The sequence below is a fragment of the Coptis chinensis genome, chromosome 3, assembly GCF_015680905.1.
Source record: "Coptis chinensis isolate HL-2020 chromosome 3, ASM1568090v1, whole genome shotgun sequence".
NCBI classification, from domain to species: Eukaryota; Viridiplantae; Streptophyta; class Magnoliopsida; order Ranunculales; family Ranunculaceae; genus Coptis; species Coptis chinensis.
The window spans coordinates 89,886,415-90,030,593 of record NC_141458.1 but is presented as its reverse complement, the minus strand read 5'-3'; the positions used below and the strand labels follow the sequence as shown (position 1 = coordinate 90,030,593).

The window sequence follows — 144,179 nt, the reverse complement described above, 5'->3', positions numbered from 1 at the left end:
TTTGTCACAGTACTGTTGCGCCGATTATGATGCAATGAAGGGCATAGTCTTGGGAACGAAGAAAACGTGAAATGCCATTTACTTTGTCGACTTCACCGTGTTTTGTAAGATGGGTACTAACTACTAAGTCCTAACCACCTGTACGATATATTGAATCGAGCCTGTATCAGTTAATAGTAATCATAGATAAGGTTGTCACCCCAACAACGCGCATATATAGATACACCACAGTTCACTTCTTACTGGTTCAATATGCACTTCTCGATCATGTTGCTCACATATCGCTCCGTAGTCCGTACTAATATTTCACATGCTTCATGAATCATGAGTGGATGTTGACTACTTAACAGCCTACTTGTTTAGATTATTGCAAATCTTGTACTATTGTTACGTTTCTCATTCACAAGAATAAAATTGCGTTCGGAACCACACACTAGTTCCAAAGGATGGCCTACAGTAGCTGCATTTTTCTTAGTTATAAGGCGAACGGTGTCTAATTATGAGATTAGTCCAACTATAATAGACTATAAAATGAGTAATAATTTAGATTTGATAATATTTGGAATCAATCTAATTTTCTTTTTGAACTCTTGCAGATTCAAGATCACGATGTCTAAAATCGCATTCAGCCCATCATGAGTGTTCAAATCAAATTAAAGCCTAGTTATTAGCATTTTACGTAGAGCATCTCCGACCCGCTGGGTGTAGAAAAAGAAAATAAAGCAAAGTCAGTTCATTGGAAAACACGGCAATGAAAATCCATCATTAGTCCACAATACATTGGTAAGTTGGCTAATTCTTACTTGTAGTGAAGTGAACGGAGAACCTGCATGCTACTATGAAAGATAATACAAATCGCGATCAGGAAAATAATACCACTTAATTGCATAACTAAATCGCAAGATAATGTGGTACCTCTTGTACGTCTCAAAATTATATGCTTGAAAAGACGACCATTTTCATCTAGTGGAAGAATAAGGTGTACGAAAATTAAGTAGATATTTGCGCACATTTATGTCTGCTTGGATGGTTGCTCTTGTCATCTTGGCACAGAACTTCATAACCTCGATCATGGTGTTACGAGTCAAACAAATGGTTCCTCTGAAAATCAATGTTCATTTGACCGATTTGAGAGGTTAGAATTTAGTATTCTCTCTAGGACTTTTATTTATTAAACCATGTAGATCTCCTAAATCCATACAACTCAATCAATTTTGTGAAAATCTCAAAATGGAGTAAACAAAGTCAACCCCTATCGGATGATCAGAACCATTTTATTACATGATCTAAAATGTGAGACCAAAGTTCTCTTTAATTTCTAGCCTGGTGAACTTCCATACCATTTAAGGTTTGTCATTCACGTGCTATTCATGTGAGGTTACATAGGGCCGATGCAACATTCAGGAAATCACGTTTACCACAAAGTGCTACATACATATCATCATGGTATAGAAATGAATTTCCCAGGTTCAATTTACTTCGTTATATTTAGTGCATCTTCAATTTATCTACACACTTTCAAGTAGTATAGAGAATTAATGACAGTAATGACCGCACGATTGCCGCAGGTATGAACATGCAGGTGGCGGGTTCCACTCTACATTGCTCAACAGTGAATTTCTAAATGAATGATCACAAGTTCACAACAATCAAGGACTGGGTTTTCTATTGCATCGACCATCAGATTTGCCGTTTGTGCATTGCACGCAATACTTTGGTGCTTATGCTAAATTGTTGTGTGGAATTAACTGCTCATATTAAAAGTTTAAAACACGTTTAAAAAGATATGAATGTTTTTTTTTCTATAAGGGAATTGTAAAGGGTAATCATTTTCTAAAAAACGGAAAATTAAAGGGTGATTTTGGACACACCCATAAAAACACTGTCATACTCCAATTAGAGCTGGCAATGGGTTGGATCGGTCCGGATATAGGCAAATCCAAAACCGATCCGCTTTTCAACAATACAGACCCAAAACTGGACCCGACCCGAACGGATATTTGAGTTAGAGAACCAGAACCGAGCCGAAAACTTTTTTTTGATTCCGGATCCGATCCGTTCCGAACCAATAAGCTCAATTTCAACCCGGTGAACCGAGTTTTTAATAATTTGATCCTAATTTTCGTTATATAAATATTAAATAATTTTTTTTTGCTAAACACAAAAACAAGATATACAAATAAAAAAGGCATAATGAATGATTTGAAATCCAAATTTGTAATAGAAACCATTTTTTTATTATGTAAAAAAATATCATAATATTACATATGTATTTTGTATATCTTATTTTGGAATTTTAAATATTGTAATGTTGTATAAGGTAATAGAAATATATGGTGGAGGAAAATTAGAAAGAATAAGACTAAAAATTTTAATTGGATTAGGCCCATAACGGTTCGGTACATACTTAATCCAGAACCAATCCAATAAGAGTCCGGTTCTGATTTTCAAGACCCAGAACCGGTCCAATATGCTAATTACCTGTCCCAGACCCGCTTTTATTGGTTCGGACCGGATCGGGTATCGGTTCTTACCCGACTCATTGCCAGCCCTAACTCCAACTTTAAAATAAATAAATAAAATGATTTTAAACATATTTAGCTTCCTAAATTACCATTCTTTTTATTAAACGTACCCAAAATAATACGTTGGGTTTTCACTGGGCTGACACCTATGAGTAAACCCCCACACCAATTGGGTTTAGTTCGCTTAGAACTACACAAATGCCAACCTCAAAATATGACTATATGAGATACACCGGTGTACCTCTTCTCCCTCTCAAAACTCAGCTTCCTAAGATACAATCAGAATATTGGGTTTCATGCATGATCATCAGATATCAGTTCATCACATTATAGCATTACTATGACAAACAATCAATATTTCGTAGCCAAACTCATTAAAGCAACTTTTTGTTCTTGAGGTTCTACTTAGTATTACATTTAGACTGTTGACTGATGGTTCTTATGAAGACATTGCTGTGTCAGCTAGATATCAACACAATAGCTCAGAAAATCAGAACAGCAACTTCCTCAACATTTGGTAAAGGTGAAGTAACTGGGCTACTAGACTGCTTATCCCTGTAAAAAGCAAATTGAAGTTTTTATGAGAGAAAACCACAGAAAGTAGCGCCAAACACTGTAGGATTAGATAAAGCAAATTGCATAAGAAGTGGTAATACTTTCCTTCTAAGGGATAGAACGAACCTTGCTTTCAGAGTATAGAACAGAGGCAGAATAGTAACACAACTGATCAGGCTAGTGAGTGAAGACATGCCTTCTGCAAATACAAAGTCGAAGTAAACCTGCAAAATACTCCTCTATAAGAATAGTTATCACTATACTACAAAGATGCAGCAAGTGAATAATACTACTAGACACTGATACTAAAAATAGTTAGTATCCATTGACATTTCATTGGGAAATATTGAGTAATTATGCAATTTCCTAAAGTTTAACTTTTCTAGTTGATTGTAAGGTAGTAATATTCACATCCAATAAATATCACACACATGTCCAACATACACAGAACTACCAACCAACCTAACATCCTCGTCCTCAGAGCTCGGTTCATAGTGACTCCACTCAGGCAAGCGACTTATTCAACTCGCACCTAGAGTAATATCACCATCAACCGATCTCACGTATTCGACCTGTGAGATTGCTCCAAAGGGGCTTGAGGCAAGTAGACGATCTCACCCTGAAGCGACCTCCATAGCACTCACTTCTCTCGCTCCACAATGGCTGGTAATATAAGTCTTTACTACAACCATTAAGACCATAGCTTCAGGTATGCAGCTCATTGATTCTTTATAATTCACCTTCATGGCTCATAAGTGACTTGAAGATCTGGATCTAACCTGAAGCAAGAGAGCAAAAGGTGCAGGCATCTTGCCTATATAAAGAGGATGAGGAACTACGTCTGACCTGATTCAAGTCCTCCCCTGAGAGAGAACTTGATACGTAGGTAGTTCGTCCACATGAACTCGGTCAATACCATATTTATACATCATTTTCCTCATTTTCTTGAATCTATAAGGTAAAACCAAATATAACCTTTACATTGATGGGATCAAAGTGTAAGAAAACATATTTGTTTAAGTTTCTCTTCACATAAATATCGTTCCCTAACTCATCCAAATGTAGGCCATGAACTCAAGTTAATAAACTCAGAACTTACAAATTAATAAACTCAAGTTCAGACATGGTGCTACACATAATCTAGTATAGAGCTACTCTTTATATTAAATCCAGAGATACTCTTGATTCGGTTAATTCAGGCAACCAAGACATTAAAAGGACATATAGAACACCAGTCATAAGTAAAATTAGAAATAAAAAGAAAAAAAAAAAACTTTAAGGGAATGCAAGTTAATCTGTGAGGGCATGGCATTATGGACATTGAAAGAGTTTCAAACTTCTATTGAGGCTTCCCCAAATATACACTGTGGTTTCATTGCATCCTTCCCATGTATTTTCTACCTATAAAGGTAAAGATAATAAAACCCTATCTAATAACTAATTAGAAATGGCAATAAAGCACAAAATAGAGCAAAGATTACCCCAATGTGACGTCAAGGGTGAGATTCTTTTCTAGTCCCAACTTTATATGTTTAAGAGTATTTTAAAACAGCAAAACCCAAATAAAAATTAATTTCCACTTGTTTAATTTACAACGGGGAAATCTTTTAATTATTAGGTGAATTAAAATGAAACATGAAAGGCGATAAAACCTAACATACCTGTGACGATGGCATACAAAGGACAAAACTGGGAAATCGGAAAACAGGTCCCGTAAATAAAGAAAAATGAGCCACTAAAACAATTTTAAGTCAATTAATGCAAACCTAAGCCTATGAAAATTCAAATCCTATTGTGTCTACCCCTCCTACTCTGTCCCAAAATGACATATTGGGAAAAATTGGAAAGATGTTTACATAGCAATTAGAAAGAAATATTGTATATGACTTGAAACAACAAATGTATTTCTTCTACAAGATCATCCACGAGTTCTTTTATAGGCTAGCTTTAGAAGAACTCTGGGTTTATGAAGAAGAAGAGTGCGAAAATAAACTTTCACTCAAAACAGGCGGGTATCAAAAAGAGGTGGTCGCTATATTTTATTATTTTATTATTTTATTTTTTGCCCCTATTAGAAATATCTGAAATTAATTTGGGAGATATTATTAGATTTAGGCAGTTATTGAAGTATGACAAATACTTATGATAGTTATAGTATACGGAAGTGTTTTTATGGGTGTGTCCAAGATCACCCAAATTAAAAAGAGCACTTATACTCACACTTCCTTTATAATTTCTTTGGGACTCTATTTCCTACGTGGAATTCAATTCCCACTTTCTCTTTCCAAAAAAAAAAAAAAAAAAAACGTAGAAACAAAATAATAACAAATAACTTATCTAATTAAATAACTAAACTTATAAATAGTAACAAATAAATGAACAAACTTACCAATATTTCTATCGACAAAAAAAAAAAAAAATCAAATCAAATCATAATGTCTAAAAAAAAAATTGAATCAGGTTTCATTAATTTTTTTTTTCTACTGCCGTCTTCATCTTCCGTCACACCATTTTTAAACCATTCATCTTCCATATCTAGTTCATTTTTCTCCAAACATTTGTTCAAATCAATAGATAGAGAACATACAATTTTATTTTTATTTTTTATTTTTTGTAATTAAAAGTGATAAAAAAAACTTTTTTTTCTCTATTCAAAATTAATAGAGAGAGAGAGAGAGAGAGAGAGAGAGAGAGATTTTTTAGATTTGGTTTTTTCTTTCTTTTTTTGTATAGGTAAGTTTTTTGTTATTTATTTGTTACTATATTGGGTTTTAGCTATTTAATTGGATAAGTTATTAGTTATTTATTTGTTTCTATTTTTTTTTTTAAATTTTTGAAAGATAAATATAATTTGGATGTCACCTAAGATATGGAATCCCTAGGAAATTAAGGGAGTCTAAATAGATTTTTTGAATTAAAAATCGCCTAAACACTTCTACCAAATAATTACAAGACACTAAATTAACGAAGAAAATAAGAAAAACAAAGCAAGTAAATACAAATACAAATTCAAACGAAATAATACTTGGAGGGCCTCACTTCCCTTTTTAATACTGAGACCCAAAATCATATTGTCATTTTATATGTACATTTTTATTTATATTTTTTGATGCGGCACACATAAAGAATCAATCGTCATGGTTTGACTACTATTAAAAATTAAAGAGGGAGCAGATCATGCTTATGTTTAACTATAAAATGTAAAGAGAGATACGTGTTTCTAGCATAACCAGACGTAAAGGCTTGTTTGTTTTTTTTATTACGTATAAGTGCTTGCTACTTAATTATAAATTGCACTTACATATTTCTGTAAGTCAAGTTTCCCTACTTACACTTTTAACATTTATAGAGTTATAGGTAGCAAAACATACCAAAATATAAGAGTCTATTATTTATTTACAAGAAGCTGAAAAATAAACACCCAAGAAAAAAAAAAATCCACCATTTATAAAATAGAATAAGTAGCGAACTACTTTATAAGTACTAAAAACACAAACACCTCCTTAGTTTGTAGTTTAAGAACTCGTGGCACACTTATGAAGTTGCGAGTAAATGGATTAAATTGATTAATTAGAATTTAGAAGATGTATAAATAAATAGATATATTGGATTTTGGTCATTGACCAATGACCATATTCAGCAAATTAATTTTTTCAGTTGGAAAATTTGAGAAACTTGTGTTCTCAAACAGTTTCATTGTATATCTACGACAGAGCATAAATGTTTTTTGAGGAATATTTCTACATTCTTTTCGAGTTTTAGATTATATACAATCACAATTAGACTAATTCTGAAGTGAGGCAGCTCTGACAAACTTCATAGCACTAGTTCCACAGAGTTATAAAGTTCAAACAAAGTAATAAAGAAGTTTGCACAATCTGTATGCCTTAAATTACCCGAAGTGATAGTTATGCACAAATAGCCGAAATTCGCTGTGCTCCGTGGAGAATACCATGTGAGAGAATAATATCCACATACAGAAGTAATAACCGATCTCGTATCCTCGTCCTCAGAGCTTGCTTCATAGTGATTCAAATCAGGCAAGCAACATATTCAACTCACGTCCAGAGCGACCTCACCACCAATTGATCTCACACTTTCGTCCTGCGAGCTCGCTTCAAAGTGACTCGAGACGAATGGACGATCTCATCCAGAAGCGACCTACATAGCGCTCACTTCTCTCGTTCCACAACGGCTCGTAACGTATGTCTTTATTACAGCCATCAAGGCCGGAGCTTCAAGCATGCTTCATGATAAATTTTCATAACTTGCAATCAAGGCTGGGGAGTGACCTGAAGACCTGGATCTGACCTGACGCGGGAACGCGAGAGGCGTGGACACCTTGCCTATATAAAGAGGATGAGGAACTACGTCTGACCTGATTCAAGTCTCCCCCAGCAGAGAGAACTTGATACGTAGGCAATTCGTCCAAACAAACTCGGTTAAATCCAACTCCAAACACCATCTCCCTCATAAACTGCCCACATTTGTAAGGTTAACCAAACATAACATTTACATTGGCGCCGTTTGTGGCTCGATTTCTTGAGTTCACAACCATTCAACCATAAAAACCTTCAAACAAATCTCAAGCCCACGAAGCATGGACAACCTACAAGACCAAATGAAGAACATGGCCGCCCATATAGGAACCATGAACGATAGCATCACCTTCTTACGACAGGAAAACGCCGCACTCACAAGTCAAGTGGCAGCCCAGAACCCCAATGGAGTCACCGCTAAGGACAATATTAACAAAGTAAACTAGCAAATCAACGAGTTGTCCCAGTGAATTGACTAGAGTACTGTGAAGAAGGACGCCACTCAGATCGTCCAAAAGATGCTGAAAACTTATCGAGCATCCCCATTCACACCGAAGGTAATCAGTAAACCCTCTCCGCACGATTTCCTTTAGCCACGCTTTGCGATGTATGATGGCAGTACATGTCCCGGTCAACACGTAGCTCGCTACATCCAGAGCCTCGCATTCTACAATGCGCAAGAGTTTGACTACTTGTAATGCCGCTTGTTTCCTGCAAATTTGAAAGGAGCCCTCGACTGGTTCTACTCACTAGAGCCAAACTCCATCGATAGCTTCGAGAAGCTAACCGACCAGTTCGCTAATCATTACGTCCACAACAGACGTAAGAAAATCGGCGTCGACTCATTCTTCATGTTGTCTCAGAAGAAAGACGAGTTAATCCGCTCCTTCTTAGGGCGATTCAAGACAGACTTGTTGTATATAGAAAACGACCTCCAAGAGTCCTTTGCAACCTTGGCATTCACCAAGGCAATCCGGAAAAACACCTAGCTATATAGGTTGCTCATGAAGGAGCGTCCTGAAAAACTGGAAGACTTGTACACTCGCATGTACAAATATATAAAGCAACATGAAGCTTTAGATCATGACAGTGAACAGGAGGAAGTTGCAGCAATCTTAGACGTTGCCCTGTCCTCAAACAAGCAACCCATTCCACAAGGACAAAAGTCGGGTACCAGGACGCACACGAAGCGTGAGTTCGCTGTGCTGACAAGATCTCCAAGCTACATACTGGAGAAAATAAAAATAGCGGCTTATTACCGAACTGAGGTAAAACAGCCAAGAGACACACCAGGAAAATCGTAATGCACTTTCCATAAAGCAAAGTGTCATGAGACCAACGAGTGTCGGGGGCTCAAGCACTACCTACAAGACCTCGTCGAAGCAGGGCATATCAAACATTACACTGATATCGCCGATGACGACCTGTGCCACAAACTCATGGCTCGTAGAGAATGAAGCTGAACTCCACCCCGCAACAACAGAGCTTGCTCTCATGCGAGAGGAAGCTCCAGTGAGCGATCTCGTCATGAGTGTCGCTAGCACTCCTCTGACAGAGATAACAACAGAACCATCAACATGACTCTGTCACGTCCTCCAAGGAGAAAAGGAGACGGGTAGGCGCCCTCTAAGAAGTCTACCAATTCTCCTCACAAGCGGCGCCTGCCCCACACGCAACTCCCCGCAACTCTGGAGACATCACTTTCACTGAAGCCTACCTCAGCAAGGTGTGTCTCCCACACAATGATACCTTGGTGGTCCACGTCAAAATCGGGACTGGACTGTAAAGCGTGTCCTAATCGACCCAGGCAGTTCGTGCGACATCCTATTCTACCGCACCTTTAAGGAGATGAACATGCCCAGGTCAGTCATGATCGATCCAATAACCCCCCTCTATGGCTTCATAGGATCACGAGCCGACCTAATAGGAGACATCATTCTACCTGTCTTAGTTAGGTCCACAAGATGCAAGCAATTCTATCAATACTCCATCAGGTTTTACGCTTCTCTGGCCCTAGAGGCATGATGGAGCTCAGAAGCAACCAGCTCGATGCCCACAATTGCAACTAGATCCTCTCAGTCAACAAGCCTGCTGGGGATTCACTCAAAAACAAGGGAGAGATCGCCAAAACCAAGCTCGCAGAAGACTTTATCTCTGAGGTCAAAACCCTGGCTAAGACCCCTCGAAACGATCTGCCAAAGGAGAACACTGGGGGCTCGGTCAAGGAAGATGCTTCAAAAGCTATAACCCCAGAGGCCGCCCCACCGCTTCAAGTCAAGGAGACACCGCAAGAAACCAAGACCCCAGAGGTCACTCAATCCACTGAAGCAGCTGCTCAAACCGAGCTGAAGGAAAATGTCAACCTAAGAACTGAAGAGGACCTTAAGTTCATGTATGTAGGACCTAACCTTGATCCTACAATTAAGGCACAATTTGTAAGCTTTTTATCATTAAATATAGATATTTTTTATTTGGCCGTACATCGATGTGCCTGGAATTGATTCTAATGTTGCATGCCATAAGTTAAACGTTAACCCAAACGCTAAACCAGTTCGCCAACGACCTCGAAAGTTATCCTTAGATTCCAAAAAGTAATCAATGAAAAATTCAAAAATCTCAAAAAAATTGGCTTCATTAGGAAGGTCGATTACCCTAAATGGGTCACTAACATAGTTGTAGTCCCAAAAAAGAATGGCATAGTTCGCCTTTGCGTGGACTTTACTAAACTAAATCTAGAAACTCCTAAGGATAGCTTTCCCTTACCAAGAATCGATCGACTTGTGGACCAGACCTGTGGCCACGAGCTCTTGTCATTCATGGATGCCTACAGCGGCCACAACCAAATCCCACTAGCAGAAGAAAACCAAGAGAAAACCTCATTCGTGATAGAGCAAGGAATTTACTGTTACAACGTCCTCCGGTTCAGCCTCAAGAAAGCCGGAGCGACCTACCAGCGACTCATCACCGATATGTTCCAAGACATGTTAGGTGAAACCATGGAAGTCTACATAGATGGCATGGTCGTCCAAAGTAAGAAAGTTGGAGACCACTTAGATCATCTCACACAAGCGTTCTCCAGACTTCGGCAAACTCAGATGAAATTTAACCCTGAGAAATGCCTCTTTGGAGTGTTGATAAGTGCTCAAAAAGTGTAATTTAACCCTCGATTATGCCTCTTGTTTAGCCATCTTAGTGGACTAATAGTGTTTGTAAGTTATGTTTTATGATTCTACAGGTGAAAGAGAGAGTTTTGTGGAATATTAGAGAAAAAGGGATAAAACGGAGCAATTCAGAGCAATAAAGATCACATGGGAAGTCTGTGGACAATCATGGAGAAGGCCAAGGAATTGAAGCTATTAAATATTCGACTTGGACATATTTTAAAGCTTATTTGGAAGCCCAAGGCCAAAAGATTCATTGCTTGGACCAAAGCCCGCAAAAGAGGATAGAAGGATAGAGCAAAAAAGGGAAAATAGACTTCCACATCTGGGACGCATGGATCGTGAGTCCAAACGCATTGCTCGCGTCTGAGATGCATAGATCGTGCGTCCAGACGCATGAAACGACACTGTAGCCACTTTCTTCTCAGTTTTGGAGACGAAGTTGGACTCTGAAAGAAGTTAATTTGTATTAGAAAATAAATGGCGGTTTAGAATGATTTTAGAACTCATTGTAACCCCTATAAATAGAGGACCTAAGTGCCTCATGTAATTGGCCAATTCACTTATACTCTTGTCTCAAGAATTTGAGGCAGAGAGAGATTAATAATAAAAGATTCGGTTTTAACTAGTCGAGTCTTAATAAATTAATCTTTCTAGTCTTATGTTCTTCGACTCTTCTTCTTCTCGTTCTTCGTGTTCTTCCTTCTTTATGGAAGGCTAATCTTCTCTTTCAAGGGAGGAGACGAAGCCGGTGCTTAGGGTTTGATGATTTTTATGGTTCATGATATTCTTCAATCAGGTTAGTTCTTTATATTTTTAGTTATTAGTTTCATTCCCCAGACCAGGAGATGGAAGTATAGATTAAGGTTTTTATTTATTGCAATCGAATATCATGCTAGTTTAGGGTTTTATTTATTGTAATTGAATATTTGGTAGTGACATGCTTTTATTTATTGCAATTGAATATAATGCTAGAATAGGGTTTTATTTATTGTAATTGAATATTGTACTATTATTCTCTACTTTTTTTCTAGTTGTGTAGTGTTTTAGAATAAGGGAAGTATTCCTTGTGTTTGCCTTAGATGGTGATTCATTGAATAGCTGCCCAAGCTCACATAAAAGGAAAGAAGATACTAGTAACATAAACTTAAGAATAACCTTGAGTAGAGTTAATTCATTAATGATGTTTTGTCCAAGAGGGCATCGACACTCACTCGATTGCCTAATTGTAGTCTACTTATGAGAACAACCATGAAGTAGAAGGTCACAGATCAAAGGTATTGGTGGATTCTAATCTCTTGAATTCCCTCTTTTATAAATTCTCAATAGTTTATTTAGTTTAGTTTAGTTTAGTTTAAGCATTAGAATCTACAATATCTATAATAATAGTTTTTAATCCCTCAAACCCCCTTTCTAGTCATGTCCTTCACATAACATACACTTAAAAGTAGAACGATACCCTACTTATCATTTACATATTGAGGGATAATTAGGTTTTGATACGCTTCTATTTTGTTCAACGACTATCATCTATCTACATCATCCACATACCATCCAATAAACACAAAAATGAGTGAAGGTCAAATGGCGCCGCTGCTGTTCTAAGTTGTTTATATTTAACGTTTTCTTTCAAGATTATAACTTTAGATCTTGATGTAATTTTAGCCGCATCATCCATCCTTTTAAGAAAGAAAGAAACTTGAAGGACATCTCAAAGACAAGATCTACCATCCATGTTAGTCGAATCTTCATTCTTTTTATTTCATTCTTAGTATAATTGCATCATAGTTTAGTATTATTGCTTTCTAGTATAATTGCATTTATCACATTTTCAACAATTGAAGTTCCAACATAGTGAAATATCAAACTCTATTGTTTCTTGTCTGAATCTTGACAAACGGACTATCGTCTGTGGGCCGTGGTACTTAAGCAATCCAAGTGATTCACCATAACCCTAGAAGAGACAGCTTTAGACAACGGGCGAGATACTAGCTGCAAAGCCCAACCCAGTTGAAGGAAAGTAGTTTTGCATATTAGTATAATTTAGAATAGTTGCATATTAGTTTAATTGCAATCAAGCATAGTAGAATAGTGTTCGTCATTTTTCGTATAACATTTTCTAGTGTATTCCCCGTCGTCCAGTAAGAACACAACAGTGGACAAGGTTCAACAACCAACTCACAGGAATACTAGACGAGATTGATATAATGGCTGCACGCAATGATGGAGTTGTTATGGACACCAATAATCCTGAAGCTATCCCACCCATGCAAACACAACAGAGGAAGAAGTTGAGCGATTTCTATTCACCAATCATTGGAGACCCACCTAGCAGTATTGTTTTTCTAGAGACAGAATCTAACCAGTTTGAACTTAGAGCATCAGTAATCTCTATGCTTCCAAAGTTCAATGGTTAAGACAATGTTCAGCCATATGTTCACATGAACAAATTTCTATTAGTCCTTAGAACTTTCAAAAACCAGAATATCAAAGATGAGAGTATCAAGTTGATTCTTTTTTCACTCTCACTCAAAGGTAAAGCCTCCAAATGGTTAAGTGCATAGCCGATCAATTCAATAGACAAATGGGAGAATTTGAGAACGAAGTTTATAAACAAGTTTTACCCACCCCAGAAGACTGATGCCATGCAGCAAGCTATCATCAATTTTAAAGGAAAAGCGGCTGAAGAATATCATTATAGTTGGGAGCGATTCAACAATCTGCTAGTCTCGTGTCCACATCATGGATATGACAAGAGCACACTGACTCATTTTTTCTATCGAGGACTCTAGATGATGAACAAGCAGATGATACAGTCAATGCACAAAGGCAAGTTCACATCAATGGATGGAGAGGAAGCTTACAACTTTCTCGAGAATTTAGCTAAAGAAAAACAATAATGGACTACTAGCAATAAGGATGTCGCTAGCATGGAGGGGGAGCCAAAGCAATTTGGTTACCAAGCACATGAACAATAAGATCAAGAACTGAAGTCTACATTGGTCAGCCTGGCCACCAGCATTGAAACTCTGAGTAAGAAATTCAACCAGTTCTCTATGAATCCCTCCAAGGTCAACAAGTTTCAAGCTAAATCTTTCCCAGTCATGCAAGCTAGCCGATACTGTGAAGTTTGTTCGGATACTTCTCATGCAACTCTAGAATGTCCTGGTTACTATCAACATGCATAAGTTGGAGAGTACAATATAAACTCATTTTAGAGGCCCAACAAAGGTGGTAATAACTTTCAAGGCAATTATTGGAGATAGAATGCTGGACTCCCAAGTTCTCAAGATCAAAGTTATATTCCACAGACAAGTTAAGCTTCGCAGTTGGTTCCTCAACAACAATTATACTCTCAGCAGAATTCCAATACAAGTGGAGAGTTAGTGTCTGATCCTAGGAGAAATTATGCCACACCTGCCAACCTGGAGAATGCAATTACTTTGCTATCACAGAAAAATCAGAAGTTTGAAAGTGTTCTAGAGCTTCTTGCACAATCTCAGCTCAATCTCCAGCAATCTCAGGCAAGTCAATGTTCTAGAATGGAGTCTCCAGAGGCTAAGGTCGACCAACTCACTACTGCTTTGTCTACAAAGACACAAGCAACTCAACCTAGCTTATTAGAACCAATATTGAGGAGTGAAGATATATGCTACATTGGGACAACTTCTAGTACTGATCACCTCCATGATCATGTCAGCTCAGTTACTACTCTCAGATCAGGATTGAAGATAGACAACAAGGTTGACTTACCTTCTCATGATGACATTGCTACAGAGCAATCGGTCAAGATTTCAAATGAAGTTCGAAAGGAAGTCGGAGAAATCCTTTCAACTCCCATTTGTCAAGATGAACAAGACAAGGTATGCAAGAATACCAAAGAGAAAGAAGAGTAGACACATGCTGATGTGTTTGTACCAAAGGCACCTTTTCCTATGTTCCAAATTCTTGAAGGATGCATGCAACATAAAGAGAAATACTCATGTTCCAAAGCAAACATTTCTAGCTGGACAAACAACATCTATTATCCATTAGCAAGCTCCAGTCAAGCTTAAAGACCCAGGAAGTCCTACAATAGCATGCAAGATAGGAGAAAAATTCACAAGTAATGCTCTTTTAGACCTTGGTGCTAGTGTTAATATCTTGTCATATCATGTGTACCAAGCGTTGAGCCTGGAGAACCTAAAGCCTACAGAAGTCAAGTTGAAGTTGGCTGACTGTTCTACCAAGATTCCCAGAGGCATAGTTGAGGATGTTCTTGTTCAAGTAGCCGATTTCTACTATCCAGTGAATTTCATTGTGATAGACACCAAGAAGGCCTTTGATAAAATTCCAATTATTCTAGGCTGACCTTTCCTCGCTATCGCAAAAGCTTTGATAAATTGTTACAACGGTGAAATGAAAATCAACTTTGGTAAGATGTCCATGGACATAAATATCTTTCACCTGTTATATAAGGATTGTGATGACGCCGAAGGTGAAGAGGTGTACTTCCTTGATAGTATGATACAAGAATTCGTCCCATTCGAAGATACAATTGAAAGTGCTCAATCTGCGGATGAACCTGATGAACCTAAGAACCCATACCAGGCGCTAGCCATGTTCTTGGAATCTCTGCAGAAAATTCAGGATTTAAGTGAGTAGAATGGAAAATTGACAGAGAGAGTATCATATCTTGAGAAGATGAACTCTACATTTCAAGATGAACAACAGACTTCTACCTAGAAAAATTAGTTGCTAGAGAATCAGCTTAAAGAAGTTTTGGAAAAACAACAGAATCTAGAAACTGAAATGAGTCTTCTGAAGAAGAAAATGGACCATATTGATAAGAAGCATTGCACTATTGAAGCTTCTTTTACATCATCATTGTCTGAACGAGATAAGTATGTCAACCAGTCTACCACCCACCTTGAGCGCAATCAGCCAAACATCCATTATCATTACTGTGGTGGTAAATAGCACATCAGATACTATTGTCCTATTAGAAAGAAAGATTTTCGTCAATCTTCTACACAGAGGAACCACAAGGTCTATAACACAATCATCAGACCTGAAATAGTTCAAGGTAGAGAAGCAATTTCACAAGCAATCTTTCCAGTATATCTAAGAGTATTTTTGACGACCCACAAGATGAGACCTCCTCGTCTTCCAAACATTCGTCAGATTTGGATAAGAAAATCTGATCTCCTTACTCCAAATTGATAATGCATGATGTAATATATAGTCTTGGGGATCTGACTATAAAGGATTCAAAAGTCTTGAGAATCTGACTTTAAAAGACTCACATTATGTCTTGGGGATCTGAAGTAAAAAGACTTAAATTGATTTGAACTAATTATACTGATATTCAGTATCAATGGTAATATCCTACCTTTTTCTCATCCATTTCATTTACTTCTTTATACGTAGAGGTCAATGCATGCATAAGTAGGGGGGAGGGTGTACTTGAGAAATGAATTTAAAAAATTAGTTTTCAAAAAAACAAAAATATTTTTATTTCTATATCAGTAGCATGAGAGAAATGAATTGTAATGATGAGTCTGGGATATAGATTCTATACTGCTTAGTATTACGATTGATAGATAGTTGATATTATTGATTTTATTACCGCTTAGACTATTTATTATGCTCGGACATAGTTCTCGTTGATAGAATTCTTTATCAAGGCACTGCCATAGTACTTGGTCAGTTTTGTGTACTTTTGCTAGAAGAGAGATTTAAACCCTAGTAAACTGGAAGTAGAATTTTTTAGACTTAGCCTGTGAGACTTTAGCTTTTTACCCATTCTTTGGAGAGTTCTTACGAAAAATCCGAGTCTTAGTGACTCAACATCTTTCAGTTATTTATGTCATTGTAATATAGTCTCATTATTTGTTGATTTGGTTAATCGCAAACTGACATCAACTGGGGAGATAGCCATTAGGTCTTGTAGTCTATTAGAAACAGAGTATCATACTAATAAGTCAAGTAGTAAACCCATTCAGCCTTTATCCTACCTAGTAGGATCATCATGTTAAACCCTTTTGAGCCTTACAATAAACCATTTTCTTTCATAAAACTCTTTACCCTTTACCCAACTCCAGACAAGGAGTATAGCCAAAAATCTTTATCAGCCATACCCATATGTTTCTGAGTATACGAGGGGCGCAAGGAGGAAGAAAGAGCACAAAAGAAAGATTACAAGAAAATATCAGAGAGATGCAATGAAAACCACATTCTGTTATGTGAAAGAAGCTAGTGGAAAATAAGCATATCCAGTACTAATCAAGGATATACCACTGAGTTATAAAAAAAAAAAAAAAAAAAAAAAAAAAAAAAAATGGATGGAAAAGCTAAGACAAAGGAAGAATTTTCTCTGTAATACAGAATTTGAAGAAATATTCCAAAGAATGAAGCAAAACCTTTAGTGTTTCAGAAACAACCTTTAAATCCTTTTTACCTTTCCTTCATAAACCATTACCCAAGCCAAGTTACAACCCATGACTTATCACTACAGTATGGTACGAAGTCTAAAATAGGTGAGAGGATGCTAAAGTGAAGGACCCGACACTTCATATGTGATTGACATTCTTTCCATGAGATTACTGTCATCTAGAAGTCTGTTTTTCAAGGTAGTATATAGGATGTTCGTATTAATTATTCTTTTCCCCACATACATGAGGTAAAATAGTAGACCATCTTCTGAGAGATTCTTTTCTGAGAGTATGACCGGTGAGGATTGAAAGTTGATATTATTTGCCTATGGTAAACTAGTGATTCCGTTTCTTGGATAGGAGAGTATAGGAGATTGACTAAGTACACACATAAGCCTTGATTGAGAATTTTGTCAATTTTTACTATCTCCCATCATAATCTATGAGTCTTTGCAGTAATGTAGTTTACAATGGAGACCGTCTGTTGGAGTAAGCACTAAGTGGGTAAGGAATTTCTCTCTCTGAAAAATACTATCATTCTTAAACATGCTATTGATTGATTTTGTGGGTATATCACCTGAAAACCCTCATGAGACTATAACTCGTCCTTTTTAGGGAATTTAAAGGTTTAAAGTCTTGTTGCATATGGTAAATGCAATCGCGATGCCTGCGAAAGTGAGTTAGAATTTTATTTTTGTTATTAGGATGTGATTTTGATCACTTATCTAATTTTTTTTTTCTTATTTGCTAAGAGACTAACAAAACGCTAGTTGGGAGTTGTGGTAAGTGCTCAAAAAGTGCAATTTAACTCTCAATTATGTCTCTTGTTTAGCCATATTAGTAGACTAATAGTATTTGTAAGTTATGTTTTATGATTCTACAAGTGAAAGAGAGAGTTTTGTGGAATATTAGAGAAAAAGGGGTAAAACGGAACAATTCAGAGCAATAAGGAGCACATGGGAAGTTTATGGACAATCATGGAGAAGGCCAAGGAATTAAAGCTATTAAATATGTGACTTAGAGCTATTTTAAAGCCTATTTGGAAGCCCAAGGCCAAAGAATTCGTTGCTTTGACCAAAGCCTGCAAAAGATGATAGAAGGATAGAGCAAAAAAGGAAAAATAGACTTCCGCGTCTGGGACGCATGGATTGTGAGTCCAAACATATTGCTCGCGTCTGAGATGCATAGATTGTGCGTCCAGACGCATGAAACGACACTGTAGCCACTTCCTTCTCAGTTTTGGAGACGAAGTTGGACTCTGAAAGAAGTTGATTTGTATTAGGAAACAAATGGCGGTTGGGAATGCTTTTAGAACTCTTTGTAACCCTATAAATAGAGGACTTAAGTGCTTCATGTAATTGGCCAATTCACTTATACTCTTGTCTCCAGAACTTGAGGCAAAGAGAGATTAATAATAAAAGTTTCGGTTTTAACTAGTCGAGTCTTAATAAATTAGTCTTTCTAGTCTTATGTTCTTCGACTCTTCTTTTTCTCGTTCTTCGTGCTCGTTCTTCTTTATGGAAGGCTAATCTTCTCTTTCAAGGGAGGAGATAAAGCCGGTGCTTAGGGTTTGATGATTTTTATGGTTCATGATATTTTCCAATCAAGTTAGTTCTTTATGTTTTTAGTTATTAGTTCTATTGCCCAGACAAGGGGATGAAAGTATAGATTAAGGTTTTTATTTATTACAATCGAATATCATGCTAGTTTAGGGTTTTATTTATTGTAATTGAATATTTGGTAGTGACATGATTTTATTTATTGCAATTGAATATAATACTAGAATAGGGTTTTATTTATTGTAATTGAATATTATACTATTATTCTCTACTTTTCTTCTAGTTGTGTAGTGTTTTAGAGTAAGAGAAGTATTCCTTGTGTTTGCCTTAGATGGTGATTCATTGAATAGCTGCCCAAGCTCACATAAAAGGAAAGAAGATATTAGTAACATAAACTTAGGAACAACCTTGAGTAGAGTTAATTCGTTAACGATGTTTTGTCCAAGAGGGCATCGGCACTTGCTCGATTGCCTAATTGTGTCTACTTGTGATAACAATCATGAAGCAGAAGGTCATAGATCAAAGGTATTAGTAGATTCTAATATCTTGAATTCCCTTTCTTATAAATTCTCAATAGTTTATTTATTTTAGTTTAGTTTAAGCATTAAAATCTACAATATCTATAATAATAGTTTTTAATCCCTCAAACCCCCTTTCCAGTCATGTCCTTCACATAACATACACTTAAAAGTGGAACGATATCCTACTCATCTTGTACTTATTGAGGGATAATTAGGTTTTGATACGCTTCTATTTTGTTCAACGACCATCATCTATCTACATCATCCACATACCATCCAATAAACACAAAAAGGAGCGAAGGTCAAGCGTCTTTCGGGAAATTTCTGGGGTATCAGGTCTCACAACGTGGGATAGAAGTAAACCCTGATCAGATTTGAGCATTCTTGGATATGCCCGACCCAAAAACAAAGAAGCAGATACATAAACTCTCAGGAATGGTGGCAACTCTAAACCGATTCATATCGAGAGCATTAAACAAATGCCGACCTTTCCTACAAATTCTCAAGAAGGGTGAATAGTTCTCATGGAATGAGCAATACCACCAAGCGTTCTCTACTCTCAAGGGCTATTTGACAACACCACCCATGTTGGCAAAACCGATTGATAGTGAAATGTTGGGGCTATACTTAGCTATGTCTGACTTCGCTAACAACTCAGTTCTCTTCAAAGAGGAACAGAACGCAGAGAAACCGATCTACTTCACAAGCAAGATATTATTGCCAGCTGAGAAGAACTGCTCCCACATAAAAAAGGCAGTACTAGCACTACTTTATTCAGTAAGAAAGTTCAGGCCCTACTTCCAAGCACATCTAATCAAAGTGCTCACCGACCTTCCACTTAAGAAGATCATTCTTAAAGCTAACAAGACAACTCACATGGCAGTATGGACAGAAGAACTCAGTGAACACCACATTGAGTTCACCCCAAGAACCTCTCAGAAGGGTCAAGTCGTTGCTGATTTCTTAGCAGATTTCCCAGTGAACGACCTAAATTGGGAACCAAAGGACAACACCCCGACCTCTAAACAACACGACCCGTCGGAATGGTCACTCTTCGTGGATGGAGCTAGCAATCCAGGGGGCAGTGGAGTCGGAGTAGTCCTAGTGTCACCAGATGGTTCTATAGTCGAAAAGTCAGTTCGCATCGATTTTGCGACCTCCAACAATGAAGCAGAGTACGAAGCCCTGATCATGGGACCCCATATGGCGTTAGAGCTCGAAGCTCAGGAGCTCAAGGTCTTTAGCGATTCACAACCGGTCGTTCGCCAGGTCTCCCATGAGTACGCCACCAATGAAGGTAACCTTTCTAAATATTGTAATGACCCGGAATTTTACCTAAGGACAATCTGGTCATTTCACGTGTTAGTTCAGTGCTACTATAGAATAATTGGTGTAGACTGATATGGGTGACGAATGTTGGTATCTGTTTTATTTAAGTATTCTAGTAATTACAATTTTTGGTATGGGTGTTTGACGCGGTAAATTTCAAAGTTAATGCAAATTTATTGGTTGTTACCGTTAAATGGAACCGGTTAATTACTAGGTCATTGGCGGGGTTAAGTTTATCATTGGTGAGGTAGTAACGTATATTATTCGCGGACTTGGATGATTATGGACTTTTCATTGATGGTTATTTTTTTTTATATTGGCTTTTTCTATTATATTGGGCTTGTTGCACCTTTTATTTATTGGGCCACTTCTTAAATGTTGTTATATATCGGGCCTGTTATATTATTTGGGCTTGTTCTATTAAACCAAGTTTGAGTTGCTTTATATATATATATATTTTTGGGCCTCTTTTTATAATTGTGAGGGGAGGGGTCTGTTTGATAAGGAAGCCACGTATGGCTTCTAGAAAAGGGGAAGGATGAGGACTAAACAAAAAAAAAAAACTCTCAGTGGTTTTCATTTTTTCTCACTCTCCCATTCGCTCTCTCTCCCAAATATGGAAAAGAAAAAGAAGATCTAAACTAAACCAACCATGGGCGGCTAAACTAAATCCCCATTTAATTTTCTCCATTTGAAAACCCATCGGAAAACCCAAGTGAACTACAAAACCAGTCAGTGGAGAGTGGAGTGCTTTCCAGTCGAAATTTCTGCTACGCTATCGGTTCGGGTTGACAGGATCTCAAGGGAGCAGCAAGGTGGAGATGGAATATGCTTAAGGGGGCTTTTCTACACTTTAGCTGGAGCAGAAAAAGAAAATGAAGTTTTATGCAGGCGTACAGAGGAGGTGTCTCGGGGATGTTCGATTTTTTTGAATTTCAAGCTTAAAGGTAAACTTGACACCAATTTTGAGTTTAATAGAGATTTGATATGCTGATAGGCATTAATGTGAGGAGTAAGGTTTTAGCTAGCTTCTGGTGAGTGCAAGCACTCAAATTTGAATATTCCATTTGATTTGATGATTAGAAAGTGATTAATAATTAAGACGGACTGCTTGTATTCAAGGAAGGGAGTTAGTTTCTTTGCTCAGGAAGGATAGCTTTAGATGCTATATATATATATATATATACAATTGCTTTCTCATGAATATATATACGAGGAGTTACATGTGGTGGTCTGCGGCTATAGGGTTTACACCTCTAGTTTTCAATTCCTTGTATCTTGAATTAATAATTGGATAGCTAGACCACCTGCTGGAACCAAGCAAGAACTGTTTTTGATATCTGAATTGAGATTTGTGCTCAGAAAGGCCGCAATAGGCCATTTTCAGGCCACAAGGAGTCTATCACCAAGCCATTTGTCGGGCCGCTACATGCCATGTTAGGTCACTGCAGGCCTTCATCGGGCTACCACAAGCCGCAATGAGCTTTAATATATCCGTGCCTATTTTATTAACTTATTGTTTTATTTCCCGCATAATTAATTGGTTGTTAGAATAGTAGTGAGATAAGTATATTAATGACATGCCATTATCATAGGTTCTCTTGCGCTAAATACTTCTTTTGCCTACTTCTTTTGTCTAGGTTGAATAATAATATATATATGGTGCGTTTACTCAATAATTCGGGAAAAATCTCGAATAAGTAGAAGTGAAGTGACATACTAGGTAGAATACCGATTCAAGATTGAGAATCGGTGAGGGGACGTTACATGGTTAGAACGAGAGTGAGGAACCTATACTGCCTTCCTCATTGGAAACAACTTAATCCATCCCCATAGATCCTTACCCAAATAGGGGAACTACGATTGGCTTGATCCCTAAATGGGTACATAGGCAGCCACCGGCTCAGCCGCTTCCATAGGAAAACCCCCACCCCTTGTAGTAAGAAAATCGGTTGTTCAAGTTATTTTATTTCTAGTTAATTCTAGTACAATTCATTTGCCTACGTGTTAAGCATGATAGAAATCTTGTGAGTATGAATTATATTGAATGCTAATGTTTTTCTTGAGAGTATGTTAATCAAGGCACTTACGAGGATTTAATAAGGAAACGGTAAGTGGTATTAAGCAGCTAAAGGTATGTGTTAACCTCGTTTTTTATTTCAATTTCATTTCAAGTGGATTATTATATATTGACTACGTATCCAACGCTGAGCGTTGGAGTATCTTCACAGGTGCTCCCATAAGACAAGAAAAGGTGTACGGGTAAATTAAGAACAATTTAACGTGAAGCGCACTCGGATTGGCTAAGGCGGTTCTTTTAGCTCTTTCTTGTTTATAAATTTATTCATTTAAGTTGTTTTGTAATAATTTAGTATTTCTTTATTGTCTTTAATAATGAATCCATATTAGGATGCATCCATTAGTTAGAAACTATGACATGGATTAGCGTCAATTGGGAAAGACCGATCTGGGGTATGAGATTTGTTTCGGGGCGCTGCAGCTACTTGATTTAATTGGCATTTGTCGAGATGGTTAAGTAGCTGGTGCCACGAATCAATATCTTTAGTAGTTGGGTTTATGGTTGAGGTTTTAATATAATAAATGGAAGTGTATTATTTGATTTTCAGGTTAGGACAGGTTGTAGATTTATGAAAGGTTAGAAATACAGAGGAGACTCTGCCGAATTTTTATTTATTTATTTTTTTTAGAACATGATGTTCAGAGGGGGTTTTATATTTTAGTTATAGTTTGAACTCGTGTGAGTCAAACCCGCTCACGTCTTGGTTTATTAGATTGTTGAATATTCATATTGAGCTCTTTTACCTGAATATTCAATTGTCTGAAAAACCGGGCACTACAAATACCTTCAAGTTGCAAATCAATTACTACCTTCTTTCAAGAAAGTTACTATACACCATTTCCTACGGGAAGAGAATCGCCACGCTGACAGCTTGGCGTACCTCACGACCTAAACACTGAACTATGACCCTAGAAAACTAATCACCAAAGTAGTTGATCGACCTGTTTACCAAAATGAGCGCGTCTTAGAAGTTACCGACCTATGCCCACTCTCTAACACTCAGATGAGTCAAATATGGATGCAACCTATCATAGATTATATCCAGCTCGGCAAATTACCAGTAGATTCCACCAAGGCTAGACAGGTTCAATATCAGTCAAGTCGCTACTGCATAGTAAACGACAAACTTTTCAGAAAATCCACCGGAGGACCCTATCTGAGGTGCATAAGCTCAGAATAGGGTCAGATGATTTTCGCAGAAATCCACGAGGGAGAATGTGGAAACCACGCAAGAGGTCGCTCTCTGGCTCACAAAACGATCTCATAAGGATACTTCTGGCCAAGAATGTAAATCGATGCCAAGAAGTATGTACTCAAATGCATTAAGTGCCAAACATTTGGCCACAACATCATCCAGCCAGCTCGCGAACTGATCAACATTGCTAGCCCTTGGCCATTTCACATGTGGGGCTTGGACATCAATGGTCCATTCATTCCACAGAAAAGTACAGGCTTTCGGTTCATCCTAGCTGCAGCAGACTACTTCACCAAATGGGTGGAAGCGATTCCTTTGGCTCATGTCAAAGAATCTAATGTCAGAAGCTTCATTTGGACCAACATCATTACCAGATTTGGCCTCCCCCACACATTGGTGATGGATAATGGCTCTCAATTCAAGAGAAAAATAATCAAAGAATTCTTGGCCAAGTGGAAAATTGTTCACGTATTCTCCACTCCCTGTACGCTCAGAGCAATGGTCAAGCAGAAGCTAGTAACAAAGCAATTCTAGAGAACTTGAAAAAGAAGATTGAAAAGAACAAAAGCCAGTGTCTAATGCAGCTAGAAAACATCTTATGGGCTCATAGAATGACAGATCGTTCTGGTACAGGCAAGTCACCATTCTCACTATGCTACAGTACTGAGATCGTCATCCCTACTGAGCTGACAATTACAACGACTCGATCTGAGATCGTCGAATCTAGTCAGAACGATTCCATTCTTGCTCGTGAGGCCGACTTACTCGAAGAATGACGCGACCTAGCAGCCATTCGAATGACATCCTACCATCAAACTCTGAGTAAAACATATAACAAGCAAGTTAACCCTCGAAGTTTTCAACCTGGCAATCTAGTCTTGAAAAATACTAAAGATGACTCGAAACTAGCACCAACATAGGAATGCCCTTACATAGTGGAACAAGTCGTTGGCAATGGAACATATTGGATCAAAACCCAAGATAGACAGGCACTTCCACGTCCTTAGAATACTTTCTTGTTAAAGAAATTTTATCAATAAAAAATTCCATTTCCATGAGTCTTACTTTTAGCATTTATACAAATAGTTTTTATTTTGCATCAATGCACTGCAATCTCTCAATGTTGTCAAGTCTATGCACAGCTCGCTCTCTAAGAGCAGAATGCTCACTCGAACTAAAACGTTCTACAGGGCTTAAACGTTCTCCACATTAAAACACTCACTTGAGCTCAAGGCTACATAGCTCACAGGCTACTTAGCCTCAACACTTCTCGCTAGTTGGAGACCTATACTTCTAGGGTCAACTAAGTGCAGAATGCTCTCTAAGAGCAAAACATTCAAATGAACTTAACCGCTCTCCAGAGCCCAAACGTTCTTTACGATCAAACGTTCACTCGAGCTCAGGGCTACATAGTTCACACACCTCTCACTAGTTCAATATATACACTTCTAGGGTTAACTTAGTGTAGAACGCTCTCTAAGAGCAACACACTTACTTAAGCTAAAACGCTCAATCGAGCTCAAAGGCTACTAAGCTACAACATTTTTCACTCGTTGAAGACCTATAATTCTAGGATCAACGTACTGTAGAGCGTTTTCTATAACAGTCAAAACGCTCTCCTAAGCAATATGCTCAGTCGAATTCAAATGCTTCATGGCATCCTAAGTCTTCTTAAACAACGGGACTTATATCTCTAGGTCAAATTCCTACTAAGATGTTAAAGCAACATGCAACAAACATTCAGACAAAAGTAAGCTAATACTTTAAAGCAAACATACATTTCATAAGTGCAAAATACGAACTGCCTGAACATACTTAGGAAACCAATTCTTTAAAACTATCGGACTGCCACTTATGTGGAAGCCAGCTCGTCCAAATACCAAAATTAAAGAAAATACTAAAGGCGAACTGCCTAGGTCGCCCCAGGTTATCAACTCTTAATGTATCTGGCCCATGCCACAACAAATATAAAAAGTGAACTGTCCAGGCAAGCCCAGGAGACCAGCTCTATTGTATCAATACCACTTACATCAGGAAACATAAGGAACAGAGAGAAACAATCATGCAAGGCTTACAAGACTAAGACACATTTTCCAAATTTTCAACGGCCAAGGGATCAAGTACACTTTCTATAATGGCCCCAGCAGCAGGTTCAGAAGAAGTACCAACAACGGTTCGATCAAGCGGGCTCTCCACGATCACTAAAGAAGAAGGGCCCAAAGGAGGAACATCACATGCATCTCCAGGTACGTCTAGCACTGGTGTCCCTGGAGCCCCGCGTTCATGTTCCTCCTTCAAAGCTGAATATGCTTTCTCTAGCTCCACAAAGTCAAAATCCAGAGAGTTGTAAGCATCATTCGCTTCTTGGGTGACCTCCTTACAGCGTTTTGCATAGTTCGTGACTATCACGAGCTCTGCTTTCACTTGAGCAAGTTCATTACCCACCCTAACCTTATCCAACCAAGCATCCTAGTACTTCGCCTTCAGTGCATCATACTTTTTCTTCTCAGGTGCCTGAACAAGTTGGACGTTTTTCAGCTCCTCCCTAAGCCCCTCAATTACAACATTATCTGATTCAGTGATCTGAGCAATCTCATTAAGCTTACTGATAAGATCCCAAAAATGTAGTTTTAACCCCTTTAACAATATTGCTTTAGACCAATTATGTGATTGATAAGTAAGAGTTAGTACTGTTATCGTGCTTTTGTGTATTTCAGGCATTGGAGTCGAATATGTGCAGAAATGCGTCCCTTTTGCGAGATAAAGGAGGAAGGGTTGGTTGCTAAGAAGTTCTATGATAAAAGGCCAAGATTCAAGGAGAAAAAGCCTTTTTAAAGCCCGGTCAAAGCTGAAAAGTCAAAGTCAACGCGAGCAAAAACAGTGCATAAAAGTCAGCAGAACTTCTGAAGGTCGTATCTTTGGACTTAGACCTCGGAATTGGGCCTACCTTATGTCAAAACAACCGGCTCGGAAAGAGCTTTCCAATGGTCAAGGCTTGACCCAATTAAAGGAGCAAAAGTAGGCGAAAAGTCTGTGAAAGTCAAATCCAACTGAAAAGGCCTCTGTGGACTGAAGAAATGGGGTTTTGGGCTCGATTTTCCGGCCCAAAACATGGCTCCTCATCCCATGCATGAAAAAGTGGATCTGGTCTCCTCCATTTGTATGGAGAAGACTTAAATCTTAAGATTACCTAGATCTAGATTAGAAAATTAGGTTAGACTCCATTAATTAGTTCAAATAACATGTTTTAGATCTAGTTTTTTACATTCAATTAATTAGTTTGTTTTAATTTGATAAGTAGTTATTCATAATATTAGTTCTAAATTAGTTTTAATTTTAGTTTTAATTCATTTTGAATGATTATTGTTATTGTTCAAATAGATTAATAAAGTTTAATACTTATTGAATAATGACTTGTTCTATTTGTTTAATCAAGTTTAGTTTAATTTACATTATGTTTTTCTTTCATTATTTTAGTTTAATTAATCCAATGATATTAGGCTAATCCCCCCATTAGAGGGAGTGATTATGAAACCTAATGAGGAATATATTGCTTAGTAGAATTATTTAATTGTGTATGTATTTCAACGAGTTTAGTTTATTGTATGACTTCCAAAATAAGCATATGATAAATTAAACTAGGGATTGTTGTAATTAAGTCGAGAGACTTGGTTGCAATAATCCTACATGCTAGTAATAATGACTATAGAGATGTAGGTTGTTGCTAGGGATGATAAAGGTTGAGGCTTTAGGTTGAATCGTTGCGTGAAAACCTAAATACGATATCTTTTCAATGAATAATTCGATTATTGCATGAAACTAGTTATTAGGTGGATTGATTACTCTTCTCTATACTTTCTCTGTTATCAAAAACCCTATTTCTATTAGTTTAGTTAATTTAAATTTATTTGAATCTATAGTATAATCGTAGAATAGAAATTTCACATCACACATTACTCTCACCATTGTTCCTTGTGTTTGATTAATTGAATTCACTTATGTCTTGCTAGTTTAAGAGTGGAACGATTCCGTACTCTATATATATTGCATGAATATATATATATGTGAGAGTAGGAAATAAAAATAATTGATACCGTAAGAATAAAGTTAGAGTAATCTAGTTTAGTTTTTACGGGTTATCACTTACGATACCCACTGATCATCTATATAAAGTGAGAGAGTGATCACCACCACAATTCAAACGATTCAATAACACAAAATAAGAAAAACAAATCCCTACAACACTTACCAAGCATTGGGACAGATCCATTAACCTCAGATTTTCTTTCAAACTCTTGCTATCGAGGTCACTCTGATCACCATCCAGAGCGATACTCTCAAGCAGACAACCCGCTACAGGAGCTGACTTATAACTATAGTCAAAACGCTGTACAGTCCGCTTCTCACCATGGTCGTCAACATACACAAAGTTGCGATCAAGATCGTCGTGCCCCATTACTGCCTTTCCATTTATCTTACTTGGTACCTTCACCTTCACAGCAGAACTACGTCCCCCAGAAGCACCAACTTGATTCTGACTGGCCTTAAAAGCTTCTAGGTCCAGGCCACTCACATCAGGCGTAGCCCTTGACCTATGAGAAGACCTAGGACACCCCCTATTCGCTCGACTCGCTGAACAAGTCAGACAACCTCAGTTCGAGCATGTTTCCCAGGCCTAACCTCAGAAGGGCAAGCCTTCCTCTTCAGCTGGGACTCACGAACCGCGACAACCATGTCATCCATCACCAGCGGGGAGCTTGCCTTCTACTGCCTCCTAGGCTCCCTAGCAGTGACCTCTGAGCCCCCCACAGTGCGTGGTCTAGTTCGCCTGCTCACACCAGCTCTGCCACCAGAACTAACATTGTTACCTCCCACCTTCACTGGCCCATTTTAACTTCTGCGGTGATCTTCCCAAGTCACCAAATCACTCATCTCTCTCTCCATCCCAGAATCAACCTCTGAACTTACCACAACAGCAGCTCTTGCTCTTTTTTTGTTGCAGTCTCCTCGACCTGACACCTTCACCCCCACGCTCAGTGAAATAGTCCGAGACAACTGCAAGAAAATCTCTCTTCTTAGATCGCTGAAGTCTGGCAAACCTCTCGATCTCCCCATGAAACCCCTAATTCAAAATAACAATGTCTGCAGACACAAACAACAACCAAAGTCAGTATTACCAAAAGAAAAGAAACAAGAAAACATTACAAAAGCAAACAACAGTACAAACGTACCATCAAAGTTACAACTCCTACACCTCAATCTACTTCCAGCGAGACAGTAGTCACCCCTTAACAACAACGGTCTTTGCTCCCAAGACTCGTTGCTTACCCCATCCAGGACAGAAGACTTACCAGTTATAGTCTGAAAACTAAAATTGTTTGACTTAGATCGCTTCACAGCGAAGTTCTCTAACACATTATCAAGTATTATATCGTACTCACCTGACTCGTTCAATAGGTCAAATACCCTTAACAGCCTCCAACTGTTCCCAATGAACTGGCATGGAGCCTTCTCACAGAAGTTCAGAATATCACAAGTCAATTTTGAGAATGGCAAATGCAGCCCCACTCTCAATTGCCCTCTACACACAACAACCCCTCGATTTATCAGTACAAAACTACTACTAAACACGTTATCTACATTACTCAGGTCGTGAATCTCTAGGTCGGGGATGTTAATGTCGAATCTTGACCTAATATTTGCAAAATTCATTATGGCACTCCTATTTACAACACTGGCTGGTAAACTACTAGAAGAAGAACCATCCTCCACAAGGTCACCACTCGAAATGGCAACGATAGATCTAGAAACCTCTTCCTCTACCACATCCTCGGATCCTAGCAATCTCTCTATCAACTCGTCGGATCGAGTATCGTCAGAAACAGACATTTTTAAAACCTTTTTACTCTACGGAACTCTGATATAAACCTACTGAAAGAATAAAAGTGAAAACATAAATGCAAGAAAGACTAACCTGAGCAGTCTACGTTCTCCCAAAGTTGGAGAAAATGGATAAAAAACTACCCCTTCAGTTCCCAAAAAACGTCTTATACAAGCTGCCCATTCAGTGCCCAACGCTAATCATCATTACACCTAAACCTAGATTGACACGTTTTCTTATGCATGGTCTTTTCAAGTACGTGATAATTTCACCACCTGAAGATGAAGCAGTTTAGATCCAGTTTCAAAAATGCCCACACCCTCGCATATACCATACACGTGCCATCGTTCTCTCTCTGCAGATCGCTATTTTAGCTATAGCGACCTACTGAGATGGGGCTATGTGAGGGAACAATATCCATAACCAATGGATACTAGACACGTGTCCAACACATACAGAACTACCAACCGACCTCGTATCCTCGTTCTTAGGGCTTGCCTCATAGTGACTCAAATCAGGCAAGCAACATATTCAACTCACGTCTAGAGCGACCTTACCACCAATCGATCTCACACATTCGTCCTGTGAGCTTGCTTCAAACTGAGTCGAGACGAATGGACGATCTCATCCAGAAGCGACCTACATAGTGCTCACTTCTCTCGTTCCGCAATGGCTCATAACGTATGTCTTTATTACAGCCATCAAGGCTGGAGCTTCAGGCACGCTTCTTGATAAATGTCCATAATTCGCAATCAAGGCTAGGGAGTGACCTGAAGACCTGGATCTGACCTGATGCGGGAATGCGAGAGCCACGAACACCTTGCCTATATAAAGAGGATGAGAAACTACATCTGACCTGATTCAAGTCTCCCCCAACAAAGAGAACTTGATACGTAGGTAGTTCGTCCAAACGAACTCAGTCAAATCCAACTCCAAACACCATCTCCCCCATAAACTACCTACATTTGTAAGGTTAACCAAACATAACATTTACATAGCACTTGAGCATATAAGCAACCTATAATCTTAAATCATCTCAATAGTACTCTTACAGTAAAAAATGGACTGAGCTTGTAAGTTTAAGTACTTTGAAGCAAGCGACCCACCACAACGCTTTCAAAGGCATTTTGAAAAGGCGTAGTATGGAGAAGAATGGGGAACACGGTTGCATTTGTCACTTGAAGTGTGTGGCTGCCATCAAATTACTAGTGTAGATTCTCTCTGGTAAGTACTTAGTGTCGGGGCAAAAACTAAAGCAAAACAGATCTACCCAGACACTCTTAAAAATCTATCTTCTGAATATCACAACTCATAGAATGACACACACAATTGAATGATATTGATAGTAATGGGATGGTTTGTTTGGATGTTTAAGACTGAACCACTTTTTAGTTCGGTGGTTGCCTACATACCCCAGAGGGATCAAGTCTCTGAAAGTCTACAGAGTATAGAGCTTTCAATGTAGTTCTGTTGCTGAAAAACTTTTCAATATGTAACCACCCGAAAACCTAGAGAATCTCTGAATCTGGATCCTTATCCCTAGTTTTTAGGTACATTGAATAGAGTCAAAGCCTCTGGATTCTGTGGGATCCGGCTGGGCCTTGTTTTCAGCTGATTATGGGCTTACAGTGAGGTTTAGCCCACATGTCATACTATGCCCTGGCTATGAACTCGAGCTAAGCCTGCAAATATGAAGGATCCAGTTTGGGTGCCATGTCCAGAGAACATGCCTAGCTGGTCTATAGAGACATTGTGTTGCTAAGCATTCTATGCCCTGGCTATGAACCTGGGCTAAAGCCTGCAGATATGAAGGGTCCAGTCTGGGTGTCATGTCCAGAGTACATGCCCAATTGGTCTATAAAAATGATGTGCTGCTGAGCATGCCATCGAGTTGGAAGTTTCACTGCCCACAATTGGTCCAACGAAGCCCCAGAATAGGAGGATCAGATAATTCCATGCAGACCATTTATGAGGGTCCACACATCGCCCCCTCTCTGTCACGCAGAGCAGCCTCGTGGCAGAGAAGAGAAAGAGAATGTTCTTAATATTTGTATTTGAATTATGTAGACATAAGATGTCATGGTGTCTCTTCAGCATCATTCGTCATTGATGCCTCAGAGCGCTGAATGCATAGAAACTGAGTCTGATGCTTAAGAACATAAGTGAGTCGTATTGCAAAATCTCATGTGTGTCCGCACAAGTGTCTCTGGTTAGTCCCCAGTGTTTTGGCAACATATGTGAGTCTTGCAAAAAGACGTTCGTAAGCTTATGCCACATAAATGTTCTCTTATTCTCTGTTTTGAGGGCATGGAGCACATATAGTCTAGCTTGAGGATGTATGATCTTGAGCTTATCAACGTAGAGAGAAAATATTTTCATTCAGTCTATAGAGTTTTGGACCTGGAGAAGTCTTGGAGATGCTTAAAAATTGAGATCCGCCTAGTGACGCTAAGGTCAGTCCCAGTTAAATGTTCAGCGTGCATTGTTGTGTTCCACTCCGTCTTTTGTACCACCTGATGTTGTGGGAGTTGAGGGTTGATGCCCCCTTGCTTTGACTTTGTACCATCTTCTCTGATGATTCATATATTATGTTCTTTTATTGTACATTATTCTGCTTGCTTGTAGAGTTAGTCATGTTGTGGCTGATATCCCCAACATGAAAAATGCATATCTACTAAACGTTTTGGAGTTAGTAGATTGTTGTCCATGTGAAGTATTTGCAATAGAGGCTTGAGCATGTGCTGGGAATGATGCTTAGAATTATATCCCTAGAAGCCGAGCATGCGGAAGTCCATATTATTCGACATTGGAATTTAAGAGTAATCCAACGCCATGCTACGACTGGGCCAAGCATGCTCTGGGGCCAATGCTTGGATTTAAATATATAGTAATTGAGCATGCTAAGGCTGAATGTTCGGATGAGTTATCGGACTTGTTGGTCATCCAAGTTGTCTCCATTGCTGTGCTCAGTGATTTCGTTTGATCATACTCTGTGGATTTAGTATATTTCTAGAGGCTATGGTTTTTCACTACCCATGATTCAATAATAAATAGCCAACCATCACTGATGTGATTTGTACTGAGCTAGAGGATTCTGAGGCTGCTACTTATAAGCCTAGGCATGCTACAGTTGTTGTTGAGTAGAGTTTACCGTGAAAGAGCTGAGACTCTTAAAGTAGTTCATGTTGTGTGAAAGAGAATCAGAAGATACTATATGAAAATGTGAGACAACTCATTCTCTTGAATATTCTGCTGCTGGATTAGTGAGCATGAGAGGTGTTGAATACTGAAGAGTCTAACAAGTAAGCTTTTGGGAGTCTCTCGATGTAGTGTGGCCCAAATAATGAGACCATGCTCATACCAATGTGGAAGGAGAAGGTACTTCTAAACCAATTCCTGATGCTGTAGATATGATGTATAGTCTGCTAGCTCTAACCATGTCTTTGGTTGCTCAGGGAGCCACAAAATGAGAGACAATTCTGGAGATAACCACCCTGATAAGAGAGTTAGGAGGGACCTTTGTTCTAGTTAAATATCATTTTCATTGTTATTTCAGTATGCTAAGGAGGTCTTGGCTAAGTATTCCAGTCTTTTTCGTGAAGCTTGCGTTGAAGCAGAGTTAGAGCTTCAGTGCTTACGGGACAAAGTTGCCACTTTGTTGGAGGGAGCCCATCAACTTAGAGAGATTAGCCACCCATGATGAGATGAGTGTCTAAAAATTTAGAGATGACTACTTTAACTAATAGGCTCAGTGAGTCCCAAAATATTGTAGAAATTGTGGAGTGTGACCGTCGTCTAAGTAAGGAGCATACAGGTCGTGTTGTGCAGGAGTATTGGCATGTATATTAGTAAAGTAATATATAAAATGCATGACATGAATATTAGCAAAGTAATATATTACCGGCCCCCCCTAATACTACACATAGATATCATTCGCATGTAGTGTTGAATAAGAATCGACAATAAATCGAGGTTCGGCAAGTTCTGTTCGCAGAATAACTCGGTTGAATGATGCAACCGGGCTTAGCATGTTGTCATACTCAGATTATATATATTGTATGACAGTATGAACGGTAGCTAAAGAATAACCCGATTGAAGCGTAATCGAACTGAGCAGTTTTGTAAGAATGCTCAGATAAAATAGGTCTATATAGTTGAACCCTTTAAAGTGTTATCATAGACATTTTTGGAAAAGATTATCCCAGTTAGCGTGAATCGTAGCTGGGATGAGCTTTTTTGTTGTGAAGCTCAGATATGACATTAATGTATAGAGTCTGATTCTATACATATTGTTTTTGGTTTAGAGGGTCAATGCCATACAACCGTACCAAGTGATGTTCTCTATCCAAACTTGGTGGCACCTCCAAGGGATAGATTGCATCAAGCACTTGGGTTTTTAAAGTCCTAAAAGTTTGGAGTTACCCAGTTCACAAATAGGACCGAGCCATAGGGTCAACGCCATTTACTCGGACCAAGGTACATTGCTCTTATGTACTTTGGCTTTTTGAACTTCGGGGATTTGTGTTTCACGCTTAAGCCAGGCAAGAGGGTCAAAGCCATATACCTGGACCCGATACTTTAGTCGTACGGGACATTTTTCAAGCCTGACGCACTCGCAGCACTTGCCTTATCACCGTCCCCAATCGATGTAGAGGGTTTTCACAAACAGGAGGATCAAGTCTCTGAGGGTCCACACACTTAGATGCCAGCGCGTTGAGATGAAGCAAAAGCTCTAAAGAGTAAACTCATGAGTCATGATGATTAGCATTGTTAGTAAGCCCACACCAAGCGCTCTAGCCTCTAGGTGACGTACATAAATGAGCAAGTCAAGATTCATCAAAAAGTTCTAACCATAGCGACCAGAACATGAAATGGGAGTTAATGAAACCGACCAAGGAGCTTTAGAGTCTAGAGTACCTAACTTGACAAGCTCCGAAGTACGAAGTACGAAGTATAGCGATACAAACAAAGCTGAGTTACACCTTACGAGTCGATTAGTAAGATGTGCATATGGTACATAGAGAAAAAAAATTGTCTCACCTTGAGTGATGATTGATCAAATCATATCAATCATTTCCAAAATTCAAGAATTCATGGTTTTCTGCTAGGCTATTTTCACAAGCCACATTGCCCACAATATTATTTGTTTTCAAAAAATGGGCCCATAGGACAAAATTGCGTTTTAATTTCGCTTCTAGTTTGGTTCCACAAATAATTAAGGCTCCAAGACAAACCGGTTGCAAAGACGGTATTACCCTTTATTGCTTTTGAACCCAACTCTTTTGAACGGTATTGTCTTTCTCTTTTGAACCCCTTCTGTTTTAAACCTAACTCTTTTGAACCAGTTGCAAATTCTTTTGTTTCTTCTTCAACGAATGAAAGCTCAAAAGCCACAATTGTTAGTTTTGTAGATTCTTATTACAATCTTATCTCAACATCCACCTTTGTTAATTTAAGAAATTTGAAAGCCCTAATTTCTAACAATTTGAAAATGAGAAGTTCAGATTAACATAATGATGGAGATTTGGGAAGAAATGAAAATGCATACAATGAAAAAGATTAGTTACCATTAAAGGTAAAACCCTAGCTTTTGTGATTTATCTTATTTATATTTTTATTGTATGTAAATATGTATGTAATTGGCATGTTGTTATTCAATTTTTACTTTTATTTACAACTAATTTGAGCAATGAATTTACATGTATAAAGTTGTTTGCATGTTCTAACACACATGTATAAATTTATTTGCATGTGTGTTGTATTTGCGTGAAATTAGCGAATGAAGTATCATGAATTTTTCGAGAAGTTTTCAATAATTTGTATTGTATTATTGTTTGTTAGTGTAGACGTATCGTCGGAGGAAGTTGAAACCCAAAGTTTCTAAAGAACAAAATGAAGAAGAAATAGATCCGAGCCTACGATGTTGCTATAATAGTAGAGAAACAACTCACTATACAAAGTTGAAGTGTGCTCCGAATGATGATTATTGTCATGCACATAGTGTTTTCAATAATGATGACACGTCAAGAGAAGTTATGAATTATGAAACTAATAATTAGCATAAAGAATAAGACGATGATGGTGAAGAAAGTGATGACAATCAACAACAAAATGACGGCTATAATGCTTGAGCACCATAACTAATATGTTTGTTGGACACATGCAGTGCATATTATACATGTATAGTGGTGTTTGCATGTTTGTTGGACACATGCATAACGATGTGTGCATGTATGGTAGTAGTGTTTGCATATTTGTTACACACATGCATAATAGTGTGTGCATGTGTGGTATACACATACATAGTAGTGTTTGCATGTGTGTTATGCACTTATATACACATGCATAATAATATTTGCATGTTTATTATACACATGCATAATGGTGTGTGCATGTTGATATTCACATGTAGTGCATATTATACATGTATAGTGGTGTTTACATGTATATCAGAGAAGGTCATAATTGATATTAATAAAAAATAACTTGCTGACGTCAGCCTGGAAATGTCCTTATTAATGATAGATACTGATGTCACCCGTTTTTTTTCCTAAAACCATAATTATTGGTCAATCCTGCTTAAAACCGAAATTATTGGTCAATTTATGTGTTTGTGCCCTAAATCTTTGTTTTTTTTTCGCTAATGTACATTGCCCACAATCAGAATCACTCGTGTGGGCTATTAATGGTATTCATTTATGCCATGTTTATGGGCTGAAATATATTTGAAGCTACTGCGGGGTCCAAATATGACGTCCAAAATCACATGTGAAAGGTATTTTTGTCCAAAAACAGGTAGCAATGATAAATGTTTCCATTGAAGTAATGGACAACCAGCAAGTTAAAGCATGGGCTCACTAGAAGAACATTTGAGGGAACACGTCTCGTGGTGAACACTAAAGACTAACATGTTTCGACCCTAAAGTCCTAAATGACTACCGATATTGGTAAAGGAATATTATAGTGTCGTTTAACTTCGTTGGATACAAAAGATTGAAAAGAGTCCAACAATGATGTGCAAACTGGTCAAAAGCCAAAGCAAACTGGTTTTCGCATTAGAAATACATGTTCGTGGTATAGTCATAGTTCGGGATTTCGGAATTCTCGAATTCCGATAAATCCAAAAACCGAAATCCATTAAATTTCGACTCTATCATATTAGGAATTTCGAATTCATTCGGAATTTCGGAAATTTCGACTATATATTTAAAATTTCGGTTTTTTGGAAAACCGAAATTCTAGGCGGAATTCCGGAGTTTCGTTCGGAATCAGGAACTATGGATACTAACGTGTTTGCGTGGCATCAGGCGTGCAGTGCAAAAACTCGTTTTCTTGAGTGGGAGCTTGCACGTCAAAGCCTAATTGACTTAGAAGTATTTAATTGCAATGTGTCATCGAGAACGACGTGAGCATGTAGCAACACCCAACTTAATGTCTCATAATTTTGGATGTCAAATGACCAAAAAGAAGAGAATTGTTCGGTGAGAATTGATAGGTTTTGTACAAATGAAAAATATTATTGAATGTATTAACAAACTTCTCTATTTCTTATATTTATATATTATCACTAATCATACATAGAAGGTTTTATATTGTCTTGTTCTGCTGAGCTGGAATTTTTTCATTTCGTCTTGACTGCTGACTAAGTTTGACTAAAGACTTATTTGCCTCAATGCCCTCCCTCAAGCTGAAGGGATTCTGGATGACTGAAAGCTTGCTAGTGAGCAGATGAAATCGTTGAGAAGACAAAGCTTTAGTGAAGATGTCAGCAACCTGTTCCTTTGTATTGAGATACTGAACATCTAAAAACTTGCTAATAACTAGTTCTCGTACATAATGATAATCAATCTCCACATGTTTTGTACGGGCATGGAAAACAGGATTATGTGCAAGAGAAATGCCATTGATATTATCACAGTGGATCAAAGGAGCTGAAGGTAATGGAATTCTTAAGTCTTGAAGTAAAACACAAATCCAATAAATTTATGCTACAGTATGAGCTAAGGCCCTGTATTCAGTTTCTGTAGAGGAACGTGCAACTGTGTTATGTTTCTTTGCTGACCAAGAAAGTAAATTATGACCAATGTAAACATAGAAACCAGTAATGGATCTTCTATCTATAGGGCAACCAACCCAATCTGCATCACTGAAAGGTTGTACTTTGAGATCAATTTTTGTAAACCAAATACCATAATGAATTGTACCTTTTAAGTACCTTAAGATTCTTTTCACCACTGCCATGTGAGTTGTTCTTGGATTTTGCATAAATTGACAAACTATGTTAATTGCAAATGAGATATCTGGTCTGCACCAAGTTAAGTATTGTAGAGCTCCTACAATAGAACGGTATTCAGTAGGATCACTAAGAAGCTCACCTGTGTGATTATCCAACTTGCAACTTGTAGATATAGGTGTAGAAGTCGGCTTAGCATCAGCCATCTTTGCTTTGTGCAGTAGCTCAAAAGTTTTCCTTAACCTGAGATAAAAATAATCCTTTGGGACTTCTGTTAGCTTCTATTCCAAGAAAATAATGCAGAGAGCCTAGATCCTTCATAGCAAAGCAATTGTTTAACTTAGAAATAATATGATGATATATTCTTGAAGAACTGCCAGTGATAAGAATATCATCCACATGGACAAACACATAAGTGACTGAAGTTGAATCCTTTTTGATGAATAAATAATGATCAACATTTGAAGTAACAAAGCCTAAATAAAGGAGAGCTTGATATAGTTCTTCATACCAAGCCCTGGGGGCTTGTTTTAGACCATACAAAGACTTCAATAGCTTGCAAACATGTGTAGGTCGCGTAGGATCAATAAAACATTGTGGCTGCTTCATAAAAATTTGTTCTTTCAGATAACCATGAAGGAATGCATTAGAAACATCTAATTGACTTATATCCCAATTATAATAAACTGCTAAAGAAATGATCACTCTGATTGTAGTGGGCTTGGCAACAGGACTAAAAGTTTCATCATAATCAAAACCATGCTTTTGATTTAAACCTTTAGCCACTAACCTTGCTTTAAACTTGTCAATGGTTCCATTTGCCTTTTGTTTAAGTATGAATACCCACTTGTTATCTATAAGATTCTACAATGGAGAAAATGGTACAAGAATCCATGTGCCATTTTTGAGTAAAGCATTGAACTCAGAAACCATAGCTGCCTTCCAGCTTGGATCCTTATTTGCTTGAGTAAAATAAGTTGGTGTTTGGGGAAGAGAAGAAAGAGTTGATTGAAGTGCATAAGAAATAGGATGTTTAGTTGTGATGAGACATTTGGGTTTAAAGATACCATTCTTGGCTATAGTTGTCATGGAATGAGACTTGATGGTAGGAGGATTGTCAGAAGAATTTTCAGAAGTACTGTCATTTTAAGAAAGACTGTCATAGGAAGTAACATAATTTGAGGGTGAAGATGTGTTGGATGAAGAACTGATAGATGAATTATTTAATGTAATATCATTGCAAAAAGAAGAAAGAATGAATTCTTGTAGAGACATTGAAGATGAATTATCAGTAAGACTTTTGAATGGAAATTCTTCCTCATTAAAAACTACATGTTTGGATATATAGATTCTTCCTGTTTTTATGTCCATACATTTGTAGCCCTTGTGATTCAAACTATACCCCAGAAACACACATGGTTTAGACCTTAAATCAAGTTTATTGGATGTGTAGGGTCTTAACCATGGATAAGAAGTACAACCATAGGCTTTGAGGTTATTATAGTCTGGATATATAGATTCTTCCTGTTTTTATGTCCATACATTTGTAGCCCTTGCGATTCAAACTATACCCCAGAAACACACATGGTTTAGACCTTAAATCAAGTTTGTTGGATGTGTAGGGTCTTAACCATGGATAAGAAGTACAACCATAGGCTTTGAGGTTATTATAGTTTTGTTTTGTATTGAATAACTTTTCTAGAGGATAAGCATTTTGCAGAGAATTAGATGGAAGTCTGTTAATAAGATAAACAGAGCTTGTAAAAATGTCACACCAATATTTTGGTGGCAACCAAGATTGGGAGATGAGTGTTCTGGCCATGTCTAGAATATGTCGATGTTTTCTCTCTACAATACCATTTTGTTCAGAGGTATGAGGACATGTAAACTGGTGACTGATGCCATTAGAAAGTAAAAAAGTTTCAAATTTTGAACTTGTGAATTCTCTTCCATTATCAGTTCTAACACACACAATCTTAGAATTTAAAATATTTTCAACCAATAGTTTGAATGACTGAAAAACATTACAAAAATTAGACTTGAAACAAAGTGGAAACATCCAGCAATACCTAGTATAGTCATCCACTATAATGGCATAAAATCTAAAACCACTAATGGAAATAACAGGTGAAGGACCCCCAAAGATCCATATCTAATAACTGCAAAGGTTTATTTGATTTGCATGAAGACAAACTAAAAGGAAGTTTTGTGCTTTTTCCAATAGCACAGTCTGAGCATAAAGATGTGTTCTTTGGTCCTTGAAGACTGATGCTTTGATTTTGCAGAAGTTTGGAGATGACTAAAGGAGAAAGATGCCCAAGTCTTTTGTGCCAAATGGATGCAGAAGCTTTTGTTGAGATGAAAGCAGAAGAGTAATGAATGGAGTGTGAGGAATTGAGATGGATATGATACATGCCATGCTCAGTTGGACCTTGGAAAAGAGTCCTCCATGTTGCAATGTCCTTAACATAGAAGGCATTGGGAGCAAAAATTAGTACACACTTATTATCATTAACAAATTTGTGTACACTGAGTAAATTGTATTTTATGTGAGGAACATGTAAGACATTATTCATGTGAAACTGATGTGAGGAATTAGATAATTTAAAAGAAGTAGTAGAACCAGTATGGAGTATAGGCAAACTCTGACCATTCCCCACAAAAACTTTGTTAGCTCCCTTATACTCTGAATGAAGTGAGAGATTAGAGAGGTCATTTGTGAGATGATTGGATGCGCCTGTATCAGCATACCAAAATGAATCCTTGGAAGCAGGAGAGCCATTGTAACCATTATACCACTGTGAAGTAGATGCCATGTTAGGATTAGAAGAGCCATTATACTGTGAAACATAACCAACAAAATGAGAGCCATGACCATATTTTGAACCAAAACCATTGTGCTGAGAACCAGAATTGCTGAATTGTGGTGTATAATCACTGATACTTGTAAGCATAGCAAGTTTGTTGGGAGGAATTCTTCCTACATAAGAATGATTCATCCTATTATGACAATCAATGGCTAGATGACCAAATTTATTACAAATTTGACACTGAGACCGGGTAGAACCAGTTTGAAATCCAGTGGAATTCTGATAACCATTGGTATTCTGATAACCACTGTTGTTGCCATTTGAATTATGATAACTAGGTGAATTCTGATAACCATTGTTGTTGCCTCTACTATTGTTACCATTGTAGGTTCCTCTTCCATTTCCTCTGTAATTACCTCTTCCATTACCTCTTCCTCGAAATTGATTAGAAGAAAAAGTTGCAAAGGCTTGTACTGAATCATGTGATAAAGTGTTTATGATATCTTGAATGGATAGTTCTTCATCACTTAGTATGAGACTGTGCAATTCATCCACTTGGATAGGATCATTAGATGATCTGGTTCTTATAGAAGTTGCAAAAGGGCCAAACTCCTTAGGTAATCCTCTTAGAGTATGAAAGATTAAGTCACCATCAGAAACCGGTTGTCCTGAAGCAGCAAGACTATCTGCTAGAAACTTAAGTTTCTGTAAATATTCAGCCATTGTAAAAGTTCCCTTCTTTAAGGTTTGAAGTTGAGCTTTAAGCTGTATAACATGAGATCTTGACAATGTAGACAACCTTTTCTCTAGTTGCAACCATAACTGACGTGATGAAGACACTCCAACCACGTATGGCAAAATTTCTTCTGATAAAGTGGAATTGATCCATATCATTAACATTTGATCTTTCTTCAACCAGTTCACATAAAGAGGATTGATCTGAGTTATCCCATTATCATCAACAATAAAATGTTGTGGACAAGTTTCTGTTCCTTCGATTTTTCCAACAAGATCAAATCCAATAAAGAAAGGCATGATAACAGTTTTCCATAACAGATAGTTTTGCCTTGTAAGTTTCAAGGAAACCATATTTGTGATGTTTTGAAACGAATAAGGAGTATTTGTAGGTGGGACTACCATAGGAATTGATAGATTCATTGTATTTAAACCTGGGTTTTGAGATGAAGGAATCCAACCTTGATTTTCAGATGAAGGAAATCGTTCTTGACTGTGATTTAAATATTGAACTCGTTCTTGATTCTAAATAGAAGGTACTCGTTCTTGATTCTGAATAGAAGGAATAGCTTCAGTAGATGATTGTAGAACATTAGCATAAGAAGACAGTTGTTGATTCTGATTTGTTCTCACCATAATGATTGAGAAATTAGGGTTTTGATCGAATTTGATAGTAAAATTGAGAAATAATCTGAATTTCTTGATTTGAGATGAATCAAAAGTAAATTGACTTGATATGAATAAAAAATTTGAAGAAAAAAATTGATGAAAAATAAAAGTTTGATTGAAGTTTTAATGGTGGATCGGTTTACACCTTTCGGTTTATGCGCTCCGATACCATTATATGTTTTGAGACAAATGAAAAATATTATTGAATGTATTAACAAACTTCTCTATTTCTTACATTTATATACTATCACTAATCATACATAGAAGGTTCTATATTGTCTTGTTCTGCTGAGCTGGAATTCTTTCATCTTGTTTTGACTGCTGACTAAGGTTGACTAAAGACTTATTTGCCTTAATAAGAATCTGTATGTGGGAGTATTAAAGTTTGTGCATCATCACAGTCTCATTTAGGAAAACATTTTCAGACAGTATTAGATAAGTAGTCGAACTGGTCTCTTTTAGCCTCAACGCCTATGGTCAATAATTGTATTTTTCTTTTCACCGGAATAGCATGAGTTATACACTTATATAGTTGTACCTTACATATACCCTATTATCATTTATCAGTCCACATTTCAATATCACAATTACAAAATAATACCTAACATATTTATTATAAGTTTATAAGAGCATCTTTAGGTGAGATACTTTCCTGCATCAAACACCAAATTTCCAACAATTTGGTGTTTTTCATCTTTAGGAGAGTCACATGTTAATGAAAACACCAAAAAAACACCAAACCAAACACCAAAATTTGGTTCCAGCTTTGGTATTGTATCAAATCTCTCACGCGGTTTTTCTAACACCGCGTAGGCTTGGGCTTCTAAGTGGGCTTCTATGACACAGTTTTGCCAAAACCGCGTAAGAGATTTGGAAAGAAAATAAATAAGAAAGTTAATGTGCGACACATTGTGTGGTTTTTCCAAAACCGCGTATGCTTGGGCTTTTAAGATGGGCTTCAGTGTGCAACATATTTATTATAAGTTTATACGAGCATCTTTAGGTGAGATACTTTCCTGCATCAAACACCAAATTTCCAAAAACATATTTTGGTGTTTTTTCATCTTCAGGAGAGTCACATGTTAATGAAAACACCAAAAAAACACCAAACCAAACGCCAAAATTTGGTTCCAGCTTTGGTGTTGTATCAAATCTCTCACGCAGTTTTGAAAAAACTGCGCGGTTTTTCTAACACCACGTAGGCTTGGGCTTCTATGGCGCGGTTTTGCCAAAACCGCGTAAGTGATTTGGAAATAAAATAAATAAGAAAATTAATGTGCGACACATTGTACAGTTTTTCCAAAACTGCGTATGCTTGGGCTTTTAAGATGGGCTTCAGTGTGCAGTGTTGAGAAAACCACGTGGGCTATATAGCGCGGTTTATCCTAAACCGCGTCATTTGATGTCGAAAATTTGATGTTTCTCTTAAAGTTGGTTAGTGTTTTTTTGGTTTGGTGTTTTTGGTTTGGTTCAAAAATTTGGTGTTTTTTTGGTTTCTCTCCTAAAGATACTCTAACCCCACTTTGTGGCCACCAACACACTCATCAAAACCATTCCATGACTTGTAGCCTATGTTGCACAGACACTGACGCGGACGCAAACGCAAACGCAGACACGGTGACTCAACTATATCTCAAAAAAAATAGAACGTGGACGCGACCTAGACATGAGAATTAAATAATATATATAATACTATTTTTTTAAATAATATATGGAACATTATAAACTAATTCAGTGAAAAAAACTCAAAAAAAGGCTTCAACACAATTTATGATTGGTCAGTTTTATAAATAGAATGGCCCAAGTTATAACAACCCAACTAACTAAAATAATGGGTTTTGTTTCTCTATTATTTCTGGTGTCAATGTTTGACAAATCATACTATTTTATATATATTAATCTTAAGCAGCCCACCCTCACACCCATAAAAGTATACAAGGCCAGTGTGTTAATAAGTTAGAAATCCTAACTCTCAAAACACAAGCTATCATTGTTGCCGCCTTCCCATCTAGGTGACCTTGGAACTTGTTTTGTTTCTGTGGCTTCCCATTTGCTTTCTCTAATGGTGTCATCCATCATTGTCCGATGCTCTTGCAATATCTATCATTTGAATAAGCATATGTTTAATTACGAATGTATTTCTTCTCTGAAAGGCCTTATATGTTTAATTATAACTATGGTAAATTCTTCTAATGGCAGTGTTCCAAGACTACCAAAGTTTGAGATATCTTTTATTCAAGCTTAAAATAGATGGAGAAGGACAATTCAAGCCATTATCTTATTTTAGCTTATCTTCTTTCTTTTTTGCTTTCTTAAAAGATTTTGACCGCGTCCTAATTTTAGTTGACCACGTCCTGACTATATTGACCGTGACGGGACACAACATTTTCATATGTGCGTCCGTGCTTTAGAGATTGTAGCTACTCTTCTATGGAAGAACTGAAGAAGGGATTTATTTGCATGTATTATGATCTCTTAAAAGTTAAAACACACACAACACACACCGAGTGACTGAGGTGGAGTTTGTTTAATGATTTCTTCCAAACTGTCCATTGTTTCAGTTCCCCTAAGCCGTAATGGTCGCTACTTACTAAAATGGTGAAAGGAACTAGAACATGGAAAGGTGAAGTTTAAGAATAATCATACACACCCACACCAATAGTTATTAGTCTCAGCTTTATCTCTTAGTGAGGTGAAGGAAATCCAAGACGACCATCGGATGCCATAATCTACTATGTTCATTATCTGCTAGTAATTAGCATTTGCAGGACTATTAGAACAGCCTATATATTATATCTATTTTTTTTTATCGTAAAGTATAATTTTATTAATATAATTAAAGATAGATACATAAGGATAAAGATGAGATATCCTCCATTACATACATATAGAAAAAAAAAAATGAAAAAACATAAAGTGATCATTCTGGACTCCCATCTAAACACAAACGCCTCAAAAGGTATGTCTCGTGTCTCAATATGTCTCGTGTCTATATATTATATCTATAGCAACCCCCTCTTTAGTTTTTTCTTTCGTACATAATTTTACTCAACATCATACATCATAGAGTACAATTTTCCTTCACCTCAAGAACTTAAAAGGGAATGTTCAGTTAAGTCGTCGTTTATGTCGATGACAAAGAACATTTACCTATTGGAATTTCCAAGTTAGGTCAACTGAAACCAACATTCAGTCATCAGCAATGAACTCCAAAACTAGCATTCCTCATTGATGAAGGGGCAATTGATTTTTCCCCTACCCTTTGCCTTTCTTGCGCTTCACAATAAAGTCATCATCATCATCACTTTCATTTACGAGTTTCCTTTTACCTTTCGAGTCTCCATTCTTGGAGGCTTGAGGCTTTTGCGAGCTTTCGGGTCTATTAAGTTTTGGCAGAGACTTTATAGGAGTTCCCATTCTCAGTTGCTGCTGCCTTTTTTGCTTTCTTTCATATGCTCTCTTCGCTCGTTCAGGAGACAACAAGCCGTGTTCCATCATCCTGCATGTAGAAATAATTGAGGATGCAATTTGCAACTAGATATACAAATATCTCGCATGGAGTAATACATCAGAATAGAGAACTTGCTGGTCTAAGTACAAATAACTGAAGCATGCCAATTCTGTGCTTTTCTTTTCATAGAAGAGAACTTGCTGGTCTAAGTACAAATAACTAAAGCATGCCATGATGGTGAAGTTCCAACATTATCAACAATTTTTCAAAAAGTGACATATACTTTTCTTCTTTGCACATCCTCAATCAGAAAATGAAAAACTTTATTAATTTGTGTGACAGATACGTTGAGGCATCAGTCACCGGATATCAGATACTTCTACAAATCTACCTTCTTCTAAAACAAAACATAATAATCTTATCATGTATCTGAAAGAACACATTATATATCATTTTGCTAGTATAATAACAAAAAAATTATGATCTTTTGTATGTCCCAATGACACGACACGGTGAGTCGGTGACTGGTTTTCGGAAAAGTAATTGCTTTCTTAACCTTTTTTACTATTTTTCTTTTGTTGAATATTCAAACCGATCAATCAACATGTCTAGTCATTGGGACACAGAAAAGGTGTATATCCACAAATTGGTGGTCTATTTGCTCAATTCGATATACCGTCTTTAGCATACAAAAAATTTGCTTGAACTCGTTTCAACTTCCAAGTCAATTAATGTTTCAAATGACGAAGATCAGCTGTTCCAAGGCCTGTAGTGAGATGCTTACAAACATCTTGGAATTCCTGAAAGACATCTCCTGCAATTACAAGGTCATGCACACCACGTTGTAGAAAGCACAATCAAGCTTTACACATTTTTCAAGCTAAGACATTCCCCTGTGGTTTCATTGAGCGATATAAGGTCTGGGGAGTTTCAAACGCACAATCTTTAATTTCGTTTCCGGTTGATTAAAGGACTTAGAAGTAGGTTTTTTAGATTGAGCAAAACATGTGAACAAAAAAATAGCAAATACTTGCAAAGTAGTATCCAAGCCATAAAAACCCTAGTGTGTAGAACATTCATAGTACCTAAAATAACCCTAAATATAACTAGAAGTTCATACATTAATATTGCCTAGTACTCCCCCTTAAGCTGACTCATGAATGTTCACATGGTTTTAAACATGGGCATAAGATTACTCCACGAAGAAAGAAGTTATATTTCTTTGGTTAAGTTCCAATGAAATAACAAATGCCAATATCTAAGTTGCCTTGAGTGAAAACTTAATCCCAAACCATGTGCACATAAGAGATTAATCAATCACAATACCAGAAGAAAATTAAAAAAAAGGCGAAGAAGAATTGACTATTGAGGCATTGCAGGTGCATTTGATATGAGAGCGACGGCAGCATGTCTGCTACACTAAATAGAAACTAAGCTGCTTAAAAGAAAATGAACTCAAATGAGAAGAGTAGAAAAGAAGAAAAAGAGCAGAAGAGAAGACAAGGACGAAGAAACGAAAACCCACTGAATATATGAAAAAGGTGGGGTTTCGGAGGTAGATTATAGGGAACTGATGCAACACCACAAAAGATAAGAGGAGAATAACCGTCTAGTTTACTACCAACAAGAAGGGTGAGTGCTTAAATTAGGAAGCTACTATATTTCAGAATGAAGATTGGGAGAAAAAAAAAAGGATTGTGCATTTTTGAAGAGAGAGAGAGGACAAAGTCACTTGAGCAGAAAAAATCTGGGAGAAAACTTGACATAGGTGAGTGACTACTGAACTTTTATTAGTAAAAATGAGGGTAGGTAGAGCTTACTGGATCACAAAACAGATCCAGAAGAAAAAAAAAATACATAAACAAGAGATGGGTTGTAATAGCATTGCGGTGGTGTTTGCTTTTTTGAAACTATAAACAGTTGCACATAATGAAGAAGAAGATTGAGATTTGGGCCTTTTTCATCTACTACTAAAAGATTCATTACTGAATCTGAATCGACCTTGGTAGACTACTTATGGATGTGTTGGCATGAGCATCAGAGTTGATACTTCTTCTAAGATACAAGACTCTAATAACCAGAGGATCTGCAGAAAGAGAAAATAGATTAGGTCTCTTCTTGGGTCATGATTTCAAAATCAGAAACGAGAACGATAGATGTCACAAATGATTACCCATCACAAACTGTAAAAAATGTGAAGATACTAGACAGTGAGAGAAATTGGATTGAGAACACCTAGATCATTAGGGACAACTGAAAAGACTAAACTAAATGAAGAATGGGAGGTGCGGCAACCAAAAATGGACATCCACTGGTGAAACAATTACTAAAGGATTGAACATCTATTTGTGATTTTACAGCTCTGATACCATGAAAAGACCTGGAACAATTTGATGTCACATCACCAATTATTCTACAAGCATGAATTATAGAAAGGAGTCCCACGTATAGAAACATAGTTGTGAGTTGTGACACACCTAGAAATGGGGTGGAATAATAATACCCCCCCCCCCCGGCGGGCGCTAGCTTAAAGACACTGAAATAAACAAAGGTGGGCAACTCAATCAAAACCCGGATTGGGTCTGCGGTGAGGTTCTGATCAATTTATAAGTTATATTTACTTCTTTGAAAAGGTACACTATCATTTGCGCATAAGCTGTAAGAGTACCATAGAACAAAACACCCTGATATATCATGATATCATACGCAATTTTAGGTATTGGCATCAAAATTGACAGAGTCAAAATTTCTGGCATCGAATTATCAACGACATATGCCAACGATTTCGGGCGTAAATCTCCCAACAATATCGAGAATTCTTCAATGATCTGTACTATCTAGAAGAAACTAACAAGTATTATCTCCACCTTCATTATCTCTCTCATCCCCATTTTTAGCCCTAATAATTAGTCTCTTCATTCTTCAAGGTCCCACTTTCGGTGTTATCCAATCAACTAGAGCCAGAAAATTGCACTTGGGTTGGGCTCTTTCTATGAAGAGTAGTGTATTAAGTACTTTTGTGTGATGGACAAAAACCACTGCGTTCATGAGAATGTAGAATAACAACTACCATTTGCCTCCTTCAAAAGGGCTCCTTGAGAAATAAATCACGGACATACAACAATCTTCATGATGAACTTGATACCATTTCTTAGGTTCCTCCAAAGCTACATCCTCTTCATTTTGAAGCAGGAATTAGGGTCTGCAAAGAATGTTGTTACATATTGGAGAACTGACCCATGACATGAGTTTGAATCAATGACATTTGAGAATTTGTGATCGTCTACATCTAGATCCCGATAAATTTAAACATACTCCCCCAGCTACTGAGAGGCATTCCCACTCATCTGGGAAACTACATTTAGCCTAATGCTTTCAAACTTTAATGTTATTGACTCTAAAACCTAGTGTCCAAGCCACAAAGTGAAACGCCATTTAGGTTGAAATTTCACAAGCCGAAAAATCGGCATTTCTCAACATGTCCACATTTTTTTCGGCTGCAAAATCATCATATTGATATGTCCACGTTACATCTGTAATGCCCTTTCTGAGAAACTAGACATATCGCTGCAGTTTGCAGCATGATCCAAGCAGTACGTGGGAGGAGAATTCTCTAAAAGACCACGTAGGAAGGCCTCATATTTTTCAGTAGCCTAATCCCTCGTAAATAAGTAAAGCCTCTTTTAACACTTCCAAAAAGTCTACAGTAAAAGAGATATGGGTTCTTACGTCACAGATGATATGCCATTCCTTGGAAAGAACCCATCAGAGAGAATTTTTTGACTAAAAAACTGTAATCCTAGGCTTACTAATGTGTCACACAAGCTTTATACATATATCCATCTAAATTACTAAGACGCCAATCTCTTTCATAATGTAGGATGAAATAGTTGTTCAGTTGTTGTTTATGAAAACTTATAAGGAGGATTTTTCTGATGAATATAAATAACTAGTCCAAGTAGAACATTGAAAAATGACTAAAACTAAGATTTTTGACTGATAAACATGGCAGAAATGCAGATATCTTCCCAATCTTTAGCAGAAAACTAATTATCCTACGCAAGTATAGAAGGATATAGCTCTTTGTAGCAAAAGCACATCATCTACATTATTTAAAGGAAGTGTTCGAAAGAAAAATATAGAATGAAAATAGTTGGCTCAGCCTGATTGCCACCTAAAGTATAAGAAGTCTCTACATATGAGGTTCGAGCACTAGGGCAAAAACAAATAAACAGTTCTTTCAGAAGACAGAAGAAATAACAAGCAGAAGCTATTGTGACGTGGATTTAGTAAAACAGTAGTTTGAAAATATAATTAAATGGAAGTAATAAATTAAAACAGTAGCATTGAAATAAAACAGAAGGAGAGCACAGGCTTCTAGAAACTTTGCTTCGTAACTATGCAATCTTCGCATTAAAAAACAATGGAAAATAATGCTCTGTGTATTCATGTATGAAGCACGTTTGTCCTCATTATCATAGTGAGAAAAACATCTATAATAATACTGTAACAAGCATTTATATGCTTACTCAGCTATCCACCGGAGCTTCAACCATGAAGTTTAGACACACATTATTGATGTCAGATGTAGCAATAAATTCCTAAACATTACATTTCCTAAGAAACAGTATGACACATACCAAAATGCTGCCATCTCACTTGATGGTATTTGCTTCGACAATGATTCATAGAATATCCTCAATGGTTCTCTCTGCCAATAAATCCAGCCAAATAGAGGATAGTGTGAAGAATCATGTATTCCATAAATAAACATCGATAACAAAGTAATGATCTATACCTCTTCAGGGGGATCATACTTCTGACCGGCCAACGTGTAAACTTTCTTCTTCGCTCTAACCGTAACTGTCTTTGTAATAGTTTTTGTTGAACTAGTTGATGTCTTATCCTTCACCTTCATTTCCAAATACAATAATCACACACACATAGCCACTCAATTTCATCCAAATAAGGGGATAAAAAAAAACACTCAAAATGATCTATTGAGATATAAATGGAACAGAAATATCATAAAAATCAAAACTTTAACCAATGGAGCACCTTAAATTTCATATAAGGCATAGAATTAGCACTTAGCTTATATCCAATAAAGCAAATCCAACACAAAAGATTAACAGCCAACCAAGTGGACACATCTCAAAACACAAAGAAGAAAAAACCTCAGATTTGGTAAAAGTTGTAACAGATTTATGTTGTGAGTCAACAATTTGCTTGGTTGATGAAGAGGTTTCAATCTTCTTCTTCTGGTTATTACTGTTGTTGTTGACAGCTGTAACAACTTTCCCTTTTGAAGGCCCACCTTGAGTAGTACTTGTTGGTTTCACCTTCTTCACTATGTTGGAAGATTTGCTTTCTATCACCATGTCTTCTTCTTCTCATTTCATTCTCTCTCTCTCTCTCTGTTGAATTCTTTTTCGTGGAACTTCAAGTTAAAAACTTGGACATGGTTAACTACTTCAGTTAAAAACGAAAAGTGGCAAGCGTTAAAAGCAATGGTACGATTAAAACAGAATTAACTTCCACACTTTAACACGTGTACACACACGAGCACGCGTTACAGTTAAAATTTCGGAATTTTTTTATCTACATTATGGTATTCTAGCTCTTTGAAATTTCAGATAGTCTGAGATTTTGAAACATAATTTTCCTGTCCATTCTATGCCAAGTTTTTGTTAACCTCTTTAAAGCTATATATATATATATTGTTTTTAGGTGATTGGATCCATCTATTGAACAGATTGCCCATGAAGAATATGAGGTTCTTAGAGGAGAATAACAAGGGCCTTCTTATTGAGGGAAAAATATAGGAAACCAAGACGCTCTTGTAAAGAGGGTCTAACACCAACATGCTAGCTTTTATACTGATGAAAAGTGAAAAGGATGGATTAAGTCTTAAGGAGTTTGGAGAACGAGACATCCACCAAAAGCAGTTGTAGGTTAAGCACACTGTAAGAACCTGTGGACAACAAGGTATTAGGAGGAATAAGACTATAGGAGCTAACCTGTGCTTAGTGCCTCCAACTTCGTTGATGGCCTTTGCAAAGCTGCCAAAGCCAAAGGTACTCGAAGGAACAGAAATAGCTAAAAGAAGATTTAAACCATTTTAAAGTAATCATATATTGCGGCAACAACGATTGATTATACCACAAAAATGATTGACAGAAAAGAAGAAAGATACACATGCCTCGACTGAAGGAATTGGGCTCTGTGGATTGTTCCATAATAGAATATCTTTCAACAGAGACACAGAACTTGTCCAAATAATTCAGAGATTAGTCCCACTTCTCTATCTTTTCATATTTTCTTCTTGGGGACTTGTTTCCGCGGAACTACAACAAAAAATTCTAATTTTGATGTATGTTAATACTTTCAATTTCCCTTTCCTTGTTCTTTCTTCATTTTCCCAATTTCAACAAGTAATGTCAATATTGCTTCACACATCTCACTAGCATTAGGTTCACTCAAGTCTTGCTTCATTGAAGAGTAAACCGTCCAAGCATGGTCAAGCTTCTGATCAGGATGGACAAAAACTGAACCTGGGACAGCTGCGTCCCTGCAGGTTACCAAACCATCACTCTTCTCCCCATATCGAAGTTTAAGGTGTAACGCAGAGACAGCCATTGCAGCGGCCAGTGGGATAACTACAGGCACCTTGTAGCTAGCTTGGATGGAATCAAAGAACGCCATGCCAAATCTTGGAAGAGGGAGCCATGGAAGTTCTGCATGGGCTATGTGGGACATAGTGGCGAGAACACCTGGTGCCGTGCTTGCTTCAGAGTAGAAGGAGATAAGAGGGATGTGCTCAGGTAGCTTGTGCTTCGTGATAAATTCTTTCCGCTTCTCATACGTAAGATCATCAAGGGCCCGCATGTCCCCCTGTAATGAAAATGGAAAACTTAGATTATGTAGCAGCACACATGACACAGAAGTTAATTACTACCCACCTTGTTGAAATGAAAACCATGAAGCTTTTCTGAAACAACTATTGCAACATAACTTAAAAATATCAGGTTTGCTGAGTTAGTTTCGACATGGCTTCTTGTCGTAAGCAACTATTGCAACAGAAATCTGATCTGTAAAAAAGAAATTTCTGTTGACTTGAGTGTGCATAACTTGGGCTTCTCATTTTTGTTTAAGATCAGTTAACAACAAAACAGGCGACTTGCCAGGACCAAGACCAACTTACTCAAGCCGATGTGATTAGGATCAAGCCCTACTTGTTTCAGTGCTGACAATGACATATATCAATATTTCAGCCCTTGGTGAAGAGTACCTTGATCAACTTGCATATCAGGAATTCCATAACCCTCCTGGTTTCCTGGTCAGCTATCTGGCCTTCACGGAGGAAATCAGATGCAATGGGAGTGCCACCGTATGGGCTCTGTACCAGTGCCAATCCAGCAACCTTATCTTTCAACTCTGTCCAGTAAATTGACAAGGCGGCAGCTGCATCAACACCGCCTTTGCTATGTCCAAGTAGCATAACATGTTTTCCAGATCCCCAGTAGAGCTCCTCGATGTAGTGCTTCAGTTCCCATGCATTGTGCTCGACCGCTGCCTGCATTAGTCCAAATCAAAGTTTTGGACACCAGAAATTCAAAATTCTTAATTTCACAGATCGAATTAACCTAAACCATTAGCAGTCCTTATTCCGAATATTTTCTCAACATAAGTGCAGTCCTTAGAGATATGCGGTAACCCATGTTTTGGCAGATCAATGGCAGATAGGTTAATAAACAAACTTCTGTGGGTGATAAAGATGCATTTTGATCCTAACTAGTTGAATAAGGCAATGAAGAGGAAGATTTTGGTCAAGTTACAGAGGTTGATTTTTACCTCACTGTGAATTTTTGCTATATGGCAAGCAAGACCCATCTTCGAGAAGAACCTCTTTGTGTTGACAAAATACAAGGGGCTAAGGTTGCTAAAAAGGCCTGCAAACCACAAGTTACAAATTTGATTTATATGGCAATGGGAACTGAATGAATGTTGAAGATGTCTTCATAGATAAGATGAAGGGGATGAAGATCTTACCTGGGATTAACAAATAGACAAATGAATTAGGCAGAGTGTGCTTCCCGTTTCTGAAAATCAAGAAAAACATAACCCAATAAGAAGGTATCCGGTGGCTTACTGGTTAAGACTTTAAAGGTTAGGCCCAAGGTCATAGGTTCAATTCAACCTTCACCGATTAAAGGGTATTTATGAGGTTTAGGGAAGAAAAGTTCTAACTATCAAAACAAAACAAAAATAGATATAATAATAATAGTAATATTAATTATAATAAGACCTGAGAATCATATATTCCAGCCCAATAAATTAATAAGATGATCAAGGTTCAGGGAAAAAAAAAAAAAATGCCTTCTAGCTTAGTTGGTAAAACCTTTGGATGATGATACCAGAGGTCTGGGTTTGAACCCCGCTACACACTATTGAGTTACTGATCTCTTTAAAAACAGGCTTGCCCACACATTTTGTAAGTGTCTTCTAGCTTAGTTAGTAAAACCTTTGGGTGATGATAGAGGTCTGGGGTTCGAACCCCGCTACACACTATTGAGTTACTAATCTCTTTAAAAACAGGTTTGCCCACACATAAAAAGCAGGTACCGACTAGCAAAGTCGGTAAAACCTTTGGGTGATGATACCAGAGATATGGGGCTCGAACCCCACCAGCATCAAAGAGTTACTGATCTCATTTAAAACAAGCTTGCCAATAAAAAAAAAAGGTTTAGGAAAAAAGCACATATGCACATTGCATGCCTAAAAGAAAAAGATTTTAAGATAAGAAAAAGTAACAATTGAAAAATTATTCCATATTTAAGCTCCCGAGGCGCATCTATCAGAGAAGGGGAGTCTGAAGAATCAAACCTAACCTACTAATCCTAGTCTCATCGTCCCTGCCAGGGCATCGGCCCCCCACCCTTATGTTCCCAACTCGGATCGGAACCTTAACTTTGCTTTGTAGCGAAGGAGCTAGATCCAGGGGCGAGCTACGCCATCTCTCCGGGGTCTAGCTGTGGTACTGGCTTATACAAACCGTATTCAGTTTGTAGGATTGTCAGTAGGCGGAAAAGGCCCCTCACGATTTCATTTTGAGGTAGTGACTGAATGATACCATGGCTAGGGCAAGGGAAATTACCATGTTATTAACTGATCAAAACTTTAATACAAACTTTTCTGATCCCGCAGGAGGTGAAATCCATATCCTTGAGATTCAGATAAGAAAAGAGTTCAAAACCTTTATGCATGAACCTCCATACAAGTGCTGTGTATAAGTTCCGGCCAGGATGATTAGGAAAGATCAAACCAATTTGAGCCGCTCACATCACAATAGTAGTAGCGTAAAAGCCGTAAGTCACGAGCTGGGGTTGAACCAGTATCTCAGGTTTGGAGTTATGTGCACATGCTTCTCAGTACTTATTCGCTCTGTCATAAACCCCTAACCTGAATCTATATGGGGCCTTCTATGGGTCCTGGCTCTTGTGTAGGCTTTCTTTCACCTATGGTTTAACACATTCTTCTACTCCGGGCTTCTCCCTTTGATGTGTCGGTCGAGGGACCGTTAGGTCGAGATCCAAGGAATCCTTTCAAGAGTTTGACATCTTGCATCAATATCAATACCAACCTAAAACTCCCCCTTTACAAAAATATTATTATTTCTTTTCATTCTACAGCATTTTAGAGAAACGTCTAATCAACTCAAACGAATAGATTAAGTTTTATTTTGACATCCTACTTTATCAGTTATCTGTAATCATGAGTACCTATTAAACACAAATTGTGAGTATGCTCTGATACAGGGGTATAGGAACCAAAGAAATTCCATGGAATTCTGGTATCTCAGACATTCACAGAGCGTTTTAATATTAATCGGTCTAACACAGTTATTTGAGACTAATGATACTCGTACCTTATGCCCTGAAGCAACTCCATAAATCTGGTTGTACCATCCTCCACAGGTGGCACTCCTGGAGCTCGCTGCAACCATCCAATATCATCAGATGATCCATGCAATGTCTTGTGTAGTCGAGAAAAAAGGCTACAAACGCAACATAGATTTTTATTGGACCCATTTTTATTTAAGGAATGACTGAAGCACTGAAACAGATCTAAACGAGCATAGACCACAAGAATTTTCACTTTCAAACACCAATTTGAAAAGTTAATCTTTACTTTTCACCTCCGGACTTGCATCTGAATGTGTCTGATATGACAGAAAAAACATCTCCAACAGACACATGTCAATTTCCACGCAAGTCTGAGACAAAATAGTGGGGGCACCAACCTACATCAAAATAAGTAACAAGTAAAACAAACAGAAAAACTTTGAGCCAGTAGCTAGGAATACAGGTTCAAAGAGTCTCAAGATGTAATTGTCCAGAACACAAATATATTCATTGACAACCCATGGTGCAACCAGTGATGGCAGCGATGCACCTAAAGTTACAAGCCTTCACATATATCCATACGGCTTACAGTGAGCAGCATGGGCAACTAGATTACAAGTTATAGAATCCAGGAGGTATCATCAAAATGATTTGGAGTTGTGAAGTCTGTTGGGGTTGTTCCCACAGAACTAGGAACAAAAACTGCCAGCACTGGTCACCCAGTAGCTATCCAAATATAAGAGTACGGCAAATTGTATTTAGAAGTATGAGACTGGGTATGAATGACAGTTTCACAGCATCCCCATTTCAGACAATAAGACCTAGACTACTTGGTCTTTATTGGCATTTCAGAAAAATTGACTCATAGATATGATTCGAAACGAATCTAAATAAGAAACCAGCAACATTGAGGAGAAAAATCACTTGAAAAAACAAATGCCTCGAAGTGTTCAGCACATGAGCAAATGTACAGCAAGGAACTCAGTGCTTAAAACAAGTAGCAGGTAAACAGATAAAAGTATAGCTACATTGACTCTGCCTTGCTATTCCATTCTATCTAACACCATATCTTCCTTTTAAACATGTAACCTTCACTATGTAGGAGGGCTACGACAGTCCAAATCAAGACTGAAATGACATTATCTGTAAGGTAATATATATATAATACAGAAAGATAAGGCGGCAAATCAAGACTGAAATGACCACTTGATAGGTAAAAGCAGTTCATTTAAAGTGGGCATCATCATTAATTAAGACGATAGGGCATGGAATTAATACCCTTGAAAAATGGAAGGGCTGGCCCCAAAGCAGTGGATGCGATTGTTTGTGGTCTTGATAGTTTCTGAACTATTATTTACAATAAAACTTTTCTTTAGGCTTCTCATTCTTGTTTCAGTGACTGGGAAGATTTGTCCGGCATCAGTAGGTGTAGAAGAAGATACAGAACAGCCATCCGGAACAGATTGATCACTACTGTGAAATGAAGATCTTGAATGAGGTACAGAAAATGAGTACGCCGAATCATGAAAGCAGCTATCAACAGTAAGCACAAGATCTTCTGCAATAACATTTTCACAAAATTCGGTTGGCATGTCACAAAGATTAGATAGAAACAACACCACTGACTAAAGAATAAACCTTAGCAGAAAAAGATTATGAGGTTATGAAGATACCGATCACAGTTTATTCAGTCAAGAGAAGAAGAAACTCACCAATAAAATGAATAAATTGACGCCTTATGAATGAAGTCAAGCTCAAGATACGAGCAAAAAAATCTTCCATGAACGAGCGGAATACAATATGTCGAAATGATGCAACGGTCTTCAGATCATTATATCATACCAAGCATAAGGTTTTGTATCAGACACTAGATGTGCATGTATGCGCAAGATTAAAAAAAAACTGCAGTGTAAACACATAAAATGTAGCAATTTGAATTTTATTAGATGCAAGATCAATCTAGTGTTGTACAAATAAAGTTTCTTGATATGCAACTTCAATCTCTTACAAAAGCTATCTATGTGTTCCAATAAGAAATCAAATCAAACTGCATACTACAAGCTCAGAAATATAGGTTATAAATCAAATATATAGTACAAAGAAAAAAAGACAAATCCCCAAGAAAGTGGAAAAACAAGTACATACCACTGACTATAAGAATACTGAAACAGAGAGATGGGGCAATGAGTAAAGAAAACGTCTAACTCTACAGTGTATTTTCATCGCGTCATTAATTTTATTTTCCTTTTTTGTCCTTACTTTATTGCTGTAATTACGTGTTTTGTCCTCCATATATAATATTCGCCCCGATATCATCCCCGACTCCTTCTCAAGGCACCTCCACTCCGTGCAACTGTCCATTATGTATTTATGTTACACTGAATATTACTTTCTGCTTTCCATTCCAAATTTTCTGTCTCAGTTTTTCACTTTATATCTCTCTCTTTTCCTTGCTTTGGGTAGTGAATTTATATCTTTGAGTAGTGAATTATGAGTTTCGTGCGTGCTTTCCTACTATCAATTTTGCAGCTACCACCTTCTGGCGTTTGCTTCATCCTTTCCGGTTTATAAACTATCTGTATCGAACATGTCTTCTGGTGTAATACCATCTGATCTTCATGGGCAACCTGATAAAATGCGTAGAAATGAGATGGCGCGTATGTATCGTCAGAAACGTATCCTTAATATGAGTGCAGAGCATTTGGCAATTGAGAGAGAGCGTAGTCGCATTCGCGATAAACAACGTAGACAAAAAATGACCGAGGAACAGAGGTTGCGAGAGAGAGAGGGACACCGGAAGTACTATCATCGCCGCAAAGGTATATTGAATGTTGGTGTTAGCAATGATTCTACCAAGGATGGTTTTCATTCAGGTATGAATACGGATATTGTACAGTTCTTTATTTTGCGTTTGCACATCCATATTTCATGATGCATCCCGCTCCATCTATAGATCGAATATATGGCATGATTCAAAAGCACATACAATGGGAAGTGGACAGACTTAGTGAACGATCTCTTCCTGCAAATCTGGACTTAGGAGGGAAAGCTCTCAACATTCACATTGGTAATCTACTTTGACATACTATTTTATCATTGTGTTGTATGTTGAATTTTAATATATTATGTTTTCCCTATCAGGAAACTTCAATGATGTATCAACTACAGTTGTACCTCTGAAGGATGACATCAATGGGTATGACAACAGTTTTCCAGGTGATGCTAACATCAGCTATAGGGGTGACATAGAAGGTGTGATCCCTATTTCACAATATTTAACGTTGACTAGCATTTCTGTACGCTCAATGAGCGTTCAATACTTCAGTAAGACTAATGCAAAAACATGTCATTAGGCCAAGAGGATGTGAGTTCTACCCGATCGATCAACTCTAATCGAACTAGAAAAGTGTTGGGGATTATATCAATACCAATCGATTCCCCCACTACACAGATAACTTGTATTTGAACACAATTCAACTCCGGACAAAATCTAAATATCAACTACAACCTATACTAACATGCCCAACTCGCTAAACAACTATTAACAATGGATAATAATGTAATGTAAAAACAAAACCACAACAAAAGATTTACCGTGGTTGCCAATGATGCCTACTTCCACAAGAGCCGGTTCTTAATAAAGTGGGAAGGAAGATTACAATCTCTCCTTTCGGTCTCTCGCTTACTAGATCACTCTTATCTCTTTTTGAGGGTTTGTATCTCAGTAAAGGTTCTCTCTTTTGTTTTAGTCCGGATTCCAATCCTTCGACTTGTTAGGTTAGGTTTTCCAAAACCTTGATTTTTGGTTTTATCTCCAAAACCAAATTTCGCGCGGATCCTGTAGCAAAGCCCACGAAAATTAGACTGGCCTTGGCGCCCTCTTTGGCCTTGCGCCTTCGATATCTTGGAAGGCGAGATCGAAATGGTCGCCCCTCTATGGCCGGGTCGCCCTAGTCTATCGAACCACGGTAGAAGTCGCTTCATCCGGCCTGGCGCCCCGGCATTTCAACGCCGAATTCGCCCGTTTCTCTCCAGCTCTGTTTTCTCTCCTCATGTGAGGGATAACTCCAACAAAAAGTTCCAAGTACATGTAGGTCGTCTCATAATTGTGCAAGAGACTACATCTACGCACCAAACTTTCAACAATTCGAGATAACACACATGCACACATGCGAGTTCTGCCATGCCGAATTATTTCCTTCGAATCCCGTGTATTTTGTTGTCTTCGTGGAAAAGTCAAGCTCCCGCTATTGCCTACACCTCCCGATTTGATGTATCTATATGCATCACACCACGGATGATGATTTCCCACTTTAAAAGGCGTAACATCCGGTCTTACAACCATGTCTTCTCTTTTACCTCAATGGGTGTGCACTTGGGCGAAAATCTTGCCGCTGGAAGGCGGTATTTACACTTACCGTGCACAAGGATCTATTTACCACAAGATTGGTGGTCTTTTTACCTCAAAGTCGGTCGGTGCCTAGGTATCTGCGGATGTATGTTTATGACCGCACGGACCATGAGTCGGTTGATCGACGGGTTGAAAGCAACTTGCTTAATCCACGTTTCTTTCCATTTTGCAAAGGGTCCTTGACGAAAGCACAACCCCTTTGTTCATACACTTCGTCGTATTTCCCGGTCGAGGAGAATATACGGGACATCGCTTGCTACTAAAAGAAAACCGTGTGAACGTCATCATTATACATTGCCGACTTCTTCCCAAGTAGCTACCATTTTGGTTGGGGATGATGACCCTGCAGAAATGGGTGATAGGGATATTATTGTAGAAACCGTAACAGGTGACTTCCTAAATGTTCCCGACATCACTGGCTTCTTCTATGATCCTCTCCAATATCCCCTGCTTCATCCTTATGGAAACTTTGGTTGGGACTTACATATTTTCAGTGATGACGCACGGAGAATCACTTGCAGAGAGTTCTATTGTTATATGCTTCAGGTTATTCCTTCTCTGCCCGTTAATTTCTTCCTTCCTTTGCATTTTTTTTCTTGATATACGTGTGTTAGGATTCTAATCATTCACTATATCCGTATTTTGTCAAAACAGATTAGATCTGATTACGATTCGCCCCTGTTTCGTGCTGTTCGGCTTTTGCAGCAGTTTGTTGTTGACATTTATGTGAAAATATCCACGCAACAGCTTCGGTATATTCGAGACAATCAGGATGCTATTAGGGCTGAATTATATCAAGGTTTGCAAGATTCAATGGCCTCTGGAGAAACAAATGCAGGTAAATTAGATTTCCCTGCTTTCGTAACTTACTTACAGATTATCTACTCTTTTAATTGATCTGTATTTCTCTTTTCCCATTCTAGCTAACATCGGACAAAGGACTATATTACCATCATCCTATATTGGGAGCCCTAGGGATATGCACGAAAGGTACCATGACGCAATGGCTTTGGTTCAAAAATTCGGAAAACCGGACATTTTCCTCACCATGACTTGCAACCCGAACTAGGTCGATATAAAACGTCGACTTCTACCTGGTCAGCTCCCACAAGATAGGCCTGAACTGACTACTAGAGTTTTTCGTGAAAAGTTGGAAGAACTCAAAAATGATTTATTCTCAGTTGGAGTCTTGGGTAGAGTTGCGGCACATGTACATGTCATTGAGTTTCAAAAGCGGGGTTTGCCACATGCACATATCCTCCTGATACTTGATGAAGCTGACAAACTGATTTCTCGAGATGATTACGACCGGGTGGTCAGAGCTGAGATACCTGATCCCATCAATGAGCCCGATCTGTACAACATTGTTGTTAAGCATATGATACATGGTCCCTGTGGTTCTTTGAAACCTGACTCTGTTTGCATGAAGAATGGTGCGTGTAAGAAAGGATTTCCAAAGGGTTTCTCCACAATAACTTTTCAAGGAAATGACTCTTACCCTATTTACCAACGACGTGATAACGGTCGGAGTGTTTTGCTAGATGATGTTACTGTTGATAATCGTTGGGTTGTGCCCTACAACCCATGGCTACTCTTAAAGTACGATTGTCATATAAATGTTGAGGTGTGCTCAAGCATCAAGTCCGTCAAGTATTTGTACAAATATGTCTACAAAGGCTTTGATCGAGTTTCCATGGGAGTTAGCACAGCTGCACCGCGTGACCACGATGAAATCAAGCAATTTATGGATGCACGGTGGGTATGTCCTCAAGAGTCGTTGTGGAGAATTTTCAGGTTTCCTCTTAATAGAATGTACCCTGCAGTTTATGCTCTACAAATTCATCTTCCTAATATGCATCAAGTTATCTTTTCAGAAAACTGAATTCTTTCTAACTAATGCTGTTGACCCTGAAGCAAGACATTATCTATACAAGGAATTCCCTGAGCATTATACATGGAACAAGTCAGATAAGCATTGGCATAAGAGAAGAAATAGTGTGAAGGTGATTGGTCGACTACGCACTGTACATCCATCCGATAGTGAGAGATACTTCTTACGCATTCTTCCGAACCATGTCAGGGGGCCTACTTCTTTTGAAGATCTTAAAACTGTTGGTTCACGAGTGTGCACAACATTTAAAGAAGCAGCTGAATTACAAGGTCTTCTAAAGTGTGACAATTCCATGCACGAGTGCTTAATGGAAGCGGCAGCAATACACATGCCTTCAGCCTTAAGAAAATTGTTTGGTTCTATATTGGTATACTACAATCCAATTGGTGTTCGTGACCTGTGGAATGAGTTTCACCCTTACATGCTAGAGGATTATGCTTCCACAATCGACCCGAATGCTGCAATTAATCGTTTGCTTAGGGAGCTAGAAACATTTTTAGCTGAAAATGGAAAAAAGTTATCTAGCTATGATTTGCTTGCCCCTTCAACTGATAGTGATGATCATTCTAACCTTCATAGTCTAATTGCAGAAGAAAGATCCGTGGTCATACCTCCAGAAGATTTATCATCTATTAATAGATTGAATGATAGCCAAATGAATGCATTTCATATAATTGTACATTCAGTTCATCGTCATGAAAGCTCTGTATACTTCATTGATGGGCCGGGTGGCACTGGTAAAACATTTTTGTACCGCTCCATTTTGGCTTACTTGAGGAACAATGGCCACATAGCAATTGCAACATCAACTTCGGTCTCGCAGACTACCATGCTTCACGGGGTCGACCGCACACTCAAGATTCAAGATACATGTGCCCACAGATGCAAGATCCATGTGTCGAATTGGTAAACGAAGCCCTCTTGCTGAATTGCTACGTCAATCCAGTCTCATTATTTGGGACGAGGCAACAATGTCACACCACCACGCGTTTGAAGCATTGGATAGAACACTGAAAGATTTGACTGACTCCAACTTACCATTTGGTGGGAAGATTTTTGTGTTGGGTAGAGACTTTCGACAAGTCCTCCCTGTTGTTCCTCATGGGACTATTGCAGAGAAGATCAATGCATGTATCACAAAATCTGATCTATGGAGGAGTGCCAAAGTAATTCATCTGACAGAGAACATGCGAGCTAAGTCTGATCCATCCTTTTCCGATATGCTATTACGCATAGGTGACGGCAATGAACCTTGCGTACTAGACGATATGATCAAAATTCCAGATGACATGATTATTCCGTGGGAGAATGAGCATTCACTACTCCACTTGATATCTTCTGTTTTTCCTACCCTACCAGAAAATGCTCAAGATAAAAACTACATAGCTCATAGGGCTTTACTAACCCTAACAAATGAGTATGTTGATCAGCTTAACGATATAGTCATTCAAATGTTCCCAGGTGAGGATAGAATATTCTATTCGTTTGACTCGGTTGAGAATGACCCTAGACATCTATATCAGCAGGAATTCTTGAACTCCATATCTACAGGTGGTTTAGCCCCACACAAACTGACACTAAAATTGGGATCTCCAATTCTACTTCTTAGAAATCTCGACCCAGTTAATGGGCTCTGTAATGGGACAAGACTTCTCTGTCGAGGATTTCGAAGAAATGTTATCTATGCTGAAATTCTAAGTGGAAGTCATGCTGGCAAACCAGCTTTTCTTCATCGAATTCCAATGAAACCGTCAATAGATCTCAAACTTCCGTTCGACTTCACAAGAAAACAGTTCCCCATACGTTCGATTCGCCTTAATGGTGCACAAATCCCAAGGACGGATTAATCGCCTCATGTGGGAACTTATTTACCAGATCATGTGTTCGATCACGGTCAACTCTATGTTGCATTGTCACGAGGAGTGTCCAGGAGCACAACCAAATTGTTGGTCAAAAAAGGAGTCTTAAGTGGTTTTGAGGGTACATTTACAAAAAATGTTGTCTACAAAGACGTTCTCCAATCATGTAATGTGCAATTGTATTCCGGCGCAGACTCTCCATAAGTCCAATCTCACCACACTGTAAGTTTTGTACTTACTTACTTTTGTCATCTTATTTCTCTAATCAAAATAAGTTATTCTGAAGATAACCCTTATTTAATATCATGTGTTCTTTTCACAAAGGTAATAGTATCGAGTGTTATATTATGTTGAAAGTTCCTGTCATGAGAATTAAAAGTATTCTTTTTAATAAAGCAGATTTAGAAGCAATGTGTGACTGACTTAAGCAAATGATTTTTCATTCCTGGTTGTCAAGATACAGGTGATGTTCTCCAACAACCTGTTAGATACCTTTTTTGTTTCTTTATGCATGTCTGTGGTTGCAAATTGTTAAAGTTTCCTTTTTGTTTCTCTATGCATCTCTGTGGCTGCAAATTGTTAAAGTCGTCTACCACCAGCTGAAGTTTGGCCTTCAAAATTATCATACAAGCACAATTGTCCAGGAAAAAGAGACAGCGTATTTTCAGGATGATTCATGGTTTTCTAAGGATGATTTTTGCACCATCTTTACAATGTAAGATTATGGTAAATATGATGTTCTATCCAAGTATTTGCTTCATATGTAATCTTTTTTTCCAACATTTATTAAAAGTTCTATGCATGCGTCTATAATAGGTACACAAATGGCGCCATTTATGCAGGAGTCTACTACTGCATACCTAAAGAGTTATATATATATATAGGAGATGAAAAAGTGTACAGAACCTAACTCCTCCTACTTTTGGCTGTAGTTTTTTTGCAACTTCTATTTGTATGTTGATCAAGACTTTTGTATATAGTGTTCTACATAATATTCTAATTTGCTAAAAAATATATATATACATAACCCATCGCCTACTTTTGGCTTTAGTTTTTTTGCAACTTCTAATTATATGTCGAGACTTCTGTATAAGATATTCTACACAATGTTCTGTAAAAAAAAAAGGATACGAGTATAAGATATTCTACACAATCTTTGTGCGACTGAAGGTCCACCTCACGCTCATCGAGCGTGCCCAGATGTCTAGTAATAATAATTATTATTATAGTGATCCAAAGAGTAACTAACATGATAGATGACAAGCGTCATCCATTAATGCTATTCTTTATTTATTTACTAGGGTATCCGTGCCTACGGCCCACGAGACCTCGCCGCGCCTGCGGCGCTACCCGAAAAATGAACAATTATGTTCATATATGTTTTGGGTATGAACATTTATTGTTCATATATCTTTTGGGTACGAACAATCAATGTTCATGTTTGTTTTGGGTATGAACATTTATTGTTCATATATGTTTTAGGTATGAACAATCAATGTTCATATTTGTTTTGGGTTCATGTTTTTTTTTTGGTATGAACACGGATTGTTCATACCTAAAGAAGGTATGAACAATCAATGTTCATATCTGTTTTGGGTGTGAACATTTATTGTTCATATCTGTTTTGTTCATACCTATTGTTCATAACCATTAAGTATGTGGTACACATATCAATCTTTGTCTATCCATTGGTTGCCCAGGTGTGTTTACCAGAACTTTGTCATATCTCATTTCTTAATTTTCAATTCCATTGTTTTAAAATGTGTCCACCTCTACAAAAAAGAAACGCCCACCAAACTTTGCGCTTATGTGCGGGGAGCTTTTGATTATTTCTTCTTAATCCCAAGCAAAGAAAATATTACTTTGTGAGTATCCTATATATGTTTGGGAGCTAGAGTGTGTATGGGTATCTAATTACCCTCAAACCGAATCGAATTAGAACTGTTTATAGCGCGGTTATGGGTTTAAAAATGTTAATAGCAGAATTAAAACCGAACCGGAATTAATTAATACACTGTATATGTTAAAATTTAGTGTGTAATATATATTTATATAGATCGTATGTATGTATGTATGTATAGTATAATGTACTCTTGTTCGATTTAAAATGGAAATTAATACATGCGTACGCACAATTTATGAGTTGTACTTAAAGTTTTTCTAAAAAATTCAAAGATTATCGAATTTATGACCATTATAAGTGTTATTGTCGCACTAAAAACTAACTTTTATATCTGTTACGTAATTAAAAACGTAATTTTAGCAATAATAATATATAACCCAAGAAAAAACCGAAACCAACTTAATTAATGGATATAGTTTCGGGTTTTCTTAAAAATAAAATAAAATAACCAAACCTGATAGGAACCATTAAAAATAGAATGCAACTCGAAACCAGTAAAAACCGACCCATGAACACCCCTATTTGGTGTCATGATCAACTGATCTTTGTTTAGCCTTAGGGTGCCCAGGTGTGTCTACCGCAAATTTGTCCTATCTCATTTTATTATATTTTTTATTTGAAAATGTGACCTCGTGTTATCAAAGAAAAACGTCCACTAATCTTTGAAGTTATGCCCGCCGCCCTCACGATCCACGAGACCTCGACGCGGCAAGCTTGGCGCTTCCTAAAAAATGAACAATCAATGTTCATATATGTTTTGGGTATGAACATTTATTGTTCATATATGTTTTGGATATGAACAATCAATGTTCATGTCTGTTTTGGGTTCATGTTTTTTTTGGGTGTGAACATTTATTGTTCATACCTATTGTTCATAGCCTCTAAAGCACGGGCCTTTACCCTAATAGGTTGTGTCCGCGTCGACCGACGCTGACGCGGACGCGACATCGATGGGCGATGGACGTCGGGGCGGACGTCGGGGCGTGGTCAACATGGTCGATCTTGGGTCAAGACCACGGTCGGGGCGCGGTCAACATGGTCGGGGATCGCGGTTTTGACCTAAAAAAAAAAATCAAAATAATATTAAAAACTCAATTTTTTCATTTTTTTTTTTTGTTAAGACTTATAACATGTTTTAAAAGTTTGATTAGGAAATATTAAACTTAATTTTGTGGCTATTTATCTTTAATAGTTTTGAATTTATGAATGTTGATACATTTAATTAAGTTTTTAATGTTTAATTTATATAAAATAAAATTATAAATATTAATTAATTTCCGCGTCCTTTGCAGCGTCCAGCGTCCTACTTTTTGAGATATAACCGAAGTCATCGTCGATTAATCAAGGTCTGCGTCAGTGTCCGCATCCGCATCCGTGTTCGTGCAACATAGTTCATAGCTAATGTTCATAATTTGAAGTATGAACAGTTATTGTTCATATCTGTTTTAATAAGCAGTTGATGAAGAACAACTATATAGTTGATTGAGAAGTTATATATGTGATAAAATATATGAAGAAATGGTCACACACCCCATGCTTTCCAACGACAAATATTCCTTATGGGCTTATTAGCGAGTAAAGTGTGTAGGAAAAGACGACTTTGGATTGTGCTTTTAAAAACGGACTTAAAGATTACAAGAACTTGAAGGAGAAAAGACAATGGAATTAGAAAGCCTGAAATGAAGTGCACGTCATGTTCAAGTGAAACGTATCAGGGATGGTTAAAGAGGTTAAATGGACTTGTATACAAAAGGGTATGCCCGTGCCTCACGACCACGGCCAGCGCTGGCCATTACCCTAAAAAATGAACAATCAATGTTCATATATGTTTTGGGTATGAACAATCAATGTTCATGTCTGTTTTGGGTATGAACATTTATTATTCATATATATTTTGGGTATGAACAATCAATGTTCATATTTGTTATGGATTTATGTTTTTTTTTTGTATGAACACGGATTGTTCATACCTTCTTTAGGTATGAACAATCAATGTTCATATCTGTTTTGGGTGTGAACATTTATTGTTCATATCTGTTTTGTTTATACCTATTGTTCATAGCTAATGTTCATAATTTGGGATATGAACAGTTGTTGTTCATATCTGTTTTGAGTTCATGTTTTCATAGCCACAATCAATGTTCATAGCTGACGTTCAGCATGGGTAGATATGAACAATCAATGTTCATACCTATTGTGGGTATGAATCAAAATAGAACTTGTCAAGTCTCACAGTTCAAACCAAAAACCAACTTCATTCTAGGCATTTTTCACCATAAAATAATAATAATAATAAAAGATTCTAGTGCCTCTTCAAAGGAAACTAAGGCATGTGTGAATATGAATACTAAGGAAGCTTTTCATCACGACAGCAGCAATCCGCTGAAAATTTCCCAGACAGGGTAAATTGCACCATACAAAGTGACTTCTAACATCCAGCAACCAAAACCAGGCGGGACATCGGGATCATCATCATGAGAAATTCAAAATGTGGCTATAAAGAGATTGTAGCATTCGCATGAAATTTCCGTCTCAAGCACATTGGCAGCAGTAGTTGAAACTTGGAACCGGAGAACACACTATTCCCAAATCGAGAGTGAAGAATGCAATTAGTAACCTCTTCAACAACCCAACCAAGCCATCCATGCATGAACCTCTAGCTGGTGGACATTAATCACTTATCTTGAGTTGTGGGTAGTCTTGATTATTTTTGTTGATGGAGACTTGAAATGATTTTGGACTGAAGTAATGGAATCATTGGGCTGTGAAAATTTCAGAAGTGTAAATAAGGAGGCAAGTATATGATGGTTCAAGGAAGCAAACCAGTAGCTAAGCATGTATCCATCCACAAAAACAATGACGTGCCTCGAACATGGATGAAGACGGTGAATCTGGGAGTGATGGACGAGAAGATGTCATCTCACGATCTAAAGTAGAAAGTGTTAGTTTTCACCCTGGACCAGTCATGGCAGTAGACATATTCCATGGGCAAAAATGTATGTGCTGCCTGATTGGATCAAACTCCATGCCAAGGAATACTTCTAGGTACAACCATTTTGTACAGGGTTTGTCTTATTTTATGGGGTGGGGGGGTTTATGAGACACATCATAGAGTATTCCCTTTGCACTATCATAGTATCTCTCCTTCCTAATTGGTATGCTCAATAAAATCGATAACTTCAGGAAACAACACATTTCGTTCTTACAAGGAACAATAAAATGGTGTAGTCTATTCACTAAAATGCTAGAAAATCCGAACAAAAAAAAAGTAAACTTCCAACTAAACCAAAGAATTGTAAAGCCAAGAAAATAAAACTAATAAGTAGGAAAATAAACTACTTATGCACTGACCTGAGAAATGCTTAAAGCAAGACTTCAGGATATACAACATTTGCCGTAAGTTTGGAGGTAGAAGAATACTTATGCGGGCTGCGGAAGTGCACCTTGATAATGGCACATATAGCTGGCAATGGCTAAAAACTCCAGTTCAAAGATCGATGCCCACAAACTTCATGGATTGTCCTTGTGATTTATTTATAGTCATGGAATAAGCCAAACGGATTGGAAATTGTCTTCTTGTCCACTTTGTCCACTATAACAAAATGACATCTAACGTGAAAATAAACTCACACGTAAGCTCTGTAATGTAGTGTTAAATAATATTATTTATGTTAAGTTCTTCAATTCAATTATATGGCCACTTTGTCCTATTTTCTAAATCAAGCTTCCAGACATTGTTTACTACAATGGTATACCTTATTACGCATGTCATAGACATAAGCTTCCAAAGCATTCTTTTTGTCTTTGGTTCGTTCCATAATTTGATCCTGCTGCACCAACCTAAGCTCTTTATCATGAGCTTCTAAGACTTGGGCTTTTGTCATTCCACTATATACAGTCTCGTGAACAGGTACCTCGATCCTCCTAGAGTGCTTGCTCTTCCTCATTTCATCAGCCTGCACATGGTAATTACAGAGCACTGAAGTTCCAAGATGTAATCAGTTTGATTCAGGCCAGAGCATTTTGAACTTGACAAACAATAATATTAAGAATTAAGGGTATACAAAGTTTAAAGCAAGACAACGGTAGAATAAAACGCTGGACAATATTAATAGTGAAAGTTCAATTAAATTCTTACCTGAGCGCCAAATGACAGTAGAAGAGACGGAGGAATGTTATCCGTTGGGAATAAATAATAGACGTAATTGCAATGCAAGAAAACAATGTTGTACATATAGTAACCCATGAGGTAACTAAAGTAACACCTAGAAGCCATGAGGTGGCTGAAGAATCAGCCTATCTTGTGGGGGAATATAAATACGTCTTTATTGACGGGTGCATTGGGCGCTTGCCCTTATCCACATTTGGTTGGTTGGATTGCTTTAATACATAAGAAGGAAAAAAGAATTAATAATAAAGTGAGTGCAAATAGATTGACTTGTTGAATAAGTAAATCTAAACAACCATGAAAATAAAATAAAACTAATAATAAGGAAAAGAAACTACGTATGCACTGACCTGACAAATGCTTAAAGCAAGACTTCAGGGTATACGACATTTGTAGTAAGCTTTTCAGCGTTTGGAGGTAGAAGAATACTTATGCGGGCTGCGGAAGTGCACCTGGATAATGCCACATATAACTGGCCATGGCTGAAAACTTCAGTTCGAAGATCGATTCCCACAAACTTCACGGATTGTCTTTGTGATTTATTTATAGTCATGGAATAAGCCAAACGGATAGGAAATTGTCTTCTTGTCATATTGAAAGGAAAATCTGAAGAGGATGGTGACAAAGAGATCCTTTGAATAAATACATGGTTACCTGATTTTTCACCTGTAAGAATTCTGGCCCAGATAACGTGTGGTTGACATTGCAACACCATCAAGCGAGTTCCATTGCATAACCCATCTCTGGGGGCAATATTGCGCAGCAACATTATTGGACAACCCTCTTTTAGATTGAGTCGAAATGGTGGCAGACCCGTGGGATCAAGTGAGTTTAGGTACTCATTTGGATACTGATTAATATTTCTAGGATTATTTGCATCTGCCTCATCCAACTTGTCAACAGCCAGAAAAGTCCTAGTTTCTCCTAGGAACATACGTAAAGCTGCTGCATTAATGGCATTGACATCATCATTCCTCGCAGAAAGAATTGTCCGCTCAGTTAAATAGTCAGGGGTGACGATAGAAGTATCATCAAATTAGGATAAGTAGCGAAATCGGTCCCCGAAGATGTGTGCAATGATGGATCGTTGAGGGTAGCTCAATAACCGCCGGGATCGTTTCCAACCCGATGACATAAAATGTGAAATAGAATATTATGAGAATTCTAATAGAGGAATATTATAAATTAGGACATGAATGTTCGTACCTTTTTTAAGAACTCTGCAAAAAGTAAATTCTCATAAGTGCCACGCTCTAATCGCATGTTCTGTACCAGGGTGAGAACATTGACGTGATTCCAAAGAAAAGAGCATCGCAAGGAAGCACGAACAATTTGCTCTCGGGACCCTCTGGGTATAACTGGCAGGCATTGGTGGAAGTCACCACCAAGAACAACAGTGATTCCCCCGAATGGGTTGTCATTGTCTCGAATATCACAAAGTGTGCGATCAACAACTTCCAAACAGAACTTGTTTTGCATTGGGACCTCATCCCATATGATTAGGTTAGCTTGTCTGAATAAATCAGTTTGTGGTGAACGCTTACTGAACCCACATACAGAGTTATCCATAATATCTAATGGGATGCAGAAGGTTGAGTGAGCAGTCCGACCACCTGCCAATAGTAAAGAAGCTATTCCGGATGAAGCCACCATAATAGCAATGTGTCCTTGAGTACGACACGTAGCAGCAATGGTGTTGTAAACAAAAGTTTTTCCTGTGCCGGCTGCTCCATTCAAGAAAAATAGTCGTTCGCTGTTGTGAGCTACTGAATCTGTCACTTCACTATATGCAAAGTGTTGCTCAGCATTTAAGTGGATGGCATTGGCATGTGCCTCTTCATTGTGTGGGTCAAACTGAAATTGCCTTTGCTCCCATATAAGTCTGTTCCCAACAACCAAGCTCCAATTTCTAATTGGGAGCGGCATTGTAGGAAAATGAGCAAGAGTTCGACCACCGACTTCGTAGAAATATCATTTAGGATAAATAAGCCATAATCTTGTACACGGTCATCGTAGGATGAGGAATGAAGAACATGGTTTGAAGCTTGTATGGGAGGTCATCACAAATGCTTTTCGCCAAAAAATTCATTCCATAAGGCTTCAAGTTGCACCGGATTGCACTCTGTGAGAATAGTACGTAAAAGTCGGCGAAGTTGATACCCGGTTGCATGATTGCACCTCTTGTAAACATTGCACCCATTCGATGTCGTCTTCAAGAAGTCCACGATAACACACTTCTTTGAAAGTGCGAAGTGGAGGACCATTTCAATTCTCTTTAGATCATCAAAGGATTGCGGACCTTTTACAACAGTTAAAAGTAACCGCCAAATAAAACCGCTCACCGAGTTAGGACTTGCAAAGTACATTCTACCAATAGCGGTGCTTGAGTCCTTTTGTCCATCTATGCCACCTTTTACTCCAAACATAATGTTCTGGAAATTCTTGATATGTAAGCCCTCGTGCATCGGGATCTGAAGCACACCGCTCAAAAATGCGATTAAAGTTGACTTTTGTTCTTTGAGCCCTAAGAGAATAGTATCCGTTGATTCATTAGGATTGTAAACTACTCGGTGCATTCGGGGAGATGAAGTGCCAATCTCACAACAGCCGGCTTCTCTTGGTGAAGAGAAACCGAACAACCTCAAACCGCTTGGTGGCCCGATATATCGTGCATCTAAATATTGTTGTATCTCATCCAAGTCATTGAACACCACCGCATTTGTCTGTGTATTGTCCTTTGAATATGTACTTGTGAATGTATTTGACACAACGTATCCGGCACAAACTTCGACATTAATATGGCAATCGAACATCTTAGAAAGATAAGGATTGTATGGAACAACATCTCTATTATCAACTTCATGCCCTCTAACATTATATTTCTTGCCGATTAATCACGGCGACGGTAGATAGGATATCCAGTATTATCCATGGTTGTAATATTTTCGAAAGCACGGGGATATTGACTTTTGCAACGCCTATTTACCATACATGGACAACTTGGATTTTTTAAGCCACATGGCCCATGAACCATACATTTGATAACAGTCTTGAAACAATTCAGGTTCGATATCCGGATCGGAAATTCAAAGACAAACAATGCGGTCAACTGGCGAAAGCGAGCACACAAATCTTGTCTTGATGTCGAAGATATATAAGGGCATGCATATGTGGTAGACCACGTTTCTGAAATTCAATTGTGTAAACATGTACACCAGCAATACCAAGCACACCCTTGTCTCTGATCTCTCTCATTAAGGCTCTTCGCTTTAGTTCAAACACACGGGCTACCACTTCCGGTCGATCGATGCGGTTTAGTTCTTCTACAAGGCCTTAATAACTTCCTCCCAATGTGGGTTTGCAGTCATGGTGAGGAATATATCTGGATGGTTGTTGAACCGAGTTATATCCATTGAGTCCTGGAATATCTCAAACATATGCCTTGGATTTGCCGGCGATATGATCTTTGGTAGAACTGGCGCCTTCCAACTTGATCCGATTTAAGGTTTCTCTTGGGGACATCGGTGAGATTTTGATATAATTCAAGACGGTACATCTTGCCTAAATCAGTAGTACGCGTAATCTGTTTACGTTTAGTGGCGGCCCATGCATTAACTAAGAATTCCTGAAACAGTTTTTCCCTCGCGAGAATAGAAGAATATTCGTTGGGGCGCTGAAACAGCAGATAAGAATAGAAGTCCATCTGTGTGAGGCGGTCAGCAGTGGTGGTTGAAGTTGAGGGTCCAAACACCTCGGATCTGGTGACCACCCAAGCTCTCCACGAGGAAACATTAACACATAGTGCAAAGGTAAGTATCTTTGGATGACATTCAATCGATATGAACAAATTCATTTCCCCCTTTAAGATAAATCACAATGTCTCGCATACTGTCCCGCTCACTGCCATCTCCGGGTAAAATAACCGCAATTTCATCAGCTGATGGCAAGTTGTAGCGGCGTCTGTCAGTGGCCGCACTGTAATGTAAATAAGCATGGATGTTGAGATTTTCATCATTCCCAATAGAAGCCGATCTAAGAACCTCATATGCATGTAGGAAAGTGTCAGAGAAACGGTTATATTGGAGCATAGTTTCGTGCAGGATTCTAAGAACATCTACATCCAGATTAGGATTCCGAAGCTGCCGAATATCCAATGCTGCACTTGGATCATAAATATAGAGTTGAGAGTATGTTGCCTGTCTGCCTGGATCGGGAATAAGAGCTCATGTTCGGTGCCGTAGTTCTCCATGTATAGTGAAAGGTCGTGGACCTTGACCAACAAAGACACGTTCATCAGCACCTAGACTTGTAAATGCAAACGCCTGATTGTATTGTCTTCTGTACTTTCGAAAAGACTTTGACTTGCGATCATCTCCCTCGTACAAAGCTTTGAGGGCAGCAGGCAATGTTTGCAATGGAGGCATTTGTATTTTTCCTTGCAAATAGCAAGTCCCAAACCGAGGATTTGCTAGCGACGATCTACTCAACCGTTCGTCTTTCCAATGAAGTGCATGGCAGAAAGGACACTGAACATTCATTTCCCCTAAAGAGTGACGTCCTTGTTCAATTGGACGGTTAAGAACATTAGAAGGAAGTACATCATCTTCATCGTCTGTCATGTCATCATTTCCATCATATTGTTGTTGTCTACATAATAATAATGTGTCGACAAAGTAGATGAAGGTTAGTTAACGCGTCGACAAATTAGGCGAAAATGCAAATAATGATCAATGTTTAGATAAGAACGGTATACCCTGCATTTTGGTGATGCGATGTTGAAGGACCATTTGATGTTGTTGGATGTGGTATCGCAGGAAGAAATGATGAGGTTGAAGACTTCGGGGGCATCTGTTGTAGAGAATACATGTAAGAGTTGATTTGTAAAAGTCAAGATCATCATACAGTAACAAATAATTGCCTATTTAAATACCTTGCATTTTGATGACCCAATGCGAAATCGGTCCCGAAAGCATGCGTGATGGGAGGACATCTGTAAATAAATAAATACAAGATTAAGATGTCCCACAACTTCGTTGAAGAGATTCAGGAGGAAGTGAGTAGCTTCGAATCCAAGAATAGGTGTAATAGGGCTATGGTGAGTTGGGCATCTCCGCGGCTTGAGGAGGAGTACGTAGATTTGGAGGAATGATATTTTGTGAGGACCCAGGTAGCCGCTGGAAACCGGGTAAGACTGGTGCGGTAGATTGTGCGAACAAACAACACGAGTTATTATTTTGTTTAAGGTTTTTTTCTCGTTCCCTTCTAGCACGTTGTGCCATCATTCTTTTTGTTAATATCTATAGCAAAGGAAACAATATGAAAATCTATATAATAATAGCTATAAATGTGTTGGAGTAGTGACAACAATTTGAAATTTCAAAAATAAAATCAATAAAAAAAACAAGACAGAAAGTAAGAGTTCTATAGTAATAATACAGTTTGGTGGAGAAATAATTGTAGACGATGGTAGAATAAAACACATCGACAATATTAATAATATGGGAAGTTCAATTTGAAGCTGACCTAAGCACCAGACGACGGCTGAAGAGAGGGAGGAATGTCAGCCGTTGGGCGCTGAACAATTAAGAAATACAAAATAAACAAATAAGGGTAGTAAAATTCATAACAAAATAATAGAAAAGTGTGAGAAGTTGAAGTAGTACCCGAAAGGCAGGTGGTGGTTGAAGGGTCAACCAATCTTGGGCTGGATCAGAATTATGGTTTTCATGGTTCGGAGGATCCTCGCGTGGATTCATGGGGCGCTTGCCCCTGTGCGCCATTTGGGAGGTTGTGAAGAAGAAGGCATGAACGTAGAACGCATGAATATGTCTAGCTTACATCACATAATTCAAATTAAGGTACACAATTAGAGAAGCATTCTTACAAGTACTTGGATGTAAGAGTGAAGTCCCAAAGATACTTTCGTGGAACTACTGGAAGCGAGTTCCAAATATCTTGCTACACGCTCAATCCACTCTGAACTACGAGAAGCACATGACAATGGCACGAAATTCAGTCGAAAGAAGAAAATCAAAAGTTTCTCGGACATCCACGAGCATAATGAGTTGGTGACAATTAAGCGTTTGAACTAACCTATACTGTTTTTCCCTTTGCTTTCTTTGCCAATTACAAACTGTTCCATATGAAGAAAGTGTAAGTCACTCCAGTAAGAATTAAGTTACAAAGTTGCACAAAACTATCAAGTTACCGTGAATAATAAAAAGTATGGCAGGTTTCTTTAAGGATTTGCATTTGGCAGGTTTTAATACAAAAAAAAAAGTATGTTGTATCAAAGTAGGCCCTGCTTGCTTCCACTATTGCGACACAACAATAGACACCACATTTAAAGCCAAATTATCTTTTCTATTCCCAGAAACTAAACTAAACATGGTAAAGATTCAACACTAACAAGTAAAATTTCCGAATTTTCTCACGTGTGACCAAACACAGCAATATTACATTTTCTTGGGTAAATATCATGAGAAGATTAAGGCCCAAAATAAGCTGAAATGAAGGTACTGGGTTGAGAAGAAGAAATGAGAAAAAACAGGCTCAAACGTAGTGCAATAAAATAGACGAAAGTTGACACTCACAGACAAGAAAGACAATATTAGCTAACCAGTGGTAATCTGCACTATTGAGTTTCTGCACTTGAGTAATATGCACTTGAATTTCTTGAAGTGTGGGTCTGCACAACAAAGAAAAATGAAGATTGGCAAGTATTAAAGTAATATATTTGTATAAGTTAACACATGAAATCAGCACACCATTCACGCTTTTTGTGCCTTAAACAAAGAAAGGGACTAAACATGCTTTTAGTGTTTCTAATACATTTTAATTTTCCCCCAACCTACACTTCCACAGTCTAGACTTCAACTGAGAGAAAGGGAAATAGGGGAGGATCAAGAAGGAGGTTAAAGGAATCAAAACCAAAATTACAAATAGGACTCCCTAAAACTAAAAGAAGAACCTTTACTGAACAATTCCGTAAACTTTGGTTGAATCCACTGTTGGAAAAGTGCTACAAATCGGCATGAACTTTGGTTGAATCCACTGTTGGAAAAGTGCTACAAATCGGCATGAAGTAAAAGCTAAAGAAAGCAAGAAGAGAGAGAGACGGTTGGGAGAGTTGTGTGAGAGAGGGCATCAACTAAAAACTAAAAGAGAGCGAGAAGAGAGAGGCGGTCGGGAGAGTTAGATTATATTGAATATAATGAGGGCGGATGTTGCTGTGTAAACCAGCAGACGAGCGTTTATTACTTAGATTATCCACGTCATAAGTGAGAAAATGGGTTTGTAGCCGTAGGATGGAGGCCCTGCGGGCCCCACACTGCTGTGTATTGTTAATATAGATTTATTCGGCTCTCTTCTTCTTCCTCTCCTACTGAGTACTAACCCCACCACCTTCGTGGGAATCCAAATCTTTTAAAACAACTCCCCAAGTACTTCTGCATTAAAAATGTAACTCTGTTCGTTCAAAAAAGGACAAAGATGTCTTTTAAACTGGTATCAATGCCAAGTGTTTGTTTGGGACTTGGGAGTGGATGGGGATGGAGGCGGAAAAGTGGCTGAGACTCGAAGACTCGTGTAACTCTTGCTTTAGTTTTTGGGTGGAAAGATTAGGATTACATGTGTGGGTATGGTGCTAGGTCCACGTTTGGGTGTCCTTATTTGATGTAAGTCTATTAGAACGTGTCCTGAATGTAAAGTTGGAGGCATACGTGTGAACTGTCAAGTAGATTGAGCGTGTGTCATCAAATGGAGCAAAGTCGAATAGAGGATGTTCTTTATCGGCGCGAAGGTGTCTTTAAGTAAAAAAACATATCAACACCAAGCTAAAGGCAACGTTCAAAAACAATGGAAATTATATTTTAGTTCTTGGTCGGATCATGAAAAAAAAATCATATAGAATTTGGCGTTGACAAAAATAAATGTATGTTGGTGTTTTTGTACTTGGGCATAGGCAACCTGTTTTTCTTGAATATTGAATCCTTTCGTAAACCTAGAGAACATAAAAAAACGTAAGAAAAGGAATCACATCATCTTTACATAGTTTGCCAATTCCATAATAACCTATATTTTCGCCATACTTCCTTTGATCTCGAGTCGGGGTTGAACACAACGGTGGCGGGTTTTCATCCATGTAACTATGTAAGTATTTAACTTTAGTTCTTTGAGGCTCTTGGCAATTTTGCCGACTGAGAATCACCCGAAAGCAAAGATTTACTTGATTTGCCAAGGCAAAAATGGAGACAGAGTAGTCATAAAAAGACGAAGATCTAATGAATTTACAATGGCTTAGATTGGCTTCAATCGCTTGACATATAAATCTCAAAACAGATGAAATAAAGACTATGTACGATAAAAAGTAGGAGTAATGGCGAAAATAGGAGTTCAACCATTTTTAATAGCAGTCATCATCCACTAATCAAGTCTTTGACTTTAAACAATTAACATAGTCAAGAACAGATCCGCGGATAACAATAAATGATCACTAACCAAAACAGAAAATCCATCTTGAATCGTCGAAGAATGCCATTTTAGGCAACCGGAGAGCGAAGAACATGATCCCGAGGTATCAACCTTTGCCGGTGGCATGAATTGCCACATGGCAACTCGAGGTAGCCGATGAATGGTATCGCCTTGTTGCCAGGTGCTTGAGCTTGAGGAGCAAATGCAGTTGGAATGGCAGAAGGGTAAGGCATGAAGCTTGGCTGAGAACTCATGGCTTTAACTTGCTGTTCCAGCTTCTCTTTCTCTGCTTTCAGCCTTTGCTTCTCATAACGAAGCTCATTTTTCTCGGACTACATAAACAAAGTGGCATCCAATTAGAAAGCAGCCAAGCAAATAAGAAGATTTGGACATCGTAACATGTTACTAAAAACTGATCATGTTCAAAACATAACAAAACAAACAGGCTAATGATCACCTACAAGACTTTCCAAATGATTTGATCATTGGCAAATTTCTAAGCTATCAATCATTGGAAAAAGACTTTCCCAATCATTTGTTCATCCACAGATACACTTCTCTATTTCAAAGGAGATTCAATTAGATAGCCAAAACAAATGGATACAAGTAGTACAGTACCAAATCATTATAAACTTGTCATTCTTTAAAATATTATATTTCAAACCAGGACGATTATTAAGTACGTCAACCTTCTAAGTTGAACTTCCACCCACTCTTTCCCAAGTTCTCATGATAAAACTTTCCCCTAGGCATCAAAACATCTTTATCAGGTTATAGGTGTGTTAGTTATAGGTGTCATAGAGATTCTATATTGACGACACCATCTTATCGATCATAATGATCTTTGGAAGACCTTCGAGGGGCAAGTACATTTCATTCTGGCCGGGATTTTTCCGTCATCACACTATTAATTATTGGCACAGAAGATATAAGGAGTAGCTTATTCACCTTGATGATGATGAGATCAAATAGTATCTTGGCTACAACCGAGGAGCTATAACAGCAAAGAAAACTCCAAGAGGAGACTTTGCTGATGGGAACTCATCCATGACCTCAAGGAGACTTCTCTGACTTGCAACTATCCAATGTACATATTCATCCTGCACAAAGAACGGTAAGTTAGCTTCAATGTGTAAAAAGTAAACTATCTCACCAATTGGTTGTCAAGTATCAAAATGCAAACCTTCCCAGCAGGAGATGCAAGATTTCTTAATCGATCAGCTTCACTTGAATCGGATGCATGGGCAGCTAGAGCCAAGAGAGCGGACTGAACAAAAAAAGATTGTTATTACAAGTAAAGAATCTATACAATAAAATTTTTAGAAATAAATATGAAAAAGGTAGCATGAAAACGAAAACTGAAAGAAAAATAACCTTTGTAGGAGAATTGAAAAGATCAGCATATCAGCATATCGGATCAGTGATGTTCTCAAAGTGCAAGGAGATGGGAAGGGAGGAGCCAAGGAGCTTCCAGCATGTGGTGTTCCATCTTCATTACCAACATGGATTGAAAAGTAAGTATCTGGCGAGTAGCCTAGCAAACTTTTTGGCTCCTCCACATACTCAATACTATTTTCAGCATAAACACCAACATGGTCTCCTGTTTCATACCTGAGAATATAGGGTGAAAACATTATCCAATTCAGCACTCTTACTATCGTCTTTGTCTTTCCTGAAATGGGGACTTATAAAAACCAAAGCAAATAAACCATGCAACTGCCTAATGAACACAGAGGGAACTATTCCTTCGCCTTTTAATAAAGAATACCTTGTGTTTGCTGCACAAAGCAATATACGGCAAAAGCAAATAAACCATGCAACTGCCAAAAGTGTTACTTGTCATCCGCCAAAATGATGAACCCAACCAACTTTTAAAAAAAATATGGAAACAACCCCATTTGCTCAAACACTTTGTAAGTCCATTTCACCCTAAAACAATCGAAACCCTACTCTCCTACTCGAACTACATAACTCCAAATCTTTCCCCATTAATAAAAACCAAACGAAGTTTAACAAATGCATGTATTAAAGTACTCCAAGTTTAAAAAATACCAAAAAATCCAAAGGAACTAACACTTTACATTATGCCGCTGTATTTAGATACAATCAACTTGCAATATAGTAGCCGAATTTTGTCTGACCTTGTAGTGCTGCCGAATTTGCTGAATATCCTTCTTGTGCAGTGCTAAATATCCTTGTAGTCTTTGCTTCCAATCTCAGTCAAGGCGCACTCTTGAACTGGGAGAGAAACAGTTACAGCTGCCATTCAAAGAGACATCACAACAATCAAACACTTGAACCACATCTTAATAATATATAGTAGCCGAACCACCGGAAAATAATTCTATGTGACTATAGCATTTTTTTTGTCAGCCCACCGAAACAAAAAAATTATAAAATTCTATTTACGATCCAAAGAATTGTTATAAAGTAAAAACTATAAATATTGTACAGTAAAATACAAACCATAAAGCGATATATTGTGTTTGCAGGTGAACCAAGTGAAATTAGAAAATGGTCTTCATAACAATGTAAAGTCTCATTTATCTTTTGTTCACCTTTGCCTCGTGTATTCTAAATGGTCAAGATATTCTTAACTGCAAACCTTGGCCACCATTTGTATCTTTGAGAAATAATCCTGAGAAGATGTTGGCTCTGTTTTCAAAAATATTCCGAGTTTTTTTTAAGACAAAGACCTTGCAAATAAAACAAGTTTTGAAGGGGGCAAACGGTATGCTTCTATAAAGAAGAAATCATAAACGGAATGTCATAATCTAGCAGTCCCATATAGACATTCATCATATAGTTAGTAAAATGTTTTGTAATTGTAAAAACAAAGTAAAAAGGACATAAATCAAATGTCATAATCCAGCGTTCCCAGAGACATTGGATACTTATGGAAAATAAAATAATAAAGGTTTTCCTAAAACAGATTTTGGTATTAAACAAGTTTTTGTAAGCAAAAAAAAAAGTAGCAAAATGAAAACAACATAAAAAATAATTGCCATAATCCAGCGTTCCCAAAGACATTTATCACTTTAAAAACTCGGAAAAAAAATGAAAGGTTTTACTGTTATTGTAAGAAAACAATATAAGTCAGATATCTATTGGGACTGAATTTGAAAGGAAACAAATCACTTGGTATCCAAAAACCAAGCCAATATCTTCAGAATATTGACCCTAATTTATGTTTGAGTACAAAACGTGCTTTTTACTGCAAAACATTCATTGAGAACTCCGTAATCTCAAAACGTGTTTTTTACGTGTATTTACCTCAAATGGTACAACTTCCAGAACTCAGTAATCTGAAATCTAATAAGTAATTTGGTAAAACACTTGCACTGAAAATTAACAACTCTGATCATATTATTACTCATAATTAATTATTACCAACAGTAAATTATACTTTGAAATTGACTACATAATAGAAAGTTATAATGAAGAAGGAAAAAACTATAAGGTCCTAAAGCAGTGTATTTGTTGTGCAAATTTAAATAAGTACACACCTTGTGCGTTGGGCATCTTCCCAATATTTAATAACCAACACGGAACTGACCTTTTTTCAATTTAATTTCACACATTCACATTCTCCTACTCCGTTTTTAATCGAGAGGCAGATGATTTTTATATCGCTTAATCTAAGTTCAATCAATGGTAATCTCGACCCTTGTAGTCTTGAATATCCTTCCCGTGGAGTCTTTGAATATCCTTGTAGTCAACAGTTAACATCACAATCATCAAAGGAAGGGCTACTAAGGCAAGTCTCCAACAAAAGTAAATTGAGAATGCAAGTCCTGACATAAACACAGATGTGTGCATTAAAAATATAGGCACCTGCAAGACAAGAAGATCAGATGCTCCATTAGCTTTATTTAATGGGGGAATGTCCTTAAATTATATCATATAGTGAAGTGACTAAAATTACTTATTCATTGTTAATTCCATCATATTGTTATACGGCATGGGTCTGCTGCCAGCCCGTAGAACATGATTGATAAAAAAAAACAATTAATACTGTGCAACTATTATCTCGATATATATAAATCTATAACATAAATGAGGGCTCCAAGAACTTTAACTTTTTCTCTTAGGAAGTGTATGTTAATACTGTTTTGTTGCAATCTTTGAATAGCATCCAAAGGTCCCTCTACTTCTTATCATCACAGCGAAGGACTTTTGCTATTATTATTTGCATCAAAAGTAGCATACTGAAGAATCCTTGTTGGCTCTTCACTAAAAAAAAAATTCTAGTGGGCACAATTCGCTAAAACTTTCCAGCGAGTTGAGTGTTTGGGTTCAGAAACTGGTTGAATCTTATCAGATTATACTGTTCGAATAACTTCTCAAGCATAGAAACATTACCATATGAAGAAAGAAAACTTTTTTTTTCTAAGTTATGAGGAAAGAAAGAAAACAATTTCTAATGGACACTATATATAATGGTTAACCATGAACTCAGATTTTAAAAATCTTACACATTCTCTTTATACTCATATGTTGTCTCATTGTGTCGTATTATTGTAATGGACAGACATAGAACAAATTAAATAAATATAATGATGTTGTAGATGAGGATGATTAATAATAGCACCTTTTCACTTAGAACCTCTTGTATGAGTTAAGTATCCTTGGATATACTGTTGATGATCTCTGAAGTAGTAGCTTCTTGTGAATCGAAAAACGCAACCTCTTGTCTAAGCACGGCTTCCAAATACTTGTAACGAATCCGAAGCACTTGTCTTTCACTTGTCCTACTCCAACAATATCCTTCTGCAAATAATGATCATTGCCATTGACTGGGGAAAACAGAAGTACCTTACCTTGGTATATGAGAAACGAATTCATTGACACATATCCATGGAAAGTATAAATTGGAGTAATAATATAACAATGCAAATAGAGTACCTTTAGGAGCATCCGTTTCAAAGTAGCGGTAATTAAAATGTAACGTCAGTCCAAAAAGATTCTTCGGATGCAAAACCTGAAAAGTAGATATAAAATGCATATCAGTTGATGCATTTGTTATAATAAAAATCTAGAGCAAAAGTGTCATTAAGTAACTAAACATATCAACACCAAGCTAAAGCCAACGTTCAAAAACAATGGAAATTATATTTAGTTGCGGTCAGATCATAAAAAAAAAATCATATAGAATTTGACGTTGACAAAAATAAATGTAGGTTGGTGGTTTTTGTATTTGGGCATAGCCTACCTATTTTTCTTTAATATTGAATCCTGTCAAATCAACTAAGCGGGAAAAGGGAAATTACACTTTTGTTGTTTAAGAGGTTTATAGCAAAACTTCTGGGTATACCACATTTGCGGTTTGACTTTCTGCATTTGGAGGTAGAAGAATGCTGATCCGGTCCGCCGAAGTGCATCTTGAGAGGGCCACATACAATTGACCATGACTGAAAACTTCCGTGCGGAGGTCAATACCAACATACTTCACTGATTGTCCTTGAGACTTATTAATAGTCATTGAATAGGCCAATCGAACTGGAAATTGTCTTCTCGTCATATGGAAAGGAAAATCGGAAGATGACGGTGACAAAGATATCCTTGGAATAAAAGCTTCATTGCCCTGTTTTTCACCAGTTAAAATTCTGGAAAAAAGAACGTGTGGTTTGCATTGTACCACTACCAATCGGGTTCCATTGCATAGTCCATCTCTGGGAGCAATATTTCGCAACAACATTATAGGACTACCAACTTTCAGGTTCAGGCGAAATGGTGGCAGACCAGTTGGATCAAGTGTGTTTAGGTACTCATTTGGGTATTGATTAATATTGGTTGGATTATTTGCTTCTGCATCCTCCATCTTGTCGGCAGCTAGAAAGATAGTAGTTTCTCCTGGGAACATATTCAAAGCTGTTGCATTAATTTCATTGACATCATCATTGCGTGCCGAAAGAATTGTACGCTCAGTTAAATATCCTGGGGTGACCGTGGCAGCATGATTCAGATGAGGGTATGTAGCAGAAATTAGTTCTCGAAGATCTGCACATTGACGAATTGTCGATGGCAGTTCCACCGTCTCACTTGGATCACTTCCAATCTAAACGAAGGAAGACAAAAAAAGATTAATGGATATAAGTTTGAAACAAAGGAGGAGAAAGCAGAATACATAAGTGGTTACCTCCATCAAGAAATTTGCGAAACCTATATTTGCAGAGTTCCCATGTTCTAATCTCATGTTTTGTACCAAAGTTAGAACCCGAATATGATTCCAGAGGAAAGAACACCGCAAAGAAGCACGCACAATTTGTTCACGCACCCCTTTGGGTATAACTGGAAGGCATTGGCGAAAGTCACCACCAAGAACAACTGTAATTCCACCGAAAGGCTTATTATTGTTGCAAGTATCCCGAAGCGTCCGATCAACTGCCTCAACATAGAACTTGTTTTGCATTGGGACCTCATCCCAAATAATAAGTTTAGTTTCCCTGAATAAGTGAGCATGCGGTGAATTCTTATTGAACCCACAAACCGAGGTATCAAGAATGTCGATTGGGATGCAAAAGGTTGAGTGAAAGCAATCCGACCGCCCCAATAGCAACGCAGCCTATTCCGGATGAAGCCACCATAATAACAATATGTCCCTCAATCCGACCGCGTATCAGCAATGGTGTTATAGACAAAAGTCTTGCCTGTCCCCTCGCTGCCCCATTCAAAAGAAGAGTGTCCCTTGATTTCGTAAACGTAATCCGGGGATCGCTTTATATGTCGAAAGTGTTGCTCAACATTTAAATGAACTCTGTTGCCATGTGCTTTTTCAGTTTGTGGATCATATTGAAATTGTCGTTGGTCCCATATAAGTCGGTTACCAACGGTCGAGTTCCAATTGGTGGTTGATAGTGGCATAGGAGGAAAATTAATGAGCAGTTTATCTGACTCTATGAGAATCTCATTTAGAAGAAATAAACCATAATCTTGGACCTGAGCTTCGGTAGGTTCTGGAATGTTGAAGATGGTGCAAAGTTTGTGTGAGAGGTCGTCCACGGATACTCTCCCAAAAATCATGCCACAATGTTTGGGGATATAGAGGATTGCATTCGAGAATAACCTGAGAATAGTCGACGAAGATGATAACCAGTTTGCATGGTTGAGGCCTCTTGCAGACACTGCACCCATTCACTATCATCCTCAAGAAGTCCGCATGCAATACATGCTTCTTTGAAAGTTGGATGTAAATCAGTACCAGTCCTTTTTAGATCATTAAAGGACTGTGGCCCTTTCACGACGGTTAGAAGTAGAAGCAAGGGTAAGTAAAATCTTTCACCAGAATTAGGACTCGCGAAATACATTCTACCAATAGCAAACCCCTGTGCCCTGAATTTCCAAATTTGGTGTTGCTTTATCCAAACGTAGTGTTCTGGCACTTGTTGATATGTGAGCCCCCTTGCACGCGAATCTGAAGTGCAACAATCAAAAAATGCAGTAAGAGTTGACCGTTGCCTCGCTGCCCTAGCCCGTATATCATGCATGGACTCATTAGCATTATACACAACACGATGCATTCCAGGGAGATGAAGGGCTAATCTCACAACTGTTGGAATTTCCTCGTGCAGAGAAATTCCTAACAATCTCACAGCAGCTTCAGGTGGCCCAATATATCTCGCGCATCCAAATATTGCTTGATCTCATCCAATTCATTCAACACAATTGTTGTCCTGTCATTACCTTTAAATATGTACTTGTGAATGTATTTCACACAAGTAAATACCTGCACAAACTTCAACATTAATATGGCAGTCAAACATCTTAGAAAGGTAAGGATTGTAAGGAACAACATTTCTATTATCAACTGAATGTTCTCTAACAAAATAAGACTTCCCATTGTCACGGCGACGGTAGAGAGCATATCCATTTGTATCCATAGTTGTACAATGCGTGGCTTCGGGGATAGTGATATTTACATTGACGATTAACCATGCAAGGAGAGTTTGGATTGTTAAGCCCACATGGGCCATGAACCATACATCTTAGTACAATCATCTGAAATAATTCAGGCTCGATTGTCGATCGGGAATTCCGCAGATACAATCGCGATCGACTTGTCAGAGGCACTTTCGGATCTTGTCCGAATGTCGAAGATATATAAGTGCATGCATATGTGGCAGACCACGTTTCTGGAACTCAATGGTGTAAACATGAGCAACTGCCATACCAAGGACGCCACACTTCTTTATTACTTCCATCAAAGCTCTTCATTTCAATTCAAATGCATGGGCAACCACCTCCGGGCGATCATAAGCAGTTTGGTTTGTAAACAATGCTTCAAGAATTTCCGTCCACTGGGGGTTTGCAGTCATTGTGAGGAATATGTCTGGATGGTGGTTGTAACGTGTAATTGCCATGGAGTCTTGAAAAATTTCAAACATATGCCTAGGGCTGCCGCTACAGGATGATGGTAGTGCGACTTCGCCTTCCAATCTGATTTGGATCGACAAAGATCGGTGATCGGTGACACATCGATGATACCTTGATATAGTTACTCACGAAGCTTGTCTTGTTGTTGCCTATAGTAAGCGCATTTTGTTTTGCTTTCGGTTGATGCCCATCCGTCCCACCACAAACTCCTCAAACAACTTTCTCCCTCGCCAAAATAGGCCGAAAGTACTCGTAGTGCTTGCAAAAAGCGATAGATAAGAATAAAAATTCATCCGTTAGGCGATCATTAGTGGTGGTAGCGGTTGAAGAGTCCCAACGCCGCAATTCAGGTGTCCATCCAAGCTCCCCATGGGGAAACAATAGGACATAATGTAATGGTAAGTAAGCTGGATGACACTCACTAATTTGCATGAATTCTTGCCCTCCTTTAAGATAAATAACAATGTCTCTCATACTTGCTCGCTTCACCGCCATCACCGGTAAAATGACAAAGAACCTCATCTGCTTGTTGGTAAGTTAATACGACCGGCCCTCGTGAAGCAGTGTAATGTAAATAAGCAGGTACATTGAAGTCCTCACCATGCTCAGAAGAAGCTAATCTAAGAACATCATATGCGTGGCGATATGTATCAGAAAAGCGGTTATATTGGAGCATAGTAACTTGAATGATTTTCAAGACATCCGTGTTGAGCTTAGGATTACGAAGTTGACGGACAGCTAGTGCAGCACTGGGATCATAGATATAAAGTTGAGAATAAGTAGCTTGATATCCCGCGTCAGGAATTAAAGCTCCTGTGCGATGTCGCAGTTCACCGTGAATAGTGAAAGGCCTTGGACCCCGTCCAGCAAATAAGTGTTCTTGTACTCCAAGACTTGTAAATGCAAAAGCTTGATTATATTGTCGCATATATCTCCGAAATGACTTTGACTTCCGATCATTCCCATCGTATAAGGCTTTAAGGGCAGGAGGCAGTGGTTGCAAAGGAGGACACTTTATCTTTCCTTGTAAACAACATCTCCCAAAAAGAGGACGTGACAGCGATGACTTTGATAATCGTTCATCCATCCAATGAAGTGCCTTACAAAATGGACATTGAACGTCCATTTTCCCCAAGTAGTGTCTTCCTTGTTCAACTGGGCGGTTAGGATTAAGAGTCGTGTGAACATCCCCATTGTAGTCGAGTGCCTCTTCATCGTCATCTTCACTCATGGTATCAGCACGTTCAGAGAACGGTTGTGCAGTATGCTGGAATGACTGCGGTCTACGCAAGAATGAAGTATTAAAAGGATTTAGACTGAGGTGTAAACAATTTATTATTATTGCAAACATTTATGTGAAGAAATTACCTAGCATTTTGGTCAGCTGATATTGACTCAGAACCGAGACTTGGTAAATGTGGTATTAAATACAAGAAAGCTTGATGTAGACGAAATGAGGTTACACGCATTGCAAGGGAGCTTATATGGGTAAGAAAATATTGAAAGTTTGGTATTGAAAAGTAGAAAATATGAAGAGAAAGTTGTAAAGAGCTTTGTGGTGCTATACCTTGCATTTTGGTAAGACGACGTTGATGCAAATGACTCATTTCTGAAAGTTGGAATTGCATTATTTGGTAACGCACCACCAGAGTTAAGAATACATGTGTTGTAGACAGATAATAAGGGTGAGGTGTGAATTGGATTGGAAGGAAAACCAATAAAGTGAAATACAAGACTCACCTGTTGCTTACAGGTGCTGAATCAACATGAGTACATTCTTCTGGCAGTGTAAATAACCTAATAGGATTAAGAGCAGAGAGAGACGTTCGAAGAGATTTCATAGAATTGAGTCGTTTAGTTGATGTGGTATGAGGTGTGATTGGACTATCTTGAGGTGGAAGTCCGGCCAATCGAGGTGGAGTTCCCGAATTGGAGGGTGGACATACACCACAAAACCCGGACAATCGATGGGCCATTGCTTGATGCCCATTCGTTTATTCAATTTTTCCCTTTCCCTTCGAGCATCTTTGTGCAATAATTCTATTTGTTAGGCTTAATGTCTTTGATAGGAGAAGGGATGGTTGTACTGATTGGGCAAATTGTCCGCAATTGGCGAATTGAGATAAGTTGGTGTAATTGGATAAGAGCATAGAGGATCTGAAATAGAAATAGAAATTGAAAATAGAGATAAACATAAACATAAACCAAATTTCCAAAGATAAAATCTATATTCTATATAACAAATTAGGAAACTCATCTCTATTTCAATTTCAATATGCAAAGAAACGAAGATAAAGATATGGCAATATTTGTATCGATGAAGTCCCATATGTAAAGAAAGACCCGAAGATAAGGTATACAAGTGACATAGCAAATAGGTAAAGAATAAGAAAATAGAAAAAGAGGATAATTGGGTAGATAATGAGAGGGAAACATTGTAGGAGTATTAGTACCTGAAAACTATGAGGTTGGTGGAGGGTAAGCCTATCTTGTGGAGGGACAGAGACACATTTTTTCTTGTTAAGAGGATCAAGAGAATGGTCCAGTGGGCGCTTTCTGTTTTGTAGGTTTGGTCGGTCTGGCCACTATATAAAGAACGAAGAGAAAGTTAGAGAAGGAGAAAATATAAAAGCAAACTTGATGTGCAATGTCAACAGTAAGTATAATAAATTACATAAGACCGCAATTCAATTACCTGAAAGCCACGAGGTGGTTGAAGGTTGAGTCTATCTTGGAGAGGGATAAAAGTGTTTTTCGGCCGGTTCGAAGGATCAAGAGAAGGGTCCATTGGGTGTTTTCCCTTGTCTAGGGTTGGTCCGTTTGGATGCTATATACATAACCCAGCAAACATATAAATCATGAGACCAGTAAGAAATAAGTACCATGTGGATTAACGAACCAATGTAATAGAAACAACAAGAATACCTGGAAGCCAGGAGGTGGTTGAAGGTTTAACCTATCTATTGCAGGAATCGAATATTTAATTTTTTTGTTCGGAGGATCCTTAAATGGGTCCATTGGCCGTTTTCCCTTGTCCACCATCAAGTTCAATCCTTCATAGAAATTGTACACTCAAAATTTAAAAACGGAGAAAAGAGAAGGAATGGTTATTAGCTATAAGAAACTATAAGAAACATTGATTTTTGATAGTGCAATCCTTAGAAGATGCAGTAAGATGCCACAGAAAGAATACATGTCCAGCAAGGATACATGTCTACGTAACATAGCTATAATTACATTATGTGAAAGCTAGAATGAGGATAATTTTTCATATAATGCATGAGTATAAAAAAAAATTGAATAATTTTCATATAATGCATGAGTATAAAAAAAATTGAATAATAAATGTATGTTGTTGTGTTTTTATAATGATTGAAACTACAAATACATTGAATAATAAATGTACGCCATTGTGATTTTCGGTTATTATTTTTGTTATTTACTATAGAAACTACAAATACATGTTGCCTAAAGTCCTCAACATAGAACGTTCTTATGTTATCTACTATAGAAACTACAAAAAAATTGGGAACAGCATTTATACTACGATATACAATATCAATCAAAATCATCCTTAACAGAAATATAGGATTGGTTGGGCATTAAACTATTATGCTTCTAATAATAACATTTGCATAGGCAAGTGTTATAAACGTGAAACTCATTACCATCAAATCAAGTAAATACTAATCCACATCTATTCTATAAAATAAAAAACATACCTGAAACTGATTCCTCGCAGTACTACTCGAACCCATATCATAAAACACGACAATATAGATCAGTAAGAACATATTGAACGCCGAAACTCATTACCATCAAATTAAGTAAAATAAAAAACATACCTGAAACTGATTCCTCGCAGACACCATCTTTCCAAACTCCTTAGTATTATAAGCGTAAGTACTACTCGAACCCATATCATAAAACACGACAATATAGATCAATAAGAACATATTGAACACCCAAATTAAGCAAAGTATATTGAAAACGCCTAATTAACAAGCTAGGATATACACGCAATACATGTAAAGATGAGTCAACTTGCAATCATAGGTAGACATACAGAGAAATATGTCAAATGATTTTGCCAATCACACCACGTACCAACTGGACAAGTGTAAGGCTTAAGTTGTAACTGACCAAACAAGATAAGTGAATCTGGTATTGTGGGGAAGGTTTTTGTCTGAGACGGCCTATAGCCCCAGGCGGTACAGTGCTGAAAAATAAGTACCAGGCTACTGACACTTTGACACATCCTCATTCATATAGCTACAGAACAATTACTACTGTTCGTGTTGGTGACATGCTGCTGCTCCTCATGTCTATTCATATAGTTACAGAACAATTACTACTGTTCGTGTTGGTGACATGCTGCACTATAGTCGAAAGGCTGAATTTTTTTCTTACCTTTAGTGCTGAATGTCGTTGTTGCTTTCAATCTCAGTAATTTGATCTCAGTGAAGGCGCACTTTGCTTTCAATCTCAGTAATCTCAGTAATTTGGAGTGTTCCACAAACACAAAAAACAGAATTGGAGTGATGAGGGGTTTGTTTGGAGAAAAGAAAAGGAGGAAGCGTGGGTTATCGCGATACTATGGGCCGGTCTGTGGCAAGTAAAGAGACATACCACTTAATAGCCTTAGATCCCGCCATGTCATAAGCAGGGTGAAACTGTGAGAATGTGTTTGTGACCGTAGGATGGATGGAGACCCTTCCCTAATTTGTTATATAGATAAGAAATTCGATAAGACGGGAGGATAGATAGAGAAATCAAATAAAAACAAGAAAAATGGAATCGGATTTTAACAAGGTACTGAAGCCAAGGCCGGCCCTTTGTTTCAAAGGGCCCAATGCAAAGTCTGAAAAATTGGACTTTTGTCTGGGTTTCTAATAAGAGCTTCACGGGGCCTTTTTCTTTTGTTTATATTGGGGGCTATGCAAAGCCTTAGACGGCATAGGCCTACGGCTGGCCCTGAAGCTAGCAATATATAATATGAACATTGTTCTAAAAATTGTTCTAGGCAGTCTTTAGGCGCTAGGCGGTGCCCAACCGACTCGCTTAGGCCCTAGTCGTTTAAAAAATTAGTGGACCGACTAAGCGGATTTAGGAGGACCGATTAGGCGGGTCTAAGCGGTCTTTTTTTTTTTTTTTTTTTTTTTGAATGATTAAATGTCAAAAAATAAAGGCCCTTGTAGGATTAAGATTTGAATGAGTTTAAAAGACTTATGTCTAATGTAAATTATATGCCACTATAATAAAGAGTATGTTTTTATATGAAGTTAATATTTCTCAACTATTACGCATTTTTGTAATAAGTATCTTTGTTTGTGTTTATTTTTTGAGTTATTGTAAATAATTTCTTTATTTCTTGTAGTATATGTGTGTATTACTATATATATTAAGAAAAAAAACTGCCTAGTGCCTAGCCCGTCTAGGCATTGCCTAGAAAGCCTAGGCACTACGCGCTCTCCCACTGCCCAACTACCGCCTAGTATTTTTTAGAACACTAAGTATGAAATGTTGAGGTGTGTAGTTGTGTAGGGATCTATGTAAAGCCTTGTAAAATTAACTTAGAGCATTTGGTAGTCAAAATCTTGCAACTAAAACTTTTATCCAAATTAATCAGAAAATGAATGAATCTGGTTCTAATATATATATTCGCTCTGTTCAGTCTGTATTAACATGTTGAAAGTGTTTACCGAATCAATGTATTAACAAGTTTAAAATGGTTTCCGAATAATTTTATTTACATGTTTAAAATTGTTGATGAATGAATTGCATTAATAAGCAGTGATGAGAAATGATTTTCCAATTTTTTTTGCCGAATTTTTTCCAATTCTAAAATTTCCGATTGAATTTTCAAAATTTTGATTTTGGAAAAAAAAAATGTAGATCCAAAAACAAAAATATTCAGAAATTTTTCCTAATCAGATCCAAAGTCACCCCTACACCCAGATATTAAGCAATGCATGGATTTTCTTACACAACAAAGATTAAATGCAATGTAAATTGGTTACTCTAAAAGCTCAAGTTGTGTATGTGAATAGGAGGCCAAGGAACATCCTGTATGAGAAATTGGTCAACGTACCACCAGCTGACTGTTGTATGCAGATAAAAGAAAACAATAGAAGACAATGACAGAATAAAAGGTAATAACCAAGGCGCAGATTAGGCTGTCCTTAAGGAAAGATTTCGCCCCTTCCAATGGTGCGAGAAAGGCAACAAAGGCGTCTTCCTCCACAGGATTCAATGGTTAACAGTAGCCTGACTTTGCACTAGAACAGACTACCCTCTAGAACAGCAATATAACTCTCTCTGGCGGCTGACAGGAAGAAGAGAAGAAGAATAGGTGTGAATCTCTGTTTATGAGAAGTGGGATGAAGACTGATAGAGTATTCACGATTTCTGGTTTTCTCTTGAATTGGATTCGCTGGTGTATAGAGGCAGCAGGACGACTTCTGTCTCTCTCGATATAGAGGCAGCAGCAGCACGACTACAAGTTTAGGCAATTGGTAATCCACTACCCACTAGACAATCAGCCCAAGCCGAACCGACACCGACCGGCGCCGACTCGCTCGGTATGGGCGGGCGCTACAAGGTGTGCGTGGCTTTTTTGGGTGAGTCCTCCCTCCTAACACAAAAGCCTTTGTACCCTAAGGGCACGCCCTTATGCTAGAGGATCACCTCATATACCTCACTTGCTAGTGGTGGTTCACCAATGTGGGACTAAACAACACACAAGTATTTTGAAATACTCATTAGATATTCCAACAATCCCCCACTATTTCAAAATACTAATAGTCCCCCACTATTTTGGAATAGGATATTACAAAAGAAATGGGTTAACAAAATGCCAGAGAGAATTGAAAAAACAATGCATAAGATACTGGTACTTTTCAGGCTTGAACCAGTCATAGGGTAACATGTCTTATAATACGTGAAAGTGGTGGATTAAAAAATCTTTGAACCAACATTCCCTTGTAGTAAAATAGAGGACATGCACCCACATTGCTCTTTCATTATATGCCCGTTTCAAGATGTTTGCGCTTTTTGGCCCTTCATACGCCTTTTGTGTTATGTGAATGCTCTAGAGTACTTGCACGAATACTCATAAGAACCGACCCAGTTCTACATTCACGTAGGTGGATATCCATCAAGTGTACATAGCAGTTAAAATACACTATCTCATAAAAATAATGGACTATGGATTCCATTAAGAGTAAAATAACTCATCCTTTTCTCATTGCTATTCAAGTTATACAAAGTATACAATAATACTATCTAGGCATAGGGTGGGACGTCTCAAAGAAAGACAATAGCATACCAGAGCGACGAGGTGACTTGTTTTTCCCTTTGAACCTACTTCATGGGATCTCCAATCACATAGGTGGGGTTGCCGTCAGTGTCGCCCTCTATCTAAGGCAAAAGTCCCATCCCCCTCGACGTATCAACCACTTGTCTCCTGTTAAGTGGTTTTGTCAGAGGATCGGCCAAATTTAAATCTGATCTCACATAATCTAGAGCCACAACTCCAGATTCCAGCAAATTTTTTATATAGGCGTAGTCTCGCATTTAATATGCCCGCTTTTTCCCATTATACAATTTGCTCTTTGCCTTTGCTATTGCGGCCCCGATCCACAAATGCATAGGTACATTGAGGCGGTTTTGTACCAATAGGAAGATCTGCCAAGAGGTTTCTAAGCCACTCAGCCTCAGCACTTGATTTATCTAAAGCAATAAGCTCGGACTCCATGGTTGAACGAGCTATCAAGGTCTGCTTAGAAGATTTCCAAGCGATTGCACCTCCACCTAGGGCGAAACCTATACGTTACAAGTGACGGGTGCTGTATCAGTGAGATACTTTGCATAGTTGAGTACATCTAGGGCTGTGAACACCCTTTCTCTCCATCTCTTGAAGTGTGAACCGTTGAAGGATTCAATCTTTGACACATTAGGTAAGTTCATGAGCATTCAAGAGTGGTGCAAAGATCTCTCATAGACGGTAACTTCCATGACTCGAAATTGGTTTCTTTGATCGGTGTGGTGGTGTCAGCGGTATAGACATGTTGATCTTTCCTTAAGATTGTTGTATGCGGATAAAAGAAAACAATAGAAGACAAGGACGAAATAAAAGGTAATAACCAAGGCGTGGATTAGGTCAACGTCCCCAAGGAAAGATTTAAGCCCTTCCAATGGTGCGAAAAGGCAACAAAGTGCGTCTTCCTCACGAGGATTCAATGGTTAACAAGAGCGACTTTGCACTAGAAACGGACTACCCTCTGTAAAGCGACAATATAACTCTCTCTGGCGGCTGACAGGAAGAAGAGAAGAAGAATAGGTGTGAATCTCTGTTTATGAGAAGTGGGATGAAGACTGATAGAGTATTCACGATTTCTGGTTTTCTCTTGAATTGGATTCGCTGGTGTATAGAGGCAGCCGCCACGACTTCTGTCTCTCTCGATAGAGGCGGCCGGCGGAAACTTTTTTGGTATACACGAGTTCTCTCTCTCTGTTTTGTGATAATCTCTCTCTATGAACACAACAGTGTTTATATAGAGTATGATCGGTTATCATAGATGGAGAAGGACACCTCTCCAAGTCGGTTTCTAGCTAGCCGAAACTTGCTGCAAAAGCAAAAATCAAAATCAAGTTTAGGCAATTGGTAATCCACTACCCACTAGACAATCAGCCCAAGCCCGAACCCGACACGGTGCGGTGTGGGTGTGGCTTTGGGTGACTCCTCCCTCCTAACACAAAAGCCTTTATACCCTAAGGGCACGCCCTCATGCTAGAGGATCACCTCATATACCTCACTTGCTAGTGGTGGTTCACCAATGTGGGACTAAACAACACACAAGTATTTTGAAATACTCATTAGAGATTCCAACACTGACCACCACCCATGGATCTTTGAGACAAAGCATACGCCAATGCATAACTTTTTCCATCACACTACTTTACCTTAGGCTAACCATCCGCTAGCCAGAACATTTATATTGTCCTGCATTTATTTTTATAGTGTAATGCTCACCTTACCATGTGATCATTCTGCAAGTGTTGTTATAGAAGCAGAAATATAAAACAAATAAGTAAAAACAAGCAAAACAGATGTCCATATGATGCCAGGGAGGCAGAGATTCTTATGGAGCTCACACAGGGCAATAAGGAGTGCATTAGAAAAGGCTGATAATGAAGTTCCAGCCTTCCAGGCCACTTGATTTTTTATTTCTTAATTCACATTTTGTTTTGTTTTGTCGGTTATCGATCCTCGATCTTCAAGATCTCTCCAAATTCATGTATGGATGCTAAACTAACCCAATCAAATTTTTCGATTTGACAACCTACCAAGACAACCAAATCCCTCAAGAGACCTAACTTCACTTCAAGTACTAATGAACCTTTTGCTAAATTTGCTAACTATGACTAGCGGAGCCAGCAACCTGGAGTTGCAGTTCACAAAGAAGAACCTACTTAATGGAACAGTTACATTGTCTTGATAGTATATAATTACGTTAAACAGAAATCGCTCAAGCCCACCTTATTTAGTTAGGCACTATGCGTCTAGGCCTAACAGAAATCAATGACGACTAGCTAACCGTACTTGTAAAAAAATCCTGATGGCAAACAGAAATCTCATGTAATCTTTAATTCAAGGAACGATTTTCTCATTGTCAGCTATACCAATTCTCCCTGTTATGATATCTCCTTAAATGTCCAAGTCTGGTTGTTGATTTTACGTTATTCAAATCTGAAAAACGATATATATTGTGCAAAACATACAAAGCCTATATTGATCCAAAATGGTTCCGCTACCGAAAGTTTTTTACATTGCCTGATATATACAGAATCAGACCGACTAGAAGTCTAGAACACACACACACATCTATTCCAGCAATCAACTGCAACCATAGTGTAAAGAGATGACTACTTCGGCAAAAACATTGAAACCTTTGATTGTATAAACAATTTTGACTGTGTACAGTGTACACCCACTTCTCCCTTTATTCTTCTCTGGGTTTCCTTCTCTACGAGCGGGTTCTTTCTACTTCATATACAAAAACTCTCTTCCGCAGCTTTGTCAAAAAGAACTTTACATCACTCCTATCTAGGACTTACCTGAAAAACTCTGTTGTACCAAATTGAATGAAGGATCATGTGAAATATGTCATATTTCACAGGCTTTGGGTTCCAAAGAAAATGTCGCTGCACCCTCCTCACTCTCATCTGCAGTTTTTTATACTTCTCCTCTGGTATTGAAAGGAGAATATTCTTCAAGTTTGGAATGTCTTTCTCAGGGATGAATACTGCAAATGCCTCCCAGTTCAAAACCTCAAAGAAGGGAGGCACGAAATTGTCTGATATAATCACAGGGACACATTCATAAAAGATGGCCTCAACCACTCTTGGGCTGTTCACCTCAAAACCCTTTGCGCAGATACAGTACTTGCTATTCTTCATGTGCTGGACATAGTTTGCCCTGCTTTTGGTTCCACGGCCCATATGGCTAGAGATTTTCATATCAGGGTCTTTGTTTTCCCAGTACTGTAGTAGGATAGGACGGAGATACCCATGCATGCCCCCAGCAAAAAACGCGAGAATCTGCCTCTTAGAAGGAGGTTTTCCACCAAGATCTCTGAGAGGATTAGTTGCTCTACGCACATTAGTCTCTGGAAGAGACGTGTCTTTGCCAATTACAAAGCCTTCATTAACATCAGCATTGCAGAGTGCTCTAATGCACCTACTCATATGTCGCACAGTTTCATGCGGGGCCTGGGAAATACACAATTTATTAGAGACTACACAAGAAATTGGAGTCTCAGCTAAAAAATGGTGAAATTTAAGTCTGAAGGAGGCACGAGAAGTGTACCCAATCATGACAAGCAACAAGAAAATGATCAGCTCCACCAGTTCTATTCCAGAAAGGATATTTTGATGAGATCACGTCTAGGTAGTTCTTCAAGTATTCCACCAAGTTCTTACTACTGTGTGAATTAGGTACATATAAAAATTGCTCTAGCCTTCTTGTGCTAAAAGGCATATAGAAGAGGTGAGCTTTTCTAGGATCTTTAACCGAAAATTGTCTATTTCCTTCCATTTGTTTCATAAACCATCCCTCAGAAGCATAAATTCCCTTGGTTTCTGGCTGGTGGAAGACGGGTCTTGCTCCTTCCCTGTAGGTGTATACTTTGAGCGTCTGTTCCATCAGTTCATAGCTCCTGCAAATATTTATCATATTCAAGTATTCAAGTAAAGAACTCTTCCCTGGGGTAATTTGATTATCAAAAAAAAATTCCCTGGGGTAATCATTGTTTATTTGGGGTTGTGTGAGATATGCATATCTTTCGAATCAACAAAACTCTCTAAAAACTGTAGCCAAACAGCTTAATTCTATAAAATAAGAAAGGATGATTGATGCGAAATCCAAAACACAAAAACTGACTTGGTCCTAACCAAACTAGTTATACTTAATTATGATTCAATAAAACTGGTTTTACTAAAAACAGACACAGCAACATTCCTCAACAGCACGGATACTTATTCTTGCAGCATTGTAACTGATCCTAAGACCAAACTGATGAGCGAGTAATTATTGGATACAAAAGCATAAAACATGGAGAGAAGACAATCCAGAAAGCATTCATAAATCATAATTCTTATCCCTTATTTCTGTCAGCAATTTAGGTGCATTTTCTTTAAACCAGCTTAGTTTTAAACTTAAAATCTGTAACCCATCTCTTGGTACTATCTGTGGCATGTAATGTGGATCATATCTTTATTGAGCCCCACAGGCCATAGAGAATTCATTCTAAACTTTCTCCTTTCTACATATTTTCTTGGAGTGGGGCACAAAATTCCCAGACGGTATGTCCCACAACAACTACTATATCATGTCGGTCCAATACAGCTTATAAACACTTGATGGATATATTCCCTGTTGGTTTGTGATTGTGCTTCTACTTTGTAAAGTATGGAAAATATTCAACTAAAAACCAATGATCATGCATAATTTATAAACTACCAACAACCATGGATGATTTCTTTATGAAATTGATTTGAGGTTGTGTGTACCCCATCACTAACATGAGCACACATTATTTTATACGTAGAAAACCATGAAAATAGTACAGAAAGACAATGAAAGTGCACATGCATGAGAACTTGGTAGCGATCCCCAATTTATCTTATGGAAGCTTGTCCATCTTAAAAGGAAAAAAAAAACAAAAAAAAAAGTTCTGCAGCCAGCACCATGCTAGTTAATTCAGGAATCCAGTCTTCACTTACCTAAATTACATATATCAGTAAGAAACTAAAAACTTTCTGGGCTCAGATGGCAATCTAGAAATTGAGTATTTGTTTTGGTTCAGTATCTTGACATTACAAAGCAGAGATGGATAAGCCAACAAAAACACACAAATTGATTAAAACAGTAAGAGTTTTGCATAGATGTATCTACCATGCCATGGTGTTTAAAGTAACAAGTTCAAAAGACTAATTAATAAGATTGTATGTACCTTTTAAACATAGAAATGTTCCAGAAAAGAGGAGCATATAGCTCTCGGTCTTTATCTAGGATAGGAGCATTCTCAATCTGTGATTTCGCAGATAGGATTTCCTGGTCACGTACCGAAGACCATCTTCGTATCTACAACCAGTGGAATACAGTTAAAAGCCTTATATATGCAAATTCGTTCTCTTATTCAGAAATAAATGGAGAAAAACAGAAGAAGAATTAGAAACAACTTCTTGAGTACGTATGTGTAAGGCATACCGTTGAATGGGAAGAGGCACGACTCTTAAGTAAGAGTGTGTTCATTTCCGATATTGATGTTATTGGAGTCTGAGGCAACTCCAAGCTACCCTTCTCTATAGAATTATTAGTCACGGTAGAACTGCTGTTTGAAGTAGGTGGACCACTTCCCACCATCTCAGGTTTTGTATCCTTGGAAAGCATATTTGTTGCTTGCTCTCCCACGGAGAATTCACTGGAGTTGACAGCTACGACAGAAGTGCTCGAATTAGAATCCATTTCATTTGGGAAAGAAAAGCTAGTTGAAGAAGCTACAGGTGGTAATGCGGGAGCTAGGGGTATGATACCAGCATCTGCACTTGCAGCTCTGTCTTTTGCCAAGGTGCTATGTTCTCTTTGATCATTGTCAAGTGGAACCTGCTCGGATGGAGAACCAAGTTCGGGTTCCCTATCCTTTTCAGATATGGAACCATTGTACGACTTTATAGTATTCCCAGATCTGAAATTTTTATCTATGTTTATAACTTTCTGGGGAGAAAATTTATTTTCTGGCGTAACATCCCCATCTTGTTCAGAAGTATAATTTGGGCTTCCTTTCTTTCCATTTCCTCCATTGGGATGCTTGGTATTTGTTCCCAAATCATATCCATTAGCATTCTTCATCACCACACTAGACCCAGAGGAATTATTTGATATTGAAATATTTGTAGAGGAAATATTACCAATCATATAGGAGTCCTGAGAAGACTCTTCAGCTGAATGGGAGGTTTTTCCAATTGATGGAACCATGCCAGAAGGAAAGAGAGATAGCAGAACATTTCCATATGGAATTGATAAGAACTGAAAAATCAAAACCACAGAGGCGATCACTCCCATCAAGAAAAGAAGTTTCCTGGTGTCGATCTGACATAACTTCTGATATTCAAGTGGAAAATCCATAACTAACGAACTACCAGCAACAAATGTAGCATAGAAACTAACCAATCAGCTGGAGGTTCAAAGTATCGCTAATCCAACACTGCGAAAATCCAAAATTCAGTCAGCTGATGGCTTTAACACGGTAAGTACTTCATTCAATCTTAAAATGCACCGACATTGCCACACGAACAATAGTATATAATGTTGAGCATAAAAAAAACAGTACCACTGAGCATGCAAAAATATCCAAAGAATAATTATCGAAAAATTAATCCCAAGTGCGGGGTCTATTCCAGAGACATATACACATTGCAAGCTACTCAACATACTACCATAAACTATTAAATTCTTTATTGAAGCGCATGGCAGCACCATACTAAAATTTTATCCAGAAATTAACAGAACCAGCTCAAGCTTTTTGCACAATAATGTTAAAATTCCAAACAGATGAAACCAGAACCAAATACCATATTCCCAATAAAACATCAACAATGTAAAATTTACTTCAAAACATGTAGATGAATATGGAGACATGTAGTGAAGTCTCAAGTTAAAAATTCACTAAACAGAGAAAATGGTAATTATTAGTAAACATCAAATAAACTTGTGCAACTCAAAATGTTCAATAACACATGCAAGCTATAACAAGAATTATTAAAACAAACACAGAAATCTCATTTTCAATCTTATTCTAACAACTAGACGTGTGCAATTCACAATGAACCAAAACATATATAGATATTACGTTTCGAATTCATCAAGAAAATGATGATGAACAAGATTTTAAGTTAAAAAAGAAAGAGAATATAAAAATGAAGTAAAAGAAAATCACCCGTCATTCTTGAATATAAGAAAAAAGAGGAAGAAGAAAAAGATGAAGAAGAAGAAGCTGCTTCTTCAACTTATTCTTCTTTCTTGTAGTAGAATATGTATGCTGCTGATTGTAATGATAACAATATTCACGTGACGTAATTGTAATAACCCCTGCTTATTTCGTCATATTACGTTGCTATGCCATTATGTTCACTTGTTTTTAGTTTTTATTCTTTGTCGATTGAGTCATTGAGAGGCAGTCATTAATAACGGATGGCGTTTAAATTGACAACCTTTGAATTAGGGGTGACTTCGGATCGGATCGGATCGGATCGGATTAACTTCCATTGGAATTTTTCCAAATTTTTTTCGGAACCTAATATGCTAGCCAAATCCGATCCAATTTTTTTCGGATTCAAAATATATTTCCAAACCAGGAACTTTTAACCCGGAAATTTCGTAATAACCTCGGACCGACCCGAACCCGAATTTTTGGTCTAAACCCGCTTAAATTTTCAAACCATATCCGATCTTTTACTTTCCCAATTATTTTTGGAATATCTTCAACAAACTTTTACGTTCATTATAAGACAAAACCTTTGAAAACCATTCCTTACTCCAACAACACCAATGTAATCACACGCAACAACAATACGCGACTTGTTTATCGGTACCTCCTTCATTTTCAAAAACAAAGAAAATCAATCAGGTCCAACCAAAAAGCGAGCCATCAAAAAAACAAATCAACCCACCACCAAGTCGAAACTCCCAAAAAACATCAATCTTATTGAGTTATTGAATCTCTTTCTTTTGTTTTTTTGCTTTTCAAAAAATGCAACCCATTTGTAATGTTTCAAATCAATCTTTTTTTCTTTGAGATCTAATAACCGAAAATGACGTTCACGATGAAATATTCTTGGAAATTGGCGTGAATCCAACAAATACCCGAACCCGATTAAAAAACCCAAAAATCGGTAAATAATTGATTATTGTGTACTTCACTAAAACAGATTGATTATTTTCATATCATCAAAAAACACTATTTAATTATTATTTATTGGAATTTGGCTTTTTGGATTGATAACGAAAAAAATAAAAATTATGATTAATTGACATTTTTTTCATATTCTAATTGTTGTTATGAACCCCATGCATTTATTTTAAATTATCATAAAAAATTTTAGCAACTAATTGGCGGTTTTAAATATTTGGACCATTTAAAAAGGAAGCACCAAACCTGAATTTTAAATCGAATTAGGGTTTAATAATATAAGCGAATTAATAATGGTTATGTTTTGTTTTGTTTTGGAATAAAAAAATTATAATAAAATGAATGAAAAACGGTCGAGATCTTTTCTCTCTAATGGATAGTGAGAGAATTATATATTTTATTTGAATAAATTGATCCAGAATAAATATTCTACAAATCACTTATTTTTTAGAATTTTTTTATTTGATTTTCGGATCGGATTGGATTTTAGAATTATATCCAAATCCGATCCAATTTTTTTTCAGAATTTTCGGAAATCGGAAAATCGGAAAATCGGCCCATGAAAACTACACCCAGAGAAATTCGGCAAAAAGAGACACCCCTACTTTGAATTGTCATCAATTTTTGGATATATTACGACACAGATCGCGATGTTTTCTCGTGCGTTTGTAATAATGTCAACACGTGTAAGTTATCTGGACCGTGTAGACCCGCTTGGTGGGCTTACAACAAGTTCCTTTGTCAGCTACTACCAAAACAAAACATGGCTACGTTTTTTCGGTTCTCCGTACTTTCTTAATTCAGTGAAGCCCTGAACACTAGCCAGAAAATATATATTGCCCTGCGTTTCTTGAATAAATTGGTCACGGATGCCCTTTTTTTTTTGAAAATCGCTCAAAGAACTAGTATTTTTTTTTTAATCACTCTCAAAAATAATTTTTGAGTGAAAATAACTCATAAGGACAAATATTCCGGATTTGAAATAAATATTTTCTGATTTTGGTATGAACAAACATTATGTTATTGGATGAACAATGACTGTTCGTATCCAAATATGTAAACATACTTCATACACTATATTGATGTATTAACAATGATTGTTCACATATCATGTTGATGTATGAACAACGATTTGATTGTTCATACTTCAATATGTGTTTTTACTGATAATATATTATGTTGAAATATGAATTTATGAACAGTGATTGTTCATAACTCATGTTAATGTATGAACAGTGATTGTTTATAACCCAAATAAGTATGAATAATGATAAACAATAATTGTTCATACTCCAATAAGTGTTCCGATCCAACTACTGATCATACATTATGTTGAGGTATGAATAGTGATTGTTGAGGTAATCATTGTTCATATAAACATTCATTCTTCATAATGCATGTTGATGTATGAACAATGATTGTTCTTATTCGAATAGGTGTGAACAATGATTGTTCATACTTTTTACTAACCACACATTATGTTGAGGTATGAATAGTGATTGTTCATAGCTCATGTTGAGATATGACTATATACACCAGATCGTTTCGGTTGGGCCGGGTTGGGCCGTTTATTATTTCGCGTGAGCATATGCATCAAGGATGAAGGGTGTCAAATGTTTTTCCGTTGCATTCTATGGGTTAAAGATAAGTTATTACGTAATTGGGTTTGCATAAATATGGGAACTATAGTGTTCTTTTCCTCCATTTTATATTTAATTGTAGTACCGGATTGTATTCTTCAATATGGGTTGCCGATGAAGTTTCGTGACAAACTTGGGAGGCAGCTCTACTCCATCGTTTAATGAAGTTGCTAGCACTTAAAAAAAAATTGTTCACCACAAGTGGTAGCAGTGTAGCCCTTGTTAGCAATTTTCCAAATAATTCATGAATAATACACATATCGAATTTTCGAATGCCTAAACGTTTAATATTTTGGCATTTTTCAATAATTTACATTTTTTTTTATTATAAACGTATAAAACACGAATACCCAAATTATTCAAAAATACTTCATATAATAATAATAAAAAATTAAAAAATTAAGAAAATGGAAAACCAACTTCTTGTAAGGATGAGTAGCATGAAGATACATAAATAAGAACAACAGAGCAAACTATGAAAGACATTCTTAAAAACTTAATATTTGTGAAGGGCATTTTATTTTTATTTATTTATTGCAATTCAAAAGAATAAACTAACATAGAGACAAGGATGTGTTGTTTCTAATTATTATTTTCCCCTACAATTCGCAAATCTACATTATAAAATAGATATGAGTACAAAAGAGATAGAAAAGTATTGGAGAAGAAAAAATGATTAATGTTTAGGTGAGTCAAATACTAGACTCTAGCTTGACTCACCTAAGTCAAACGTTCAATTTCTAATAAACCAGCTGGACAATATGGTCAGATTTTTGAAAAGCAACTAAGACAAATATTTGTGAATTGCGAGTGACAATTATATAATTGGTTGTTGTATATATGGATTATTGGAGTTTATGTAGAATAAAAGTGGTCGAACATTTTAATTATATTGAAAAAATATATTACAATTTTTGTAAGTGTACCGAATTTTTGAAATCCGAATTTTTATTTCAAAACATTTAATACTCGTTTAAAACATACTACGTATTATTAACGTATTGCAAATTTTTTACCGAAATTTTCTAACATGTAAATGAATGAAACTCGAATTATTCTCATACCGAATAACTTTCGTATCCCGAATTGCTAACAATGATTGTAGCAGTATAGCGAAGGAGTTTGGGGTGGGAAGAAGATGGCGTGTTTAGATTTTGTCCGACTAAACTAGAGCGTTCTCTCTTGTAGATTTATTTAGATTTAGTAGTTACCTAACTAAACAATTTCGATAGCTATATTTTTGGTAACATAAGAGAAAGAGGTGTTAATCACACAATTATTTAATCTAAATCCCCTTTGATGCTTTGGATTTGACCTCATCGATTAAATCTTTGGCCATCGTGTAGCTGGTGGGCTCGCTCCTAGTGCTGATAGACGGGTCAGCGGACTTGTTCGCTGAGAGGATTTGATTGCAGTGATAAGCCTCGAAGCTGATTGTTGTGAAGCTCCATCATACCCCTAGGGCCAGGAAAGCGGAGCACCTGATGCAGTGTTGATGGTATAACTTGCATTTGGTGGATCCAATGCCGTCTTAGGATGGCATTATAGGACGATTGGATGTCTAGAACGCTGAAACGCGTATTGAAGCTGACTTTGTCCTCCCTGGATCCAATAGAGACTGGGAGTATGATGTCACAAATTGGGTCGGCTCTAGAGCCATTGAACCCATAGAGAGGAGCTATTGGGTCTATGAAGACCGATTTGGGCAGGTTCATCTCTTTAATGGTATGGTAGAACAAGATGTCACACGAACTACCAGGATCAATCAGGACACGTTTGACTGTCCAGTCGCTGATTTTGACATGGACCACTAAGGCATCATTATGAGGGAGGCAAACCTTGTTGAGGTCGGCCTCTGTGAAAGTTATATCACCTGAACTATGGCCTAAACTGTGTGGGGCAAGTGTGGCCTGTGAAGAGAACTGGTAGACTTCTTGGAGAGCGCCTACGTGCCTCCTTTTTTTCTCTAGAGGATGCAACATAATCATCCTGAAACGTGATCATGTGTATCGTTATGTCATTATCTCTGTCTGGCGAGTGTTGACGACGCTCATGGCAGGAACAGTCGCTGGGGCGTCCTCTGCTATGAGAGCGAGCTTGGACACTATGGCGATTATGGCGAGCTGGAGATCTACTGTGCTCTCTACGAGCCATGAGCTTATGGCGTAGGTCGCCATCAGTGATTTTGGTATAATGCTTGATATGTCCTGATTCGATGAGGTCTTGGAGGTAGTGCCTGAGCCCCCAGCACTCATCGGTCTCATGACATTTTGCTCGGTGGAAGGCACAGTAAAGCTTGCCAGGGAGATCTTCTGGTTGTCGTACGTCAGGTCAGTAATATGCAGCTCTCTTGATCTTGTCCAGTATGTAACTGGGAGATCGGGTGAGTGCAGCGAACTTGCGATTGTTACTTGATCTATTCCCAGTCTTTTGCCCTTGCTGTTTTGGTCGCTTTTTTGAAGCTGGGAGGTCATCAGAGATCGCTGCCACTTTTTGTTCTTCTGTTAAGCCATGACGTTTCAGGCTTTCTTGTAACTTGATGTACTTGTCTACTCGAGCGTATAGCTCAGATAAAGTTTCTGGTCTTTCTTTCATGATCGATCTGGACAGCGCTGTGTTGCGTACTCAGCATGCGTTGGAGAATGCCAATGTGGCAAACGACTCTTTGAGGCTGCTTTCCATGCCAAGTAGTTCGATTTTGAACCGACCTAAGAAGGCACAAATTGTTTCATTTTTGCCAAGTGAGAGCTGGAATAGTGAATCTAGATCTGCTTTTTTACACTTGTTGTGGACGTACTGGCTAGCAAATAGGTCGGTGAGATTCTTGAAGTTCTTTATCGAGTCTGACTCGAGTGAAAAGAACTAATCGAGAGCGCCATCTTGTAGGCTGGCTGGAAACAAACGATAATGGAGATGATTGAACTCCTGAGCACTATAGAGTGCGAGGATTTGAATGTAGCTAGCTACGTGTTGACCTGAACAGGTGCTACCATCGTACATTGCGAAATTTGGTTGGACGAAATCTTGAGGGGAGGGTTTACTGAGTAACTCAGCTATGAGAGGGGATGCATGGTATGCCTTTAGCATCTTTTGAATGATCTGGGTAGCGTCCTTCTTGACTATGCTCTGATCTATTCTTTGTGAAAGCTCGTTAATCTGCTGATTTACTTCGTTGATACCGTCCTCTGCTAAAGCACCAGGTGGAGTCTGTGCGTCCACTTGTGCTTTCAGAGCAACATTCTCCTGCCTGAGCAGGGTGATGTGCTCGTTCATGGTACCTAGCTGACCTGCTAAGCTTTGGATTTGAGCTTCGAGGCTTGCCAAGCTTCGTGGGCTTGAGTATTTTTGTTTTTGGAAAGTGGTTTCTCAAGAAATCGAGACCACAGACGGCGCCAATGTAATGGAGCGTTTTAGTTATCCCTTACAAATGTGATAGGGGAAGAGAATGGGTTTGGAAATGGGGAAGACCAAGTTCGTTGTTGAGCGAACTGCCTACGTATCTATCTCTCGATTCTGGGGGGAGAGAAGAATCAGGTCTGGCGTAGTTCATGTAGGGGGTATTTATAGCTGGTGAACGTGGAGATTTATCTATCCAACATGTGGACTGACAAACACACATGTATGGTGGAGATTGTGAAGAAGGGTGGGTATGGCGTTGGTAGGAATTCTGTAATGATGGGGAGTGGTTATAGTGGTTCGTAATTTGTGGTAATGGAATGTGCAAGTACGACTTTGGCAATGATTGCTTCTAGAAGGTAGTCTGTGTCACGAGATAGAACGCTCTGCGCGAGAAGGTGCGAGTTGATCTGTTCTAGAGCGATCCCGTAGCTCGGGTGTGTGAGCTAATGATGTAGGTCGCTCTGAAGTCAGAGGTTGGTATGGTATTTCTGCTATGTTGTACACGTGCTTGATATTCCTGCATGAGAATATCACTCCCTCACACCACAATTTTGTTTTGATTGTTTTTACTTATTTTGTTTGAGTCTGGATTTAGAGAGGGCAACCCCGCACATGGCAACAAAAGTCCATTCATCAGTCAGGACCCCAGAGGTAGCCCAAGTTCATGTTAACCCACCAGCCAGGACCAGAGGTCGCCCCAGCACTCGTTAATCCACCAGTCAGGACCCTAGAGGTCGCCACAGCACTCGTTAGTCCACCAGTACATATTCCAGAAGTTACACCAGCCCCTGTTGTCATGACCACAGAGGTCGTATAAGCCCCTATTGTTGTAACCACAGAGGTCGCTTCAACTCTTGTTTCTAAGACCTCCATTCTTCATATCGACAAAGCACCACCAGAGATCAGTTCCCCTGAGGTCACCTCATCTTCAAAAGTATCAGTTCAAACTGTAGAAAAGGAGCGAGTGAACTTAGGAATAGAAGACGATCCCAAGTTCGTCTATGTAGGGGCTAACCTTAACCCTACACTCAAGGCCCAGCTTGTAAACTTTTTATCGATGAATAAAGATGTTTTCTCTTGGTCGTATATCGATGTGCCTGGTATAGATCCTAGTGTTGCATGTCATAGGTTAAACGTCAACCCTAATGTTAGGCCAGTTCGGCAACGACCTAGGAAGTTATCCCTGAGATTTCAAAAAGCAATCAATGATGAGATCAACAAACTCAAACAAGTTGGCTTTATCCGAAAGGTCGATTATCCAGAGTGGATCGCTAACATAGTAGCAGTTCTAAAGAAGAATGACACAGTTCGCCTCTGCATTGACTTCACCAATGTCAACCAAGAAACACCTAAAGATAGCTTCCCCTTACCTAGAGTAGACCAACTTGTGGACCAGACCTGCGGCCACGAGCTCCTGTCATTTATGGATGCATACAGTGAATACAACCAGATCCCACTGGCTGAAAAATATCAAGAGAAAATGTCATTCATCATAGAACATGGAATCTACTGCTATAACGTCCTCCCGTTCGGCCTCAAGAACACAGGAGCGACTTATCAACGGCGCATCACTGACATGTTCCAGGATATGTTAGGTGACACCATGGAAGTTTATATCGATGACATGGTAGTCAAGAGCAAGAAAGCGGTTGACCACCTCACTCACCTCAAGCAGGCGTTATCTAGATTACGCCAAACTTAGATGAAATTGAATCCCGAAAAATGCCTTTTTGGAGCATCTTTGTCACAGCCCAAATTTCTAAACAATTAAAAAAAATGAATATTTGAAATATAAATATCTCAAACATCACTCTGTTCAATTGTCTAAAAACCCAGGCTATGACGGGGTGGATACCACACATGCCAAACCCGAAAACCCACATCATAAAGAATCAAGTTAACAACAAAATAATCTCCAAAAAATTCTCTTTATTACTTTATAAAAAGTCTATCTTCCATCCCAATAAAACATCAAACCACTCTAAGAATAACAGGTCTTCAACATCGTATTTTCATGTCATATGAAAAGAAAACTACGTTATTACATACTTCCAAAAGATCAGACCTAATAAAATAACCTCCCGGACTGCTCCAGGCAAGAATCTAAATCACACGCCGCGGTTCCACTGCCTTCCACCTATGTTCCCAAGAACACACCCATGTTGCCAAAACAAAGCAAACATGGGTCAGCAAAAATGGAATTTGCTGGTATGAGTAGACTAACCACATATAACCATTTCCAGTCTTTACTTATCAAACTATCACTTTAAATATATCCTAACTTAATCATTCTCAGCTTGGAAGATAGGTAGTTCCGTCATTTCAACCGGCATAGTTTCTTCCCAAGTAAGACTTCTATTTTATTAACTCATTATAATAATTTGTTTTAATAACTAAGTCATTGAATTAAAACTTACCGATATCCACTGCTGTATAAGGGTAGGAACGCGTCCCTGCACAAAATGTTATTAAGTCCTACCCTCCTGCAAAAGAAAGTTAGAACTTCTATATAACATATGTAGATATCCTATAGTTATTCAAAAGAAAACCCAAACATTCGCATAATCAAATTAATACCACTAACCCGCAAGGTGAATACCTTAGTTCCTCTCTAGGGCAGTCCAAACAATCTGGTCATTCATGGCACATTCAATGAATAACCCTATATAACGCTAACGGGCCATTTGTGGCACATTCAATAAATGCCCACCTAATATATGACATCAGCAGTCATAAAACTCAATTCCAAAACTTGAGGCATAGAGAGTTCTAAAAGAGGTGGTAAATTGGTTTACGCATTATTAAACCTTATTGCATATATTATTTCAGAGAATGTAGGAGTATCTTGTTTCATGTATTTTTGGTTTACGCGTTATTAATTAGATTGATGTCTAAGTGTCATAACGTTGCATATCATAAAAATTGAAACATCACATAGTAGTTAATACACATACACACGTATATATAAAGGTCTTAGCCTAAAGTCAAGCATGCTAATAGCCCTAGACCTATCTTAATAACCCAAATCATAATCCGAGTTAAAAAGTCAAATTGGGTCAACTGGTCAAAGTCAACCCTGGTCAAAAGTCAACTCTGGTCAAAGTCAAAGTCAACCTGCCAAGGGTCAACAGCAGTCAACCAGTCCTAAAGTCAACGAGGGAAGTTTCTTGGGTATCAGGTATCACAACGAGGGATCGTGGCCAACCCAGACCAGATCCGAGCGTTCTTGGAAATGCCCGATCCAAAGACAAAGAAACAAATACATAAAATATCAGGAATGGTTGCAACACTCAACCGATTCATATCAAGGGCGTCAGACAAATGCCGACCTTTCCTGCAGCTTCTCAAAAAAGGAGAACAGTTCTCATGGAATGACCAGTGCCACCAGGCGTTCTCAACTCTCAAAGAATACTTGACAACACCGTCCGTCCTAGCAAAACCAACAGACGAGGAAATGTTAGGGCTCTACCTTGCTGTATCAGACTTTGCTATCAGTTCGGTTCTCTTCAAGGAGGACAACAACTCAGAGAAACCGATCTAATTTACAAGTAAGGCATTAACACCAGCTGAAAAGAACTACTCTTACATTGAAAGAGTAGTACTCGCATTGCTATACTCTGCAAGGAAGTTCAGGTTGTATTTTCAAGCACAACCAATCAAAGTACTCACCAACCTCCCACTGAAGAAAATCCTTCTTAAAGAAAATAAGACAACTCGCATGACAGTATGGGCAGAAGAGCTTGGGGAACATCACATCGAGTTCGTCCCAAGCACTTCTCAGAAAGGACAGGTCGTTACAAACTTTCTAGCATATTTTCATGTCGATGACCTGAATTGGGAACCAGAAACAGATATCCCATCTATGAAAAAACAGGACAAGTCCACCTGGTCACTCTTTGTGGATGGTTTTAACAACCCCGGAGGAAGTGGAATCGAAGTCGTCTTAGTATCCCCAGATAGGAACTATGGTTAAGAAGTCAATACGCATCGAATTTGCGACCTCTAATAATGAGGCGGAGTACGAGGCACTAATCATGGGACTTAGAATGGCCCTACAGCTTGGTGCACAGGAACTTCAAGTCTTTAGTGACTTGCAACTGGTTGTTTGCCATGTTAAAGAGTACACTACCCATGAAGGTAATCTTTTTAAATACCTTCAAGTTGTTTATCAGTTACTTCCTTTTTTTAAGAAAGTCACCGTACACCACTTTTTGCGTGACGAGAACTGTCACGCGGACAGTTTAGCTTATCTGGCTACTCAAACACCGAACTGTGCCCCTAGACAATTACTCATCGAAGTAATTGACCAACCTACCTACCAAACTGAACACATCTTGGAAATCAGCGACATGTGCCCACTCTCTGACAGTCAGATGAGTCAAACATGGATGCAGCCCATAATAGAATACATCCAACATGGTACAATCCCAGAAGAGCGTACCAAATCCAGACAAGTTTAATATCAGGCACGTCGTTACTGCCTAATCAAGAACAAACTATTCAGAAAGTCTGCATCCAGACCTCACTTGAGGTGCATAAGCCCAGAACAAGGTCAATTGATTTTTGTAGAAATCCATGAGGGCGAATGTGGGAACCATGCTGGAGGTCGCTCCTTGGCCCATAAAGCGGGTACTTCTGGCCACGAATGTAGATCGATGCCAAAAAGTACGTACTTAAATGCATCAAATGCCAAACTTTTGGCCATAATATCATTCAGCTAGCTCGCGAATTAATCAACATTGCCAGCCCTTGGTCATTTCACATGTGGGGATTGGACATTATGGGACCATTCAACCCATAAAAAAGCACTGGTTTTCGGTTCATCTTGGTCGCAACTGATTACTTCATTAAGTGGGTCGAAGCAATCCCCTTAGCTCATGTCAAAGAGTCACACGTCAAAAACTTTATCTGGACACACATCATCACCAGATTTGGCTTGCCACACACATTGGTGATGGACAATGGTTCCCAGTTTAAGGGAAAAATAGTCAAGGAGTTTTTGGCCAAGTGGAAGATCGTTCATACATTTTCTACTCCCTAGCATGCCCAAAACAATGGCCAAGCAGAAGCTAGCAATAAAGCAATCTGAGAAAACTTGAAGAAAAAGATTGAAAACAACAAGAGCCAATGGCCAAATTAACTAGAGAACATTCTATGGGCTCACCGAACTACAGCTTGTTCTAGCACAGGCGAGTCACCATTTTTATTATGCTATGGTACGGAAGCCGTTATTCCTTCCGAACTGACAATCACCACGACTCGATCAGAACTCGTCGAATCTGGACAGAACGACTCCAACCTAGCTCGAGAGGTCAACTTACTGGAAGAACGCCATGACCTAGCAACCATCAGAGTGACATCCAACCATCAGACTCTAAAGAAGTCATATAATAAGCGAGTCAATCCCCAATTCTTTCAACCTGGTGACCTAGTTTTGAAAAAGACTCAAGATGACTCTAAGCTAGCACCAACATGGGATGATCCGTACATAGTATAACGCATCATCGGCAATGGAGCATACTGGATCAAGACCCAAGAATGGAAACCATTACGACTACACCAAAACATCAAATTTGTGACACTGGCGTTTTAAGAATTGTGACGGAAGATTGGCATCAGAAATTTTGTGACGAGATTTTGCCGGCATAAATTGATAAAAACTGTCATAAAAATATAAAATTTACACGATTTTAATTATGGCCTTTATTTTAAAACATAGTGACGGCTAATTGGCATCAGGTCGTTTAGAAAAAAAGAAACAAACTCCAAGTTTTATCGGACCTCATCTCATCTTCCATCAACACCAGATGACCATCTTTCTCTATCACACTTCTTCTTCATCTTCCATCAACACCGGCTCCACTGCATCTCCATTTGCAAGGATTCACACTCACATCCACAAAAAGAGATTTGGTATGCTCTTGCTCTCTCTCTCTCTCAAAACCACTAAATTTCAAAACCCTTAATCTCTTTGATAATTGAAATCAAGGTCGTTCAATCTGGTTATTTTTCTAGTTAAAGGTTCTTATAATTTGATCTGGGGTTTCGCCATTCACTGATTTGGGCGTTTCTTCTCAGGTTCGGGTTTCACCCGATGTGGAGTTTCGCTCAGCAGGTAAATTTGATTTTTTTTTTCTTTAAAACATCATTTCGATGAATCGTAATTGACTATCATCCTAGCATAACATGCCTGTGTAGGGGAGCGATATCTTATCATGCACGCGTGCAACGTAAGCGAACTCAGGACGCCGACCCTCGAGACCGAACTGTGAGCAGCTCCCTTAGGAACACCCCGGTACAGCGACCTCCAAGAGCGACCTACGAGAAAGGAATATGAACATATTTCAGTACGAGCACATGGCAGAACGCCTCGTGTAATGATAACCATCAGGGGTAATCATTGCCCATCCCCGGGAAATAGGGGTAACCTCATCAGCACCCAATCAGTACATGACTTATAATATAACCAGCTCAACACTCATTCACGATCTCCACCTTACACGTGTACCATATACACACGTGTCTTCTAGATTGATACTTCCCTAAGCCTATAAATACCACCTGATTGAACTACGTCGGGCCTGATTCCTCTCTCCCGAAAAAGAAAGGAAAGGAGAAAAACTAAGAAGAGGATACGTAGGCAGTTCGCTCAGAAGCGAACCCGGTCCCAACAAGAAATCCAAAACACCCCTTTACATTGGCGCCGTCTGTGGTTTCGATTACTTGAGAGCCACTTTAAATCAGTTCATCCATCTCTAACTCTCAAGCCCACGAAGCATGGTTAGCCTAGAAGATCAAGTCCAGCACCTTGCCCACCAGTTGGGAATAACGAATGAGAGCATTTCCTTGCTCAGGGAGGAAAATGCTACTTTACGTGCTCAGGTGGATAGTTACCAGCAACAACAAGTCGGCAACGGAGCGCGAAACAAAGCATCAACGGCGTTAATCAACAGATTAATGAGTTATCCCAAAGGATTGGCGAGCGCCAAAAGAAGAAGGATTCGACCGCAGTTATTGCACAAGATGCTTAAGGCGTATCAGCGCATCTCCGTTCAGCCGAGAGGTCCTCAATAAACCCTCTCCACAAGACTTTATCCAGCCACGCTTTCCCATGTATGACGGCAAAGCACATGCCCCGGGTCGACATGTGGCTCGCTATATTCGAGTTTGGCACTTTACTGACTCACCGAGTTTGATCATCTCCACTGCGCAGATTATTTCCAGCCCGGCCCTCAAGGATGGCCTCTCTCGATTGGTTCTTCTCACGGAATCTAATTTTATAAAACCTTCAACAACTTCTCGATTTGTTACGCCCGGCCAATCGTCCACAACAGGAAGAAGGCGCATCTTGATTCTTTGTTTTGATTATCATTCAAGGAGGACCTAAACTATTAAGTGAATTCCTAAGGCGGTTCAAGGCGAACTGTTGTGCATGGAAAGTGGTTTGAAAGAATCTTTCACCACACTGGCCTTTTCCAATGCCTGCCGAGTGCGAAACACCGACCTCTCTAGGTCGTTGATGAAGGAACGCCCAGAGACACTGTCCGAGCTCTACGCCGCGTGAACAAGTACATCAAGTTGCGAAAACTTTAAAACTCCACGGCTTAGAAGAGAACCGAGAGGTCCACGGCGAGCCTCGGATCGTACACCACGGGCAAAGAAGCGCGCTAGGTCGCTTGCACCAAAGGCCAGCACCCGATCAGAAAACAGTAGAGAGTTCGCTATCCTGACGCGCTCCCCCAGCTACATTCTGGGTAAAATTAAGCGAGCCCCATTCTTCCGACCCGAAGTGAGGCAGCCAGTAGATCGGCCTGACAAGCCATTTTGCACATTTCACAACGCCAAATGCCATGAAACTGATGCTTGCTGGGGGCTTAAACACTATCTCCAGGATCTAGTGGAAGCCGGCCACATCAAACAGTACACTAGCATTCCTGACGGCGATTTGCGACACGAACTGATGGCTCGCCGAGTCCGTAGTCGATCTCCATCTTGCCGTCACTCCCAAGAGTTTCAAGGTCGTCCACGCAGCAGAGGACGTCCACGAGATCGTTCGCGCCACGAGCGCCGGCAACACTCATCCGATCGTGACAATGATCGAACTATTCACGTGATTACTTTCCCGGATGATTCCGTAACCTCATCCAGAGAGAAAAGACGTCGTGTCGGCGCTCTTCAGGAAGTCTATCATTTCACCTCCCAGGCAGCTCACGCCCCGCGTGGTTCAGGTCGCAGCGCAGGCGATATCACTTTTACGGAGGCCGATTTAAGCAAAGTCTGCCTTCCTCATAATGATGCATTGGTTGTCCATGTCAAAATTAGCGACTGGACAGTCAAGCGCGTTCTGATCGACCCCGGCAGTTCCTGTGACATCTTGTTCTACCACACCATGCAAGAGATGAGCCTTCCCAAGTCCGTCCTCGTCGACCCGATCGCCCCCCTTTATGGGTTCAATGGATCCAGGGCCGATCCCATTGGTGATATTATACTTCCAGTGTCGGTGGGATCTAGAGAGGACAAGATCACCTGCCATACACGGTTCTGCGTTCTAGACAGCAAGTCGCCATACAATGCCATCCTCGGACGACGCTGGATTCATCAGATGCAGGCGGTACCGTCAACTTTACATCAAGTTCTCCGTTTCCCAGGACCTCGAGGAATGATGGAACTTAGAAGCAATCAACTTGAAGCGTACCATTGTAACCAGGTCAAATCAACAAATGAGACCGCCCGTGAACTGCCTCCCGCCACACAGGAACCCTCCAGCTACACAATGGCACGTGACTTAGTCGCAGAAGTCCAACCCCGAACTGCCAAGCAGAACGCTGGGGGCTCTTACAAGCAGAAGTTCTCTCCAATGCCGATACCGCTTTTCGCTCCCGAGTCCTTAATCGCCCGGCCAAGACCTCTAGCATTGATCCAACGACAGTAACCTCGTCAGTTAAAGTTTCAGAGATCGTCCCAGCTCATGTCAGGCCGCCCGCGGTTGACAGCGGCAGCATCATTCATCAATGTGCTTGCAGCCAGGTCCCACTCCCCAGGTCGTGGATACCCACGGCGGCGTTGCGAGCAATCGCTCCACCCTCGGCGACGGTCAGTCGTCCCACCGGTGTTCGGACCTCCTCCGATGGCGAAGTCGCCAGCGATTTCCGCCATCGGTTGTAAAACCTCCGGCAGAAAAGAAAAAGTGAATCTTGGCACGAAGGCGACCCCAAGTTTGTATCGTAGGGGCTAACCTCGACCCCACACTCGAGATCCCACCTTGTAAATTTCTTATCTATGAATAAAGATGTTTTTGCTTGGTGGTATATCGATGTGCCGGGAATCGATCCTAAACTTCGCGTATGCCACAAATTAAATGTAAACCCCAATGCTAGACCCGGTCCGCCCGGCGACCTGCGTCGACTATCCCTATACGGTTTCAAAAAGCCATCAACGGCGAGGTCGAAAAACTTCAAGCAAGTCGGTTTCATCGAAAAGGTAGACTACCCCCGAGTGGATTGCAAATATTGTCGCAGATCCCCAAAAAGAATGGCGCGATTAATGCGTGCGTCGATTTCATGAATGTCAATCAAGCCACGCCAAAAGACAGTTTTCCCTTGCCTCGCATTGACCAACTTGTCGACCCGGACTGTGGTCATGAGCTTCTCTCCCTTCATGGACGCTGCGTCACGATGGGTACAACCAAATCCCATTCGCAGAGGAGGATCAAGAGAAGACCTCTTTCATAACGAGCAAAGGGATCTATTGCTACAACGTTCTCCCATTCGGCTTGAAAAACGTCGGAGCAACGTATCAACGCCTGGTCACTGACATGTTCCAAGACATGTTAGGTGACACCATGGAGGTCTACATCGATGATATGGTCGTCAAAAGCAAAAAAGCCGGTGATCACCTCGCCCACCTTGAGCAAAGCGTTCTCGATTCTGCCGTCATGCGGGCATGAAACTCAATCCAGAGAAATGCCTTTTTGGAGCGTCCTCCGGCAAGTTTTTAGGGTATCAGGTGTCGCAGCGTGGGATCGAAGCAAATCCTGACCAGATCCGAGCGTTCTTAGATATGCCCGATCCACGCACAAAGAAACAGATACAGAAGTTGTCGGGAATGGTCGCGGCACTCAACCGGTTCATATCAAGGGCCTCAGATAAGTGTAGACCGTTCCTGCAACTCCTCAAAAAAGGCGAGCCGTTCTCATGGAGCGATCAATGCCATCATGCATTCGCCACTCTCAAAGAGTACCTCACCACGCCCCCCGTCTTAGCTAAACCTGTAGACGGAGAGACTCTGGGGCTCTATCTGGCGGTATCCGATTTTGCAATCAGCTCAGTTCTCTTCAAAGAGGAAAACAATTCAGAAAAACCGATCTACTTCACAAGCAAGACGCTCACGACAGCGGAAAAGAATTACTCCTTCCTGGAAAGAGCAGTACTTGCTTTATTATATTCGCACGGAAGTTCAGGCCTTACTTTCAGGCGCATCAAATCAAAGTTCTTACCGACCTCCCATTGAAGAAAATTCTCCACAAAGAAAACAAAACTACTCGAATGGCGGTTTGGGCGAAGAACTTCGGCGAACACCACTGAATTGTACCCGCGAATTTCCGTGGGGACAGTGGATCGTTCTTAGATTTTCTAGCGGATTTCCTGTTGATAACCCCAATTGAGAACAAGAGACCGACCTCCCGGATTTGAAGGAGCACATCAAATCCACTGGTCTCTTTTGTAGATGGTTCCGGCAATCTCGTGGCGGCGCATCGGGGTTGTCTTAGTTTCACCCGATGGAACGATGATGGAAAAGTCCGTCGCGATCGACTTTGCCACTTCCAACAATGAATGAGGCGGAGTCGAGGACCGATGGTGGACTTCAGATTCGGTAATCCCACAGAGCTCCAAGTATTTAGCGACTTCAATCGTAGTTGTTCGCCAGGTTGCAAAAAGAGTACACTACCCATGAAGGTAATCTTTCAAAATATCTTCGGTCGTTCATCAATTATTGCCTTCTTTTAAGCGGTACACATACATCATTTTTGCGTGAGGAGAACCGCCCACGCCAGACGGTTTAACTTACTTGGCTACCCGGACCCGAAATGCGTTCCCGACAAATTCTCATAGAAGTCGCCGATCGACCTGCATACCAAGTCGACCACACCTTGATGATAAGCAAACTATTTCCTCTCTCCGCCAGTCAGTTGAGTCAAACATGGATGCAACCCATCATTGATTATATCCAAGACGCGACCGCGCTCCCTCGAGGGCGTGCCGAGGCTAAAAGCGGATCCCCTACCAAGCACGACGTTATTGTTTGGTTCATAACAAATTGTTCAGAAAATCCGCTGGTGGCCCACACTTACGGTGCATTACCCCCCAACGAAGTCGATTGATTTTTGCGAGAAATCCACGAAGGAGAATGTAGGAAATCACGCCGTGATTATTCGTTAGCCCACAAGGCCATCTCTCAAAGATATTTTTGCCCCGGATGCGGTCGATGCCAAAGCATACGTCCTCAAATGTCTCAAATGCCAAACGTTTGGCCACAATATCGTCCAACCTGCTCGCGAACTGATCAGCATAGCGAGCCCGTGGCCATTCCACATGTGGGGCATGGACATTATGGGCCCATTCATCCCACAGAAGAGTACTGGCTTCCGCTTTGTCCTAGCTGCAACCGACTACTTCACCAAGTGGGTCGAGGCTATTCCTTTAGCACACGTCAAGGAGTTACATGTCAGAAACTTCATTTGGACCCACATCATCACCAGATTTGGTTTGCCACACACATTAGTAATGGATAATGGGCCTCAGTTCAAAGGCAGAACGGTTAAAGAGTTTCTAGCCAAGTGGAAGATTGTTCACGCCTTTTCTACTCCACAGTACGCTCAGAGTAATGGTCAGGCAGAAGCCAGTAACAAAGCAATCTTGGAAAACTTGAAGAAAAAGATTGAAAAGAATAAAAGCCAATGGCCAAATCAATTGGAGAATATTTTATGGGCCCACCGCACCACAGCTCGATCCAATACCGGCGAGTCTCCATTCTCCTTATGTTATGGCACAGAAGCCGTAATTCCCACCGAAGTGACGAAATCCACTTTCGACTCGATCGAACTTGTCGAAGGGACATAACGACTTCCGTGTTAGCACGAGAAGTCGACCTGTTGGAAGAAAAAGCGGGACTTAGCTGCCATCAGAGTCGCATCTTATCAGCAAACTCTGAAGAACTCCTACAACAAGCGAGTTCATCCTAGGTCTTTTCAACCTAGAGACCTAGTGCTCAAAAAGACGCAAGAGCGATTCCAAGTTAGCACCCACATGGGAAGGCCCCTACATCGTGGAACGCGTGCCGGCAATGGAGCATCTTGGCTAAGAACCCAAGAGGGGAAGATATTGCCTCGCCCTTGGAATACTTATCTACGAAAAATTTTACCAAGGCAATATTCACGTTGTATATCTTTATGTTCACATTAATGAAAACTACGTTTCTTGGGTTACCTAGTGCGGTATAATCTATTTACTTGTATTGACAAGTCAACCGGTTTACCGGATAGATAAGCGGCCGACGCTTTACTTTGGGTCCACCATTCTCGACCCGGCAGCCGGCTTTGTCGCACAAAGAACGGCTCTCCGCGATCATGACTCTCGGAGCTTCACGGGCTCTACAGCCTTTCCAAGTCTTGTTACGTCGAGGACCTATATTTCTAGGATCGACCACACGAGAACGCTCTCCGCAGCATCTGACTCTGCGGAGCTTCACGGGCTCTACAGACCTTTCCAAGTCTTGTTACGTCGAGGACCTATATTTCTAGGATCGACCACGAGAACGCTCTCAGCGACATCTGACTCTGGGAGCTTACAGGGCTCTACAGCCTTTACAGTCTTGTTATCGCGATGACTTATATTTCTACGATTGACTACACGAACGCTCTCCATGAAAGCGGATCGCTCCACGGAGCCCGCATGATCCATTGACCCCTCAATTCTGTCCGTCGGCGACCTATATTTCTAGGGTTGACCTCAAGGCGGGGCGATATTACTAGAATCCTAAGCAGAGCGCTAATTACACACCAGTCCACGGCAATATACATACGGAACATCTCCAATCAGATTATATAACCATGCATCATAACAGCTACATCCACCGATCTGCTGGGATTACCCAGGAAATCCAGATCGATGATCATTACAAAAATTAACCGAGTCTGGAACTGCCACTTTTGTGGAAACTAGTTCCTTGAATAAAAATGGCGAACTGCTCAGGCAAGCCTGAAAACACAGCTCTATTGTTGACTCTCGTATAAGAGAGAAAAATGTGAACGAAACTTACAACTCAAGACTAACAGAGTCAAATGAAGATCACCTTATCGATTCTCAGTGATGACATGCTTATCTTCCGGGGCTGCGCTAGTCGAAGCAGTATGCCGAGCTGACCTCAGCATCACACGCATCTCATGCCCTCCTTCATCGCCTGCAGTCGTTTTCCTCAGCGTGTCATACTTTTCGTCCAACGCGGCATAAATCTGAGGCTTCAAGATATCGCCTTCTTCGCTTTTCGCGCCACCTTCTGACATTTCTTCGCATAAGCAGTCACCACAGCTAGTTCCCTTTCTAACTCCGTCACGTCAGTCACTAACGCGGCATTCTCCGCAGTGGCGTTCTGATACTTGGTCGTCATCACCTCCAGCTTTCTCTTGTCAGCCCCCCACGCCGCTCGCATACACCCCAGCTCGACGTGAGGGTTATCGACAGCCTCGGTGTTTTGAACAACTTCTTTCAATTTATCATATCCTGCAAGAAACTGCACAAACGAAGTCCAAGAATCAGTGTGCCTGGGTAACTGACATAACTACATAGTGCATCATGAACTTACCAAACACGCGGCCATATCCATTGTCCCCAGTAGCGTTTCCATGTCCTCATCCTTCATTTCTGCCTTGTCGCCATCCAAAGACGATCCCTTCAGCGCGGTCGCTATGGACGCCGAGTGGAAGCTACAGTCTGACCGTTTCACCATACGCTTCTTCCCAGTCTTCCCCGCATAGTAGAACTCGCTCCCCACATCACCACCGGTCGCGGGGGCGAGCTCTCTCACCGGCCGGGCGGCCTTGCCCCAGTCGCTACACACTCCGCGGCGTGGCGACCCGGTGATCGCCTACCGTTCGCGGCGACCTAAAGACAATGCCGCCCGATTAGGGCCTTGACCCTAGAAGCGCTTATGACTCTTCGTTTCTCTCGGACATCGGCTTTCCTCTTCCCGCGATCACCATGCACGTCGCGGTTGAAACTCCATCTTTTCCATTATCGGTAGGAGAAGTTTCCCTCATCTTTGTTCCTTCCCTCGCATAACGGACGACATCTCGCCATGATAACAACCTAGAGCACAAACGTCTTTGTCACCACGAGCTATAGTTTTACCCCAACCTTTTATCAACAAGAGAATCCTCCACGAAGAGAATAAACATACGGATAAGCGGCAATGGAGGAGAGCCCGCGACAAATGAGCGAGCAAGTAGGCGGTGAAGCTTTGGGAAGAAGGCAAGCAAATACTTGTCTTGGTATGTGATAAGCCATTTTTATTCAAAAGGAAACGTCTTTTCCTAAAGCCTCTTAATTACCTTGAGGCGCCAAACGCCATTTTACTTTTGCCATCATTACGTTCCTTGAACCGCTCAGATCCTCTCCGTTAATGTCGGTGCGAGGAAACACTTTGTTAGCGGCGAACACGAAGCGTTTAGACTTGCATCCGCAGGCTGAAGCCCGGCGATCGATCCCCACATTACGAGCACCACCTCGAGCTGCGGATAATTTAACAACACGGCGCTCATGCAAACATCTCAGCCGGGCGTCGAAGTTGTCATTACAACATACCTACCATTCTTAAGCCACCGCGACCGTGATCACACACAATGATAGTTGAGCAAGCAGTAATAAAGAAATAAGCAGCAATCATGGCATACGCACAAGCACCGATCTATATTAGCAAGATAGCACAATAATAGGTTAACCGGGTTGCTGAGATTGCTCAGGAAATCCAACCCGGCTAAATAACTTTCGTTATCACCTGAGTACCCGGCCGCAGCGGAGCACCAGTCGCTCTTCGTACTTAAGCATACAGGTAACAAGACGAACTGCCCAGGTTACCCCAGGAAACCAGCTCTAATGTATCACAGCCTATAAGCTGACCGATTATCATAACAAATTTACAACTCGCCACTTCTGGGCTCAACAATTAAACCTCCGGGCACAAGTGCTTCGTCAATCTCCGCCTCCCTCCCATCTACCACAACAGATACTCCATCCAAATCTAGACTTCGGCCCACAAAGTCGGTAGCGGTGGCTTCAATTCATGCGATGCAGTAGTCGTTAGAACGACCTCTGCAGCAGGGGGATCACCACTCATTCCTCCAAACACCTGGTCTAGCCCGATGTGCGATGTACAGCGTGCATGTTCTGTCTTCAAAGCGTTGTAGTCCGCCTCCAGTTCAACGAAATCACCGTCCAACACATCATAGGCTTTGGTAGCGTCCTGAGCAACCTTCTTGCAGTGTAAGGCATAATCGTTCAACCTACCAATCTCCCCAATTGCTGCCAGGACGTTCTCTTCAGCTCCCTGAAGTTTTTGCCTCAGCTCTTCCGCTTCCGTGTCTTTCAGCATCTTGGCCAAACTCAGCGCTTCATGAGCTTTCTTGAGATCTTCCAGTTCCTCGCGTTCCATCTTCGAGGCCTCCTGGACGTTCTTCAGCTCATCCGACAGCTTCACCACCGTCTCCCTATCTGCTTCCGCGAACTGCGCAATCTCCTTCAACTTCTGAAACCCGCTTACCAGCTACAAATACACACGCATGGTTAATAGCCACTAACCAACAGCGTCTATGCAAAGGCAGATACATAAGATGAAAATTAGAACCACGTACCAAACATTGTGCAATTTCCATTCGCCTCAGGTTATCAGCCAGACCCTTCTCATCCAGCTCCCTGCGGTTGCCATCTAGAGCTATCTGTTCTAACAGGCAACCCGCTATCTTGCTCGACCTGAAGCTACAATCACTCCGCTTTACGGTACACTGCGCCCCATGCTCATCTAGGAACACAAAATGTCCTTCCAAGTCGTCAGACTCCATCACCGCCTTTCCACTCGCCTTACGCGGAGCTTTCGCTTTTGGCAGCGGACTAGGTTCACGCCCCCGTCGGGCCGCGCTAGAACCCGCCCCGAAGGTGGCCAAGTCCATGACACGCTTTCGGTGTCGCTCCCACTCCGGCGAAACCATAGCCCCAAAGCCGGGCACTATCGAGAAACCGCCCGGCTCTCCTCTCCCCAAGAGCATGCCGTGCTACTTTCGTAACTCGGACAGCGTCTTGATCCGAGACCTCACGTGGCCTCTTCTCCGACCTGCTCCTTGCTCGAGGATTAAAACCACCGTTTCCAACTCCACAGGCGCATCAATCGAACCTCCTTCAGGGCGGAGGCTTGATCCTCCACCCACTGAGGTTCCACCTCTAGCAGGTCGCCTTACACCGCCCTGCGCCCGTTGCCTCTCTTCTCGCGTCACTAAGTCACTCGGTCATGCCTCCATCACTTCTGCCCTTATCTGACCTCGAGCTCGGTCTTTTTGCTCCTTCCTTTTTTCCCGGATCGCAGGCCCACCCTTTTCCACAAAAAAGTGTGCAACTTCAGGCGCTTAAACGCCGCTCTTCTCTTCACGAGTCAACCGCGCGAACCTTTCTATTTCCCCATGATCAGTTCGCTTCTTCACGGAAAACTCTGCAGTCAAAACATAACAACGACCTGTTAGAACAACTATCAAATGTTCTGAAAAATAACAACAGAAAAGTGTTCCTACCCATCGGATATGTTACAAATCCTAGTTCGCAGTATACACCCGCTCACACAGTAATTGCCAACTAGCAACAACGGTCTCTTAGTCCAGGCCTCATTGCTTACTCCATCGATCACAGCAGAACGCGTCGTCATGGTTTGCAAGCTAAAGTTCATGTTCCCCGATCGACGTACCACATAGTGCTCCACTATGTCAGCTACCCTTATGTCATATTCCCCACTCGCGTTCAACAGGTCGAACACCTTAAATAATCGCCAGGTGTTACCCACGAACTGACAGGGAGACTTCCAACAAAGCGCCAAGAAGTCGCATACCAGTTTCGAGAACGGTATGTGCATATGTGCTCTCAGCTGGCCCTCACAGATTATAACTCCACCGTTCGGCGGGTTATACTCCTCACTACGAACATTTTCACTCAATCGTGGCTCGTATATCTCCAGGTCAGGGACCTTAATCCCATATGCTGCCCTCAGTTCGGAGGAAGAGTTAGCAGCACGACGGTTCACACTTCTAGGGGGCACATCACTTGATGACGACATCTCCCCCCGACCTGACGTACTGGCCACGTCATCTCCTGACCTAGATCGGGCATTACCCTCGCATATCCTATCCTCTTCTTCCAACTCAACCTCCACGCCGACAGTTACTGTTTCTTCATCCTCGTACTCTCCACAACTCAAAGATATCTCTCGGACCTCCTCCGATCGAGTATCGTCAGATTCAGACATTATAACAAGCCTTTTCTATCAACTACTCAAGCTTAAATCCTATAATCTTACGATGATCTATTTAGCAAAACGACCGCGAGAGAGGAAAGCAAATTGAAAATGGAAAGGTAACGGCAGAGGCACACTCACGAGGAACCCTAGCTTGCGGAAGCTGAAAACACGCAATGCCTTTTCCTTTTCGTCCCAAATTTGATTTTGTATCAACCGCCTGTTCAGTTACCAAGAAGTTATGATTACAGCCTACGCTATAGCCCGCACACGTGTCCCAAGGTACTGTCTTTTCAGCAGTTCCGAATAATGCGGCGACACGTTTCTCTCTCAATCAAGCTACGATTCGATTACATCGCGCGTGCATGTTATGACATAACTGCCCTTTCCCGCCAAAGCTTCAGCATGAGTGAATTCAAAAGTCATGTCGTCCTGGTCGAGTCGTCCACCACAGCTCGCTCACGTTCCACACATTCTTTCTCTCAGCATAATGTTTCCTGTGGCATAAACACTCTACTGAGAGGGGGGCGTGGTAGGGGCGATATCTTATCATGCACGTGCAACGTAAAGCGAACTTCGGGGCCGACCCCCTCGAGACCGAATCGTGGAGCAGCTCCCTCGAACAACACCCGCATACAAATACCTCCAAGAGCAACCTCACGAAAGGAATCACGAACATATTTCAGTACGAGCACATGGCAGAACGCCTCGTGTAATGATAACCATCAGGGGTAATCATTGCCCATCCCCGGGAAATAGGGGTAACCTCGTCAGCACCCAATCAGTACATGACTTATAATATAACCAGCTCAACACTCATTCACGATCTCCACCTTACACGTGTACCATATACACACGTGTCTTCTAGATTGATACTTCCCTAAGCCTATAAATACCACCTGATTGAACTACGTCGGGCCTGATTTCTCTCTCCCCGAAAAAGAAAGGAAAGGAGAAAAACTAAGAAGAGGATACGTAGGCAGTTCGCTCAGAAGCGAACCCGGTCCCAACAAGAAATCCAAAACACCCCTTTACAGCCTGCAAAAAATAATGAGAAAAGGAAGTGAGCTCTGTTTGATGGGGGTATGTTGTTGACTGTTTTTTCTGAAACGTTGAAGGTCTGACAAAAAGAAATTCTTTTATTAATCTCTACTAATGTGTGTTTAGCTCGTCTGTTTGATACTCTTTTGGATATTAGGTTTTCATATGCAAATTTTGATTATGAAGTGTTGATTAAGAAATATAAGGATATTATATTACCAAGCTCATTCATTTGTTTTATGAAGAATGGTATTAGTATATATTAATGGGAGATGTTTTAAGTGTCTTTTATTCATTTATAATGTCTTTTGCATCATTCCAAATGTTATTCTCTGCATTCCTTTACTCCCTTGTAGACAAAGAGTTGTTTGTTGTTGCTTGTGGAATTTTGGGTTTCTAGCTTCAGTTAGAATTGAAAATCCAAAATGGGGTTCAGCGAGGGGAGCCTTTACTGAACTCTTCTTACTAATCTTTCTTTAATTCATCAATTGGTGATCCCATTACTCGGCCCCAAGTGTCATATAATAATGATAATGTTTTTTGCCACAATTCCGTGTGCCACACCCACTAGGTAGTTTTAGCTATTTGACTGTGGGAAAAAAAATTAGTAAACAATCTTTACATGTCACTAATGTTTATGTGGGCCACGGATCCCGTAGAATATGACTCACTGATGTTTATTGGGTATATGCTAGACAATTGGCATTGTGTTTTATTTGCAATTGTGTGGGGGTGTTTCTCAGTCTTGATAGTCTACCCACACACTACGCTTAGGCTCTTGTTTACTATCAACAAAGAATTATGTCTTTGCAAGCATTCTTGTGTAAAAAGAAACTTTGTTCATGATTTCCCCGATTTTCGTTATGACAATAGACTCTTATTCTATAAAAGAATGCACTTGAATAAATACTTCACTGCAGCATTTTGTATTGTCTCAACTTTCTATGGCGTATTCAAAACAAGTATAATTGCTTTGAAAAATACTCAAGGTGAGTATGTGCTTTTGACCTGTTATTGTAATCCTTTTTTCAAAGTAGTAGCACTAGCTGCGTTCTTGTATAACTTTTTATATTCGAAAAAATGTGTCGATAATGCTTTTAGTGGTTCTGAAAACAGAAAATTATGTGACCGCTTATTATCCTTTCCAAGCAAATATTGCTCTCTGTGTTGTTTTCTTACATGGTTGGATGGTTGGATATTTGGTGTAGGTTGCTAGCTAGGTGCTTTGATATTATTACTTGACATTTGAGCTTCTTCATTGAACATGGAACACCACAAAAGACCAGAAGATGTAAAGAACACACCACTTGCCAATAAAGGAGCAATATAGTACCACTATTAATTGTAAGTAATTTTTTGAATGGTAAGTAATTAATTTTTCATCCTCTTGGCGTCAATGGTAAGTAATTTTTCGAATCATTGTACTTGCAGTTGGTTTTTACTATCAATTGCATAACTTTTAGTTTAGCTTGTTTGTCAAAAGGTATGCATATGCTCCCCACTTTGGTAATTGGGAATCAATAGCTTTTTCATTGGTACTGGTGATACATACATCATCAGTCCTAGGCATAGCTACCTCTTTTGCTAGATTAATGAATGAAGATGGATAGGTAGTTTTAACATTAAGCTTTGCACGAGTAGCATCTTGATGTTGAGTCTTGCCCCTTTTGTTGTTTATAGTGGATTAACTCATCTTTCTGTAAGGTAATCTTGTTGTTTTAAGTGGCCCTTTGGCCATGTTCAGTTATTCATTTACCATTTCCTTGAGCATGTAGGTTGTCTGTCACCTTGGTCCATGCAACTACGAAGTAACAAACAATCGCTTGGTTGGGCATGTGGAGTCTTGAAGCACTCCTGTACAACTTTTTTTGTCTATGTAACTTCTAAATTCTCACTATTTGCCTTTATTAATGACACTACACAATTTGTAGGAACAATGTGTAAGTTTAGTGGCACAATTATGTTCTTTTAATTAGAATTGAAGGACTTATTAATTGGTTGAGCATATGATTAATTTATATAGAGTTTGTAAGATATAGGATAGGGATATGTCTAAAAACTTATTTGATTATGACTGTTGAACAAATTATGTGTTTCTCTAGGCCTATTATATTCTTGACCCCTTCAATCTATTTTGCTCTCTTTCGAGAGTGTGTGCTCCACTTTGCGTAAACTCCAAATGTAGAACCCCTTATATTTGGATTAGGAAGTAAACATCTTATGGGTTTTGAGAGGCCTTAAGTTGGTTTTAGTTTAAAGACCACCATTAGCATAGAATGTTGAGTGATGGACAGCCCACCATTAGCATAGAATGTTGATCTTTCGAACCCAATCCAGAGTACAAAACGGATAAGGTAAGAAACCCTTAGACCCATCTCATTATCTATCTTCTTCTTCTAGAAGATAGACCTATTTCAGTTCATTTAGGGGGTGAAAACCATGTGATAACCCGTCGAGATTAAAACGGAGGACCCGTATTAGGGCCAGGGCGAGTTTTTGGAGCTTTTGGATGCTATAATATACCTTTTCTTGCTGTAAATCTCAGGCAAATCTCCTCTACTCGTTAGTCCCATTCTTCCTTGTCTTGTAGATTTGTAGTAGTAATTATTTCGTTCATTTTTATGCGCTCTTGAGATACTTTGTTGAATTAGATTTCCTTGGTTTAAGTAACATTTTTATTGGTTGAATTATTAACTATCTTAGATTGTTGTATACTGAATTATGAATTCATCATACTATCTTAGGTCCTATTTCTAGGTATGGCAAGATCTACTAGAAAATAGCCAATATCAGTTTGGAGAAAGGTTCTGACTATGCCAAGAAAGAGATGGAGCATACTCAGCGCATTCTTGAAAAGGTGACATTCCAAATTTTTGTGTTTTTTAATACTTTCAAGAAACGTTCAACCGAACAACCCCTAGACTTTAACCTTCTTTTCTTTTTATTGGTGTTGTCAATCAACTCCGCCAACGCAGATGAGTTCACTCTCAACACTATGCGGTCAAGCTTATGTGGCGCAACAATACCAAAAGCTTGGGAATTATATGTACAACGTTGTTATCTGTCTCTTTTCTTGAGTCGACGCATTATGGTATACATGTACAATAATGAGGAGGAGGTGGCAGATTATGTCATAGCAATGGTTCTTTTAGTTTGTATCTAAGTTATTATGAATAGCCTACAAGGAACTCTTTCAGGTTAGATACAAGTCCTAGAGTTTAGTGCTTGACCATCTTTTCTTTTTCCAAGAAAGTTTTGAATTGACGAGGCCTGTGTAATGTGCAGGTATTGCTAGAGGAACTGGCTTGCAGCATCTAGGTGCCTGTGTCAACCTCCGAGCATTTTTTCTATTGTTGTGCACAAGAATATCAGCCACAATTCCTTGACCGAGCCAATTGGCGCTATATGTTCACTAGTTTGCATAATACAAAACAAATGTATGATGAATTTTTTTTGTATTACTTTTTGCTCATAGATGAACTTGAATACTTAATATGTGATATTGAGTTGTAGTCGAGTGATTACATTAATTGAAATGGTATGTTGGTAGGTTTTTTAATATATTTTTTGTGTTAATCATTTTGTGATACATGCTTTGTCAAATTTTGGTGTTTGGGGTTTTTGTGGTTGTATTTATGTAGGTGATTTAAGGGGGAGAAAAAAGAAAAATAGGATGGCAACCAAAAACGAAAGTTATTTTTTTTCAATTAAATGATATTTTGTGACGTCACTAATTGCAAAGGGCTGTCATAAATAACTGACGCCACCAAGCTGTCACAAATATTTGTGATGTCAGAATGCCGTCACAAAAAAAAGTGACACCACAGTGTTGTCACAAATTACTGACGCCAAAATGGCGTCACAAATACAGTGCCTGATCTTGTCACAAAAAAAAGTGACACAAATTGAAACGCCAAATTTTTTACGCCAAAATGGCGTCACAAAAAATAATTGTGATGCCAAATAGCCGTCACAAATTTGCTGTTTTGGTGTAGCGTCCTTGAAACACCTACTTGTTAAAGAAATTTTATCAATAAAAGTGTAATGTGTTGCAATCTATATTTCTATTTAATGCAAAGTTAGGTATACTTGTATTTCTTATCACAACCTACTCTAGTCAAGTTCACCAACAGACATGAAACTCACTCTGAAAGAGCCACCCGCACATGCGAGCCACAAACACTCTCATAGTCTCATAAGTTCAAACGATCTCCGCGAGTAACAAGCTTTCTTAAGCTAACACGCTCTCAGCGAGCACCAAACTTTCTTAAGCTAACACGCTCTCAACGAGCACCACGCTTTCTTAAGCTAACACGCTCTCAGCAAGCACCACGCTTTCTTAAGCTAACACGCTCTCAGCGAGCACTACGCTTTCTTAAGCCAACACGCTCTCAGCGAGCACCAAGCTTTCTTAAGCCAACATGCTCTCAGCGAGCACCACACTTTCTTAAGCTAACACGCTCTCAGTGAGCACTACGCTTTCTTAAGCCAACACACTCTCAGCGAGCACCACACTTTCTTAAGTTAACACGCTCTCAGCGAGCACCACGCTTTCTTAAGCTAACATGCTCTCAGCGAGCACCACACTTTCTTAAGCTACCACGCTCTCCGCGAGCAACACGTTTTCTTAAGCTAACACGCTCTCAGCGAGCACCACGCTTTCTTAAGCTACCACGCTCTCCGCGAGCAATACACTTTCTTAAGCTAACACGCTCTCCGCGAGCAACACGATTTCCTAAGCTAACACATTCTCCGTGAGCAACACGCTTTCTTAAGCTATCACATTCACTCTAGTTACCAGGCTCCATAGCCTATATAGTTCTCACTAGTTGACGACCTATAACTCTAAGATCAACTAAGTGAGAACGCTCTCTATGAGCGGAACGCTCCCTGCGAGAAAAACGCTTCCTTCAGCTAATTCTCAGGCTCCTTAGCCCCTACATACCTTATTTACTATGGACAAAACAATAAGTACAAGCAGATAAGCATAAGCAAATGACATGCATTCCAAAAACATCCATAATTTGAACTGCCTGAACAAACTCAGGAAACCAGTTCACAAATCCACCGATCTGCTGGAACTACCCAGAAATCCAGATCGGTCTGCATACAATTTTTGGAAATATTGAACTGCCACTTACGTGGAAACCAGTTCATTCTGTAGCAATGTAACCATAAAGCAAAGCGAACTACCTAGACAAGCCTGGGAAACCAGTTCTATAGTTTTAATCTCTTACAAGGAAAGGAACATGCAAAACATTCAAAGTATTTCACAACTTACATTCTAAAAGACAAGTCCAGCAACCACAGTCAAGAACCATGAACAATATGTTTATCATCAGCAGGCACAGTGGGAGCAGCACTAGTCGAGGGAGCGTTCCTCGCATCTCTTGGTACGACACGTATACTTGTACTGAGAGTCCCACGATCACACGCCTCTTTCAGCTGCAAGTACTTCTCTTCCCAAAGATCGAGATATTAAGCCAAGATGCCGGACATATGCCTTTGCGCTTGTTACCCAACATACAGCAATGCTTAGAGTACTCCGTCACAACAGCCAGTTTTTCTTACAAGTCCATCATTGAACTAACCAACACCGACCTCTCATCAGCAACATCCTGGTGCTTTTTCCTCATAGCTTTCAATTTCTTCTTGTCAACCTCCTATGCAGCTCACATGCGCCCCAGCTCGACCTTAGCACTGTTACTATTGTCAGCACGTTGAACATTATCTTTTAACTTACCATACCCAGCAAGGAACTACAAATAAAACACCAAGGTTAGATTCGCCCATCAAACAACAGGAAACCATACCAGATGAAGAGCTTACCAAGCAACAAGCCATGTCCATAGTTCCTAACAGCGTCCCCAAGTCTTCATCTTCAACTTCTGCTTTATCACCGTCCAGTACTATCCCTTCTAGAAGGCAGGTCGTTATGGGTGCCGAGTGGAAAGCTACAGTCAGAACGTTTAACTATACGCTTCTTCCCCGTCCTCCCAACGTAGAAGAACTCGCTCCCCTCGTCACCAACACGCTGTGCAGAGCTGTTTCCACCAACATTTTGGCCTTGACCCAGGTCGCCACGTTCTTCATCCGTCAGGTCATCCCCATCCCTCTGACTGGGGGACCTGAACACAATGCCTCCAGTAGAGTGACATGCACCTTTAGATCGCTTATTACTCTTTGGGTCAGGCAACCAACTTACTTTTCCCGCAATCACAACTACGACGGGGTTCAAACTCTATCTCCTCCATTACGAGGGGGGATGCTTCCCTTGCCCCTCTATCATCAGCAATACCTCCACGTCGCCTAGCTATCAGTAATGCTAAAAGACACCCAATGATCAGCAACGCAAGGCAACAAGACAAGAAGAACAAAATAATGAAAGACACCTACCTGAAATGATCAACAAATTTGCACAAGAACCTTGGAGCATTAGCGTCAAGAAATGGTAGAGCAAATACCCTTAAATTGCTTGCAACAGTTCTTTTATGTTCAAGTAACGTACCTTCCCAAGGCACATCATAATTATATCGAGACGCCAAACGTCAGGCCACCTGGCAACCATCGTTGGGTATCCCTAACTGTTCATATTACTACACGTGCCACACACGTGCTATGATCTACTCTCATCAGAGGGCTCTATAAAGGAGAATGCTTCATAAAAACATGACGCTCACCCGACCTATCACAATTTGGGCCCTACAACGCTAGGATTAAACAGCAGGACATTCAATCAGGCTCACAAATTACTTATCCTCACCCACTCTTACCAAGGGTCACATACACAGCCAGACAATTACAACAATATTAGGAATGTCACATTCAAAGCATCAAGAAATCAAGCAAAAAGAAGAAACATGCATTTGATAAAAACAAAAGAACGAACTGACGACCAAACTCAAGTCCCAGTTCATCTACTAACCGAGTTGCTGAGTCTACTCAGGAAATCCAGCTCGGCTAGCCACCAGTCATCACTTCCTGAACTCCCCTAAACAATCCGGGAGACTAGGTCGTCCAAATACAACACAGAAAAACTACTACGTAAGGCAAATTGCCCAAGTTACCCCAGGAAACCAGCTCTATTATTTCAAGCCAATGGCCACACAAAAACACAAACTTACACAAGCATTTCTAAACAACATGTTCAAAGCTTTCAGTGATGAATGAATCCAACACTTAAGAGGAGCCAGGTTCTATGGAGGTCATCGCATCTGAATTAGTAATGCTCATTTCCAGGTCGCCAACAACCTGAGGCAGGTTAGCCGATGCACCAACAGTAGAGGAAGGCAAGACTTCAAGAGCATTACTAGCATCTTCGAGCACGTCGTTCCTTCAACCACCCAAAGCCCCACGTTCATGCTCCTCTTGCAACTTTTCATATTTTTTCTCCAGCTCCTGCAGGTCAAGGCGCATGTCATCATATACCTCCTTAGCTTGTAGTGTGACACTTTTGCACTTCTCGACGAACTCGTTCGCCGTGATCAGCTTTCTTTTCAACTCATCCACCTCGTTCACAGCCAACGTCTTCTCCAGAGTCGCCGAAGTAAGCTACACTTTCAAAGCATCCAGTTCCTTCTTCTCATACTGTTGCACTTCTCGAAGAGATGATAGCTCGTCCTTCAAGGACTCGACATCAGTCTTCTCCATCTCAGTGATCTGAGTCGTTGTTTTCAATTTTTGGTACCCAGAAAGGATCTTTATCAGTGAGATCACGTTGTAACATCATTACCAAGCAACAATATGAAGTAAAGCAAAGAAAAATCAGCCACAACAAAATTAACACGTACCAAGCAGAATGCCTTATCCATCTCCCTCAAGTTTTCTTTCAACTCCTTTGAATCTAAATCTTTCCTGTCACCATCCAATGCCATTCCTTCCAATAAACAGGCTGCTACAGATGCCGACTTGTAGCTACAGTCTGACCTCTTAACAAGTCGTTTCTTGCCAGAAACATCATCTATATATACAAAGTTACGCTCTAGCTCATCTCTCCCAGTACCAGAATAACCCTTACCAGGCTCCTTAACAACAGCCTTTCCCTTCATTTTACCAGTAGTAGTCCTCGCAACCCTGGTCGGCGCAACTTTAGTGGTCTCATGGCCCAGAACGCTACTAAAATCGACCTTAGTCCTCGACCTCGAGCTATGAGCGGCCTTCCCGCCAGTTCGCCCGCCACCACCAGATCCCGAGCTACCTCCCACTACAATATCAGCCGCTCTAGAGACCTTGGCAGCTCTGGACTCAGGCTCATCAACCTTCCTCTTCAAAAAGCGATTTCGCTCATGCGGAATGATCGACATGTCTTCCAGATCATAGGGTGTGCTTTCATGCCCCCTTCTACCTCCAGTTCCAGAGCCCCCAGCACCACCCACAGGTCGCCCATGCCCAGGACGGTTCCTTCCCCTATCTTCCCTGGTCCTAATGCCGCTGTTTTCCCTCTCCATGCTGGAATCAGTAGATCGATCACGGTCAACTTGGCCTCGCGCCCTTTTCTTCTGCCTCCTTCTTTTCGCCCTGATCTAATGACCTCCCCTTTCAACAAAGTAGCTCGCTACTTCTGGCAGTATCTCCTGGTTCTCAGCTCGAGTCAATCTAGCAAACCTCTCTATCACCCCACGCTCAATTAGCCTCTTAATCACGACCTCTGCAAAAACAAAATAGACACATATCATATCCCAAATCAATATTCAAAACATCAACACAAAAAACCAACACCCACCAACAAAATTACAAACCCTAGTGTTCACATAGAACCCCCAGGCACACACAATAATTCCCAATCATAAGCAACGACCTCCTCTCCTAAGGCTCATTGCTCACACCGTCCAACACACTGGACTTGCTTGTCAAGGTTTGCAAGCTAAAGTTGTTCACCCGAGATTGCTTCATAGTGAAGTGCTCGATAATATCTACAACTCCAATGCGATATTCTCCACTCCCGTTCAGTAGGTCGAATACCCTAAACAGTCTCCAAGTATTTCCAACGAACTGACAGGGCGCTTTCTTACAAAAATTCAGAAACTCACACACCAGCTTGGAGAGCGGTATCTATCACACCCTGAATTTCGACAGAATTCGGAAAAACAATATTTGCTCCCGACTCTTCGATTTTATATAAACGCTCCATTATTATATATGTGAGATGCTACTATGAGGTAGTATAGTATTGGTGAATATTTTCCCACGGGATAGTGGCTTAGTGCAATAATATATTGGCACGTGAAAGAATGAAAGGTGTTATGAAATGTATTGAGATATTTCTAAATAGTGTAGCTTAGTGCAATAATTAATTGGCATGCACATGATATAGTGAAATTATTCTGAGATATATATGTCTGACACTTGAATAAATTACGTAACGAAAATCCTAGAATCTAACTACCACAACTCATGGGATTTGCCTTGGTGATGGGTGTATGTGATATGATTGGCCCTTCTGGTGTTTCAGTGAATCTGAATGGCCCTTCGGGCGTAAGTAATGTGATTGGCCCTTCTGGCGTTTCAGGGAATCTGAATGGCCCTTCTGGCGTAGCCGAATAGTGGGTTGATTATTCCGTTCACAAAATTAGAACGAGACGTGCAATATTTTATGCCGAATAGTGGCAGTACGCACATAATGGCTTTCGTGTGAGGGTTATCCGGTGTGCGGCATCCCGCTCAGGGTAGTTACGCACGGAGTGGTTTATTATGTGAGGGAAGGTATGTGGATGTACATGTTTGGCGTTGGGTAGCGATTGTGGTAGCCAGGGAAACTAGGTAAGACATAGATACGACGTGATTTTAGGGACACACAAAGAAAGCCTTAATTAATATAATTATGGTAATGTGTTGGTTAATGATGTATCTTTAGATAGATGATTGTATATGGTTTTGCAGAAGTGTGGGTCAAACTAATTACTTGGGCAGAGACGACCCACTCTGTAATTGAGCATGAAATGCGGTAAGTGTAGAATATGTTTGGCTGGTTATTAGTTTAGTTATAACCTAAGGCGCCTCGTGGAGGAACTAAATGCATTTTTATTATGCGTATGGTTTGTTGTGTGGTTAGTGGGAAGTTAAGGCACCTCAGTGGAGGAACTACCTGCCTTACTTATTGTAGTTAAGAATGTCGTATTAGTTGTTGGGAGTTAAGGCGCCTCGGTGGAGGAACTAACTGCCTTATGGATTGTGTATGTATATGTATAAGTATATGTTGTATTCTAGAACTACTCACACCAACATTTTTATAATGCTGACCCGATTTGCATGTTTGCTTATCGGGTGTGTTCATTAAATGAACATAGTTGATAACTATTGACAGGTTTAGTGTTGAAGAAGGTTGGTTGCTCCTTGTGGTTTGCGTTAGCGTTGCATTTCAGGATATGTTTTGTTTTCCCTTGAGGTGATATAGATTTTCAGTCTAGACAATATTTTTTGTATTTTCAATTGTAATTTTAAATAAAGAGTTATTGAAAAGAGATTTGTAACCTAATCTTATTTGGGAATTTTTGTAATTAAGAGGACTTTTGTTTAATTGAAAATTTTTATTGGTTTTTAATTATCCACATATTTAAACTGTTTAGGGGTTTTTGAGAATTGAGAGTGTGTCACACCTCGAAGATCGAAGAGTCGGGAACAAATATTATTTTTCCAAATTCTATCGAAATTTGGGGTGTGACAGTATCCTCAGCCCCGCCCTCAGCTGCCCCTCACAGATAACTATCCCGTAGTTCGGGGGCACGAACATGTCATTAAAAGCCTCAACGTCCTCACCCAGTTCTTCGATCTCCAGCCCACTCACTTTTATACCGTACTCTTTCCTCAGATCGGCAAAAAAAAATTCAGCTCGTCTACCTACTATCCTAGGTGGTAAACCACTAGAGGTTGATGCTGCCTCACTGTTAAAACTACTTTCTACAGCCACAACAGTATTAGGCCTAGCTTCCTCCCTCTCACTCTCAAACCCAACTAATCCTTCTCTTTCTTCCTCAACATCATCATAACCCAGAGAAATCTCGCGAATCTCATCAGACCGTGTGTCATCAAAATTAGACATCTTCCTCTCACAACTCAAACCTACCACAAGGTTAAGTATAACAGACGACCTAACTATTCAACAGAAAAGCAAGAACAAAACAGAGGAATGGAAGAGCAATAATGGCAGAAGACTAACTTGAGAAGCTCTAAACGTAGTGTTTCTAAGGATGAAGCAGAAAATGACTCTTCAGTTTTTCGGATTTGGTTTTATGTGATCGATCTTTTAGTTCCCGAGGCAACTCATGATTACACCCTAAACCCTAGCCCACACGTCTACCAAAGACCTATCTTTTCAAAATCCCAGAAAAAGCGGCGACGCAGTTTCCGCCTCAACTGCTCAGATTCTTTCACGTGCCAGCCACGTGCCAATTATCAACCCACATCAGCTCATCATACAACACGAACCGACCTCCATAGAACAGTGGATATTTCCATTCACGCTAGTTTGTTTCCTCACTCATGCTCAACATGTGCCACCATTTTCTCTCAGCAGATCGCTTCAATGTACAGCACGACCTACTGAGGGGGGCGTGTGAGGGAGTTATAACACCCCGTATTTTTCTTTTACTTTTCCTATTACCAGAATAATAATAATAATAATAGGTAAAACAAAATAGGATAGATATTAGTAAAGATAGGAAACCCAGTAAGGTTAAAAGATAAACTTTCCTTCCTTGTTTTTAGGGGAGTTTGAAAATAAAAAGGAGTTCACACGGAGTTTTTAAAAAGGGAGAGAGTTTTACACAGAAAAAGGGGAGAGTTTTACTGAGAGAGGAAAATGAAGTTTTTCTGGAAATCTACGGATAGCTAGCCGATCCGGAAATCTACACTATACTAGGATAGCTAGAATACAATTTTATATCGTTTTGTTTATTCTCGAACCATGCGTCTACAAGTGAGTAGATATTTTTTGACCTTTTCCTTACCGTTGTGGTTATGATTGAACTATTGGATTTTGATGTTTAGTTTGGTGACTTACAACCTCTACTACACTATACTAGATTTCTGTCGAGAATACAAGTTTTATATTCTGTTTTGTTTTGTTTATTCTCGAACCATGCTGCATATTGAAACTGTTGAAACTTTGTGTGATGGAACTGTCGAAGCCTTATGCTTGTTAATGGTGAATTGACCAGGGTTGACTTTGACCAGTTGACCCAGTTTAACCTTTGACTTGATTATGAATTAGTCTATTATGATAGGTCTAGGGCTATTAGCGTGCTTGGCTTTAGGCTAAGACCTTTCTATATATACGTGGGTACGTGTATTAACTACTATATAATATTTCAGCCTTTTATGATATACAACGCTATGACACTTAGACATCAATCTAATTAATAACGCGTAAACAATAATACGTGAAACAAGTTACTCCTCCGTTCTCTGAAACAACCTATGCAATAAAGTTCAATAATGCGTAAACAGATTTACCACACCCTTTTTGAATCTCTCCATGCCTCAAGTTTTGGAAATGAGATTTTATGACTGAAGATGTCATGTGATAGGTGGGCATTTATTGAATATGACATAAATGGCCCGTTAGCATTATAACTGGGTATTCATTGACAGTGCCATGAATGACCCAGGTATTCATTAACTGTGTCATGAATGACCTAAGGTACCTAGGTACTAAAGGATGGGTGTATAAGAAAATTAATTAATAAGAGAAATTGATTTGATGGTGCGGGTGTGCTTGGACTTGCATTTGAATACTTATAGGATATCTACATATGTTGTTTAGAATTTCTAACTTTCGTTTACAGGAGGGTAGGACTTAATAATATTTTGTGCAGGGACGCTGTCCTACCCTTATACATAAGTGGATATCGGTAAAATTTAATTCAATTACTAAGTTATTAAGATAAGTTATTATAATGAGTTAATAGAATGGAAGTCTTGCTTAGGAAGAAACTATGCTGGTTGAAATGACGGAAGTACCTATCTTCCAAGCTGAGAATGATTAAATTATGGGTACATATAAAGTGTGGTTTGGATAATTAAAGTATGGAATTGATTTTATGTTGTTAGTCTACTCATACCAGCAAATTCCATTTTGCTGACCCATGTTTGCTTTGTTTTGGCAACGTGAGTGTGTTCTTGGGAACATAGGTGGAAGGCAGTGGAACCACAGCGTTTGATTTGGATTTGTTTCTGGAGCAGTCCCGGAGTTTATTTTATTAGGTCTGATCGTTTTGGAAGTATGTAATAACATAGTTTCATATTCATATGACATGAGAATACAATGTTGATGACCTATTATTCTTAGAGTTTTATATTGATGATTTTTGGACGGAAGATAGTCTTTTAATAAAGTGATGGTTGAGAAATTTTGGAGATATTTTGTTGTTAAGTTGATTCTTTATGATGTGGGTTTTCGGTTTTGGCATGTGTTGTATCCACCCCGTCATAGCCTGGGTTTTTAGACAATTGAACATAGTGATGTTTAAGATATTTATATTTCAAATATTCACTTTGTAATTGTTTAGAAATTCAGGGTGTGACAAGAGTAATATTCTTATGCAGGAATATCAAGCACGTGCTCAGCATAGCAGAAATACCATACCAACCTCTGACTTCAGAGTGACCTACATAATTAGCTCACACACCCGAGCTACGAGATCGCTCTAGAACAGATCAACTTACACCTTCTCGTGCAGAGCGTTCTATCTCGTGACATAGCCTACCTTCTAGAAGCAATCATTGCCAAAGCCGTACTTGCACATTCCATTACCGCAAATTACGAACCACTGTAACCACGCCCCATCATTACAGATCGAATTCCTACCAATGCCATACTCACACTTCTTCACAATCTCCACCATACATGTGTGTTTGTCAGTCCACATGTTGGATAGATCTCCACGTTCACCAGCTATAAATACCCCCTACATGAACTACGCCAGACCTGATTCTTCTCTCCCCCCAGAATCGAGAGATAGATCGTGGCGATTAAACAACAACGAACTCGGTCTTCCCCATTTCCAAACCCATTCTCTTCCCCTATCACATTTGTAAGGGATAACTAAAATGCTCCATTACATTGGCGCCATCTGTGGATGAAGCAGAAAATGACTCTTCAGTTTTTCAGATTTGGTTTTGTGTGATAGATCTTTCAGTTCCCGAGGCAATTCATGATTACACCCTAAACCCTAGCCCACACGTCTACCAAAGACCTGTCTTTTCAAAATCCCAGAAAAAGCGGCCAATGCAGTTTCTTCCTTAATTGCTTAGATTCTCTCACGTGCCAATTATCAACCCACATCAGCTCATCATACAACACGAACCGACCTCCATATCACAGTGGATATTTCCATTCACGCCAGTTCATTTCCTCACTCATGCTCAACACGCGCCACTGTTTTCTCTCAGCAGATCACTTCAATGTACAACACGACCTACTGAGAGGGGGTTATGTGAGGGAGTGATATTCTCATGCAGAAATATCAAGCACATGTTCAGCATAACAAAAATACCATACCGACCTCTGACTTCAGAGCGACCTACATCATTAGCTCACACACCCGAGCTACGAGATTGCTTTAGAACATATCAACTCGCACCTTCTCGCGCAGAGCGTTCTATCTCGTGACACAGCCTACCTTCTATAAGCAATCATTGCCAAAGTCGAACTTGCACATTCCATTACCGCAAATTACGAACCACTGTAACCACTCCCTATCATTACAAAATTCCTACCAACGCCATATCCACACTTCTTCACAATCTCCACCATACATGTATGTTTGTCAGTCCACGTGTTGGATAGATCTCCACGTTCACTAGCTATAAATACCTCCTACATGAACTACGCCAGACTTGATTCTTCTCCCCCCCAGAATCGAGAGATAGATACGTAGGCAGTTCATTCAACAACGAACTCGGTCTTCCCCATTTCCAAACCCATTCTCTTCCCCTATCACATTTGTAAAGGATAACTAAAACGCTCCATTATATGTGGAGCTCAACAGAGCAATAAGAAATGCATTAGAAAAGGCTGATAATCAACTTTAATTAAGAAGTTGGAAACAAAAACTAGGTTCCAGGCCACTAAATTTTTTACGTTCTTAATTCACTTTATTTCATTATTTATTCTTCACATTTTATTTTGTTTGTCATCGGTTATGGATCCTCGATCTTCAAGATGTCTCCAAATTTATGCATGGATGCTAAACTAACCCAATCAAAATTTTTGATTTAAATTGACAACCTACCAAGACAACCAAATCTCTCAAGAGACCTAACTTCACTTCAAATACTCTGTTTGCTAAATTTGCTAACTATGACTAACGGAGCCAGGAACCTGGATGGAGTTGCAGTTCACAAAGAAGAACCTACTTAATGGAACAGTTACATTGTCTAGATCATATTTACGCTAAACAGAGGTCAAGCCCACCGTATTTAGTTAGACATTAGGCGTCTAGCCCTAATAGAAATCATTGAATGCCAGCTAACCATACTTGTAAAACCGAAATCTCATGTAATCCTTAGTTCAAGGCTATACCAATTCTCCCTGCAAGAAATTGGGCCCGAGGCCCATTTTCGAGTGAAAATAACTTTCACAACTAGCGTTTTTTTAATCACTCTCAAGGACAAATTTTGGGTGAAAATAACCTATAAGGACAAATAGTCCGGATTTGAAATAAATATTTTCCGATTTTACCTTTTATGTCGTTTTGCTATGAACAATGAGTATTCATAGTTTATGTTGATGTATGAACAATGATTGCTCGTTCATACCTAAATAGGTGAACGTACCTCATGCAATATATTAATGTATGAACAATGATTGTTCATAGCTCATGTTGAGGTGATTGTTTATACTCCAATAGATGTTCTTACTGATCATACATTATATTGAGGTATGAACAAGAACAAACAGTGATTGTTCATAGCTTATGTTGAGGTATGAACAAGTTCATACTATATACACCGGGTCATTTCAATTCGGTTGGGCCGGACCGTTTGCACTAGGGGTATACTTGACTTTTCATATACCCGAGCCGTTTTTAATTTTGCGTCAAGGGTATACTACTTGACCTTTTATCTACCAGTCCTTGTGAGTGATTAAAAAAAAACAATGGTTCTGAGTGTTACTATATTTCCCCCAATCTGTCCTGGAGAGTCACTTGAAATTTCATAAGTAGTGTTATTTAGTGCACTTGAAATTCCACCAACACTATTATCGTACCACGTACTATTTTTTTGTGTTCCACTACCATCACATTCTGACTTAGCTTTCTCCACCATGATTAAATCATTACCCATTTCCTTAACTCCCACCATTGTTACTCCCCTTCTTCAACCTTTCGCTTTGAATCTAGCTATTAAAAAATATAATTCAAGAAAACTACTAATAATTGTTTTAATAGTATTACATAATGTCTTAATGGGAAATTACAATGTAAATTTTATCAAATAAAAATAAACAAGGGTACCGAATAAACAAATTCATAGTAACAACATTTAGCGTCATAAGCAGTGTCATTTAGAGTATTCCCAATACAAGCGAGAGTTTTTCACCTCCATGTAGGCTCAATTTCTCTTGTTTCCTACCGTTTTGGTGAAAAGTAAGGTGAGACTGTCCAATGCAAAGGTGAGTTTGAATCTCAGATGGAATGTTTGATACAGAATGTTTGATTCCGTCTGAATGTAAAAATCGAAAAAACGCACCGGAAGGATCCGTCTGAAGTTTTAAAAAAAAAACCGAAAAAACACACGAGACGGAGTGAAACATTAAGTCCAAAAAAAAAATACCGAAAAATTTTTAAAAAAAATACACGAGACGGAATAAAACATCCCGTCCGAAGTTCACAACTCAGCTACTTTATCTGTAGCAATTGCTACTCTCGTTTTCACTTAGTCACAACTGACCGACTTTGTCACCCTTGCATTGGACAAGGGTTTTTTCCCAAAAAAACAGTGAAAATTGTCAATTTCCCTCTATAGTGATTGTGATTGGGAATGCTCTTAGTGCATTTAAAATCCCACCAACACTATTACCGTACCACTTGTGTTTCATCACTGCCATCACATTCTGACTTAGCTTTCTCTACCGTACCATGATTATGGAAAAAAAAAATTCCTATTTCCTTACTTCCACCACTGTTTCTCTTACCCCCACCCCACACACTTCCAAACACAATAAAAATTACAATCTTAAAAAAGAAAAATGAACAAAAGGTAAAGAAAATTTAATTTAATTTATTTATTTTGATAAGATGGTATATGTAGATGATAAGTGCATAGTTGAAGATTTTGAATTTGTCAAAATTTCGTTTTTCCAAAAACCGGAATTTTAGGCGAAATCCAATATATTCCGACAAGATTGCAAAATCTAATTATCTTGACCCTATATTTATATTTCGACACTACTTCGTTTTTTATTCAAAATTCCGGTGAAATTCAAAAATTCCGTTTGAAATTGTGATTGTGAACACGGATAAGTGAGTTGTTATCTTGAAATCTTGAATAGGGTGTAGAGAGAGAAATGATTGATTTTTTGTTCTCAAATTTGAGAGAGAGAAGAGTGACTATCTATTGAAAACAAGGGTAGAATAGACATTGTCCAAGTTAAATCCACTGAACCCAACCCAAAACCAAGTACGAAAAAGTAGCCGGCAAAGTGCAATAATGCTAGAACAATCATTTCAAATTTGCACAAACCCATAGCAGTCTTGCTCAAATTTAATTCTTTAGCTGAAAATTCTCTTTTCCTCTATTGTCATCTCAGTACACAAGAAATGACTGATTCACTTGTTTGTGCTCTGTTGGAACAATTAACTTTTATCATCCGAAGAGAAGTTGAGAAAGAAGTGAAACTAGTGGTGGGTGTTCGTGAAGAAATTGGAAAACTCAGTTATGCACTTGGTATGCTCTAAGATGTGCTTGATGATGCCGAGGAGAAACAAATTAAGGAGAAAGTAGTCAAGCGTTGGCTAGAGAATCTCAAAGAAGTAGTCTATGACGCTGATGATATATGTACTTACAGATTTCTCTACCCCTGATCTTACAGGTCTTTCTCCAGAAATAGTGCTCACTCTCACTGACCGGCTGAACCCGAGTGGGTTGCCTACGTACCCCTTCTTTGGGGGATCAAGCCGAACCGTAGTTCCTCCTTTTTCCCTCTCCTCTCTTCTCCTTTATATATCTTCTAACCACCCCTTTTCTCTAACCGCTCTCCGCTCCCTTATCCCCTGATCCTCTTTCTCGCTTCTCTCCACTAACTATCCAACTGTCTCTTGATATATCACCTTTGCTATCGTACTCCCGTATGCCCCTTCACTATTCCGCCTCCCTTTGGGTCACTGAAATCCCACTGGTCCCTATGCCCCTCCAAATTCCGCGCCCCTTACATGACTCGTAGACTGGATCACGTGCTCCCTCTTTCTTTTACCTCACCTGCCTCGGTCCCGAAGACATGTCACCTTGATGGTCATGAATTAGGCTGATACAAATGCCCCCTCTCAGGTCCGTCGACAAAGCCGGTGGACCCGAAGACCTTGATTCACTCTCACTCTTACTCTCACTCTTCCACTCAACATATTGTCCACGAAGGGTCTCATCCCCTTCGCACTTACTCATGGAACTCGATATCACGTCCACAAATGGACTCGTACCCTCTATTTCTCTTTTTTCGAACTCAATA

At 39.2% G+C, this 144,179-nt stretch overlaps 8 protein-coding genes and 4 long non-coding RNA genes across 19 annotated transcripts; 6 read left to right on the top strand and 6 right to left on the bottom strand.

The window, feature by feature from the left end:
• Positions 1 to 44,784: 44,784 nt before the first annotated feature.
• LOC147511549 (uncharacterized) lies at positions 44,785 to 50,861 on the bottom strand. Of its 2 annotated transcripts, none has more exons than XM_086603231.1 (4): positions 50,495 to 50,861; positions 50,235 to 50,348; positions 50,077 to 50,147; positions 44,785 to 45,484 (listed from the first exon to the last, which is right to left on the bottom strand). In XM_086603231.1, the coding sequence occupies exons 1-4, from the start codon at positions 50,513 to 50,515 to the stop codon at positions 45,241 to 45,243; spliced, it is 450 nt and encodes a 149-aa protein (XP_086459357.1). In that variant the 5' UTR covers positions 50,516 to 50,861; the 3' UTR covers positions 44,785 to 45,240. The 2 variants fall into 2 exon arrangements, with proteins under 2 accessions (XP_086459357.1, XP_086459356.1); XM_086603230.1 differs by having other exon boundaries at positions 50,614 to 50,861.
• A 685-nt stretch (positions 50,862 to 51,546) lies between these two features.
• Positions 51,547 to 57,502, bottom strand: LOC147511548 (uncharacterized). Of its 3 annotated transcripts, XM_086603225.1 has the most exons (8): positions 57,054 to 57,502; positions 56,620 to 56,899; positions 55,635 to 55,739; positions 55,365 to 55,493; positions 53,489 to 53,538; positions 53,291 to 53,388; positions 52,728 to 53,012; positions 51,547 to 52,330 (listed from the first exon to the last, which is right to left on the bottom strand). In XM_086603225.1, the coding sequence occupies exons 1-8, from the start codon at positions 57,121 to 57,123 to the stop codon at positions 51,824 to 51,826; spliced, it is 1,524 nt and encodes a 507-aa protein (XP_086459351.1). In that variant the 5' UTR covers positions 57,124 to 57,502; the 3' UTR covers positions 51,547 to 51,823. The 3 variants fall into 3 exon arrangements, with proteins under 3 accessions (XP_086459351.1, XP_086459353.1, XP_086459354.1); XM_086603227.1 differs by lacking the exon at positions 55,635 to 55,739 and having other exon boundaries at positions 57,054 to 57,496; XM_086603228.1 differs by lacking the exon at positions 57,054 to 57,502 and having other exon boundaries at positions 55,365 to 55,432; positions 56,620 to 56,760.
• A 21-nt stretch (positions 57,503 to 57,523) lies between these two features.
• LOC147511547 (uncharacterized) lies at positions 57,524 to 59,627 on the top strand. Its single transcript, XM_086603229.1, has 5 exons — positions 57,524 to 58,214; positions 58,295 to 58,408; positions 58,483 to 58,593; positions 58,695 to 58,749; positions 59,421 to 59,627. Exons 1-5 carry the CDS (start codon positions 57,929 to 57,931, stop codon positions 59,611 to 59,613), a joined length of 759 nt encoding a protein of 252 aa, XP_086459355.1. The 5' UTR covers positions 57,524 to 57,928; the 3' UTR covers positions 59,614 to 59,627.
• A 397-nt stretch (positions 59,628 to 60,024) lies between these two features.
• Positions 60,025 to 62,448, top strand: LOC147511546 (uncharacterized). Its single transcript, XM_086599389.1, has 3 exons — positions 60,025 to 60,298; positions 60,407 to 60,590; positions 60,676 to 62,448. Exons 1-3 carry the CDS (start codon positions 60,104 to 60,106, stop codon positions 60,819 to 60,821), a joined length of 525 nt encoding a protein of 174 aa, XP_086455515.1. The 5' UTR covers positions 60,025 to 60,103; the 3' UTR covers positions 60,822 to 62,448.
• On the top strand, positions 61,131 to 62,553 carry LOC147511545 (uncharacterized). Its single transcript, XM_086598499.1, has 2 exons — positions 61,131 to 61,511; positions 61,627 to 62,553. Exons 1-2 carry the CDS (start codon positions 61,131 to 61,133, stop codon positions 62,551 to 62,553), a joined length of 1,308 nt encoding a protein of 435 aa, XP_086454625.1.
• Positions 62,554 to 62,614: 61 nt separating this feature from the next.
• LOC147511544 (ATP-dependent DNA helicase PIF1-like) lies at positions 62,615 to 63,490 on the top strand. The gene has a single exon (XM_086598498.1). The coding sequence runs from the start codon at positions 62,615 to 62,617 to the stop codon at positions 63,488 to 63,490; it is 876 nt and encodes a 291-aa protein (XP_086454624.1).
• An 8-nt stretch (positions 63,491 to 63,498) lies between these two features.
• LOC147511543 (uncharacterized) lies at positions 63,499 to 64,535 on the top strand. The gene is made up of 3 exons (XR_015217018.1): positions 63,499 to 63,724; positions 63,902 to 64,217; positions 64,319 to 64,535. It is a non-coding gene; the product is annotated as an uncharacterized LOC147511543 (long non-coding RNA).
• A 13,664-nt stretch (positions 64,536 to 78,199) lies between these two features.
• On the bottom strand, positions 78,200 to 80,392 carry LOC147511542 (uncharacterized). 3 transcript variants are annotated; one of them, XR_015217016.1, is made up of 5 exons: positions 80,187 to 80,392; positions 79,420 to 79,717; positions 79,229 to 79,312; positions 78,994 to 79,145; positions 78,200 to 78,377 (listed from the first exon to the last, which is right to left on the bottom strand). It is a non-coding gene; the product is annotated as an uncharacterized LOC147511542 (long non-coding RNA). The 3 variants fall into 3 exon arrangements; XR_015217017.1 differs by having other exon boundaries at positions 79,420 to 79,645; positions 80,187 to 80,388; XR_015217015.1 differs by having other exon boundaries at positions 79,420 to 79,656; positions 80,187 to 80,386.
• A 1,361-nt stretch (positions 80,393 to 81,753) lies between these two features.
• LOC147511541 (uncharacterized) lies at positions 81,754 to 88,995 on the bottom strand. The gene is made up of 3 exons (XR_015217014.1): positions 88,872 to 88,995; positions 82,637 to 83,026; positions 81,754 to 81,879 (listed from the first exon to the last, which is right to left on the bottom strand). It is a non-coding gene; the product is annotated as an uncharacterized LOC147511541 (long non-coding RNA).
• A 7,189-nt stretch (positions 88,996 to 96,184) lies between these two features.
• LOC147511540 (putative glycosyltransferase At5g03795) lies at positions 96,185 to 101,056 on the bottom strand. The gene is made up of 5 exons (XM_086603224.1): positions 100,920 to 101,056; positions 99,191 to 100,187; positions 98,934 to 99,064; positions 97,289 to 97,637; positions 96,185 to 97,191 (listed from the first exon to the last, which is right to left on the bottom strand). The coding sequence occupies exons 2-5, from the start codon at positions 100,106 to 100,108 to the stop codon at positions 96,523 to 96,525; spliced, it is 2,067 nt and encodes a 688-aa protein (XP_086459350.1). The 5' UTR covers positions 100,109 to 100,187; positions 100,920 to 101,056; the 3' UTR covers positions 96,185 to 96,522.
• Positions 101,057 to 112,914: 11,858 nt separating this feature from the next.
• On the top strand, positions 112,915 to 128,999 carry LOC147511538 (uncharacterized). 3 transcript variants are annotated; one of them, XR_015217011.1, is made up of 5 exons: positions 112,915 to 113,045; positions 126,724 to 126,859; positions 128,260 to 128,372; positions 128,491 to 128,712; positions 128,801 to 128,999. It is a non-coding gene; the product is annotated as an uncharacterized LOC147511538 (long non-coding RNA). The 3 variants fall into 3 exon arrangements; XR_015217013.1 differs by lacking the exon at positions 112,915 to 113,045 and adding an exon at positions 125,518 to 125,557; XR_015217012.1 differs by lacking the exons at positions 112,915 to 113,045; positions 126,724 to 126,859 and adding an exon at positions 127,042 to 127,391 and having other exon boundaries at positions 128,801 to 128,998.
• On the bottom strand, positions 122,225 to 123,139 carry LOC147511539 (uncharacterized). Its single transcript, XM_086599622.1, has 2 exons — positions 122,835 to 123,139; positions 122,225 to 122,746 (listed from the first exon to the last, which is right to left on the bottom strand). Exons 1-2 carry the CDS (start codon positions 123,039 to 123,041, stop codon positions 122,225 to 122,227), a joined length of 729 nt encoding a protein of 242 aa, XP_086455748.1. The 5' UTR covers positions 123,042 to 123,139.
• Positions 129,000 to 144,179: the final 15,180 nt, after the last annotated feature.

Bases quoted from the DNA above. Each gene is read 5' to 3' on its own strand.
- LOC147511544 (XM_086598498.1), top strand. From the start codon at position 62,615: ATGTCACACCACCACGCGTTTGAAGCATTGGATAGAACACTGAAAGAT.
- LOC147511547 (XM_086603229.1), top strand. From the start codon at position 57,929: ATGTCTTCTGGTGTAATACCATCTGATCTTCATGGGCAACCTGATAAA. The intron at 58,215-58,294 runs GTATGAATACGG...CTCCATCTATAG, and splicing joins CAAGGATGGTTTTCATTCAG to ATCGAATATATGGCATGATT. The intron at 58,750-59,420 runs GTTGGGGATTAT...CCAACAAAAAGT, and splicing joins TCTAATCGAACTAGAAAAGT to TCCAAGTACATGTAGGTCGT.
- LOC147511540 (XM_086603224.1), bottom strand. From the start codon at position 100,108: ATGGATTTTCCACTTGAATATCAGAAGTTATGTCAGATCGACACCAGG. The intron at 99,065-99,190 runs GTATGCCTTACA...CACTGGTTGTAG, and splicing joins GTGCCTCTTCCCATTCAACG to ATACGAAGATGGTCTTCGGT. The intron at 97,192-97,288 runs GTACACTTCTCG...TGTATTTCCCAG, and splicing joins TTGTTGCTTGTCATGATTGG to GCCCCGCATGAAACTGTGCG.
- LOC147511539 (XM_086599622.1), bottom strand. From the start codon at position 123,041: ATGGAGTCTGACGACTTGGAAGGACATTTTGTGTTCCTAGATGAGCAT. The intron at 122,747-122,834 runs GTACGTGGTTCT...GTGTATTTGTAG, and splicing joins TGGAAATTGCACAATGTTTG to CTGGTAAGCGGGTTTCAGAA.
- LOC147511549 (XM_086603230.1), bottom strand. From the start codon at position 50,817: ATGGTGATAGAAAGCAAATCTTCCAACATAGTGAAGAAGGTGAAACCA. The intron at 50,349-50,613 runs GTTTTTTCTTCT...TTGGAAATGAAG, and splicing joins CAACTTTTACCAAATCTGAG to GTGAAGGATAAGACATCAAC. The intron at 45,485-50,076 runs GTATGTGTCATA...TTCTACATGCAG, and splicing joins AGTGAGATGGCAGCATTTTG to GATGATGGAACACGGCTTGT.
- LOC147511546 (XM_086599389.1), top strand. From the start codon at position 60,104: ATGGGTGATAGGGATATTATTGTAGAAACCGTAACAGGTGACTTCCTA. The intron at 60,299-60,406 runs GTTATTCCTTCT...TTGTCAAAACAG, and splicing joins TCTATTGTTATATGCTTCAG to ATTAGATCTGATTACGATTC. The intron at 60,591-60,675 runs GTAAATTAGATT...TTCCCATTCTAG, and splicing joins CTCTGGAGAAACAAATGCAG to CTAACATCGGACAAAGGACT.
- LOC147511548 (XM_086603225.1), bottom strand. From the start codon at position 57,123: ATGGAAGATTTTTTTGCTCGTATCTTGAGCTTGACTTCATTCATAAGG. The intron at 53,539-55,364 runs GTACGAGTATCA...CTTGATTTTCAG, and splicing joins GAGTTGCTTCAGGGCATAAG to AAACGGGAAGCACACTCTGC. The intron at 52,331-52,727 runs GTACTCTTCACC...TTTTCATTACAG, and splicing joins TGATATGCAAGTTGATCAAG to GGGGACATGCGGGCCCTTGA.
- LOC147511545 (XM_086598499.1), top strand. From the start codon at position 61,131: ATGATACATGGTCCCTGTGGTTCTTTGAAACCTGACTCTGTTTGCATG. The intron at 61,512-61,626 runs GTATGTCCTCAA...TTATCTTTTCAG, and splicing joins AATTTATGGATGCACGGTGG to AAAACTGAATTCTTTCTAAC.